Raw genomic sequence first — 144,179 nt, forward strand, 5'->3', positions numbered from 1 at the left:
GGGCAGCCTTAGATGTCACCCAACCGACACCTCCTCGTGGCACACCAGCATGGTACGTGTCACGGAAAAAAGGGTACCATACAGCTGTTCATCTTGATCAATGGACTCATTATGCCAGGAAAAATCCTGATTTACAATGGCCAGAATATGGCACGTTTGATAGAGCTAAAATGCTTTATTTAGAAGATTGTTTAAGGGAACGTGAAAAGAAAGGGAAGAAAGTACGTTTATTACAATGGGATGCATTTCATGCATGGCGGTCATATGCCGCTAATCGATGGTCAGGGGAACCTAGGACAACGAAAGGAAAATCTATGGCACATGATAGGGAGAAGGCAAAAGAAAGATGTGTAACAAGTTGTAGGGAAAAAGAAATGGAAATAGACAAATGCCTTACAGTTCACAAGCCAATACCAGATGTTTACCCCACTCTACCTAATGCTCCCTTAGAACAGGAAGATACAGAGGATCCTGTAATAGAAGCATTATTAACGACTCCTCCTCCATATAGCCCACAAACATCACAAAACGCATCACAGGAACAAAAATACACAACTACTATACAACAGAAAGAAGTATCTGGTACCCCTATAGGAAAAAGGGGTCTGCGATCACAATTAGCACTTTCACAGAAAGAACAGAGTGAGGTACAGGCATGGGTAGATGAAGTTATGAAGAAAGGGTCCTCATTGTGGTTGAATGAAAGGTGCGCATTCCCAGCGCATTACACACCAGCATTTCAACATTTTGCTTTGATAGATTTGGACACCAAGGCGTTTCACAGATTTAAGAGTTGGGAGAGGTTTTGGCCCTCTTCTGCTGGATATCCATGTGTTGAAAATTTGCCTAATAAAATATATAACAAATTACTAACTGTACTAGAAGACACAGCAGCAATAGAAAAAGAGAGATTAGAAGCACTCCAGATATTAACTGAATGGGTGGACGCACAGATAATGATAGAAAGAAAATGTGAAGGGTTTAAGAAAAGTAAAGAGGAGGGGGAACTACAACAGCCATCTAAGTCTTGTGTTCTTTCACCTGATCACATCATGCCTTTGAGAGAAGTACCAGGAAGTCAGCCAGGACACACTACTATTAAGGTGCACACACCATGGTCTAACGTTGAGTTACATAGATTTGTACTTCAGTTTCCAGATATTAGACAAGACAGAGAAGAATGGTATAGACAGACGGAAATCATATTAAGAGTGGGCACTTTAACACTGGATGACATAGAACAGATGTTTTCCATAATTTTGCCACCAGACCTTTGGGGAAAGATAAGAAGAGAAGATGATGAATGCTTAAAAATAAAATGGGAAAAAATAACTACAGAGAAAAGGGAACAAGGAGAAGATATTCCAGAGGAAATTAAAAATTTGCCGGCTAAAATAATGGCTAAAATAAATATACTAGTACCAAGAAAACAAGTTGACTGGTCCAAATTAAATGCATGCATTCAAGATACTGAAGAAACAGTATCTGGGTTTTTCGCTAGAATACAGAAAGTCTTCACAGCTTCAAGTGGTTTAGATACTGAAAAGGAAGCAACACAAAGCGCACTTGTCTCCTGTTTTGTAAATAATTTAAAACCTTCAATTAAAAGAGGGATTCTAGAGTACAACCCTACTTGGTCATGCAAACCTCTGACAGAAGTTTTACAATTAGCACAGTATTATGAAATGCTAGGGAAAAAGGATTTGGAAAGCAAAAATAACAAAATAAAGGAGTTAAAAACAAAGGTTTTGATTCAGCAAGCAAACCAGTATAGCGGCAGAGGACAAAGAAGCAGGGGGAGAGGAAGAGGCCGTGGAGGCCCACAAAGGTCATTTTCGGCTCCCCCTACACAGCATACCACCACAAATGAACAAACACACACACAGGGATGCTTTAATTGTGGGGAACATGATCACTGGAGAGCTCAATGCCCACACCCTGTCAAACAGTCACAAAGAGGGGGTGGGATGGGGAGATCAAGAGGCCGGGGAAGGAGCATGGGAAGAGCTGGATATCAACAGCAAGGACGTGACTCACAACATGGCCCAACAGGGTATCCCCCAACACAAATTTCTTTGATAATGAACAAATACCAAAAATGCAGGTGCATCACCCTTATGATGGAATATATCAGGAAGGGCCCCAAGGGGAATGGGACTATTATGCACCATAGGGAGGCCCGAGAGAGTTAATACAGAGGATGGTAATCCCTGTAGATCCCACTGGACTATATGTGAGGGGTAAGATTGAAGGTACACCTGTGGAATTACTAATAGATACAGGGCCACCAATTCCTCCTTAACAAAGAAAAAGTTTCCAGATGTTCCTCTCTTGAGAAAAATAAATAAGTCAGTGGGATTCACCAACATACTTGTAACAAGCCCAATTTCAGCACCCTTGAAATACAGTATAGGCCCAATTCAGGACACGCATTCATTCCTTATATCAGACAAATGTGCATTTAATTTGTTGGGATTGGACTTGCTAAAAAAGATGAATGCCACAATTAAGTGCACTGCAGACTGAGTTTTCTTGGAAGTAGATGGACCAATGACAGAGGAAATGGGCAACTGTTTCCTATCAATAGGAATACAAAACATTACAGCACAAATAATGGATCAGATAGATTCAAGGATATGGGCAAAACACAAAAATGACACAGGGAAAATGAACATCACACCTGTAACAATTACAGTTAAACAGAATGTGAAATTACCAAGAATACCACAGTACAAAATAGCTCCAGAGGGTCTAAAGGGATTGCAGGATATAGTAGCTGACTTACTAAAAGAAGGGATTGTTAAAGAAATATCAGGCAGTCCTTGTAACAGCCCTATTCTTCCGGTCTTAAAAAAAAGCGATGGAAATACTAATGAAAAAAGTTACAGATTCATAGTTGATCTCAGGGAAATTAATAAAATTGTGGTGCCACAGTTCCGGGTTTTTTCCAAATGTAGTATCAATATTGTCAACATTGTCACCAGAAATGGCATATTTTTCTGTAGTGGATTTAAAAAATGCCTTCTTCTCAATTCCAGTAGATGAGGGTAGCATGTACCTCTTTTCATTCTCTGTAAGCGGGAGAACATTCTGTTTTTGTAGAATCCCCTAATTCTGTGCTAATACAATATATAGATGACCTGCTGCTTGGTAGCATCTCTGAGACAGAATGTACAACTGACACCATTAATTTGTTAAATTTCTTAGCTGAACGTGGTCACAAAGTTTCACCAGAGAAAATACAATTTTGTTCAACAGGAAGTATCCTACCTAGGACACATCCTGTCAAAAGGGCAGAGAAGATTGGATGATAAGTGCATTAAATTGATTCTATAGACACCAGTGCCACGCACCCAAAAACAGGTGCAAGCCTTTTTAGGTATGGCCAGTTATTGTCGACATTGGATTGCTAACTTCTCCTTGATTTCAAAACCCTTATTGGCCCTGACCCACAAGGACACGCCCGAACCCCTTCAGTGGTTGCCAGAACATGAACAAGGCTTCCTTGCCATTCAGCAAGCTCTCTGCTCTGCTCCTGCTTTAGGCCTACCAGACTATTCTAAGTCTTTCCAACTCTATGTTCATGAGTCTGACGGAAGTGCTCTTGGGGTTCTATGCCAGCAGTTTGGTGACCACAAAAGACCAATGCCCATATTTCTCTGCCACCTTGGATACTGTAGCCAAGGCTTTACCTTCCTGTATACGTTCTGTTGCAGCAACTGCCTTATCACTGCAACGTGCAGAAAGCATAATAATGGGACATGAAGTTGATGTCTATGTTCCACATGCCGTAGAGCTGATACTGAATAAGACACATACGCAGCACCTCAAAAATGCCAGGCTCACGCAGTTTGAGATCTGTTTATTTGCAGCACATGTAACACTTCACAAGTGTAATGTGCTTAACCCTGCCACTCTGTTACCTATTCCCACTGATGATCTAGCGGACTCAGACCATGATTGTATTTTGTTAACTGAGGAGCAAACAAAAGGAAGAATAGATATGACTGATACACCCTATGCAGATGCTGAAGGAGAATTGTGGGTGGATGGTTCCTGCCTTAGAACAGAGGATGGAAGTACATCAGCAGCCTATGCAGTTGTAACAAATAAAACTGTAGTTGAGTCCTGTAAGATACCTGAGTTGTCTGCACAAACAGCAGAACTTGTGGCACTCACACGAGCTTGTGAATTATCTGAAGGAAGGTGTGTTAACATATATACAGACAGCCAATATGCCTTTAATGTGGCACATTCCTTTGGAAGACTCTGGAAGGAAAGAGGTTTTATTACCTCACAAGGCACAAAGATGCAGCACGGAGTGCTTATCACCAAATTACTTAACTCCCTGGCACTTCCAAAGAAATTGGCATAGTTAAATGCAGTGCTCACAAGAAGGTTACAGACAAGGTAGGCCAGGGAAATGCATTTGCTGACATAACAGCAAAACAGACAGCAAGATATAATTCAGCACTAGTACTAACGGCCCAAGAATTACCTGATGAAGTGAAGTCACTAGATCTAACAACTGAAGGTATAAGACTAATGCAACAAGGAGCAACAGCAGAAGAACAGATAGGTTGGTCAAAGGACGGGTCATTTGTTCAAGGATGTTGGATGAATGACACCAAGGAGAAATATATGTTACCAGACAGGATGGTCTACTCCATGTGTTTGGCCATGCATGGCCCGGCACACATATGCAGGGATGCCATAATAAACTGTATGGACAAATTCTGGGTGAACAAGAACATAAGAAAAATAGCACAGGAGATATGTCAAACATGTATGGCATGTGCACAGTACAATGTGGGTAAGACTGCTCCAGTACCCAAAGGCCACTTTCAAAAACCAGCAATGCCATTTGAAGCCCTGCAAATAGACTATGTGGAGATGCCCCCTACAAATAAGTATAGGTATATCCTGGTGGTGGTGTGCATGTATTCAAAATGGATAGAGGCATACCAGGTAAAACACAATGATGCCATCTCAACAGCCAAGTGCCTGATAAAGGAGTTGATCCCACATTTTAGGGTCCCAAAAACAATATTTTCAGACAATGGCAGTCATTTCTGTAATGAAATAATAACATTGGCATGCAAAGGCTTGGGAATACAGCAGAAGCTACACTGCGCCTATCATCCAGAGGCCGCTGGTGCAGTAGAAAGAAAAAATGGCGTGCTCAAGAGCAAGATAGCAAAAATATGTGCTGACAAATTATTGACCTGGATGGATGCCTTACCTATTGCCCTAATGAGCATGAGGAGCACACCAGATGCCAAGACTAAACTCAGTGCACACAAAATTGTTACTGGGTTGCCAATGGTAGCTTGGGGAGTTCCGGACAAAAATGCTCTGCCTATGATGACGAATGAATTGTTGAATGATTACTGCATGTCACTTTAACGCACTCTTGCTTCTATCAACCAGCACGTGAAGGGGGCCCTTCCAGAGCCACTGCAGGTCGAGGGGCACAAGTTCAAGCCCGGTGACTGGGTACTCATCAAGGCATTCCAGAGGTCCAACTGTCTCCAAGCTCGCTGGAAGGGTCCGCAGCAAGTCCCGCTCGCCACAAAGACAGCAGTGAAGTGCACCAACAACAAATCTTGGATACATGCCAGCCATATAAAGAGGGCACCTCCTGAGACTGCATCCAGCCAAGACCCAGGTCAGCAGCACATGCCAACACCAGAACTGATCAAAGAGGAAAAAAGGTACAATTTGAGGTCTACAAAGAAGAAGGAGATGAAATGTCAGTAATTCTGGTAACTGATCTTCTGCAGGAAATAGATGAAGTACTACTATTAGATATTATCCTAACAGATATTTTGACAACAATTTTTGACTTTGAGAATAGCAGTGAAGAAGACAACGAAGACGCACTCATTTACCTTGAGGAAGTATTTGATCAGCTAGAATACCAACTAATGCGAGATTTAAATAGTATAGCATTACAAGAAGCCTTGAGTAGAGTACTTTCTGACTAAGAAAATTCAACTAGGATATATTGCACACTACCACCAGGAGTAATAGCTCAGTTGCAGAACAAGAAAAGTTTAGCACACTTCATCAGGGAGTTCTTAGTAAAAAGTGGGCCAGTACAACGTTGAGTAGATGAACTGATCCAGGAGGTATTTGCGAGTGCTCCTGTAACTGCAACGTGCCCGTGCCACTGCAGCAATTAGTAGAGGAACTGATCCGGGAGGTATTTGCGAGTCCTCCTGTCACTGCGAGCACGCGTGCTGCTGCAGCAACCAGCAAATAACTTTTTCACAGGTTGGCAAGACAGCCTGCTTTAAAAAGCTCCTTTAGGGTGAGGTACTTATTTATTTTATTTTATTTATTTTTAGAGTTTTATATAGCGCGAACTTGAACCGATTAGGTTATCAGAGCGCTTTACATAGCACCAGTTCCGTTACATGTTATCAATGCACTTTACATAGAATCAGTTACAAATACATAAAGACCACATATCTTTTTGTTCTAGTAAATAGGGTATCTCTTCACATGAGGGAAGGTATACACCTGGCTATACTCCGAACGTCACACAGGCGACTAGTCGTTAAAGCTATATCTCTAAACACAGGGAGGGGATACACTTGGATATAGAGCGAACTTGAACCGATTAGGTTATCAGAGCGTTTTACGTAGCATCAGTTCCGTTACATGTTATCAATGCACTTTACATAGAATCAGTTACAAATACATAAAGACCACATTTCTTTTTGTTCTAGTGAATAGGGTATCTCTTCACACGAGGGAAGGTATACACCTGGCTATACTCCGACAGTCACACAGGCGACTAGTCGTTAAAGCTATATCTCTAAACACAGGGAGGGGATACACTTGGATACAATCTAAAAATCACATAGGATCCTAGTCATTAGAGTTATCTTCAATCTACACAGGAGGGATATGACTGGAAATACTCTAAGGGTCACATAGGAGTGGTAGAGAGTATAAAGGTCCACTGCAAACACTAGTGATAAGAGTCAACTAAATACACATAGGAAGGGATATGACTGGTTAAACTCTAATAGACGCATAGGGGTGGTATATGGTGTAAGGACTTCAGCGAATACCAAAGCTTAGCATTATTGCAATAGGTCAAAGATGCAATCACAGCATAGAGGAATGGTGGGTGGGATGCAAGGTATGGAGGGAAGGGCTAGAGTCCAGCGAAAACTGTCCGAAAAACAGCAGCAAAGTGTCATTCAGGATAGCACGCAAGTCGAGAAGTCCCGGAGGGAAGGTGGGAACCCAGGGGGGAGATGGAGGCCAGCTGCAGTCGAATCGCCATCTTGGAGAGCCTGCGATCATCAGAGTTCACCAGAGGCACTGTCCTCACAGCGTACCGTACACAGCCACAGGCAGCAGAAGGTGGTGACACGGCTCGGGAGACCTGTGCCCAGCAGAAGTAGTCGCTGGCGCTGTGGGGCGCGAGGGCCAGGGTCCCCTTGAGCAGGGCCCCCCCTCGGAAGTTGCTTTACCGCAACGCTGTTCGGTATTGCTGGGTCTAGTCGGCAAAGTTGGTAGTGCAAGGACCCACCCTGGGGGACAGCCTGGAATCAGGCGGAGAGATCGGGGGCTAGACCAGAGGCCGGGGGGAGGCAGGGGTGAGCCAGAGGATGCGGCGCCGCCAGCCGCCATCATGGAGTCAGGCAGGCGCTGGGATGATTCCCCCGGTGATTGTCGCCATCCCGGTAGGGCTGGTTGGTGCCATCTCCTATCAGCAGCCGCCGCTAAGCGAGAGCCTGGCCAGGCCGGGGGAGCGCAGGTCTCAAACCTACCTCCCAACGGCGGCCGCAGTCAGTTCATGTTTACTTTGTAACATTCTTAGAGGGGCCAGACAATTAAGCAAATTTAGGGCTAGGGTCTGGCCTATTTTGATGTAGAAGATTCCTAGCACTTCATATTTCTGCACTTTCAGTTCCATTTACTGGCATATTTGTGTTCCTGCGGGAGTATTCAAGCTCACTTTTCACCAACAAGCAAGCAAGTAAATTCAACTAAACCTTTTAAATGAACCCTAGCTTTTGTGGCTTGACTGACTGTGAAATGTGTGGTATGTGTGTCTGGAAATGCAAGCCAAGGGCCTGACTATCAAAGTTATACTCTGAAAAAAATGAAGAGACGCCCCGAGCATTCACAGACATCACATGCATCAGATATTTACCACATTCACAACGCTATGCACAGGGGCATTGTGTTGATGGTATCTTAAAAAGAGATAAGGAAATGTGTTCAACAATCTATTGAAGGTATGCGCTGGTGTATAATTTAATTTACTTTATCTGAGATGCTTCAAACCATACGAGTAATGTGCCAGAGTAAGTATATTTGCCACTTTATGCAACATGATATTTCACCACTCCTTTCCCTATTAATAGGGCTGTATGTATTGCATTTCAGAGCATTATGGTGCCCCTCTCATTGCAGCTTCCTAAAGTAATCTTGTCCTAGAAGTAACTCAAATCTCCATAACAAAAGCTGTATGGTCCAAAGGGAAACTTTGTTGGCTTCTTAAATGTACTCAAGGAAGGTGTGTTCCAACATGAAAACACTCCTAACACTGATTACTATGGTCCATGAAATGAAACCATGATATACATCCATTAACAGATGTGCCCTTCAATCAGCCACAGTGGACAATATTGTAAAAAATTAAGTAAGGCTGCACTAAGGGTTAATATACGTGACCAAAGGGTCGTGCATTACAAGAATTACATGCATATCTTTGGGAGGCGAGAAGTACAAAGAAATTCTCAGAGGCCATCTGAAATATTAACGAATAGCTGTTCGCAATATATTCTGTACTACAGCCTCACCTTATATGTGTTCATGCTTTTTGTGTGTTTAGCTTATATTATATTAAAGATTCACAGTGATAATTCACAACATAGTGTCATCAATAGCACTACATCCAATTAAAGAAAGTATAAGAATAGATAGGTATGGATATGAAAAATACAGCTCTAAAAATGGAGAAAAAATGGTACAAGTCTAAAATGTGCATACCTGGGGTGATATTCTGTCTGTTATTGCTAGCATTAATTACTGTATACTTATTGGACGTGTTCTATCCCATGGAACAATTGATACCAACACCAACACCCTCTGCTATCATACCTGCATACACTTTGTCACCTGAAGAAATAGCCCACAGAGAAGATATGCACCACAATTCCTTTGTGACTTTGTTGCATCATACCAATAAGATATTAACAAGGGGAGATTGCTGGATATGTTTGCAAGTCCCAGCTTCTGTAGACCAAAGTTTGCCCCTGGTTCAAGTCCCACTGCCTTTTGCAGCATCCTGTTATGCCATTTACATAACAATAGTAAAAATAGAGCTAATAGCTGTTTTGCAGAATTTAAAAAAAAGTACTGCTGGTGCAGGGACAACTAGGGCTCCACCTGCAGGAACATTATATAACAAATATATGGCAGATATTTTGACTCTGGGGAACTGCACGGAAGTAATAGAACAGAATGCAACATTCCCCCTGTCTGACATCTTTACTCCACTCTTTCCAACTCAGAATTCAAGCACTGGGATAGCAGGCCCATCAAAAGAGGCAAATAAGAATATACCATTTTGGAAGTTAAAATTAAGAAAACACAAAGCAATACGGAGTATTTGTATTAAGAGTAATGGGACCTATCAGGTGGGCAATAGTACAAATTGTAACATGACATTTGAAATGACGGCCGGAAATATTAGCATTCCACTTTACGTAGGTGACTCAATTTATTTCATTTGTGGAGAGAAGGCTTATACATGGCTTCCAACAAGTTGGAGTGGTTGTTGTCACCTAGGTTTTGTATTACCTGCTATAGCAATAAAAGACACAAAGGAAGTACAAAGGGACATGCAAAGACATGCACCACGGCGAGGCAGGAGAAGTGGAGGCAGGAGAAGTGTGGATCAAAGAGATACAGCATCACAGATAGCGGGTGATATATTTAAAGGGGTGATACCATGGATTGGTCCATCTATCAACTCAGGGGATATACGTAGATTGTCCAGGCTACTAGAAGCAACAATAAATGAAACAACAAGTATACTTGAAAATATTACAGCAGAGCTTCAAGCTGTGAGATTAGTTTTGTTACAAAATAGAATGATTCTTGACATGATGCTAGCAGAAAGGGGAGGAGTCTGTGCAATTATAGGGGCGTCCTGTTGCACTTATGTCCCTGACTCCTCTGTTACTGTCAGGGAAGCAATAAAAAGATTGCATCATATAGGTGTAGAAGCACAGCAGGATTCTGGTACATGGGATATAGGAGGTTCACTTTGGAGTTGGTTGAGCGCATGGCGTTGGAAGATAGGAATGGTGTTCATACCAATTTTCCTACTAATAATAGGCTTTTTATGAATGAATTGCCTGCCAATGTGCTGTCAACTATTGGGACAGCTGACAAAGTGCCAAGTGAGGAAATTAGAGGAAAAAGAAAGAATGCTGATGTAAACAGTCACTACTGAGTTGATGAACATAGACATTTCTGACAATGATAAGAATGGACAATATAATTATTAAATTGTGATATGCTTCGTGATGAAATTATTTTAAAATAAGGTTCAAAGGGTCGTTTTGTAAAAGATGAAAAATTTGTTGGCCCTCTTCAATGAATACATTTAAATGAACCGTAGTTTATATTAATTTATGCCTGACATCTGCCTGTAAATGATATGAGCCACTCATAATGGAAGGTAGCTCCATGCTGCACAAATGGTTAAAATTAAGTTGTCTGAAATTCAGCTGAAACCAGAAAGAATGGCAAGTGAACGTGTACGTGCCCATTCTGCTGTAACTCCAACTTGTTTAATGATTCACTAGCTTTCACCTGTGTATAGAGCCAGTTCAGCGAGCCAAGTCCTAGAAAGGGTTCGCTGACCTACGACGTGCCAAGTTTGCTCTGCCCTTGCCCGGTTAAGTGAAAGGGTAAAGTGTTTGCTCAGCACAGATAGCAAGTGCGTCATTTGTATGGGAAAAGCAGAAAACACGGGCCTCTGCTGATAAGAGCAAACAGTGCACATTGACATTTCAAAGATAACCGACCAAAGGCTGTGGGTCAGGAGGTAGTGGTGTAAAGATTAACCAGCATCTGCATGGTCAGATCCGTCAGGAATAATGTAAAGTGTGAACGTAGACATATTTCTGAAATGCACCATGATGTTGTAATGTACACGTGGCTGAGATGGTCACACCACAATGTAGTAGTTAATGAATAATGTGTCAGGGGTCTGTGAAAACAAATATAAAGACTGATTTCCTCACTGAAAAACCAGATCACTTTGCAGTTCTGCAAATTGTCTCAGCTGCAGCTTATTGGCAATAAAGCCATTTTCTTTTGAAACCTTGTATGTGCCCTTCTTGTCCCTATTCACAAATTTTGTGCTTTTACAACCCCAAAGAGGGCAGTCCTGCAGAAGAACCCGAAGAGGGCAGTCCTGCAGAAGACACCGAAGAGGGCAGAATTGCAGAAGACCCAGAGAAGACCCCAAAGAGGGCAGTCCTGCAGAAGACCCCGAAGAGGGCAAAAGTGCAGAAGACCCCGAAGAGGGCAGTCCTGCAGGAGACCCCAAAGAGGGCAGAATTACTGAAGACCCTGAAGAGGGCGGAATTACGGAAGGCCCAGAAAAGAATATATACACAAGCCCGGATGAACCCAGGTTTTGAAGTCAGCGAGCACAAGCAAGTGCACATCCTAAATGCACCAATCACATGCCGATCCCGAATGCAATGAGCACGAGCAAAGACAAGTGCCAGATTAAGCGTTGAGCACCACGTGAAGACAGACAAGTAAAAGTAACATAAGCGAAGAAAACAAATGATTCAGAAGCATGGGTAGATGAATGCCAAGGGAGCCTTCTCCCATCAACAAAGTGATTGAATAACCTGCACTCATCCGGAAAAGAGATGCATGAGCAAACAAGATGTCAAATGTGCCAGGCGTCCTCGCGGAAGAATCACTACCCACCTGCAGCTAGCATGCGACTCTAAAGGAAGCGAGCCACGAGTCACGCATAGCATAGCTGAGTGGTGGCCATTCTGAACTCATGAAATTCAAGCTGTCATTCACTGGCGCATACAGAGATAGTTGCGAAGCCTATCAACCCCAAAGAAACGACTAGATCAAGGATCTCGGCTAAAGAGAGTCAGCAAAGAAGACGGGAAGCAAAGTAAAGGAGTAAAGTAAAGGAGATCAGAATCTCCTTCCCTCATGGAGGTAAGGAAAGCAACAAAATGGTCCAATCCCTGCCTTGGAGTACCACCCTCAGTGACACAGACTGACACTCAGAGTTTGAGTCCCAAATGGAACCGGTGGCTGGAATCACTGGATGATTTTCTCGACGCAATCGGTGAACGAAGGGATAGAAATTGTCTGATGCTACTCCTCCAGCTGGTGGGTCATGAAGGCTGATGTCTAATCAACACCTTTTCTGAAAAGGACACAGAGACCTATGAAAGACTCCAAGAGACGTTACGTGCACATTTCCATGCACAGGCAGAGGTGGATCATGATCACATCGCCTTCAACACAGCACAGCAGGAACCAGGAGAACCATTGCCAAACTTCATCACCTGGCTGCAAAGTCTGGTAAGCGGTTGCCAGTTCAACACATTTACAAATGAGGAAGCAGTTCGGCTTTGGATAATCGAAGGCTGTTCAGACTCTAACACGAAACACAAGATCCTTCAAGTGCATTGGTCGCTAAAAGAAATCATCAGGAAAGCTGATGTTGGAGTGTGGATCAAAGCAGGATACCTATCAGAAGAATTGCACACTATTGCAAGAATCAAAGATACCAGGAAAGAGACATCCCTTATGTCTGAGAATAAAGTCACCGAAACAAACAAAACCAGAAAGATGAAGGATGAAGGTAGATCGAAGAGAAGACGGCGGGAGAGACAAAATGACAGAGAATACTCCGAGTCAACAATACAAATGACCGAGATAATCCAGGACTGTGATAGTGTCACTGACACAACCTCGAGGAATTATTCAACCTTAAAGAGTCATTCAAAGTATGGCACAAAATACTCTGAAGAGGATGAAGTGTCAAGTGAGACAGTTCGCACCCATGGACAAGACAGCAGCCTGCCCATCAAGCAGGCAAGGAAGACAAACTATAAGAGATTGAACCAGTCATGTCATCACCGGAAGTTGATACATGACCATGCCCGAGCACCTCACTGTTTGCCAATTGCTGGAGATGATTATGAAGAAACATCAAGCTGGCGAACACATCACACCCGCTGCGCAGATGTCAATGCACAAAACAAGGGGGAAGAAGAAGTCAAGCGCAGAAGCTGGGCTAATTCTCGCATCCATGACATCCGAGATAATGGGGAAACTGAGAATAGGTCATTAACAGCACGTGAGAGAGGCAGAGATGAAATACCCGGGGATCAAACACGAGAAACAAACACATGGTTGTCAAACAACTTCTCCAGTGAAATGACACCGCAGATACTTCGAGAAAGATACTCGGAGAAGTATCCCAAAAATAACTTCGACGCGAAGAGCAATTTGTCATGGCCTACTCATGTCAGAGATCTACCAGTCAAGTCGTTCTACAAGGAACGTTCTCAACGACAATTGACACCTGACTCCTCTTACTTATCAAACACCCGAGCACCTCATGCAACCGAAGGACATTCTTCCCGTCGAGAGCAACATACCTCACACCAATTTTCCTGAACATTCCATCACCACACAAGCCAACCTGTCATGTCAGTCGCAGGGATATCACGACATAAAATATATACCGTCACCCCTGAAGGGATCAGTGAGGTTGACTAGAAGGACTTACTGAACGAAGACAGAGATAACAGATGTCACACACTGGATAACAAAGGACTCTCCAGTCACTCTACGAACGAAACCTGACGTGTTGACAGAGACAGGTCATCCTCCGGTGAGAACGGACCGTACACCTCCTCAGATAGTCAAAGGGTTCCCCAGTCTCAGACGTGAGCGAGAATGGGTGGGCCAACCCGAGGCAGAGAATGAGTCCCTAAACCGAACCAGAATTATCATTTCAAATAAGGCTTCCCGGTCCGGGATGCATGACGTTGGACAGGAGGACAGTGCTGCCCTCAACCAAACAAGACAAAGAGAAATAAAATGAGATGCGGGTGCTGGGAAGAGAACCAGATCAGCACACACTCATGAAGAATATAGAGCATCTATCGCATCAGGGCCACAAAGGAAAATAAACTGTCACTATCATGATGAGCCCTTCTCAGCCACCTCAACAGGGGCCCTCATGATCGCCTCGGAAACTGACGATGAAGTGGATGATCCAGAAACTTACCGGAAACCACCACGAATTGGGAAAAAGGATAACACACGATACATTTCGCAGCTTCAAAAAGATGCACTCCTGCAATCAAGGAGACTCTCAGCAAGGCAAGATAAAACCACACCAAGGAAATGGAGATGTGTCTCGTTTCAAAGTGGAAGTTTCGACTATCGCTCATCAGAAAGGCACCATGGTGACGGCGGCATCGGAAAGCAGATGTATCACTAGAGATGCGTCGCACTTTCAAACGTGTACTCCTGCCCTGAGCCTGAGAGAGTCTCTCCAGAGGATGATTGGACAATCGGAGAGTGAGAAGAGTGAAAGGCCTGATCCGGCTGCAGTAGTTCAGAGCCAGGACAATCAAGTAGGAGATGATTCTGAAGTTGGAGGTGTCCCTCCGACCTCGGCGAGACATTCAACGGCCACGATGGCTAATTGAAGAACTATGACCAAGTCAGTCATGTTTGTTTTGTTAACAAAGGAGGAGATGTGATGTCGTGAACAGTCTAGTAGCTGGGTGGGCAGAGTTAGTGGGTGAAGGGAAGAGGAGGAGACAGGGAAGGAAAGAGCAGTTAGAGCAGGAACAGGGACATAGCAAGAAGCACAGAATAAAGCTCTTGTTAAATATGATTAGTGTTTGTCGTTATTGATACAGAGACACGACAAGGTGGTACAGAATTCAACCAGCAAACCATCACAACATTCCTCATGTGCTTTACTGCAGCTTTTATTTTGGCTTCAGATATGTCTGCCTCCAACTCAGATGAGGTGGTAGTATATTTACACCCTCTTTATGCATGCTTCCATGCAATACTTGTTTACCTTGTTTTGTACCTTGTACAGTTTGATGTATTAGTCAGTAAATGTAAATATTTGATTAATTCCAATCTGTGGGTGCACATTCTACCCCTGTGTCATCTGTGTGTTCACCCTAGGCAACCCTCTCATTTCTGATCAGGATAGCAATGCCCGTCTCTGTGGCTTATGACTCCCATTGTGGAATTGATACTTATTCTGTCAATCCATGTAGTCTAGACATCTCAGGCATTCCAAAAATTGAGAAAGATGATCCCTTTCTTCAACTCTTTTTTTCCCTTGTTGCCACTCTTCAACGTTTGTTTCTGTTTGTCTACGTCTCATACTAACACAAGTTTTGTCCCCATTTTTGTTCCTTTACAATAAACTTCTATAACTACTCTGAAGAGCTCCCAGTCAAATAGCGTGTCCAAGTCTATGCTTACATTTCCATGAAAGAAATTTTGAATTTCAGCCCTAAATGTCTCACGGCAAATTGTATCATCTAGTGCACTCATCTGTAATCTATAAATTGGGATCTTGGCTACCTTTCTGCCCCACTGAATAGTTAATAAAAGTGGATTATGGTCAGATAGTGTTTTCCATAAGTATTATATGTGCGGTACCATTGCGTTGGGTTCGGCAGTCTCTTATCTCATCTAATATGTAGATCATGCATTGAGAAATGGGAAGAGTATTCCTTAGTATTAGGATTCATAAATCCTTGAGGATTCAACCAACCCTAGTATAATGGTAGTCCCTCAAAGTCTGAGCAGACTGAAAGGCTATTTAGGTAGGCAATGGTGGGCGAGACCTATCCAGCTCTAAATCTACAACACAATTGTCACCCCCTATCATCATGGGTAAATGGTCACTAAACGTAATTTTTCCCATGTTAATTCCCATAGGAAATATTGAGAAGTCCTGCAGCAAAAAACGACTGAAAACAATTACTTGGCAGAAAGTTAAAACTTTACTCAGAAAGCATGCTTTGTGTTATAGTGTAAATCCGTTCATCAATTTTTTAGAAATTCACATTTAAAGAGTTGGTTGGGGTGGGGTTGAAATGTTAAAAAAAAATAGGTATATATGAATGGTTGGCCCAGCCGGAGTCCAGCTGGACTCTCGCAGTACCAAAAAATAAAAAACAAGTAGAGCGATCTGATTGACCAACAGAGTTGTTTCTCCTGTTGGTCATTTCGGTTCCAAGGGACTGGTCCCACAGGACAAAGAAATTTGATTGGCTGGCTGCAAACATGACACAAATTTGTTGTGGCCACCATTAGAGGACAGGGGACAAAGGTGAATAAAATAAAAGATGTAAGGGGAAAAGGTAAGGATACCCTATCCCCTCTGGCACTTCTGGTGGGGGGATCCCTGATCTCCGGAGCTAAATATAAATATAAAATGGGCTTTGTGAGTCAAACAGATGGGATCGTGCATGCTTGTACAGTCCTGTGGTCCCATAAGGTGACTGTTTGACATAGTTCTTTGGGAGTGTCCTGGCGCCTCGATAAAATAAAGATAGAATAATAGATATTCTTGTGTTGGGGGGACCTGCATGGGTTGGCAACCTCTGAGGAGTTGGTTGTTACAGCGGCCAACCCTTGCTACACACTGCTGAAGGTCATGAGCGTGGGGGGGTGGCGGTATGTAGAAAAATGGACAAAGGCTGCAGCCAACCACTGCTGAGCACAGACAAAGGCTGTGCTCAGCATTGTCTTGTCTTGGCTGCCTGCAGCGGCCAGGCCCCATACCCAATCTCATGGTGCTTCATGGTGCACATGGATGAAGGCTGGACACAGCAGGAGGTTGTCTTCAAGCAGGGGATTAAGTGCATGGCCTGGCCACAGAATAGACATTGCGCTCAACCCAATGCTGTGCACAGCTGAAGGCCATGTACAGCTGGAGGTTGGCTGCCTCTGAGGGTATAGGCCCTTGGCCTGGCTGCAGGCCAAGCCCTGAGACCAACACAGCTGTAGGTTGTGTGCAGTAGGGAGTTGTTCACCTGCAGAGGTAATGTTCACAGCTGAAGTGGCCATCAAAGGATTGGATCTAATGAAGAAAAAAAAATACATTCTTTTGCACACCTGCTCTTGTTCAGTCAGGAGCTGGTCCCCGGCTGATATAAATGTCCTCAATTCATGCCGAAGAGTGTGATGGAGTTTCACAGGTGGTTACAATCAAGTGCGAGTGCATCTGCAGCATTTGGAGGGGAACTGTTACCTGCCTCCATAATGTATGCTGGAGCAGTTCATAGTGAAGCTCTTTCATGCTTTTGCTTTTTCCCCTTTGCATCCTTGAACTACCTGGTGTATCATGCCTTCAAGTGCTTCAACATCTCTTACTTCTTCCCGGTACTAGGTACAACGTTTAAATAAAAATACCCCTTCATACTAAACACAACATTAAAAAATTAAATTCCAAGTCACACAGGACTCATGCAAACACAGAATAGGGAACATAACCCAAGCAGGATTCCCACTATATTCCCACAGGAGCTTCTCATTGGTTCTATGGGTCCTGCAGGAGTACCAAGGGGAAGTAAAAATAAATTAAATAAGCCATTTGATCGGCCACTCAGGAAACACTACTCAAAAAATCCCACACCCTCAAAAGATTTTGCTAACCACCATTACCGGATTGGTGCTTAACAGAGACAGTTTGTGTAAAAGCAATCTGAAGCCTTCATGGCCTCCGCAAACACCAAATCCAAGGTACACTATCTGAAGATGATCAACTCTGTGCTTTCCCAAGCACTTTCACAGCACCACAACAAGCAGGATCATGGAAGAACTCACTGGTGTGGCAGTTTTTTTTAACTTTCAGGTATACAAAATAAAATAAAAAATAAGCATGCAACGGGTCATGTGCACTTGTGCCAGAAGGTGCTGCCTCTAGATAAGACTGGACAGTATTCCATGGGAACCACCGTCACGTGGAAGCACCTTAAGGCTATGCTTCCAAACAGCATAGCATGGGCAGAGATGCTGAAGAAGCGAGTGTAGAACTATCCTGCAAGAAGTGCTGGAAAAGCAAGAAAATTATGACAACATTCAGCATTTCAGCATATACTTCCGACACTGTCATAAATTTGCGCCCTTTGGTGAAGTTAGTAAAATACCGTATTCCAGGGGCCATGGAACAGCATCTCCAAACAGAACACAAAGTCTTGTATGTAAAATAAAATATGTAATAAAATGGTATAAAAAGTTTAAAACAGTATGAAAAAAGTTTTAAAAACAGCAGTCAAAAACTAAAAAAATATGAAAACAAATGTGCACAATAACAACAGCACACACAAAAAAAGAGTATCTACTCTCTTCTACACACAAGAGCACGCTGTGTGTAAATATGGACTGATTGTATTAAAAAGCCATTTACAATGATGGGGCGGTTTATAGATTATTTTGAGGAGTAGTAGTTTGGATGATGTCATCAACAAAGTCATCAGTGATGTCATAAAAGATATAAATTATATCTTTTGAGATGTCATCAGTAATGTCATAAATGATGTCAGTTATAGTTATAGCTGGTGAATTTCAGAGTTATTTTCTGTTTGTAAATGTTATGTTGTCTGTGACACTGTCACTTCACTTAGACAATAGTTTTTTACAGTAAATGTCTAACTTTTTATATATATATATGAACCATGTGACAAAGACTGGGGTGTGCATTTAAATGTCAATCTCGCTTAGTTTGAACTACATGTGATCAAGGCCAGCTTGGCTAGCCGAAACGCGTAATGGCAGGTTGTGGGAGCACAGAAGCAGAAAATAAAAATAACTGAATCACGTTAATTGGAATTCGTGTTTCTCTCCATCGCCGTTTGGAGGTTGGGGAGTTCTTGGATCTCGTGATATATATATATATATATACCAGTATTGCTCATGATGATGGCATACGAGCGGCTAGATTTTATTTGAACAAAGACCAATTGAAATGCATCACCACAACCAGATGATCATCAAAAGTGACAAGTGCCTGCATAACAATATATTTATGTTCAACAACTCTGTCTTTAAACAATTGAGAGGTGTGGCAATGGGGGCATGCTTCTCCCCCAGCTACGCGGGGCTCCATGTTGGCTGGTGGGAGGAACATGTCCTCAAGGTACAACATCCCACTGCTTGGGCCACACACATTGTGAAATACTGGTGTTACATTGATGACATGTTCATCATTTGGTGAGGTAATGACAAACAAGTCAGAGATTTTGTTAGTACCATTAATGAAAATGAGTTAAATCTCCATTTTACTGCCACTATCTATGCTAAAATGGTTAATTTCCTTGATGTACAAGTTTGAATACAAGATGGCAAGACTGAAACCAGTCTTCACAGGAAAAGCACCTCGGGGAACACCATACTAGACACTGGCAGTTTCCATCCTCAGCACACAATAGCTAGCATCCCCTGTGGGGAATTTATTAGGATCCACAGAGCCTGCAGTACCACTGAAGCAAGGCAGTATCACCAACAGGAGGCTAAAAACAGGCTGATGGTGAGAGGCTATAATTCTGATCATTTAGATTCAGCAATAATGAAAGCCAATGCCCTCGCCCGTCCATCCCTGTTGGATCCTGACAGGGACTCTACCATCAGTGATGGTGATCAAGCTAGCGTAGAGGAGATTATACTGATCACTGGTTATAATAGACAAGCCAGGCAGATCACTAAAATCTTAAAAAAGTAATGGCCTATTATTCTAACAGACCAGGTCCTCAAGGAGGTACTGCCTATGACCCCTACAGTCACGTTCAGAAGAGCATATTCTATGCGGAATTAACTAGTGACTAGTAGTCCAGAGACTAGACAGACAGGCAGTTGGTTGTCCCCTCGTAAGGGTTTTTTTAAATGTAGCTCTTGTCGAGCGTGCAAATTCGGTGTTAACACCACATCATATTTGACTCCTTTTTCCAGCATCCCAATAGCTCTTAAAGCGCATTACACCTGCCGCACAGAATTTGCTGTGTACGTCTTGAAGTGCAGTTGCAATATGTTCTACGTAGGCAGCACTAAGCTACAAGCACATATGCGAATATTGCAACATTTAAGAGCAATAGTTCATTTGGATCCAGCGTATCCGGTATCTCGGCATTTTAAGATCATTCATAACAACGATTTGAGCCATTTGCAATATTTTGTCATTGATGCCGTGGCAGCAAATAAAAAAAGGGGGCAACAGGGAGAAATGTCTTAGACAACTTGAGTCTAAGTATATAGTCAATCTGAATAGTAAAGCACCTGCAGGTTTGAATCTAGGGGAGGACCTCTATAATTTCCTATAATGCCATACCATCACCATCTGATGCCCCGACTCTATAGAATATTACATTTTCCATCACCCAGTTATAAGCTGAAATTCTCGTTTTTGAAGTCTCATGATCTGCATTTAGTTCCCCGTTATTTGCACAGTGACAAATCCTCCTTTCTGTACCAGTACAGGTATTTGGTCACAACAGTAATATGCTGATTACTGTGTCTTGTATATATTTGGGCTTTACATGTATATGAGTTTTTTTGCACAGCACTACACACAACTATTGGCCGATCTATAGGGTTGTGCCACAGGGGTAGCATAGCAGGCGGTTAGTTAAATAACTTGGTTTCAGTCATCCAGCCATACATTGGTACAGGGGAGGGCATGTATTTTCCCGTATACCAGGCAGCATTATCCCAAGTCTATTCATGTATTTTTACAGACATGCTCTTATATTTGAGTTGTACTAAATTAAAGTACATTTATTGCACATATTGAGTGTCGGGTTGATAATCCAACAGGTTAAGGAAGCATGGAACGAGGAAATGCTACCCCCTTCATGTCCATAGCGTATTTGCACACTTTATTTTGCAGCAATTAGTCTGTCGAACATAGCTGATTTTGCACTACTTTGCACTGCATTTTGCATTTTTGTACATATTATGATATCCGATATCGAAATTTGCCCGCATTGTGTATACATTTGTGTATTATATTTGAAATTGTATATAGATTTGTATATATATGAATTTCTGCACGTTGCACTTTAACAGTATTTAGGTCTTTATAAATGACCTAGAACAATAATGTAGTGTATATAGTATCATTGTATTTATTTAAATGTACTAATTTTATTGAGGGCATCTGATATTATAATTCCCATGTTATCTATGCGGATTGTTTTAGATATGTACTCTATATGTAGGCGATGCATTAGCAGGCATAGCTATGGACAGACACTATCAGATGGCAGCGCCAGAATATACTTACAATGTATTGGTTCTTGTCCGCTTTTTATGACTACACCACTGTGTTTGGGGCCAATGGGTGTTTTAAATTTCACTGTTTAGCCTCCTCGTTTGTTAAGTGAGCAAGGACACAGCCTCATGTCCGAAATGAGTCTGAGAAATGCACCGTTCCACGTATTTAAAAATGATTTAAAAATGAAATAAAGAAATCTGATTCTGGCTTACTATTGAGTCAGTGTTCCTGTTTGAGTGCAAAAAGGCACTGGGGAAATGTGGAGTTAATATATATATATATATATATATTACCTACTGGCGGTCGCCAGTAGGTATATATAGTTAGGATTTTTTCTCCATGGAACTTTTGAAAATTCTATGTCTAATAACGTTGGCGTTTGTGGACGGAATCGGCTGACGTTTTCAGGAAAATAGCACATTTTGTTTCTGATCAGCCCCTGAAAATTTAGGGGGGTTTCGTCAAAGGGGGGCCGAGAAAAAAGGGGGGTCCCAAAACGCGTTTTTCCCATTCATTTTTCCATAGGGCGTTTGGCCTCACTTTTAGCTCGAACGGCTGAATGGATTTACACAAAACTTGGCATCATTGTAGGGACTGTTAGCCCGATGTGCCTTTGCTAGGTCTCAATATATGTGCTCCAGTGGATTTTGAGAAATTAACGTTTTAAAAAACAGATATATCTGTGACAGCGTCCTGGATAGCGGACTAGTTTGCGTACTATTCGCGTAACGGAGCTTTGCAAAGCGAAGCTGATTGGCTGTCCGGTGTCTGTCAACATTCTATACAGTCCGGAGCGGCCGCCATCTTGTCTCTCGGTAGGATCGAGAGACAAGAGGAGGCCAAAACGAAGGGGGAAATGAAGGAAAGGGGGCAAGGTAGACCTCTTCTGACCCCCTAGGATTGATGAGGGGGATATTAAAGTGCCCCGCGGGGCCAAAAAAAATTGAGATTTTTTGTCGTAGAGGCGCAAATCGGTACGTGAACCGGGCAGCTAACCGGCAGTGTAACGGGAGTCTGAGGAGAAGCTGAATGGGTGTCAACATTGTAAACAGTCTGGAGCGGCCGCCAAGGTGGTGAAAAACGAAAGGGGAAATGAAGGAAAGGGGGCAAGGTAGACCCCTCCTGACCCCCTAGGATTGATGAGGGGGATATTAAAGTGGCCCGCGGGACAAAAAAAAAAAAATTGCGATTTTTCTCCGTAGAGGCGCGTCCCGGTACGCGAACCGGGCAGCTAACTGGGCAGCTAACCGGCAGCGTAACGGGAGTCTGAGGAGAAGCTGATTGGCTGTCAACATTGTAAACAGTCCGGAGCGGCCGCCATCTTGTCTCTCGGTAGGATCGAGAGACAAGAGGTGGTGAAAAATGAAGGGGGAAATGAAGGAAAGGGGGCAAGGTAGACCCCTCCTGACCCCCTGGGATTGATGAGGGGGATATTAAAGTGCCCCGCGGGGCAAAAGAAAAAAAAAGAAAATTGCGATTTTTTGCGGTAGAGGCGCTTCCCGGTACGCCAACCGGGCAGCTAACCGGCAGCGTAACGGGAGTCCGACATCTTGTGTTTTTGGAGCGTCCGGTTTGCGTACCGGGTAGCGTTCCGGTAAGCGTAACAAGGGGAAAACCAAGAGAAACAGTGAAATAAAATTTAAAGGAATAGATTTCCACCAAACTTGGCAAAATTGCAGGGACTGTTTGTTTGATGTGCCTTTGCAAGGCCTCAAGATATGTGCACGTGTGGATTTTGTCTAAATAAGGTTAAAAAAATATATATATATCTGTAAGCGTGCTCTGGCGCGCTTACGTTACGGGTTTTGTTTGCGCTGCAGAGACGATACGTCACGTTTATGTGACGCGTCATGAGGCGTCTCACGTGGCTACGTGATACGTCACGTAATAAAGAATATATTTTACAGCTATAGATATTAGCTTTTAAAAAACAATGAAATTCACTGAAAAAACCATAGGTTATAGACCATATATAGTTAGGGATTAGCATTTACAAAACCAAGAAAATTCACTGAAAAAACCATTGGTTATAGACCATATATAGTTAGGGATTAGCATTTACAAAACCATAATTTACTCGCACAAAACCATAGAAATTCGCATATATAGTTAGTTGCAATAACTATATATCGCGCACCCGCAATCCACTGCTGATGATGTCACATATTACATCATTCATGACATGGTCAGTGACATCACTGATGACATCACTGATGACATCTCAAATGACATCACCGATGACATCACTGATAACATCTGAAATGACATCACTGATGACATCACTGTTGACATCTCATTTGACATTACTGATCATATCACTGATAATATCATTCATGTGATAATACGATGAACCTCTTCAGACTCTAATATAACCTTAGATACAATCAGTGTAAACAGACACTCACAGATTGTCACTCATCCATGGAGTTACTCATACATCTAGTCAGTCATGCAAAGAATCAATCACACCTCCATTTCCTCAACTATACAGTTATACACACCTTACTAATTCAAACATATTCTAACATAAATTTACTCTCTTATACAATCACTGATACAAGTTCACAATGATCCATACAGCCACCCACACATTCACTGGCTCTTATGCACAGTTATTTATATATGTCAACTCTCACATGTACTGTGTTTTACATACGTACTTACTTGGACATGTAGCACTGAGATATCCATTCACTCACCAATACACTCATGCACACAGTCAACCGCCCATGCAGCTGTTTCCACATGCACTTTTGAACCCATACATCTAGTGAATCAACTGCTCACACATCTTTGCACAGAGTCATACACCTCCCAGCCACTCATACACATACTCAGTCTCCCATACAAATACTTGGGCAACCAATCAATAACCCATATAGTTACTCATATAGCTACTGATTAACACATTCAGCAGTTTACAGAACAACAGACATAATGATGCACAAATTAAGACAGTTTACTCACTAACCCATGCACTCAGTGAGACACATTTAATCACTCTCTCATACAGTCAGTCATGCACCTACTAAATTCTTCATCCAGACACTTATACATCCACTCATTCTTCAATATGTAAGACAAATTTAAACACACAGTCACTGGATGATGTCATCAGTGATGTCATCAGTGATGTCACTGACCATGTCATGAATGATGTAATATGTGACATCATCAGCAGTGGATTGCGGGTGCGCGATATATAGTTATTGCAACTAACTATATATGCGAATTTCTATGGTTTTGTGCGAGTAAAATATGGTTTTGTAAATGCTAATCCCTAACTATATATGGTCTATAACCAATGGTTTTTTCAGCTTTATTAGGTATGCAGGCAGCTTTCCTCGGTATTTTAAAGCACACGACCAAAGCCTGACGCGTTTCGTTATCCAACTTCTTCACAGGCACGGTCAAAAGAAGCATAGCGGGCCACACCCCCCTCCATTTAACCACATCATGCGCTGATATGCAGATGCGCTAGATGAGCAAACATGTAGGTTTTCTGGGACGTGTAGTCCATTTCAGTCCACAATTGGATGCCTCGTGTGATGATTGCCAGTTCAAAGCTCACCAAGAGCCCCAAGGAAAGGAGCACTGCTAAATCCAGGAATCGCCCTCCACATATTGAGTTCTGGTTAGGACCCGTGGCCCCCTCAAGTTCTGGGGTGGTGCCCGCTTCGATGCTGGACCGCCGCGTATTACATACAGCTCCACGGGGTGTCCATATTTCAAGCAGCACACAGACGCGGTTCAGCTCTTCCCCTTAAAGCTTTATTAGGTATGCAGGCAGCTTTCCTCTGTATTTTAAAGCACACGACCAAAGCCTGACACGTTTCGTTATCCAACTTCTTCAGAGGCACGGTCGAAAGAAGCATAGCGGGCCACACCCCCCTCCATTTAACCACACCATGCACTGATATGCAGCTGCGCTAGATGAGCAAACATGTAGGTTTTCTGGGACGTGTAGTCCATTTCAGTCCACAATTGGATGCCTTGTGTGATGATTGCCAGTTCAAAGCTCACCAAGAGCCCCAAGGAAAGGAGCACTGCTAAATCCAGGAATCGCCCTCCACATATTGAGTCCTGGTTAGGACCCGTGGCTCCCTCAAGTTCTGGGGTGGTGCCCGCTTCGCGGCTGGACCGCCGCGTATTACATACAGCTCCACGGGGTGTCCATATTTCAAGCAGCAAACAGACGCGGTTCAGCTCTTCCCCTTAAAGCTTTATTAGGTATGCAGGCAGCTTTCCTCGGTATTTTAAAGCACACGACCAAAGCCTGACGCGTTTCGTTATCCAACTTCTTCAGAGGCACGGTCGAAAGAAGCATAGCGGGCCACACCCCCCTCCATTTAACAACATCATGCGCTGATATGCAGCTGCGCTAGATGAGCAAACATGTAGGTTTTCTGGGACGTGTAGTCCATTTCAGTCCACAATTGGATGCCTCGTGTGATGATTGCCAGTTCAAAGCTCACCAAGAGCCCCAAGGAAAGGAGCACTGCTAAATCCAGGAATCGCCCTCCACATATTGAGTCCTGGTTAGGACCCGTGGCCCCCTCAAGTTCTGGGGTGGTGCCCGCTTCGCGGCTGGACCGCCGCGTATTACATACAGCTCCACGGGGTGTCCATATTTCAAGCAGCACACAGACGCGGTTCAGCTCTTCCCCTTAAAGCTTTATTAGGTATGCAGGCAGCTTTCCTCAGTATTTTAAAGCACACGACCAAAGTCTGACGCGTTTCGTTATCCAACTTCTTCAGAGGCACGGTCGAAAGAAGCATAGCGGGCCACACCCCCTCCATTTAACCACATCATGTGCTGATATGCAGCTGCGCTAGATGAGCAAACATGTAGGTTTTCTGGGACGTGTAGTCCATTTCAGTCCACAATTGGATGCCTCGTGTGATGATTGCCAGTTCAAAGCTCACCAAGAGCCCCAAGGAAAGGAGCACTGCTAAATCCAGGAATCGCCCTCCACATATTGAGTCCTGGATAGGACCCGTGGCCCCCTCAAGTTCTGGGGTGGTGCCCGCTTCGCGGCTGGACCGCCGCGTATTACATACAGCTCCACGGGGTGTCCATATTTCAAGCAGCACACAGACGCGGTTCAGCTCTTCCCCTTAAAGCTTTATTAGGTATGCAGGCAGCTTTCCTCAGTATTTTAAAGCACACGACCAAAGCCTGACGCATTTCGTTATCCAACTTCTTCAGAGGCACGGTCGAAAGAAGCATAGCGGGCCACACCCCCCTCCATTTAACCACATCATGCGCTGATATGCAGCTGCGCTAGATGAGCAAACATGTAGGTTTTCTGGGACGTGTAGTCCAAACCAGTCCACAATTGGATGCCTCGTGTGATGATTGCCAGTTCAAAGCTCACCAAGAGCCCCAAGGAAAGGAGCACTGCTAAATCCAGGAATCGCCCTCCACATATTGAGTCCTGGTTAGGACCCGTGGCCCCCTCAAGTTCTGGGGTGGTGCCCGCTTCGCGGCTGGACCGCCGCGTATTACATACAGCTCCACGGGGTGTCCATATTTCAAGCAGCACACAGACGCGGTTCAGCTCTTCCCCTTAAAGCTTTATTAGGTATGCAGGCAGCTTTCCTCAGTATTTTAAAGCACACGACCAAAGCCTGACGCGTTTCGTTATCCAACTTCTTCAGAGGCACGGTCGAAAGAAGCATAGCAGGCCACACCCCCCTCCATTTAACCACATCATGCGCTGATATGCAGCTGCGCTAGATGAGCAAACATGTAGGTTTTCTGGGACGTGTAGTCCATTTCAGTCCACAATTGGATGCCTCGTGTGATGATTGCCAGTTCAAAGCTCACCAAGAGCCCCAAGGAAAGGAGCACTGCTAAATCCAGGAATCGCCCTCCACATATTGAGTCCTGGTTAGGACCCGTGGCCCCCTCAAGTTCTGGGGTGGTGCCCGCTTCGCGGCTGGACCGCCGCGTATTACATACAGCTCCACGGGGTGTCCATATTTCAAGCAGCACACAGACGCGGTTCAGCTCTTCCCCTTAAAGCTTTATTAGGTATGCAGGCAGCTTTCCTCGGTATTTTAAAGCACACGACCAAAGCCTGACGCGTTTCGTTATCCAACTTCTTCAGAGGCACGGTCGAAAGAAGCATAGCGGGCCACACCCCCCTCCATTTAACCACATCATGCGCTGATATGCAGCTGCGCTAGATGAGCAAACATGTAGGTTTTCTGGGACGTGTAGTCCATTTCAGTCCACAATTGGATGCCTCGTGTGATGATTGCCAGTTCAAAGCTCACCAAGAGCCCCAAGGAAAGGAGCACTGCTAAATCCAGGAATCGCCCTCCACATATTGAGTCCTGGTTAGGACCCGTGGCCCCCTCAAGTTCTGGGGTGGTGCCCGCTTCGCGGCTGGACCGCCGCGTATTACATACAGCTCCACGGGGTGTCCATATTTCAAGCAGCACACAGACGCGGCTCAGCTCTTCCCCTTAAAGCTTTATAAGGCATGCAGGCAGCTTTCCTCGGTATTTTAAAGCACACGACCAAAGCCTGACGCGTTTCGTTATCCAACTTCTTCAGAGGCACGGTCGAAAGAAGCATAGCGGGCCACACCCCCCTCCATTTAACCACATCATGCGCTGATATGCAGCTGCGCTAGATGAGCAAACATGTAGGTTTTCTGGGACGTGTAGTCCATTTCAGTCCACAATTGGATGCCTCGTGTGATGATTGCCAGTTCAAAGCTCACCAAGAGCCCCAAGGAAAGGAGCACTGCTAAATCCAGGAATCGCCCTCCACATATTGAGTCCTGGTTAGGACCCGTGGCCCCCTCAAGTTCTGGGGTGGTGCCCGCTTCGCGGCTGGACCGCCGCGTATTACATACAGCTCCACGGGGTGTCCATATTTCAAGCAGCACACAGACGCGGTGCAGCTCTTCCCCTTATAGCTTTATTAGGTATACAGGCAGCTTTCCTCGGTATTTTAAAGCACACGACCAAAGCCTGACGCGTTTCGTTATCCAACTTCTTCAGAGGCACGGTCGAAAGAAGCATAGCGGGCCACACCCCCCTCCATTTAACCACATCATGCGCTGATATGCAGCTGCGCTAGATGAGCAAACATGTAGGTTTTCTGGGACGTGTAGTCCATTTCAGTCCACAATTGGAAGCCTCGTGTGATGATTGCCAGTTCAAAGCTCACCAAGAGCCCCAAGGAAAGGAGCACTGCTAAATCCAGGAATCGCCCTCCACATATTGAGTCCTGGTTAGGACCCGTGGCCCCCTCAAGTTCTAGGGTGGTGCCCGCTTCGCGGCTGGACCGCCGCGTATTATATACAGCTCCACGGGGTGTCCATATTTCAAGCAGCACACAGACGCGGTTCAGCTCTTCCCCTTAAAGCTTTATTAGGCATGCAGGCAGCTTTCCTCAGTATTTTAAAGCACACGACCAAAGCCTGACGCGTTTCGTTATCCAACTTCTTCAGAGGCACGGTCGAAAGAAGCATAGCGGGCCACACCCCCCTCCATTTAACCACATCATGCGCTGATATGCAGCTGCGCTAGATGAGCAAACATGTAGGTTTTCTGGGACGTGTAGTCCATTTCAGTCCACAATTGGATGCCTCGTGTGATGATTGCCAGTTCAAAGCTCACCAAGAGCCCCAAGGAAAGGAGCACTGCTAAATCCAGGAATCGCCCTCCACATATTGAGTCCTGGTTAGGACCCGTGGCCCCCTCAAGTTCTGGGGTGGTGCCCGCTTCGCAGCTGGACCGCCGCGTATTACATATAGCTCCACGGGGTGTCCATATTTCAAGCAGCACACAGACGCGGTTCAGCTCTTCCCCTTAAAGCTTTATTAGGTATGCAGGCAGCTTTCCTCGGTATTTTAAAGCACACGACCAAAGCCTGACGCGTTTCGTTATCCAACTTCTTCAGAGGCACGGTCGAAAGAAGCATAGCGGGCCACACCCCCCTCCATTTAACCACATCATGCGCTGATATGCAGCTGCGCTAGATGAGCAAACATGTAGGTTTTCTGGGACGTGTAGTCCATTTCAGTCCACAATTGGATGCCTCGTGTGATGATTGCCAGTTCAAAGCTCACCAAGAGCCCCAAGGAAAGGAGCACTGCTAAATCCAGGAATCGCCCTCCACATATTGAGTCCTGGTTAGGACCCGTGGCCCCCTCAAGTTCTGGGGTGGTGCCCTCTTCGCGGCTGGACCACCGCGTATTACATACAGCTCCACGGGTTGTCCATATTTCAAGCAGCACACAGACGCGGTTCAGCTCTTCCCCTTAAAGCTTTATTAGGTATGCAGGCAGCTTTCCTCGGTATTTTAAAGCACACGACCAAAGCCTGACGCGTTTCGTTATCCAACTTCTTCAGAGGCACGGTCGAAAGAAGCATAGCGGGCCACACCCCCCTCCATTTAACCACATCATGCGCTGATATGCAGCTGCGCTAGATGAGCAAACATGTAGGTTTTCTGGGACGTGTAGTCCATTTCAGTCCACAATTGGATGCCTCGTGTGATGATTGCCAGTTCAAAGCTCACCAAGAGCCCCAAGGAAAGGAGCACTGCTAAATCCAGGAATCGCCCTCCACATATTGAGTCCTGGTTAGGACCCGTGGCCCCCTCAAGTTCTGGGGTGGTGCCCGCTTCGTGGCTGGACCGCCGCGTATTACATACAGCTCCACGGGGTGTCCATATTTCAAGCAGCACACAGACGCGGTTCAGCTCTTCCCCTTAAAGCTTTATTAGGTATGCAGGCAGCTTTCCTCGGTATTTTAAAGCACACGACCAAAGCCTGACGCGTTTCGTTATCCAACTTCTTCAGATACACGGTCGAAAGAAGCATAGCGGGCCACAGCCCCCTCCATTTAACCACATCATGCACTGATATGCAGCTGCGCTAGATGAGCAAACATGTAGGTTTTCTGGGACGTGTAGTCCATTTCAGTCCACAATTGGATGCCTCGTGTGATGATTGCCAGTTCAAAGCTCACCAAGAGCCCCAAGGAAAGGAGCACTGCTAAATCCAGGAATCGCCCTCCACATATTGAGTCCTGGTTAGGACCCGTGGCCCCCTCAAGTTCTGGGGTGGTGCCCGCTTCGCGGCTGGACCGCCGCGTATTACATACAGCTCCACGGGGTGTCCATATTTCAAGCAGCACACAGACACGGTTCAACTCTTCCCCTTAAAGCTTTATTAGGTATGCAGGCAGCTTTCCTCGGTATTTTAAAGCACACGACCAAAGCCTGACGCGTTTCGTTATCCAACTTCTTCAGAGGCATGGTCGAAAGAAGCATAGCGGGCCACACCCCCCTCCATTTAACCACATCATGCGCTGATATGCAGCTGCGCTAGATGAGCAAACATGTAGGTTTTCTGGGACGTGTAGTCCATTTCAGTCCACAATTGGATGCCTCGTGTGATGATTGACAGTTCAAAGCTCACCAAGAGCCCCAAGGAAAGGAGCACTGCTAAATCCAGGAATCGCCCTCCACATATTGAGTCCTGGTTAGGACCCGTGGCCCCCTCAAGTTCTGGGGTGGTGCCCGCTTCGTGGCTGGACCGCCGCGTATTACATACAGCTCCAAGGGGTGTCCATATTTCAAGCAGCACACAGACGCGGTTCAGCTCTTCCCCTTAAAGCTTTATTAGGTATGCAGGCAGCTTTCCTCTGTATTTTAAAGCACACGACCAAAGCCTGACGCGTTTCGTTATCCAACTTCTTCAGAGGCACGGTCGAAAGAAGCATAGCGGGCCACACCCCCCTCCATTTAACCACATCATGCGCTGATATGCAGCTGCGCTAGATGAGCAAACATGTAGGTTTTCTGGGACGTGTAGTCCATTTCAGTCCACAATTGGATGCCTCGTGTGATGATTGCCAGTTCAAAGCTCACCAAGAGCCCCAAGGAAAGGAGCACTGCTAAATCCAGGAATCGCCCTCCACATATTGAGTCCTGGTTAGGACCCGTGTGCTGCTTGAAATATGTACACCCCGTGGAGCTGTATGTAATACGCGGCGGTCCAGCCGCGAAGCGGGCACCACCCCAGAACTTGAGGGGGCCACGGGTCCTAACCAGGACTCAATATGTGGAGGGCGATTCCTGGATTCAGCAGTGCTCCTTTCCTTGGGGCTCTTGGTGAGCTTTGAACTGGCAATCATCACACGAGGCATCCAATTGTGGACTGAAATGGACTACACGTCCCAGAAAACCTACATGTTTGCTCATCTAGCGCAGCTGCATATCAGCGCATGATGTGGTTAAATGGAGGGGGGTGTGGCCCGCTATGCTTCTTTCGACCGTGCCTCTGAAGAAGTTGGATAACGAAACGCGTCAGGCTTTGGTCGTGTGCTTTAAAATACCGAGGAAAGCTGCCTGCATACCTAATAAAGCTTTAAGGGGAAGAGCTGAACCGCGTCTGTGTGCTGCTTGAAATATGGACACCCCGTGGAGCTGTATGTAATACGCGGCGGTCCAGCCGCGAAGCGGGCACCACCCCAGAACTTGAGGGGGCCACGGGTCCTAACCAGGACTCAATATGTGGAGGGCGATTCCTGGATTTAGCAGTGCTCCTTTCCTTGGGGCTCTTGGTGAGCTTTGAACTGGCAATCATCACACGAGGCATCCAATTGTGGACTGAAATGGACTACACGTCCCAGAAAACCTACATGTTTGCTCATCTAGCGCAGCTGCATATCAGCGCATGGTGTGGTTAAATGGAGGGGGGTGTGGCCCGCTATGCTTCTTTCGACCGTGCCTCTGAAGAAGTTGGATAACGAAACGCGTCAGGCTTTGGTCGTGTGCTTTAAAATACCGAGGAAAGCTGCCTGCATACCTAATAAAGCTTTAAGGGGAAGAGCTGAACCGCGTCTGTGTGCTGCTTGAAATATGGACACCCCGTGGAGCTGTATGTAATACGCGGCGGTCCAGCCGCGAAGCGGGCACCACCCCAGAACTTGAGGGGGCCACGGGTCCTAACCAGGACTCAATATGTGGAGGGCGATTCCTGGATTTAGCAGTGCTCCTTTCCTTGGGGCTCTTGGTGAGCTTTGAACTGGCAATCATCACACGAGGTATCCAATTGTGGACTGAAATGGACTACACGTCCCAGAAAACCTACATGTTTGCTCATCTAGCGCAGCTGCATATCAGCGCATGATGTGGTTAAATGGAGGGGGGTGTGGCCCGCTATGCTTCTTTGGACCGTGCCTCTGAAGAAGTTGGATAACGAAATGCGTCAGGCTTTGGTCGTGTGCTTTAAAATACCGAGGAAAGCTGCCTGCATGCCTTATAAAGCTTTAAGGGGAAGAGCTGAACCGCGTCTGTGTGCTGCTTGAAATATGGACACCCCGTGGAGCTGTATGTAATACGCGGCGGTCCAGCCGCGAAGCGGGCACCACCCCAGAACTTGAGGGGGCCACGGGTCCTAACCAGGACTCAATATGTGGAGGGCTATTCCTGGATTTAGCAGTGCTCCTTTCCTTGGGGCCCTTGGTGAGCTTTGAACTGGCAATCATCACACGAGGCATCCAATTGTGGACTGAAATGGACTACACGTCCCAGAAAACCTACATGTTTGCTCATCTAGCGCAGCTGCATATCAGCGCATGATGTGGTTAAATGGAGGGGGGTGTGGCCCGCTATGCTTCTTTCGACCGTGCCTCTGAAGAAGTTGGATAACGAAACGCGTCAGGCTTTGGTCGTGTGCTTTAAAATACCGAGGAAAGCTGCCTGCATACCCAATAAAGCTTTAAGGGGAAGAGCTGAACCGGGTCTGTGTGCTGCTTGAAATAGGGACACCCCGTGGAGCTGTATATATATATATATATATATATATATATATATATATATATATATATATATATATATATATATATATATATATATATATATATATATATATATATATATATATATATATATATATATATATATATATATATATATATATATGTATATGTATATATATATATATATATATTTACTGAAAATTCAGGGAATTTCTAAGGTTTTTTAAATGCTAATTCCTAACTATAACGTGGCTGAAACCTATGGTTTTTTCAGTGAATTTCAAAGGTTTTGTAAATGATAATTTTTAAATATATTAAATATTATTTTTTTATACTGATTTACTACATTGTTTTAAAGTATTTATTTTTTGATATTTTATTTTTTGAATTACATTACATATTTTTTATAGAAATTGAAAAAAATGTTTTTAAAAATATTGAAATTGTAATATTTATTTTTAAAAACTTTATTTTTTATTTTTATATATATTTTATATAGCAGGCAATGATATCCTATGGAAGGAAATTCAAATTCAAGTTACTGGAAAGTACGGTTAAAATAACTTTTCAGGATCAGTAGTGGGCTGAAAGATGCAGAATTGAGGTCTCTCCTGATAACAGGTGAGTAAATCGGAATTCGTAGTTCGGCTGATTTTTAAGGAATTTTTTAAACTTCCAAAACTCCACACTTAGAAAAATTTCCAAGTGAAACCAGTCAATGTTAGCCTATGGAAGGAAATTCAAGTTACTGTAAGTATGGTTAGAATTCCTTTTCAGGATCAGTAGTGGGCTGAAAGATGCAACACTGAGGTCTCTCCTGATAACAGGTGAGTAAATCGGAATTCGTAGTTCGTCTGATTTTAGAGGAATATTTTGCTCAATAGTGAAGGAAGGGGGCGGGGCCTGAGGGACGTGTGTGAAAACACGCCCTGTGGCGCGTTTTAGGTTGGGGAATTAATTCCTCTTCAATCCAGAGGTCCCCTGTGAGCCAACTAGCCCACCAGGTACCTCCAGTATGCGCCAGGGAGCTGTGTTGCAGAAAGGTGTTCAGTGGGCACGCCCCCTTTTTACAACACTCTGCAATGCAGCTCTCTGGTGCTTACTGGAGGTACATGTTGGACTAGTTGGCTCCTAGAGCAGATCTGGATTGAAGAGGAAATAATTCCCCAACTTAAAACGCACCACAGGGCATGTTTGCACACATACCATTGAACCTCTGAATGGAATTACACCAAATTTGGGAAAATGGTCTGGTCTGGTACGCAGATCACGCTTTTGGTTAAATGGTGTAAATCCCTCCAGTAGTTCCTGAGAAAATCAAAAGAAAAGAAATGTATATATCAGGTCGGAGCCTAACCACACATCTCATCGTGAGATCTGATTGGCTGTCAGCACTTCATTCAAGAAGTGTTGGCAGCCATCTTGGGACCAATATACATGATAGCACCTCATTAAAAAGCATTGCCGTTAATAGAAGGTTTTAGGACTTTAGTTACATTATAAATGATTTGTTGATGGTACCATACTCATTATAGAAATTATGGTGTGTTCTAAGGTGATTTTACCATGTGAAAAAGCCTTCTGCTGGGATATCATGAATCATGTTTGAAAGAAAACTATTATCTCATGCTTTTCCCACAGTGGTTTGGAAGGGGATCTATAAGCTAAGCTGAAAGCATATTTTCTGTAAATTCACATTATCTTTCTCAGTCATGTGAGAATGAAGTCTGACATTCTCAGTAAAACATGGACATCCAACAAGCGCGGAGATACCCCTCCGGGATTGATTCCTGCGCTTTATAAGAAATTAAATAAATAAACAAGGATAGAGACTGTCAGTTGATTCCTTTGTGTTCTACTGCAGCTTCCCAGAGTGTTCTAAAGATCAACTAGAGCGCTAACAGTCCTACTTATTACAAAAGTATGGCACACCTGAAGCCATCTTGATTGGAATAAAGTGGTAACTCTTAAAACATTTAATTTAAAAAGGAACAAAATGAGGGGGTATATTTTGCCATAGAAATTATGATTAGTGCTGCAGAAAGAAAAAATAGGGCACATTTTGAGTGACCTCTCAAATCCTCTTCTATTTCATTAAAAAACTTCTGACATGCAGTCTCCCAAGATGGCCACCAGAGACAAAAGAGCCCAAATGTAGCCCAAATATCACCCAGATGTAGCCCAAGTATAGCCCAATTACAGAATGTCCCAGAGTGTTCTAAAGAACAACTAGAGTGCTAACAGTCTTACTTATGACAAAAGTATGGCACACCAGAAGCCTTTTTGATTGGAATGAAGTGGTAAGTCTGAAAAAATATAATTTAAAAAGGAACAAATTGAGGGGGTTCATTTCGCCATAGAAAGTATGATTAGTGCTTCAGAAAGAAAAATTAGGGCACATTTTGAGTGACTTCTCGAATCCTCTTCTATTTCATTAAAAAATTCTGACATGCAGACTGAAACATGCACTTTCAATACCAGCAGCAGACTTCCCTGGTGAGCAGTAGCTTTACTACAGTGATCTAATGAGCAACTAGAGTGCTAACATTCAGAATTTACGGCAAATGTGTGTCACATCTGAATGCCTTTCATGATGGAATCAAAGTGAAACACTGAAAGTATTTCCTACTGAGGAGACTGTAGTAAATGAGGAAATTAGGAAACTTCATAACAAATAAGTCTCCCAAGATGGCCACCAGAGACAAAAGAGCCCAAATGTAGCACAAATATCCCCCAGATGTAGCCCAAGTATAGCCCAATGACAGAATGTCCCAGAGTGTTCTAAATAACAACTAGAGTGCTTACAGTCTTACTTATGACAAAAGTATAACACACCTGAAGTCATCTTGGTTGGAATAAAGTGGTAACACTAAAAACATTTAATTTGCAAAGGAACAAAATGAGGGGGTTCAATTTGCCATAGATATTATGATTAGTGCTGAAGAAAGAAAAATTAAGGCACATTTTGACTTCCCAAATCCTCTTCTATTTCATAAAAAAAATCCTGACATGCAGACTGAAACATGCACTTTGAATACCAGCAGCAGACTTCCCTGGTGAGCAGTAGCTTTACTACATTGATCTAATGAGCAACTAGAGTGCTAACACCAGAATTTATGGCAAATGTGTGACACATCTGAATGCCTTCTTGATGGAACCAAAGTAAACAAGCATTGAAAATGCAATAGATCTCGCCCTCGTTTGAGTTAAACCCATTCTGTTTGTAATGAGGTGGCTTTTTAGCTTTGCTTTTATTAGTGTTTTTCAAACTTTCATGTAAATAACATGCACATGTATGCATATATGTATATGTATGCATGCATTTATATTTGTATTTATATAGATATGCAGATTATATATGTTTATAAATGTATGTATATATATATATATACACCTACATATATATGTAAATGCATAATCATATATATGCATTTATATATATATATGTGTGCGTGTAGAGAGAGGTAGAGAGGTAGAGGTGTAGAGGTAGAGATGTAGAGGTAGAGAGGTAGATGTAGAGAGGTAGATACTAGTAGAGAGAAAAGTAGAGAGAGGAAGAGAGGTAGAGAGTAGAGAGTGAGTAGTAGAGAGTAGTAGAGAGCAGTAGAGAGAGTAGCAGAGAGTGAGTAGTAGAGTGAATAGTAGAGAGGGTAGTAGAGAGTAGTAGAGAGTGAGTAGTAGAGAGTGAGTAATAGAGAGCAGTAGAGAGTAAGTAGTAGTGTGAGTAGTAGAGAGTAGTAGAGAGTGAGTAGTAGAGAGTAGTAAAGAGTGAGTAGTAGAGAGTAGTAGAGAGTGAGTAGTAGAGAGTGAGTATTAGAGAGTAGTAGAGAGTGAGTAGTAAAGAGTGAGTAGCAGAGAGAGAGAATAGTAGAGAGTAGAGAGAGCGAGTAGTAGAGTGAGTAGTAGAGAGTAGTAGAGAGAGAGTAGTAGAGAGTGAGTAGTAGAGAGTAGTAGAGAGTGAGTAGTAGAGAGCGAGTAGTAGAGAGTAGTAGAGAGAGAGTAGTAGAGAGTGAGTAGTAGAGAGTAGTAGAGAGTGAGAAGTAGAGAGTGAGTAGTAGAGAGTAGTAGAGAGTAAGTAGTAAAGAGTGAGTAGTAGAGAGAGTAGTAGAGAGTGAGTAGTAGAGAGTAGAGAGTAGTAGAGAGTGAGTACTCGAGAGTAGTAGATAGCGAGTAGTAGGGAGTGAGTAGTAGAGAGGGAGTAGTAGAGAGTAGTAGAGTAGTAGAGAATGAGTAGTAGAGAGTGAGTATTAGAGAGTGGTGGAGTAGTAGAGAGTGAGTAGCAGAGAGTAGTGGAGAATATTCCAAAGTTTGGCACAGCATCACTTGCACAACAAGTCCAATCAAATCATATCACTTAGAGTCCTTATTGAAGCGCTGAATCTTGGTGTATATTCAAATGCTTTTATTTTCCTTAAATGTATGTACCACAGCCAGCCGACGCATTTCGTTCTGTAGAACAGAACTTCTTCAGGGCGTTCTTATTTCCTTCAAATTATGTCAGTATTCTGTCATATAACTAGATATTTCTTCCAAATGTTAGACGAGTCGTAAGTGCATTCTTATTCAAAGTGACTAGGTATCAATTTTACCCACACAATTGGGCAGACTTGAGTAATCCAAATCCAAATGTTTCTCAAGAAAAGTCATTTTCAATCGTTCGGAACATCGGCCTTTGGGCAGATATGACCCACGGACACGGTTTATGACTTTTCTTGAGAAACATTTGGATTTGGATTCTCATGTCCTATACTTTGGAATTTTTGAAACACTGACTTTGAGGATGCTATAAATTACTCAAGTCCGTGGATGCTGCTGGGAACGCCCCCAGCAACACCCATTGCACGCCCCTTTAACGCAGGACTCTGCGTTAAAGAGACTGATATTTATCAGGCAGGATTACGCCACAAAAAGTGGCATAGTCCTGCCTGATAAATATCACTCAGTCTTCTGCGCAACCGGAACGTCACAAAAAGTGACGTTCCAGAGGCGCAAGGGGCTCGTAAGTAAGGCCCCAAAGGTTTCACACTCGTTATAGTTAGGAATTAGGATTTAAAAAACCTTTGAAATTCACTGAAAAAACGATAGGTTTCATACCAGTTATAGTTAGCTGGACATTTTACTCATACAAAACCATTGAAATTCTCCCGTTATAGTTAGTTGTACTTACTATAACTCGCGCGCCCGCACTCCACTATGATGTCACATATTACATCATTCATGACATAGTCAGTGACATCACTGATGACATCACTGATGACATCTCAAATGACATCACTGATGACATCAACCAGTGAATGTGGTTTGCTTTGATATTTAAATATGTATTATAAATAAGGGTGGGTGTAGTTCGCGAAGTAGCGCTACGCGAAGCTACGCGAAGTGCACTTCGCACTACGCAAACTTCACGTAGCACTACGCGAGCTGCGTAGTAGCATGTTCGCACGTGCAAGATGTGTTTTCAATGATTGCACAGTGCGGACAAGCATCCGGCACTGTGCAATCATTGAAAACGGCATCTTGCACAGTGCAAGCTGTCGTTTTCTGCTGCTCGAGTAGAATATTACTCGAGCTGCAGCTTTCTCAACGCAAACTGGTAGTTTCTCATTGAGAGCGGTCGCGAGCATGCGCAACCATTCACAATGAGAAACCTTACCTCCCCGTGTTGAGAATCTTGCCGGGATGTCGTTTTGCATGATCGCGAACATGACGTTCAGGACCGCGAACAAGCAAAAAATGAGCGCTGCACTACGCTACGCTGCACTACTCGTGTTCGCACTGTGCTACGTGCTGTTCGCGTAGTGCGAAGTTGCGCAAACTTCGCAAACTCCGCGAGCGTAGCGTAGTGCTTCGCCCAGGGTTAATTATAAATACACTACTTTGCATTGAAGAATGAGTGGATATATAAATATAAATGTGTGGATGGTGGATTTAGTAACAGTGTCATTGATTGTTTCCTTGACTAATTTGTAGAGTCTCACTATATATAATGTGTAGTTACTAAACTGTGTGAAAGTCTTTATTGCTTTGTCTTAATTGCTATGTTAAAAACTATATTTGTTATTGGTTTCTTAACTGAGTACTTGTATGGGTAAATGAATATCTATGTGGTTTGGTGGGGGGTGTGTGATTGCCAAAAAATGTGTGAATAGTTCATTCAGTAGGTATATGAGGTTAAGACTACATGTTATAACAATTGTTTCAGTGAGTGCATATGTTTATGGGTGTGGTTGTGATGAAATATTTCTCTCAATGGTACTTCTCTATTAAACTTGAAATGCATGTCACAGTTATATCTAATTAAGTGTCCCTAAGACTTAGTGATTGTATAAGTCACTATATGGATAACTGTATACTTGTAATAGTGATTTTTTAACACACTAAGTGAGTTACTTTCTATATAAATAGATGAAGTGGTGTTTGTATAAGTGTATAGGTGAGTAAATGTAAGTATAATCAATTTTTTGCATAAGTCAGAAGGATGTCTTTATAAGTGAATACAATGTGTGCTGGTGTGTAATGTTGAAATAGGCGAATAAGTATATTTGATAATGTTCTGTTGATTATTCACTGCATGTAGCACTGAATCTATAGGTAAGGGATTAGATGTGTGTATAGTTCTACGAATAACTGAGTGGGTGTTTAGAAATTTCTATTGGTGTGTCAATGGTTTCAAATATGGCACTTTCTATTTTACAGTGAGTGATGAAAGATTATACTAGTGTGTGATGAGGTGTATTTTGATTGTCAAATGGATGATGTCATCAGTGATGTCATCTGTGATGTCACTGACCATGTCATGAATGATGTAAATTGTGACATCATCAGCAGTGGATTGCAGTGGATTGCGGGCGTGCGAGTTATAGTGAGTACAACTAACTATAACGGGGGAATTTCAATGGTTTTGTATGAGTAAAATGTCCAGCTAACTATAACTGGTGTGAAACCTATGGTTTTTTCAGTGAATATATATATATACATATAAAAAACAACTGGGTGTTTATAGTTAGGTTTGGCACAGTTGACGGATCATCACAAAACGTTACAAAAAGCGCTATTTTTTGCCAGGTTTGTGCATAAAAAGTTTTGGCTGACCCGTCAAGTGGGGGCTGAGAAAAAAGAGGGGGTCCCCAAACACAAAACCCCCCTGAACTTTCCATAGACTTCTTTGGGAAGCACTACCGCAAAAACTGCAGCACGCAACTTTTACCAAATTTGGCAGGACTCTAGATCTTGGGCTGCAGATTTTGCTTTTTGATCTGCTGTAAATCCATTCAGTAGTTTTAGAAAAATTTAGGTGCAAGAATATTTGTATACCTGAACAGTTGGGTCCCCAGGACTCCAGTGAGAGTCTTGCAGGAGCCCAATTCAAAAATAGGGCTTTCTGATTGGCTGAAGTCGTTTTTTGTCCCTCGGGCCAAAGTGCTTCTGTGGGAGTCAGAATACCATGGGAGGGAGCATTATGATTGGCTGCTTGCAACATAAGAAAAAAGATGCAGGCAGCCATTACAGGACTCAGGGACTTAGTCCCCTATTCTGAAGGTTTGAAAAAAAATTATATAAGGGGCAGGGTAAGGATACCCTGCTCCCCCTAGGCTCCATGGGGGTACCCACTGGGTCCCCCCTCACCCAATAAAAAAACAATTCTACAAATTGTACTGCATTCCTTAGGAAGTGCTGAGGGATTGCGGCAAAAACAAAATGGAGGCTGCCATTATTTAACATATGAGAAGGGGGCATAAATAGGGCCTCCCTCCTCAGCCCATTTAGGGTCCTGGGGACCCCGTTCCTGGGGTCCAGGTTTATTTAAGGGCACTGTGAAGGACCCTGGGCTAGTTTTTTTTTTTTTAAAGGGGCTGCGCTGCTACTCTGCCTGAGCCTACTTAGGCCCCGGGACCCAGTCCCAGGGGCTGAAATGTTAAAAACGGGGAGAGGGCCATGTGAAACTACTTGCCAAGCCTTAAAACGCCTGGGGACCCCACTCCCCAGGGCCGAAACTTTAAGTAAAAGGGAGGGGGCTGCACAGGCAGAGGGCCACATGGCCTCTCTCCCTGGGCACACAGCCTCTTTCTCTGGGCCTTTAATGGCCCTGGGAATCCCATCTCCCAGGGCCGGCTCTCTTACTGTGTCACGGGGAGCCCATCCATGGGACACAGTAGTTTCCCTGCCGGCACAAGTGTGGGCAGGAAAGCATGTGTTTGCTCCTATCTGGTGGTAGTATTTTTAAATCTCCTGCTAAACTGTAGAAAACACTAAAGGCCCATTTCACAAAGGTAAAGCTACATCCATTGTCTACATTTAAATCAAAAGTGTAACTTTACTACTTTTTGATTTTCACAAAGGCGCGTAGTATCCTTACGACTACAGAGGGGGGCAGAATCTCTGCACGTTGGCGTAGTCCATGCACTCGAGGCAGAGTAAGTGTAATTTCATACACCTGCAGACAATTAATGCCACCTGCAACCCCTGTACTACAAACCACATAAAAGCAGCACACATAGAAACACAGGGGGGAGAGGTCTGTCAAGATACGGTAGGCATACTAGAAACATTCAAGTCCCAATACACTGCACTGTACACCGCGCAAAGACACGATGAAGTGGAACTTGACAAACTTATGGTGGGTGTGGCGTTATGTTGGCTCAGCGATGTTCATAGGCAATTCCGTAGTGCTCCTCTAGAGACTGATGAGATCAGGGAGGCCATCGTGTCCTTAAAGAATGGAAAGGCGCCGGGCGTGGATGGCATACCTGCTGAATTTTATAAATTTTACATCGACATTATGGCACCAGTCTTACGTGAAATATTTGAAGAATCCTTGGAAATGGGGATCCTCCCTCCCTCGATGCAGGAAGTGGTTATTACATCTCTGTTAAAACCTGGTAAACCTTCTAGGATGTGTGACTCTTATAGGCGTTTGTCGCTCATCAATTGCCACACAAAAATATTGGCAAAGGTCTTGGCGACGTGACTGGCACTACTCATGGATACAATCATTCTCCCTGATCAATCGGAGTTTGTCCCAGGTAGGACCACTACACACAATCTACGTACCATGTTTTCTATGATACAGACAGTGGAGCCAGAATTTCTGGTTGCTGCTGTATTTGATGATGCCTCCAAGGCCTTTGACTCTGTAGAGTGGAGTTACTTGTTTCAGGTTTTGCAGAGAATGTTTCAGGTCTTGCAGGTCGTGCAGCTGCTGTATCATCGACCGCCTAAAGTGCTGATTAATGAACATCTGTCCACTGCTCTCTCCATATCGCGGGGCACTCGACAGGGGTGCCTGCTATCCCCGCTACTTTTTGCTATAGCAATTGAGCCGTTGTCATCCAGGGTACGTCAGATTCACCGAGATAGGGTGTTTCGGTGTTTTCAGCGACAAATTTTGATTTTGCTTTATGCTGACGACATCACGTTATATGTAAGAGAGCCTGAGCAAAATATTAACCCCCTTTTGAGGGAATTTTTGGTATTTAGACAGCTCTCAGGTTTTCATATTAACTGCAGAAAATCAAAAATGTTCCCACTGACGCTAGCGGCCCCTAAATTCCCATTGGAGTTTCTTATTGAATAGTGCAAATCTGATCTTAGATACTTAGGGATCCAAGTCTCTCGGAACTTGGAGGAAACAGTCTGATTGAACTATGGCACGGCGATAACGAAGCTGATGACTAACGCCACCCAATGGATATCTCTGCCCTTATCGCTGGCGGGTCGGGCCTCTCTTGTAAAGTTGGTGGTACTCCCACAATTTCTATATTTACTTCTCAATATTCCCTATTACCCCGGTGCATTTTTTTCAAGACCCTTCGCACTGAACTAATACGATTACGGGATTCAAACCCCACCCCACTGGAGATTTTTCTATATGTGAGACTCAGGTAGGGACTGAAGGCGCTTCTTCTGGACTTTCCCTGTGAGCCGGCGGTTTATGCTCCCTTGTACTTTATACTAAGCTCTTCCGATGGGAAACACCTGTTATCGGGTCTGTATCGTACCATACGGGCACAAAGGCCGGGGTTGGATATCACTGCTCGCACTCACTGGAGTGAAGATTTAGACCGAGAGATAACTGATGATCAGTGGGAATATTGTCGTAGTGTCACAGAAAGTGTTTCGTCTAGTAGTAGGTTCAAGGTCACACTATACACATTTTTACAACGTATATATTATACTCCCGCCACAAAATATCAATTTCGCCTTTGTCCGGCGGTATGGGAGTACTGGAAGCAGGTGCATTAGGCCCTGGAACAAATGATGGGCACTACGCTGGAAAGAGATCCCTTGATGAAGTTGTTGGGCGGTACCACACAAATACTTAAACAAAGCAGAAGGCTCCTGGATATTGCATTATTATTGGCCAAACGTAGGGTGGCTTGTCGCTGGGGTAGGGGGAGGGCTCCAAAATTTAAAGAATGGATACGAGATGTTGTATATTGTCAGGAGCAAGCATCTGTGTATGCTGAGACATTACCGATGGCCTCTCGACCGAAAGATGTATGGGGTCCTTTACAAACGTATCTCCTGCGAGGGAGGTAGGGAGAATCTGACTCGCCTCTACTGCAAGAGGAATGATTGACAAGGGATTGGGGTGGGTCGTTCTGACACTCAGGGGGCCCTTTATTGTCATGCCACTGTCTATGTAAAGAATGTATACAGACATCTTCTTTATATGCTGTTCTTGCTGATGTGGCACACTGTGCTGACAGATGGAACATCTCCGTCCTGCTTAATGATATGCTATATTTTAATATTTCTATGTTGCCATGAAAATGTCCCTAATGTTGTTGTAGTGACATCATCAGAGGGTCCTGTTGGGATGAGCTGTCGCAGATGTTGCACCTTTGGAGACGATTTACATATAACGGAAATGCATGTGATCACTGCTGATATGTATGTCATGCTGTACGACTTTTTACTTTTGTTATTATTTAGAAACTGATATAAATAAAATAAAAAAATAAAAACGTTTGTCTACACTGGTCTTCATTTTGTGTTTGTGATATGAATCTGTTTGACGAAGTTCACCTTCATCAATCAATCTTTTAGTGGTCCATTGTGGCAATTTGGTCTTCATGGCTCTCCCAAACATCAGGGTTGCAGGACTTTCACCTGTAGTTGAATGGGGAGTCCATCAGTATGTGCAAAGAGCAAAATGAAAAGCTGATTTGATTTCAAGCTTTTTGAGTGTAGCACGCTGGGTAGTTTTTTAAGGTGCCCATAAAACCCTCAAGAAGGCTGTTTGCTTGTGGCCAAAGGGGTGTGCTTTTCTGATGCTTAACATTCAAAGGAGCAAGAAAATCTTTCAATTCATGGCTATTGAAAGGCGGGCCAATATCGAACTTTAGAATTGAAGGAACGCACCATGATTAAAAAATACCATCTTGCCACTCAATAACTTTGTCGTGAGTTATTGACAGGAGGTCTGCTACCAAGGGAAAATGAGAACACTCATCGAGGACTACCATCAAATGATGTCCATTATAAAGGGGCCCAAAGAAGTCAACAGCGATTTTCTCCCACACATGTTTTGGAAGATAAGACATAATTAATGGCTGTTGGGTTGTTTTGGGCAATTTAAATGTTGCACAGATGACAGGTCCTTAATTCCCTTTCAACTCTTTCATCAAGATGAGGAAACCAAACTCGGTCTCGGAGCGCTCGTTCGCTGAGACACTTCCACGATGTCCTTATGTGCCACTTCAATGACTTGCTGTCTCAGACTCTCCGGTATGACAATTCTCAAACCTCGTAAAAGAAGATACCTCCTTGGGCAAAGAAAAGTTAATCTTTCACTTTTTTGAACTTCTGTTATTGACTGTCGTTTGTAAGAGGTCAAGTTTTCTGTTTCTAGGATTGATGTAAAATAGTGTCTTTGAGAATTAGCATTTCACTGTCAGTGATCATGGCATCAATGATTTGTTCCACTAATAATGCAGCAGGTGTTTTGGACTTTACAATTAGGTTAATGCAGGTTTCAGCCATTTTGGTGCTACTATGACATTGTACTGGTGTCATGTCCTTTTGGCTAGTCCTTTCATGTATACCCCTATTTCCAAACATTGCCCTATCCACACAACAATAATGATTCCAAACAGGTGACCTTTTACCTAGTAGCTTGCGCCTGTCTCCTCGACACCAGGCTCTTAGTATTCTATCACAATCCCTGTACCTGACATACATAAATATGTCCCAAGGCACAGCAGAATTATTCTGTATAAGGGTCACCACTTTTTTCATCCTTGGCTGACAGCCAGCTGTTCATGATCACATTTGTTTGGAACGACATTGGTGATTGTTTTCAAAACATTTACAATTGTTTTCAAAGCATTTATGATTGTTTTATAAACATATTGCTTCTAGAAGAAACCCTGGAGTGTCCACTCTAGTACATACAACCCTCATTTCCCTCTACAAATTGGAGGAGAATTCCTTCCAATCTGAGATGGGGTCCTGCATGCTGAACTTTTAACATGTAGTGGTCTAAAGCAGAGAAGGGGTCCTTTGTTCTCTACCATCAGGTGAAGGGGTTGGAGCTTCCCTAGGGATTTCCTGGCTACATATACATATGTACATATACAAGCTGCACCTACATATCTAGGCTAGGTACATTTAGGCTAATTATGTAGGGTATACTACATCAAAGTGTCCACAGGTCTAAAATTATCAAAACTCACCTCACGGAAAAAACAACTCAAAGGCCACAACAATTTAGGCAATATCAAAGAACTCTATTAGAGCGTGGATACCCATCAGTCACTAAACTGTGTTAACCTTAATCATCATCTGGGTCTCATCCTTATATTTCCATAGTGAAAACGTTGATGGCACAACTGGGACTCAATAATGGTATCCCACACCACTAACGAAACACTGGAAGACCTCCAGATGTGGAAGATAATCTTATATGATGGGAAAAATATCTATGTTGCAGTGCTAAAATTATAATGTAAATTAAAATTGGGTAGCTGAGAGAAAAAAAAGTTTATTAGTATCGCTCAGTGCCCACATCTAAAAACAGTGCAAAAAAGAGACAGCTTCCAACAAATAACTGTCGTTGGTAATTAAAAGGTCGACAAGTTTCAGCATAGTAAGGAAAAAATATATCCTCTGTCTTCCTCAGGACCTAAATAGGATTGCTACTGCAAAGTGTATGACAAATCATAAGTGAGTAAAAAAGAAGAGTACAACCATATCAGCTGAGATCCTTGGTGTACGTCACCTCCTCTACATGTGGACTGATTGGCCACTGTAACATGATTTTTTTTTTATAAATCGAGTTGTTAAAAAACTGTGAGGTGAAATTTTACCGGTGAGTAGAAAAACTTCCAGCATCCTGTAATGGCTAATGTCCATCTATTGTAGCACTAGTGAATCTTAACTTCATGTGCATCATTATGAGATAATGTATCAGTACTCCCAGCTTACCTAGTTTGCAGGAAGATGAAACCTCACCTTACCTGGCTGCGGCTCAGGGAGACGAAGCACCGTTTTAAAAAACAGAATAACACAGAGCTACTGTAAAAGTGCCCTGCTTATCCTGTAATGCCTACACTTGTCTGCTTACAAACACACATTGAATGACGTCCAGAGTGACATATTCATCTTATTACTTAGTCGGAACAAAAGCAAGATTGCTAATGAATCTGATTAACATAATGAGACGATACAACTAAAAACTGTAAAAATGCATCCCCATTTGGCATGGTGAGATCACAACAAATTCCATAACCAATAACATTAGAGAGAATCAACACCCGCAGTGCTTTAGTCGAGTCTGCTTCTTATATTATGTGCAAATCCCCGAACATTCGCAACTCCGAAAATCCCAATGACCTCAAGGGACCCGTATACATATTTGCGAAATGAATCAAAAGACACAGCACGAATAGTCGGTTGTCAGTTTTATACCTCTATATGTTGTCAAATTTCTAGATCCCGCCAAGTCCGGGTATCTCTCACTAATGCCGCCTATCCAATTACCTTATATCGATGACTGTTTCTATTTAACAAGGTTAAGCTAGCAACTCCCAAAGTTAAGTACAATATGAAAAAAGGGGAGGCATAACTAACAGTAATGGTAATGCTGCATTCCACCCTCACCTGTCTGTCGGTACTCCAGATGGTCATCTGAACCGTCTCGGGAAGTGCTGGGACTGTGTAGCAGCCATGTTTATATTTTCACGAGCGCGTCACCATCATCCGGAAAGCAAGCACATGACCTTGTCATGTGATCAATAGTGCCGCTGGGTGATGTAGTCAAAAGCATTCAAAGTTGTATCAAACAAAGTCACGTTCATTTTTAAAAACAGTACACCCATCTATTATCTATGAATAATACATGGCGTAGATCCAAAAAGTCAAAGATAGAAACCAAAGTCAACCCCTCGCTTATGATGAAAAAGCACCATATTTATGTTACCGGGCTGTCTCACCGTCTTCCGGCTTGTAAACCAATGACCATGTCATGTGACTGCTTGTAACTTTAAGGGACACATCTCCTCGTACTATGACCCGTCAGTGATCACTGAATAGGGCCATTTGCTCTTCATCACAATTCTTGCCGATCAGAACATGCTCCGTTGGAATTTGGAACATATATCATTAATCATGGATATTAGGATATTAAAGACACAAGACCAGCCCAATCACTTTATCCAATGTCAACAACTGGTATTAGAACCTATTGTCATCCAATCAAAATTATGACGGACCCAACAGACTCTATTATAGGGCCATATTATTGCAAAAAGAAACGGGCCCAATCAAGATGCCCTGAACTATTTAAATATAGTGTCCCTAACCACATCGTGGCTACTTGCTCTGGCTGATGTCATTTTAAAGCGTGATGCGTTATTAACACCTCTGTCAATATTGACGTTTTTGAACATCCTTTCGACCCACTCGTGAGCGGGACCTACTCGTTATCAATCACTCAAGTACAATTTCTTTTCAACTCAAGAGATGAGGAATGGTTCAAGGAAAAACTTTGTTGACACATCAAAGTGTCTGAAGGGAAGCCAGGGCCTTGGTTAAGGACATCCGGGTCAGGTCATTTATTGTAGAAATGAAAATTCAGCATGTTAGCAAATATCATTACGCAACCACCAGGTTTCTATGATAACACCAACGGAATTTCATCATTAAGGCCAGATTTGTCACGTCTTAATTTGAATACCCATTTCCGTTCCCTGATTAAAAAAAATTTAAGGATGTCTGTCACATGGTCCGTAATGAACGGTTGTTCTAACATCGTCCGTTAAAACTCAGTTGGGCCATGATTAGCTTCTAGAAAGTGACTAGTCAGTCTAATTGCTTGCTTCTTACATCTCACCATACTTTTGTGTTCAGGGATTCTCAGTTTTACTTTTCAAGTAGTCATGCCCACGTACCTTAACTTGCATGGGCACGTGATCATATATATGAGTCTTTCACTGTTGCAATTTGTGAATTTTTTCTGTATCCAAGGGCGACTGGTCCCTATATCCACAGTCAGTGACTTTTGTGTTTGCGGACATGCTGCACAGGTACCGCAAGGCTGGTGACTTTGTACTGCCAGAACGTCCCATATGGTGCCTACTGGTTGAACCATCCTGCTCCAAGGTCTTGTATGGACCAACTGATCCTTTAAATTAGTACTTCTTTTGATTGCAAATACGGGGAGTGGAATAGAATCCTGCCAGATGTTCAATATAGACCAATGTTTTCTAACGATCTTCTGAATGTCATTCGACATTGTACTGAAAGTGTTTACAAAAGTAAGCATGTCTCCTGATTGTCGCAGCATATATGTCTTACACAAGATTGTCGCTGGACCAATAAATTCTTATTGAAAATGTCCTAATTGCCTTCTTGTGTATTTCCTGAGCATAAGCAAGCATGAGTGACTAAGCGAAAAGTACCCTACTGCTTTCCACTATCCCTGAGGAGTAAGGGTTGTCATGTGCAGTGGTTGCCAGAAACTACTACAGAATACAGGGGTGGTAGTGGCACTGTAGAGCTAGCTGGCCTAATAGCTGACATAACCTGTGGGGGTGTCCAGAGTCGGTTTGGACACCAAGCCCTCAGTTTAAGTCATCCAAAATGCGCAGGTCCTGGGGGATTCCTAGGAACCACACGACACTGGCACTCGTGACGAGTAGTGAGCAGGGTTTTGATCTTTCCCTGTTCGGTGCACAATAGTGTAGTCATAAGTCATATTCCTGCATTCGCAACCCCCACCTCTCAATGCGAGAGGGCATCTTGGCTTTAGGATTACAAAGATGGTAAGCACTGCTTGATGATCTGTGACAAGAGTCAAATTCTTTCCATATAGAAACACGTGGAAATGTTCACAAGTCCACAGCACAGCTCAGCTTTCTTTTTCCGGTTATGAATAGGCACTTTCAGTTTTTTTAAAACTTCTGCTAGCATAAGCTACAATATACCTTTGAGCATTTGGATGTCCATTGTGTTGGACAAAAATTGCACCCAACCCTTCTGAGCTTGCATCAACAACAGTTTCTGTATGTAGCTTTGGACTCGAAGTAGGACATTTAAATGGCATTCTCAATTACATGTTTGAATTTCTTGAAACTTTGTTCACATTCATGTAACCAATGGAATGGAGCATTTTGCTTAATTAAATGTCTTAATGGAGCACTTACTTTGGCACAAATTACAGATGTACCTGGAATAGAGATGGCCACGCCAAGAAAAGAGCGTAACATGGTAACATATTGTGGGGGACAGGTGGTTGATAAAGTCTGTACTTTAGCTGGATCTCGAGTCCGTCCCAATCAGAAAAAATATGGCCAAAGATTTTGAGTTTTGTTTTGTTTTCTGGAATTCATTCTTCTCGGCATTCATAGTGAAGCCGGCACCACAGGAAATTGGCACACTTGTGTAAAAGCACTATCATGTTCCTTTTATGTGGCCTCAAATGCCAATATATCATCAATGTAATTGAAAGCATGTGTGACAGGCTGCATTATGTGGTGAATGACAACTTGAAACAGATCTGCACCTGATGACATGCCATCTCTTTGAAATTCACTTAAAAGCAAAGGTTAAAGTGTTGTCATAGTTAATTGGAAATGTCAGTTAAAGCATACCATTTTAAACTAAACAAAAACACCACTTCTATGAACTGCTTATAAACTTACACATTACATCACTCATGACAATTTCAAAGACAACTGATGACATCTCAAATGATATCGTGGATGACATCACTAAGAACAGGTATGTTAGGACATTGAATCTGCAAGCATTTGTATGCACAGGTATCTTTTTGCTACAATCCTGATATGTGAGCGTTCAGAAAGCAAAGTTCTCTTCTGCTTTCATTGAAGTGTATACAATTATGGTGGTGCTGCTTACACTGTATTGCGATCCTTCTCAGAGTTCAGCTTCAAACCTTGCCAGTATACTGAACAGTGAGTTCAAACCATTCAAAGTGAGCTATACTTCCACAATGGGAGTTGAAATAGGCCCTAGGGATCCATGATCTTGTGGCTTGTTACAAAGGCATATAAAGTGGCGCAAGTGTGTCATATTGGGAGCATCCATCACAGGAAAGTACTTAGAGGTAAAATATGCAGGGCCTCATGTATGAGAAATGACGCATCGCTGCGAGAAAGCAGCGATGCGTCACTTCTCATTGCGCACTCCTTGCGTCATGATTGATACGTCATATTTATAATATGACACATCATGGCGCCAGGAGTTACAGATACATCAGTATTTCTGACGTATTTGTAGGGGCAAAAGTGACGCATTGCTGGAGTGTGTCACAAAAGTGGCGCAACTCCAGCAATGTGTACTTTCACATGGGCAAGTCCCATGTTGTTAGTGCCTGCGTCAGTCTTATGCCTGCCATGAAGCAGGCGTAAGATTTTGACGCATTAGCGGCCAAGAAATGGCGCTGTGAAATCTTATAGATTTCACTGTGTCCCTTCCATGACCCTTTCTTGCGTCAAAATGCCCCCCTTGCATACATTATACCTGGAGCAGGTATAATGTGGCGCAGAGGTTTACAAAGTGACGCATCTACCTAGATGCGTCACTTTGTAAATATGGCGCAACAAAGCACATTTTTTACGCCACTGGTGTGTCACAAAAAGTGACGCACCGGAGGCGTAAAAGTGACGCACAGCCTCATACATGAGACCCGCAGTGTTTTTTCTTGTTTCGACTGAAAAGCAAATATTTCCATTGGTTTTTCTTTATTAGTTATGAATGGTTTTAAAGGGAGTCAAAAATTCCTAAATATGCTATGTGGACTATAAACCTGCTTTTGATCTGGTGGACAGAAGCAAATTGTAGCAAAATGGATTAAAATGTAGATGCCTGATGGACTCTACAACCTTCAGATAGCTTTTCACACCGGCAATTGGGCCCAAGGAGATACAAGACAATTTAAACAACTATTCTGCCTATCTTGAATAATTGTGCAATGTCCCACTCTCTAATATATTAATAGAAAGTGACCACATAATATTGTCCATTGCTCAATTTAGCATTGTATTCCTTGAGCTAAGGATTTCGTCTTCATTTCAGTTTATTCAAATCTCCTTTATTGTTTTGTTAAATATTTCACTTTCAGTTCCAATAAAAAAAATCTTCCTCCCAAATTTTTTCCTTCTAGAGTACCATTCCAAGAATCTTCCTCCGGGCAGGAAGTAATTAAAATTATACACACATTTACATTAAAACAACTCACCGTAACATCAGATACAACCCTTTAACCAACAATGATTCTAAAACCTCCAAAATGATCAATGAAAATTACATCACAGATTCTTCTGTGACCAAATATATAGTAACGGACTAACGATAAGGATTGCAAATCAGTAATCACATTTTGAGAAGATTTTGGTGGCGGTTACAGATCAATTATTCTCTATGTTTAATGTGTTCCTGTCATTTCACAACATAATTACATACACATCCTCGTACACATACTTAAAATATAGTGGGTCCAAGATGTCAACAGTGTTGACAGTGGGACTCCCCACAAATAGTTAAGGATGTACTCAATAGGTATTTTTCGTATTGTTATTTGGAAAATAAACACATTATAATTGTTTGGATATTCACAGCAACTAGATACCCAGAAGGATATCCTCAATGATATTCAGCAGCCAAATATTTAAAAAATTGGCAAACAATTGAGATCTATTGAGGTGTGCTTGATAGTTGCTTCTTAGGTTGTTCCTTCTTATTACTGATTAATTTATAAAAATACACAGTTCATTTAGTATAAGTGAACCTCACCACAATAGGTCTGCTGAGGCATTTGAAAGCACTGTATAGCAACTACGAAGTTAATGGTTAATTAAAAAAACTAAAAAGGTGCAAGCAATGCAATTAAGTAAATAGACAGGGTCACACCAGTGGGAGTTAAATGCACAAGCTCAGAAAGTCTAATATCATATCAATATTTAGGAGTTTCCTTTCCTGACAAACTTACATTCAGGTCTGAAGCCCAGCAGGTGGCTAGCCTCCAGGTGGAGTGGTGTGGCTCACTGGTTAGAGGCGGCAGACCCGAGAGCAGAAGTCAGCCGGGACCAGGGTTCAATTCCCGACGCGGCAGGGTCGTGGACTTTGGTCAGCGGACTCGATAATTCTCGCATCGGTGCCTACTCTAATCAGGGGTCCCACTCGGCAACTCTGGGCATCAGCTTGCCTAATCTCCACAATGGCCCCTCCAACGCCGGGGATGCTTGGCTCCACCTTGGGGACTCCCAGCAGGGACCATCCCACAGGGAAAGACAGGACGGGTTCCCCAGCGTTACACAGCGCCAGGAAACCTCTGGGTAACAGTGCGCTTTACAAGCTCAAACATATTAATATATATATATATCAGGCTATGTTTATTTAACAGAATACATGGCGTCTACTCAGTTGTACCATTTGAACATCCTTATTGCCGATATGGGTGTGGAGAAGAGACCAGTGCAATTCTTGAGAGAACCGCACTTAGACCTACAGGCCAGGGTGAGATTTGGAAACAATGTGGAATGTACTGATCCCCGGAGACTACAGCGAGGGGTCTGTTAAGGGTGTGTCTGTCTCCAAAACTCTTCCTACTCTATATCAATAAGTTAGAGATTGTATTAGCAGGGTTCGGTGCTCATGTCTAGAGGATTAAGAATAAAATTATGCTGTCTTACTGGCTAGAACTTTCAAAGGAGTTAAGGACTTCATTGATGACTTTCTTGAATGCATAAGGGGCTTCAACCTGGAAACGAATACATCTAAAACATTTATATTTTAATTTTGTGGCCAGAGGAATGTGAAGACCTGGTGTAAACCACAGGCTACCGTTAGTAGAGACATGATTGAGGATTGTTTGGTGTGTGCCTTTGGTCCTAAGCTGCCTTGCATACAATATATACACACCAATCTTTTATAGTCTTGGAAGACCCAGCCTCATTGATGAACCCACAACTATTCGAAGGGGATAGAAGAGAGTAAGGGAATTTTTTATGTTGAAACAGTGGGAGATGACCCTGTCCTCTTCAGACTCCTATAGTGCATATGTGTTGATATAAAAGTGCCTGGGATTGAAACAGTTAGAGTGAGTTAAGAAAACTTGGGAATAATCCCTCCATACTAGTTTTCATATGGTTTCCATCAGTCAGAAACTGTGTTTTCCCCTTGGTCAGTATGATGTCTCCATCCTTCTGATTAAACATCTGAACAAACCATACTGCACTTATTGTTTTTCTGTAGGTACTACAGAGATCTATCTAGGGGTTTACTTATCCCAATATTCCGGGAAGCAAAGAATAGAAAATGCTGACCTGCATTTTTGTATTTACAGTCACTGCTATCTCAGGGCATTTGTTTTAGAATGGGCTTATTTTTAAATACAGCTGTTAAATTGTGAAATTCCTTGCTTTTATTTCAGCTCTTTATCTTTTGATATGCTTCATGTGTTGTATGTATAAATAGCGGTTCTTAATACTTTTCATATTATGCAGTGTTTTCTGATTACAGTCTTGTATGTACTTTTATGGCCATTGTTTGGTCGAATCAAGATGATTCTTACTGTCTGTCTGTAAGTGTCAACCAGGGCCGGACTGGCCGTAGCGGGCACCGGGCAATCCTCCAGGGTGCCGCACAGGTGGGGGTCAAGTTTGGGGCCCCTGGGGGCCATTTTTGTTACAGGGCCGTTTTTGAAGCCCTGTAACAAAATCAGCCAAAACCCGGCCCTAGCTAAGAGCTCGGCAGCACCCACAACCACAACTCCCGGGGGGGGGGGGTGTGAGGGGGCCACTTTGCCAGGGCCAGTTTTGGTTCCCAGTCCGGCCCTGGTGCCACCATTACTACAGGATTATACATTCATCATAATTCCTAATATTACTTACAGTATTCTTGGTCTTTTAGATAAGGAGCTGCCTAATGTTGATGCTATTGAGGGTAAAATGTTAAGGGAAGCACTCGATCTACTACAAGCATTTGGGGTTGAGTAATTGAGGGATGAATTTGAATTTTGATCTTTGAATTTCTTGGTTGAGTGCTTTAAGGATGTATAGAGCTGTTAGCAATTTTTTTATTAGGAAGTTAAGGCAAAGAATAGTGGTCATAATTACTAAATTTGATGTAGGTTTTAAAATTCAATCTTCTCTTATGAACCATTAAATAATAATAAACATTTCATATTTAATGGGAACAATTAGGGTGTTTTCATTTAAGTCATATTTACAGACAATACAAAAAAAATCTAAGGTTTGTAGCTACACTTAAGGATACCTTTGATATACCTTTTAGATTGTGCCATTAACTTATGGTTTATGCCTTGAACAGGGATGTATGTTGTTACAACGCATACTTTTACAACGCATACCTTTACAACGCATTTTTTACACTGCAACATCCATTACAACGCATTCCATTACAACGCATGCCATTGCAACAAATTCTTTGAAACTACCTTTACAACGCATTCCACTACAACGCATACTTCATTTACAACGCATACCATTACAACGCATACCATTACATTGCATGTATGGGAAGTATTGGATAGTGTAGTGGTAAAATTACTATTCTAACTCCAGGGGGTGCAACAGTAGGGTAAGTATTGGATAGTGTAGGGGTAAAAATGACTATTCTAACTCCAGGGGGTGCAACAGTAGGGTAAGTGTTGGATAGTGCAGGTATGCGTTGTAATGGTATGCGTTGTAATGACTGCGTTGTAATGACATGCGTTGTAGTGGTATGCAGTGTAGTGACATGCGTTGTAATGGTTGCGTTGTAATGGCATGCGTTGTAATGGATGTTGCGTTGTAAAAGTTTCATTGTAAAGGTAGTGCGTTGTAAAAGTTGCGTTGTAAGCTTTCTTAGGAATTAAGTGTACAAAAAGTTCCCGAAATGAATTGGTACACATTTCCTTTTGTATCCATATACTCTGACACAAATTAAAAGTAACAAAGTAAAAAAAATTAAAACCATTGTTTAGAGAAGCGGTCTTATGTACCGTTAATGATGCATTTGAATATCTTCTAGTTAAGTTAGGGTCTATTAGTATGGCGAATGTGGTTGGACTGTTGTCAAATAAATTTGCAATACGTGTTGTTGATTCGAGGGAGTGTTCATTGCGCCTTTATATTTAGATTTGTTTGTTATATTCCAATTTTTTTACTGTTGCTATTTATTTTGTATTTAAGTCCTTTTAATTGAAGCTTATTAATAGTTTTAAAGGTCATTTATGTAAGCAATAACATTGGTAAAATGTGAATAAATACCTTTTAAACTATAGTATTTTGTGGCTCTAACTACAACTATCTCTATATCATACTGGTTCCTGTTTAGCTCCACAACAATCAAAGATACTTAGGATTTAAGGAAACAATGTGTTTTACATTCAAATATCCAAATTCGCGAATTCAAGCATAATACAAAACATCTTTTAGAACATTATGCTTTCTTCTATGGCTATTTCCTGCCATCAAAGAACAAATGTGACTGAAAACTCGCTAGCTGCCTTCTTAGCACTGGCTCTCCATTTGAAACAGGAAGAGCAGTGAAACTCGCCATGTATTCAACATGACCACACCATAGGAGTTCAATCCTAACATTCTGAGGGTGATGAAACTGGCTTTCAAGCCTAGAACAACCACTTCCCCATGTGCATTACTGATATTTGTGATTTCTAAGGGTCAGACCGCAAATATGAATCATTAGAGGAAAGATCTTTAGCAAAAACATGGCAGCCCGGCTTGATGTTAGGTGATCTACATTTTTTGGGGATTATTAATTTAAAGATAGAAAGTGGCATCCAGCGTTTCAGGGGATTGACTGGCTGGCCGAATATCCTGGGCCTGATTCGGGCTTACCTTACCAATGATCCAGCGGAAGCAGTGACATTTCTAAACTCATTCACAATATCTCCAATATATCATGAATAGAAACTTTATTACATCTAAGAGTTTGGTCCCATGGAAAATCAATGCTCACTTACAAACATCTGGTCCTCTGATAGATCTTTGGGAGAGCTAATAGGGACTCAAATAATAAGAGACGGATGCTATTTCCTTCATAGGATCTATAATGAAGAAAATGCACAACAAACAATAATAGTTGCAATATATTTTATATCAAATAACTTAGCAGTAAAGACAAACTTTGTTCACTTATCAAGGCACTTTTATCTAAATATTTCAAAATATACATTGGTCAATAAACAAAGTACATTTTAAATGTACATTCTATATTGTTACGTTACAGGGAAAATCACAATAAGATAATACAGTTCATGGCAAATGCATCATAAAATCAATAACAAGTGTGAGAGGCGAGAGAGAGAGAGAGACAAAAGGAAATAATTCATTGCACTATCAGTATGCAATTCAGAAATTCATGCAAACCTAAGATCAATGAGCTAATGCACAGCATGCAATAGTCAGAAACAGTTAACCCTTCAGCCGAAAAGGTATAGGTTGAGCAGCATCACCAGCCGATGAAGTGCAAAGTAATCAGGATAGTTCAGTTCAAGGAAAATTCAGATTTTGGACCGGACATGTCATGCCCAAGTTTGCAAGGATAATAGCCCACAAGAGTAGCATAAAGAGGACAGCACCAAAAGGCTCTCTTCTCATAGAAACCGCTACTGCCAAGTTCTTTTCCCACGGAAATAGTTATACCCCAAGATGTTCCTAAATCCAACCCCCAAATGTTTCAATTTCACAGTTTTATTCAATTCTATTGGTTAAGTTCATGAGGTGATTATTTTCTAGGCTAGTTCATCCAGAACTTTGTTAAAATTGATGTTGTCATAACTCCATGGAAGCAGGGGAACACATTGAGACTTTTCCGAAGCCTCACGCTCACTTCCAGTCAGTTTGTAACATAGAATACACAATTATTCACAGAAAGAAATACTCTAACCATAGGACGGAAATTCTAGTGATATGTTGTGCACAACTAAACAAATAAACCAGCATAGATTGAAATAAAGGGGCCTATGTTGGGAAGAAAGGAAATAATACCTCTAGCTGATTTTGAGGACCTCATAGAGAAACCATTAATCGTCATTTTTTTCTGAAGAATAAACACACTACTGTTAAGAAGATAGAGAAAATACATAAGAAATCGACATTCAAGGGTTCATTATTCTAATTAAACTCATGAGCATAATCTAATATTAAAATGTAAGCTATTAATCAATTTTCCTTGTTATGAAAGAGAAAAACACAATTGTGAAACATTTTACTCTAAGCATTTTCATCATCATTATTTTCAAAATTCTACTGCTAAGTCACAGCACATTTATCAATTTTCTCTCATGTGTCATTTTAAAATCGAAAAGTCTCATATTTTTCCATGCTTTCTGCACGTTTGTGTATTGTGTCTTTCTTGCACGTTTTCACATTGTACTTTTAAAAGTTTTCACATGTTAATAATTTTCACACTGTTAGTTATGTTCATTTAAGCACACTTTTGAGCAGACTTGACCAAGCAAGATTATTCGCGAATAATCATGCTCCATCACCAATAGCAGCCTCAGTTTCTATCAAACTAACAGAGTATAAAGATGCGGTCTCACTGTAAGTTAAAGTGTCCTCTACATGCTTTAAGTTTCACGTTAAGGCTCTCTTTTAAAAGAAGAGGCCAACTATGTCATCAAATGAGCCTAGCCCCTGCATCTGACGATAGCCACCATCGAAAAGTATGCTTGCCTCACTTATGTACTGACCAGATAGCATGTCAGAGCATTTGCAGTAGAAAGACCCTCACACCAAAGCTTACCATCATTCCTAACCCCTAATCCCTTTCAACTCACTGATATATAACTTGGCCATTTGTGGCCTTTTGTGATCATTTAGGGTGTCACTTGGAGCAATTAAGTAGCCCATCAGGGAAAGAGCATAGCTTCCCAGTGGGTACCTCCTGAGGTACATTGCTCGCTGGACTGTCAGAATTTAGCTTCTCTTTAGTATTTCTGTATGCTTAGTCTCTCAAAGTGCTCTGAAGTGACTGAAAGGCAGCATAATAGTGATATATAAAAGAAATAAAATGAATAGGACAGTGGCCCTGCAAGTGGGATGAATACTTTGTAGAAGAATCATCATAATGGTTTGAACACAACTTAAGTTTAGAACTCTAAAATAAACATGAAATAGGGGCGGTGTAAGTCTGGGCATCTTACTGTATGAATGCATATTCTTGTTGAACAAGTGAAGTTTAGAATTATAAGCCTTGCAGAGGTATCAGCCTGTGAAAAAACACTGAATGTTGATCATGTTTTCAGGTGTGAGTAACTCCCCTACTACTCTACAATTATGGGGTTATAGAACCTAAAAAACCTAGGAGCTCATTTATGAGGTTTTGCCTTAGGGAAGCGCAGCAGGCCTTCCTGTTGCCCTTCCCTAAGGCAAAAGAAAAGGGCAGGAATGTGCGTATCTATAAGATACGGCGCATTCCTGTCCTTTTTCCCTGCGCCGGTGCACAATGGGCTGCCTGCGCCAACTCAGGCACCTTTGCACCATGGTGCAATGGTGACTGTATTGCGGGGATTCTATTTTTGTACAGGAAGGGAAACCTTTTGGTACAAAAATAATCATAAGAGGCTTTTCCTCTTTTTGTGTGTGCCGTACAATGCAGCACACATAGAAAAATGAAAAACGAGGAGAAATAAAGATATTTCTCCCAGTTGCGCCTCCCTGACGCCTTCCCTGGAGAGGCATAAGTCTTCGGCACGACCTCAGATTTACGATTTCTCATAAATCTGGGGCAGTGTCAAAAGGTCATGGATGTTGCCGGGAATGCCCCCAGCAACACCCATTGCACTCCCCTTTAACGCAGAACACTGCGTTAAAGGGACTGATATTTAGCAGGCAGCATTAAGCCTAAAAAAGTGGCTTAGTGCTGCCTGATAAATATTACGCAGGCTTCTGTGCCACGGAACGTCACAAATAGTGGCATTCCGATGGCGCAAGGGGCGGGCCTAGTGTATACTTTTTATTTAGCTAGATAATATTAATTTGTCTAGTACTACCATCATACTGCAGGGACTAAGGACCAAAGAGGTCAGACTTTAGTGCTCTATTCGTAAGCAAAATCCAAACCGTGCACAGCACTTCTTAGGGGACTCGTTGTGCGAAGTTCATATGCATGAAGTACGAAGTCAGGAAACCTTGAATTATCTCAGCCTGGACTTAGATGCAGGTCTTACCAGTGCATAGATTTTGTTAGATCTCTCAACTGCTTTCAATACGGGCAACCATGGCATTTGTCTGGGTGGTATCAAGGTGGTTGGTGCATGGGGCATAACTTTGCCGTGGTTTCATTCCTTTCCTATTGGCCATTCTCAAGTGGTGCGGCTTGATCCTTTTTCTCACAGTGAAATTGTACCTCTTATGTGATAGTCCAAGGTTCCTTGTATTTCACTCCACCTTTCTGCTTTGTCTTGCTGGATAAGGATTATAATCCTTCATGTACACAGGCGATACCCAGATCCTGCTGAGGCAGGGTAATAAAGGGGACTTCTACTTTGACTTCATACAGAATCTGCGGTTTCGTCCTGACTGAATGGGGAGCAGTAAGCCTATGCTACATGTAGAGAAGACCGAAATGGACATCTACTGGTCTCGAGAGCTGGGTACTGCACCAATTTTACTTTCTGTAGCGAAAAGTGTCGGGATAAAGATTGATACTCAGCTTTCTATGTTGGAACAGGTTGCTAGCAACAGTCTTGGGCTGCTGCTACCAACTGTGCATACTCCAGAAATGTTTACCTTATGTGGATAATCACGCAGAGGTGTCCCGGCGCTAAGCAATTGACAGTATGCAGATGGAAAACCAGTAAGCAAGGCCACAGACCCATGTTTCTGCCCTAAAGAGCCAGGTCGTACTTTTTTCCTGAAAAGAGGCTCTGCCTCTATGTTGCATAAGTCGTCTGACAGGGAGTTCCACAGTTTTGCTGTACCAAACGTGAATGATCTACCTCCTAGGCAGGCATTGTTAAAATGGGGTATGCAGAGCTGGCTTTTTGAGTTATACCTTAGCGATCTCATCAGCTTACAGCCATGTAGTCTTCGTTTCAGGTAGCTGGGGCAGTTGTCCTGGGTAGCTCGGAAAGCCAATGTCGGCACCTTAAATTTGATCCTTTTAGCAACGGGTAACCAGTGGAGTTATAAATGCGGAGAGACATGTCAGAAAGGGACCTGCCTAATCAGTCTCGCAGCCTCATTCTGGACCATATGAATGCGCCTGATTAGATACGTCGGTAGGCCTGAATAGAGGCTCTTGGCATAGTCCAGCCTGGAAGTCACCATGGCATGAACTGTAATTTTCAAGCACGCTTCTGGATGAGGAGGACAGCACTTGATAGCTAGGTCACAGATCAGTTGCAGGTTTGAGTCTGCCAACACTACTCAGCTGGAATTGCCTCGGGTATTGAATGACAAATTGCAGGTAGTCTGTCACTCACGTGCGAGATTTGCTTCCAACTTCAGGTTTGATCAGCTCTATCTTGAACACCTTCACTGGTTGCCCGTCGAACAAAGAATTCAGTTTAAAACACTTTCCTAGTGCATAAATCTCTATTCTGCAAAGGGGCCAGATTTATCAGGATGCGATGGTAAGATGTCATCCTGCTAGGCTTCTGAGATCTTCAAGGGCTATTTATAAAAAATTACTAGAATCCAAAAGCCAGGTCAAGTGGGCATTGTTTTTCTGATTGGGCCCCCACGCTTTGTAATTCTTTACCTTACCATCTATGGGCTGAACCATAATGGTGAAGGTCAGTCATGATGGCAAAACATGGCTGTTAGACAGGCACCGCAGTAATCCTAGCATACCTTCAAATCCAGAATCACCTACTCTTGCATGCAGAGATCCCTGGTGATAACATGAAATACAAACACCAAATAGCGCAACAGGAAAACATAACAGGAAAGCATGCCAGGTCAGTTAATATGATTGCCAAGGTCTTACCTTTGTTTCCGCAGGAGCAACATGCAGGACGAAAAATACCCAATCTCCCCTACTCGCCAGTTGTGCCTAACAATGTCAAAGTAGTAATGGCAACCAGGGGAAGAGGAGAAAAAAGAAGGGAAAAGAAAACAGTTGTCCCACGCTGTTCCTTTGTAACGAGAAAGGCCAGTCACTCAAGGAAATTTCCCAGAGGTAAAGCAAAAAGGTGCATATCAGTGTATGATAAGGAGAAGAAAATATAATGTTCCAACAGTGTTTTGATTTTTTTACTACCTGAGTGGTTTCCCTCTTCCTTATGTGACAACTTAAGGTGTCCGGGATAGGTTCAATTATGTTGGCTATGAAGAAAGGAAACCATACCAGTGAGAACTGTGCCCCAAGATTATAAAGAAATGTAAAAATAGGTCATTGCATATTACCCACATAAGTGAATCTGGAAGTAACCTTCTGGAGTCAGGTAATGTTAAGGACCCAATATCTACTCACTTCTTGATTCCGATACTCTCAGGAGCAGAATGTTGAATATTCATAATTCCCTCCACAGACCGTCCCACGAACACCCATGTCACAGGTGAACGAATGAACTCAGTCAGGGGAAAGGAGAAGGAGACAGAGAAGAGACTGCCTCGCTTTTCTTGGGTTCTCCTCATTTGTTCTTTCTTCTTTGCACTCTTGCCTGCTTGTTATCTTTTCTAAAGCTCTCTCTCTTGTGGGGAGGACTGTAGATAGAAATAACACCATTAACTCTTCCTTAACACCCCTCCTGGAACTCTCTCCAATTTATTCGCTATTCCCTTTTTACCTTACCCTCAAAGCTAAAGGCTTTTGATCCTCTTCTATATATCTGTTCTTATGTTACATTTAGCCGATTCTCAGGTAAGACAATTAATACTTCTTGCACCTCCGGAAATTCTTTGAATTTTCTTGAACTCAGAATATCTTCTCATAACTTTCTGTTATTCTCACCTGACCAACTGTCGCCGAAAGCTAAACGAAAAGCTACCATACTCCTATTTTCTACGCATGAACAAAGACAACACAATTTCCTGAGTGAACTAAGCGCTTGCGCAATAGATCCTCACACGAAGGAATTGTTGGTGAAGTGCACGGCTTAGAATTCTGCCGTCGCACTTCACTGCCAGTCCTGTCCTCGTGCCCGGAACCAGACGCGAGAGACTAGACCGGCAACAGCTCTGGCGTTCCTCCATTTTCGACGGGCTCGTCCAAACACTCTACTTTGAGTGACGATTACCCGGAGTCCCTGGTGAGCCGGTAAACGTCCTGAAATCTGCACACCAGGAGTTACAGTAGTGCAGAGTAGCTTGTGGGTTCCTGTCTTCTGAGCCCTGGCAGTACCCCGCGCAAGGTCAAGCCTCCAGGATGAGGTTTGTGAGGATATTGAGGAAAAAAGGCCTTGGTTAATCTAGGGGCGTGGACATTAGTTTGTTCCTCCCAAGACCGCTTCTCTGGACCTTATCTTTTCCAATCTACTAGATACAAAAGATTCCCTCAAACTGATTTTGAGTCTAAGATTATTTTAACCTAGAATTCCTCTTGCCCTTCTACAACAATGTGTTTTGGGTTTTTGGACTCTTTTAAGTAGGGTAAGATCTTTTTGAGAAAGGAAACGTGAAACATTGGATGGATCTTAAGTTGTAGAGGAAGCCTTCATTGATAGGTTACTGGATTCACATTACCTGTTGCACAGGAAAAGGGCAGACGAAATGTGGTTGAAATTTTCTGTTTTCTTTTAGTTTTTTAGATTTTTTGTATTTAACCAAACTATGTCTCCAACCTGCAGATCTGGTTCCTGTCTTCTCTTTTTATCTGCATTTCGCTTATAGTGTTCCTTGGCCTGGACCAAGTTCTTGTTGGCAGACTCATGCACCTTCCTTAAGTGTTGAACTAGTTCTTGTGCCACAGTCACTGAGACCTCTTGAGATGAAACTGCAGAATGTGGATGCCTCCCATTATTTAAGTAAAATGGAGTATATCCAGTGGAGGCATTCTTTGCATTATTATGTGCAAATTCTGCAGTCCAAAGGAGATCTAGCCATTCACCCTCCTGATCTAAGAGAAAAAGTCTAAGGTAGTTTTTTCTAATTCCTGATTGGTTCTCTCTGTCTGACTATCAGTTTGTGGGTGAAAGCTTGTGGAATACCTTGTCTCTATTCCCAATCTCTTTGAGTAGGCCTCCAGTAAAGGGATAGGAATTGAGACCCCTGGTCTGTGATTACAACCTTGGGGATTCCATGAATCATGATCAAACTCTGATTTAGCTGTGTGGCTAATTGTTTTGCTGATGGATTTCCTTTCAAGGCAACAAAATGTGCAATTTTAGAAAAAGCATCCAACATCACCAAAATTGAGTTGAATCCCTGACTAGAAGGTAGCTCAACTATCAGATCCATCGTGATAGTGTGCCAGGGGGAATGGGGGGTAGGTAAGGGCCTCAGTAACCCTTGTGGGGCTCGCTATCCGTCTTTCCCCTTGCACAAGTCTTGTATCCTTCTACATAATTTCGCACATCCTTGATTAACCCCGGCCACCAGAACTGTCTCCTCAGCAACTCTTCGGTGCGATAAATTCCAGGATGGCTGGCCAGTGGACTGTCGTGACAATCAGAAATTGCTTGTTGTTGGAGTTCTTGGGTAAGAAGATACAAGGCCTTGACGTGAAACGGTATTAGCTCGCAAACTTCTCGAGCCGGATTTTCCTTGGCCCAGTTTTGCATTTCCTCTTGAGTGATTTCCTTCCTTATTTTATTTTCTAAGGAATCCTCAGCAATGGCTCCAATGATCTTAGTTTCCGGAATTATTTTTTGTTCATTAATTGGAGCTTTTTTGCCCTCTGTGTCAATTTGGGACACTGCATCCACTTTTCCGTTATTTCTTCCAGGCAAATAAGTAATGAAAAACTCTTAACGAAGTACAAGGACCACCGCAGTTGATGAGGCGTTAATGTTCTGGCTGATTTTTTAAATTGAAAATTTCTATGATTGGTAAATACCGTGACTACATGTTTTAAACCAAGCAGATAGTGCCGCCATTCTTGAAACGCATATTCTATTATCTGAAATGATATTGTTGGGTTCAGCCAGTTGCAGTTTTCTTGAGTGGAACGCAACAGGATGCAATTGCCCAGTTTCCTTATGTCTCTGTGACAACACTCCTCCAATTGCTTGCTCAGAAGCATCTTTTTCTAGGTAAAATGGGTGAGTGGGATCGGCGTGTAACAGAATAAGAGCACTGGTAAAGCTTTTCTTTAAGAATTGAAAGGCATACTCTGCCTCAGAAATCGATTGAAAGGGGACTACTTTCCATAAGAATCTGTAAATTGGTGCAACTTTAAGAGAGAAATCCTTTATTGAATCTGTAATAGAAATTCGCAAACCCAATGAAGCTTTGTATTTCCTTCACAGTAGTCGGCGTGGGCCAATTTAACACTACAACTATTTTCTTGACGTTCATAGTAAGGTCTTCAGTAGCAATAACAAACCCTAAGAAATCCACATACTTAACTCCAAATGCATACTTCTCCAACTTGATGTACAGGTCATTATCTTTTTAGCAATGTAAGACTCTTTTGACTTAGTGTTGTTGTTCTTCCTCGTGCATGAGTAGATCAAGATATCGTCCATATAGACGATTGCACATTGGTCAATGAATTCTTTTAAAACATCATTAATAAAGTAATGAAAGGCCGCTGGGGCATCACACAAGCCGTAAGGCATGACTTGATATTCGTACAGCCTGTACTTTGTTCTAAATGCCGTTTTCCACTCATCACCTTTTCGCACACCAATGAGATGATATGCACCCCGCAGGTCTAATTTCGTGAAGATTTTTGCATCTTTTATTTGGTCAAGCAAAACGGAGATCAATGGTAGCAGGTAACGGTCCTTTGTGGTTATCTCATTTAGAGTGCGGTAGTTGATGCATGTTCTCAAATCTCCATTGCGTTAAGGGATAAAAAACAGTGGAGAGGAGACCTGGGACTGAGAGGGTCGAATGAACTAGTTTTCCAAGTATTTCTGTAAATAGTCTTTTAAATGTTGATTCTCTGCCTCTGTAATCGCATAGATTTGACTACAAGAAAGGTTGGCCCCTGGCTCTAGGTCAATTTTGCAGTCATACAATCGATGGGGTGGGAGTTTCTTAGATTTCGATTCACTGAGCACTTCAGCAAACTCCTGGTATTCTGTTGCCAGACTCTCTGCTTGTACCGCACACAATATCATATTATTTTCACACAACAAGGTTGCTGGATTTCTTTTCTCTGTTCCTGATTTCTCACAATAGCAATGTTCCATGCAATAACTGGAATTTAATTTCACTGTTCTCTTACTCCAGTTCATCGTTGGGTTATGTTCCGTTAACCAAGGGAGTCCCAAAATGATTTCGAAATGTGGAGCATCAATCAAATTAAATTGAATCTCTTCCCGATTACCTTCTGTGGAAATTAGTTTGATGACTTCAGTGTGACTGATGATTTGACTGAAAAATAGGTTGGGACCATCAACGACCCTCACAGCTTTACTGCTTTCCTTTGGTAGCGCTTCGAAGCCAACCTTAGTGGCAAACTTTAGGTCACAGAAATTTCCAGTTGCGCCCAAAATCAGCATAACTGCAACTCCGAGGAGAGTGTGCTCCGGAAAGACAGTGGGCCTACATATGAAATGCAATGAGCATTGGGTCAGGATAATGTGGGCCTTTTGCAGGTCGCCACTGAACCGTTCTGGTGGTGCCAAAGGTATTATGGGGGTCAAAGGGTGCACTACTTGAGTGGTAAACCCCAAACTCTGTGTGGGATTTGAATTAAACATTGTTGGTCCTGAAGGGGGAGAGTTAGACTTAACCCCAGAACCTTCTCTTTTAATCTGGGTGCTAATTCTATGTTTTCTCTTCTTGAAGCCTTCATTTCTGACTTGATGGCATTATTCTTCTCCCTCACAGCCATTAACTCCTGTTGAATAACTTCTAGAACTTCCCTAGATTCTTTAGGTCGAAACCCTCAGACATTTTGCTAAGGAGAGTAACCGTTTGTGTACACTTCACTCTGTCAAGGACCCAAGATGTACTTACTTCTTGATTCCGATACTCTCAGGAGCAGAATGTCGAATTTTCCTTATTCCCTCTACAGACCTTCCCACAAACACCCATGGCACAGGTGAAAGCATGAACCCTGTTGGGGGAAGGGGACAAAGAAGAGACTGCCTCACTTTTCTTGGGTTCTCCTCACTCGTTCTTTCTTCTTCACACTCTTGTCTGCTTTTTCTCTTTTCTAAAGCTCTCTCTCTGGGTGGGGGGGGGGAACTGTAGATAGAAATAACACCATTAACTCTTCCCTAACACCCCTTGTGGAACTCTCTCCAATTGATTCGCTGTTCCCTTTTTACCTTACCCCCAAAGGTAAAGGCCTTTGCCCCTCTTTTATATATCTTTTCTTATGTTACAGAATAATCTCTTTTCAACTCTTGAACAATAGCAAGCTATACTGGAATTACAACTTGCTTATTTTTCAACACCTATTGATTTTCAATAGTCTGAGCATAATTTTAACATTCTATAGTTGATTTTGTTCTTTTAATGTTTTCTTTCTCTCCTTTCTTTTTCTAGGTTATATACTTGCAGTTTTGTCGCTTGTTAGACCTTGCACTGTTGGTGTGGGTCTCCCTTCGATTTTTTGCTGTTGCCTCATGTGTTTTTGCTGATTATAGATGCTTTGGGCACTGTGCCACTGCTATTCAGTGCCACAGTGCAAGTGCTCCCTTTGATAAATTGATGTATGGATTAGTGATTCCATGATTGGCTGGTTTGGTTTACTTGTCAGACCCTAGTACAGTGCACTGACTGTGCCCAGGGCTTGTAAATCAAATGCTGCTGGCGGGCTTGCAGAACTGGTTGTGCCACCCACAGAAGCAACCTGTAAACGTGTGTCTCAGGTCTGCCATTGCAGAGCCTGTGTGCAGTCTGGTACTGCCATGTTGACTGGGCAAGTGCACCCACTTGCCAGTCCCTGAACCTTCCTTTTTCTGCATATTAGTCACCCCTATGGTAGGCACAAGGGCAGGGTGCATTGTAGGTAAAAGGTAAGACAAGCCCTGATGTGTGTGGCCTGTCCTAATAGTGAGTTGCAGCAATTTTAGTTTTTCACTACTGCAAAGCTAACTGTTCCCCAAAAGGCCAGAATGGGCAGTTTGATTATTACATCTTATAATCCTAACTGACTCAGGGAACTAGGTAGAAATTTGATTTTAGTATGCCTAATAAAATACATCGTATAGTGACGTTGGTTTTAACACTTTGTGTTTGAAAATACCACTTTCAGAAAGTAGGTATTTTCTTCCCTAACTATCCAAGCCTGCCTCTGCTAGGTTGTGTATTCCTTGTCTGGAGATTGAATTACAGGGGCTGGGGGATTCCAGGAGACAGGGTGAGTCAGCATAGGGCTGAATAGAGAGATCTTCATGTAGATGGGAGGAAGGAGTTGCACCTGGGACCTGAATAGGGCTGTGCCTTCCCTCCACAATGCTGTCTCCATCTCCTGTGGTGTGTCTGATGTACCGGTCTACACTGTGAAGGAAAATAAGGAGTCTTGTCATCAAAGAGCTCCAGAACTGACTAGAACTGGTTTGGACTAGGTAAAGGCCTCTCTCCCTTCGAGGAACAAAGGGAAAATGAGTATAGAAGAGGGGGCCCAAACCCCAGAACTTTAGATCACTTTTGGGAAACAAGAAGAACCTTGACTGAGGAGAGTAACAAGAGAAACAGAAAAGAGACTATCCCTGATCTGAGTGCTGTTGAGGGATTGGCCTGCAGCGGTTGCCTCACTGCCAAAGAAAGGCGAAAGGACTTTGAGCTACTTTCAATTCAACTTGTAAAGGATCTCCAAGGGCTTGTGATAGAGCTTCCCTCCTGCTGAAGTCTCAGGGACAACAGACTTAACCAACCAGCTCCCCAAGAGTTTTTTGAAGTGCCTGCTGTTGTGTTGGGCCTTCTGAGGGACTACGTGTGCAAGGGGCTGGAAGCGCGACTCACGAAGAAGAAGCGTGTCGCCGCCGCAGCTGCTGTTGTCGCATCACTGAAGACGGGTGTCCCCGCTGCCGCTTCGCCTCGCAGAAGCGCCTCACATCGCTGGAGAAGAGTGTCGCAGCCGCTGTCGTCGCATCATTGAAGAAGGGTGTTGCCGATGGTGCATCACATCACTAAAGCGCCTCCCATCACCGGAGAAGAGTGTCGCCATCACATCGGACGCTGTCGACTCACCGGAGAAGGGTGTCACAGGGCCTGTTGTGGCTCAGAAGAATCGTTGAAATGCCACACGGCCGTCGGGTGCGCACGAATCGTGTCGCATCAAGAAGAAGACGCCATTTTTTTTCATTGCACCGGACCTTCATCGCATCGCCACGGAAGCGCAGTAAGAAACTGACGCATCACCTCCCCTCGAGGAGAAGAACCAACGAATCCCCTACGCAGCAGTAGGGACCAGACGCATCACCGTTCTTGCGTGGATGGAACTGACGCATCACCTTCCCTGCAACACTTTTGTTGTATAGCGTTACGCATCCAATGGTACATTGAACTTAAAGTTTCGCATTTTACCTCTAAAGAGAACTAAGCTATTTCTACCATTTTTTAAGTTCAGTATTGTGGATTTTTTTCGTTTGTGGTCTTGTGTTAAGTCCATATAAAAATACTAATTTTTATACTACAACTTGTGTGGTGTTCATCTGTTGTGTTGTCACTGGGTTACTGTATGTGCTCACAAATGCTTTACACACTTCCTCTGAGATAAGCCTGTCTGCTCGCGCCAAGCTACCAAGGGGGTGAGCAGGGGTTATTTTAGAAGTGTAGCTCCTTAACCTGACTAGATGCAAGGGTCCCTATCTGGTCAATGGTACCTACCTCTGCCAACTAGAGACCCCCAAATCTAACATTGGTGGTCAGTGGTAAGGATTCTGAACTTGCATTTGTGACTCATGTACAGTGATTGTTGAACACTACTAGTGAGTGCAGACCAAACGCGACCACACACTTGCTCACCCCCTTGATAGATTGTATTTCCTGGGATTTTCTATTTTTGCATAGAACTGCTAAGTTTAACCACCATGGATAAAGCAGCATCCATAGCATCTGTTGATTTTGATTGGGAAGAGGAGAAACTAGAATGCTACAATGTGAAAAAGCTGAAGCACTTCTGCAGGAAATTCAAAGTTATCCAGTATTGGGGTATCTTTCATAGATTCACATGCTTAGAATCATCCACGTCGACAAGGTGGGAGTCTCGCAGTACAATAAATTATATACATTACAGTCATAATAACTTTACACAATAGGCTACTATGGACAGCAAAGTCACTACATTAGCCTATCTTAGTCCTTTTGCAAAAAGAACCAAACTTGGAACACAGCCAATCAGGCTGCACCACCCTCTTAGAACATTCCACAGAGAGGCAGACCCTCAGATTTTCTACCGCACCTCGTGTGACAGGGAGTCTCCCTGAGCTCTGCTCTGTTTTTTACTTAACTTTAACTTCTTTGTGAGAAATTATGTCTGATTCTTCAAAGAAAAGCTTGTTCTTGCATTGTTCTTCTTGTGGGAAGAAGAGATTGCACTTTCAGGATCCACATAAATAATGTATTTACTGCCTTTACCCAGGTCACAAGGTCAAGGAGTGCAGGATTTGTAGAACCTTTCCTGCCACGTCCTTGAAAGACAGAGAAGGAAGACTTTTGGTTTGGATGGAGAAGTTGAAGGCTTCATCTGATGTGGTATCTGGGGATGAAGGCAGTGTAAGTCCTCAGGCATCCACCCCTCTGGCCAAGAAAAGGGATAGATCTGAAGATCCACCTGAGAGACAGAGTAAGACCCTGAAGAAATCTCAATCCGAAAAAAGAGAAGTCCTCTTTCACTTCTGAGGTAAAAACTGGAGAAAAGGTAAAGATTTCTTTCAAAACTGCCTTAAAACAGCAGAAATCCCTTTGGAGCCTCTGTCGACGTCGAAAAGTGCTCCGTCGATGATTAAATCTCCTCAGAAGGGGAGTTTTTCATCAGCGTCGACGAAGAAAGTCCAAACGTCGACGAGGACTCCGTCGACTGCACCGTCGACTAGTATGTCATCGCCGTTGACAATGCCAATCTTGCCGACGCCCACTTCGTCACCACCGCCATCGACGACGATACAACTTTCGTCGATGGGTACGCCGTCAATGATGTTACAGATCCCGTTGACGAGACCACCGTCGACGACACTACCATAGATGAGCCCACCGTCGATGGTAATATTACTCTCATCAACAAGCTCACCGTCAGCTCCCTCGACGTCGACGACAACATCGTCGACAATGGTTTTTCAGACGACGACCTAAATGTTTTCAACGTCGTCGGTTTCTTCAATAATGGCAATCTCGACGGATACTGACTCGCTGTCCAAGTATATTTCATCGACTCTAAAGCATAAAAGGCCTACATCTCTGCAAATTACACCAGTATTAACCTCTAAGTTTGCATCTTCAAGACAATTCTATCAGGACGTTTCACATATCTCACCTTTATCTCCTAGCCACTATCTGGAGGAGTCAGATGATGAAGGTCCTTTTGGTCCAGCACATGACCCTTCTCAGCTCCGAATAAAATATCAGGAGGATGAAGACGATGAAGAATATTATGAACCCTGCAAATCTTTAAGAGGCCCTCAGGAATCTCTTCATCAAGAGCCTATGGTTCAAATGCCTGCGGCTTTGATGCAAGATCTCACTGCAATGTTGAGAGATAATAATGCACACTTCCCACCAGTACTAGTTCCTGAACAAACCCCTGCGCCTACAGCTTTGCAGGTTCCGAGTCCTGCTGCCCGTCTCAGTGCGTCAAGTAGCTTTGCCTACCAATTTCCTTCCTGATGATGATGGAGACACAGTGACTGAAGGAGAAATACCAAACTCACCCACAACTGTGGATGAATGGGATGAGTATTTAATTCCAACGCCAGCCTCACCAGTCCCTCAGGCTGTTGACTCCCCTCCTGAGGATATAGGAGGTTTTCACACTATCATGGAAAGGGCAGCTGCTAGATTCCATCTTCCAATACGAGTACAGAAAACAGAGTGCTTTTTTTATGATTTAGGGACCAAAGTAGAAAACCGGTTTGTTCAATTCCGATAATAGATCATATTTGGGAAGAAGGGGTGAAGATAATGAAAACTCCTTTCTCAATTCCAGCGATTCTCCATAGAATTGACAAAAAATATAATGCTCCGGATGATGCTCCTGCCTGCCTCTCTGGGCACCCTAGACCAGACTCCGTCATCTCACAGGCGGCCCAAGGGAAGTCTCAAAATCCATCTATCCCAGTAACGGCTCCACTTGACAAGGATGGGAGGCGCCTAGACAATATCGGTAAATGCTTTACCACCATGGCGGGCACTACAGTTCGTGCCACAAATTCTTTGGCGATTTTAGGCAGATATGACCACCAATTATGGTCAGACATTTCACCTTATCTTGATTATCTGCCTGAGGATAAAAAACAAGAAGCAGGAAAGATACTTCTGGAAGTCGAAAGGGCTGCTTCAGAGATTATCCATATCTCTATGGATATGGCTTCTTTGGGTTTTCGCCAACTTGCTGGAGCAGCGACCCTTAGACGTCAGGGTTGGCTGAAATCCACTAACTTTCGCCTGGAGGTCCAAACAAAGATTCTGGATATACCTTTTGATGGAGACTTGTTATTTGATAAACACATAGGTGAGGCATTGCAGGTAACCTAAAAGGATACAGATACCGCTAGGGCACTGGGTACCTTACAATACAGAAAAACACCATTTCGAGGAGCGAGAGGCAGAGGCTCATATTCCTTTTGTGGAGGATATCAAAAATACCAACAACAGGGCGGTCAAGGTCAATATGGATACCATCAGCAGTCCTACAGGAACCCCCCAGCGGCCTCTTACAGACAACAAGGCAGAAGACGCCAACCTCAAGGCAGAGACTCTGCTAGGAAACAGTGACAATCTTTTAACACCTGCACCAGATATGCCACAAAGAGTATACAAAATTCCAAATGTATCCCAGCATCTCGAAAATTGGAAAAAAATAACCACAGACAAGTGGGTTTTGGATATAATCAAATTTGGTCACACCCTTGATTTATCAATTCCCCCCTCCTCATCCACCTCTGAAGAAAAATCCACTGCATTTTGCTCTTCTCAGAAAGGAGGTAAAAACCATGCTTTCAAAGGGAGCAATAGAAAAAGTGCCTCGCTCTAAAGTGGGGAAGGGTTTTTATTCTCACTTTTTTCTAATAAAGAAAAAATCTGGGGAATGAGACCAATCCTGGATTTAAGAAAACTGAACAAATATCTTCAGAAAAAATCCTTCCGCATGGTGACACTCCAGGAAATCCTTCAGCTTTTGGATCATGCGGACTTCATGACAACGTTGGATCTCCAGGATGCATACTTCCACATCCCAATCCATCCCAAACACCAAAGATTTACTGTGGAGTGGTGTGGCTCACTGGTTAGAGGCGGCAGACCCGGAAGCAGAGGACGGCCCTGGACCAGGGTTCAATTCCTGACGCGGCAGGGTCGTGGACCAGGTTCAGCGGACTCGATAATTCTCGCCTCGGTGCCTACTCTAACCAGGGATCACACTCTGCAACTCTGGGCATTAGCTTGCCTTATCTCTACAACGGCCCCCCACATTCGCCGGGGATGCCTGGTTTCACCTTGGAGATACCCAGCAGGGACCATCTCACAGGGAAAGCCAGGACGGGTTCCCCAGCGGTCTACAGCGCTGAGATACCCCATGGCGGGGTGATACATGCGCTTTACAAGACACCATTACATTACATTACATTGGCAGGTGTACATTTCCAATTCAAAGTCCTTCCGTTTGGCTTACGCTCAGCTCCAAGAGGTCTTTACCAAATTCCTAGCTCCAGTAGAAACTCATCTCAGGCTACAGGGCATCCAATTATTTCCGTATTTGGACGATTGGCAAATAAAGGCTCCTTCTTTTAGTCAGGCTTCTCATGCAACAGCAAACTGCCTGCAGGTTTTTCACTCTCTAGGACTATCTTTGAACGTCCAAAAGTCAGTACTCTATCCTTCCCAAAGGATCCAATTTCTAGGGGCAATGCTGGATACCTTCCGAGACAAAGTATTCTTGTCCAAAAAAAGGTAATCTCGCCTTGTTTCTCTGGCATGAGACCTCCATCTGTACGGATGATCAAGTCTTTTCGGGGAATACTATCTTCAGCGATTCTGCTAGTACCTCATACCTGACTGAGAATGAGACCAATTCAAGAGGAACTGGACAATCAGTGGCTCCAAATCCCGGGGTCGTTCGACGACCTAGTGCAAATAACTCCAGGTGTGAGAGAAACTCTTTCCTGGTGGAGGCTTTCCAAAATGCCTCAGTCGGGCTCACCTTTCAACCTTCTTTACCGGATGTCATCCTCACAACAGATGCCTCCTTAGAAGGGTGGGGTGTGCATCTTCAGGAACTTTGCATAAGAGGTAAGTGGTCTGCTGCAATGGCAAAGATGCACATCATTTTTCTGGAGCTTTGAGACATTTTCCTGGCATTGCAGTCTTTTCTTCCAAGACTTCAAGGATCAGCGGTTCTGATCAGAACTGACAACACCACCTGCATGCATTATCTAAACAAGCAAGGGGGTACCCGGTCTCACATTCTGTCTCAAGTGGCTCAACGCATTTAGCAGTGGCTTCTCTCTCACAATATACAGATCAAGGTGGAACATCTTCCAGGAATCCACAACACCTTGGCAAACACTCTAAGCAGGACTTAAAAATCCTGTCATGAATGGGAGCTGGATCAAACAATTGTAGAGAATATATTTCAGAACTGAGGCAAGCCAAGTCTGGATCTCCTTGCCTCCAAGAACAATCGAAAGTGCCCATTGTTTGCAAGTTGGGAGCCGAAGAAGGGCTCTTGAGGGAACGCCTTCATGTTGAGATGGACAGGGATTTTTGCTTATGTATTCCCTCCTTTTCCACTGATTCCAAGACTTCTGCGCAAGATCAAGATGGAACCATGCTGCATGATTTTAATTGCACCAAAATGGCCACGTCAGCACTGGTTCACAGAGCTTCTCGTTCTATCCAATCGCAAACCATTCCATCTTCCAGCAATCACAAACCTATTGCCAATAAGCAGAGCCCAGATTCTCCATCCTCGTCCAGCTCAGCTGCAACTTCATGCATGGTTTCTGGATTCACGGAGTTCAAGGAGATAGATTGACCTCAAGACTGCAGAGACATTCTTGCTAGAGCGAGAGCTCCTTCTACATTGAGAACGTATGCGTTAAAATGGAAAAGATTCTGTTACTGGTGCAGCAACAGGAATATACATCCTCTGCAATGTTCTCCGGATAAGATTTTGCCTTATCTTTTGTCATTGTCTAAATCTGGTCTCATGTTTGCTTCTTTTAAACTACATCTAGCAGCCATTTCTACCTACAGGCGATCTTCAGGGGCAGCATCCCTTTGTTCTAATCGTCTCATTAAACAGTTCCCGTAAGGGCTTTTCAGAACTTTTCCACCTATTAAGGCTCCTCCTCCAGAATGGAGGCTGAATTTAGTACTGCAACAACTAATGAAGCATCCATTTGAACCCATTCACAAAGCAGATTTAAAGTCTCACCTCTTCTCAAAGAGTAGATGGAGAAATCTTTGCATACCTTGGATGTCAATAGATGCTTGAAGTTCTACATTTCACGTACTGTTTCCATCAGAAAATCCGACCAATTATTCATTTCCTATGTGGTCAGAAGCCAGGATCAGCAGTAACAAAATCCACTATCTCAAGGTGGATTGCATCTACTATCCAATTCTGCCATTGCAAGGCTGGACATCTGTTGTCGAACAAACCTAAGGCTCACTCTACTAGGGCAGTATTATCGTCTACTGCACTTTTTGCCAGTGTGTCATTGGAGAAGATTTGCCGTGCGGCAACCTGGAAAAGTGTGCACACGTTTACACAGCATTATTGCCTGGATCTGGCAACAGAGGCTGAGTTAGCAGTTGGTCAAGCAGTGTTACGAAACCTTTTCAAATAAGGTAAGCCTCTATAATGAGAAGATACTGGATTTGCTATTGGCATGTTCATTATTGCATAAACTTTGATGCATATTTTTATGAATTGTCCTTTATTAGGGTTGAAATGTGTCTACATTATTGTATTGGATTTGCATGGTATCTATTATATTTTCTTATGATACCCACCATCCACTATACATCTAAGTATAGTAAAGTGGTAGCTATTCTGATTCTTAGCAGGTGAATCTATGAAAGATACCCCAATACTGGATAAGAAAACGAGTTACTTACATGTAACTACAGATATCCAATATTGGTATCTTTCATAGATTCACTTGCAACCCACCCTCCTGCCTGGAGAGGCTTACCTTATTATTATGGCATACTTACTGTCACTTTGTGCTACGAAAATCTGATGGTCTGCCTCTCTGTAGAAGGTTCTAAGAGGGTGCGGCAGCCTGATTGGCTGTATTCCAAGTTTGGTTCTTTTTGAAAAAGAACTAAGATAGGCTAATGTATTGACTTTGCTGTCCATAGTGGCCTATTGTGTAATGTTATTATGACTGTAATGTATATGTTTTATTGTACCGCAAGACTCCCACCTCATCGGCGGGGATGATTCTAAGCATGTGAATCTATGAAAGAAACCAATACTGGATAACTGAAGTTACAGGTAAGTAACTTGTTTTTTTGCTATGACAGGTCTCACCAACAAGGATGAGTTCCAAAAGGTGTTAAGGGCCTGGGTTGAAGCAAGGAATACCCCTGAGAATTAGGAGGGGGCTGAAAATGAAGATGAGAAGCTTGGATGGGCCATTGGGCCCAGTGGGGAGGAGAGCAACTTCCCCAGTAGGTGGCAGTGTTTCTGCCCAGGGCCTGTCCCCAGAGGAGTTTGAGGACAGGGAGAAAAGCATGATGCATGTATTGGAGCTGCCCAAGCTCAAATTGGGTGGCCAGTTGGAGTTGGAGAATAGGAAATTGGCCCTAGAAGAAAAAATGATGCAGTTGGATCATGAGAAGAATTTGGGGGTTGTTGGAGTTGAAAGCTAGGAGCTTAGAGATTAGTCCCTCTGGTGGCAGCACACCGGCAATGCCTTTTGAAGCAAGGGTGTACATACCTAAGGATGTGGTTAGAGAGTTTTGTAAGAATGATGACATTGAGCAGTGGTTCAAGGCCTATGAGGTAGCCATGTCCTTCCACCTGGTCCCTGAGAAGGATTGGCGAGCAGGGTTGTGTGGACGGTTCCTTAGTGAGGGGCAGGACACATTGTTAGACTTGCCCTCTGAAGTCCAGAATTCTTATAGCCATATGAAAGAAGCATTGATGTCCAGGTATGGGTTGACTCCTCAACTGTATAGACAGAGGTTTAGGAATTGCAAGAAAGTGGAGTCAGGCACATGGGTAGAATATGTAACTTTCCTTTGCAGAGCATTGGATGGTTGGGTGAAGGGTAGCAAAGTGAATGATTTTGAGGGGCTCTTTGTTTAATTACATGGGAGCACTTGTCAAGTAATTGTTTTCCAGATCTACGCCAGCACCTTATTGATAGCAGGCTGACTAACCCTAGGAAGCTTGCTGAGGAGACAGACCGCTGGGTGAGAACCAGAGTCCACAAGTGTCATGTGGGAGACTCCGCCAAGAGTGGGCAGGGTCCCCAGCAAAAGAGTAAGGGGACAAGGTTAACAGAGGGAGTTCCAGAAAGGGCCCCCAAGTAATCCCCAAGGGAACCAAGGGAAGGGTTCCCAGCCTCCCCCTGAGAAGAATCCTGGGGCCCGAAAGGTAGGCCTATTCACAGGGGACCCCTGAGGTGCTTCAAGTGTGGTGAAGTGGGCCATAAGTCTGTTGATCCCCAGTGTCCACAGTATGGAAAGACAGCATCCACTGGTGCTCCACCCTGACAGATGGCGAGTGTAGCCCTGGGGGAAGAGATGGGTGCCCAAGGAGGGTGGGGTCCCGCAGAGATGTCCTTTGTCTCTTGAGGAGGCTGTGAACTTGTCCACAGGACCCAACTCCCTGATAACACTAAAAAGTATAGGCAGTGGGTGACCATTAATGCCCATAGAGTGGAGGCTCTTAGAGACACCGGAGCCAGAGTGACAGCTGTCAAGCATCACCTGGTGTCTGAAGAGCAGGTGGTCCCCAATGCATTTTACCCAGTTGTTGCCGCTGACAACTCAGAGAGCCATTGCAAGGTGGCTCAGGTTCCCTTTGAGTGGGGGTCTCTGGTACTCTTAAAGTAGCTGTGAGGCCAGCCATGCCTGGTGGCTGTTTGTTAGGGAACGATTTGGAGAGTTCCCCTTGAGCTAAGGTGGCGTGAAGTGCTCATTTGGAGATGTTGGGTCTGCCTGACTGGGCTTGTGTGACCACACGGTCCATGCAGCCAGTAAGGGTGTTCAAGGGGACCTGGAGCCTGAGAGGGAGGCCCAGGTGCCTGCCTTAAAGAGATGAGGCAGGGGGCATGGGAAACCAGCCCCCAAAGCTCCCACGGTCCAGGAGGAGGCAACTCAGAGGGGGATGCCCTGGAGCCTACAGGGGAACAGGTAGCTGAACTGGGTGACCTGCCTGAGCTGACCCATTGGCAGCAGGAAGGAGGATCCTCCAGGGAACAGTTCTGCATGGAAGAGAAGAGAAGTGCCCTACTCTTGTGGGTTTGTGGCAGCAATCTGCAGACCAGGCAGCAGGTGATTAGTCTGGATCACATTGAATCTACTGGTAAAATGTTCTCCTGTATACTGAGCCTAAGGTTGCTGAGCCTGGGTCAGCTCGTGTGCCAGTGGTACCCCAGCACTTCCGAGCCTTCATACTGGGACTGGCTCATGATGTGCCTTTAACAGGACATTTGGGGAAGGACAGGACCTTTGAGAGGCTTGTCACCCACTTTTATTGGACCCAAATGCGCAAGAGTTCAGACACTCATTGTAGGATCTGTCAGACTTGCCAGGCAAATGGAAAGAGTGGGAGGAAGCAGAAGGCTCCTCTCCAGCCATTCCCTGTGGCCAGCACCCACTTTTAACGGGTGGGTATTTACATTGTGGGGCCACTGGTCCGAAAGACAGCCATGGGTAGCAGGTTCATCCTAGTCTTGATGGACCATGCCACCCGGTACCCGGAAGTCATACCTCTGAGGACAGTGACAGCCTCTGTGGTGGGACGGGCTGTGATGGGGATTCTCTCCCGTGTGGGGTTTCCTAGAGAGGTGGTGTCTGACGAGGTACAAAGAACTTCATTTCGAAGTATATGAAGTCCCTGTGGCAGGAGCGTGGGGTAACTTATAAGTTCACCACTCCTTACCACCCCAAAGTAAATGGGTTGGTTGAGAGATTCAAGCAGACCCTAAAAGGCATGATTGTGGGTTTGGAGGAACCTATGAGGCATAAGTGGGATGTCCTCTTACCATGCCTGCTCTTTGCATACCGAGAGGTGCCACAGAAATCTCTAGGGTTTAGCCCCTTCGAGCTTCTCTGTGGTCACCCAGCGAGAGGACCTCTGAGTCTGGTCAAGGAAGGCTGGGAGCAATCTCACAGAAAACCTCCCCTGGATGTATATAGCTACATGCTGGCCTTCAGGAACCAGACTAGGAGTTTCAGGCAACTCGCTGAGGCAAACCTGGAAGCCAGCCAGGAAGAGATGAAGCGGTGGTACGACCACAATGCTACTCTGTTAGAGTTTCAGCCTGGTCAGAAAGTGTGGGTCATGGCTCCAGTGGAGCCTTGTGCGCTCCAAGATAAGTAGACCGGGCCATTTGAGGTGGTGGAGCGCAAAAGTCCTGTTACCTATGTGGTGGACTTGCAGTCTCCCAGGAACCCCTTGCAGGTCCTGCATGTCACCCGCCTGAAACCCCACTTGGAGAGGTCCCAAGTGGGCATGCTCTTAGCGACAGAATAGAGGAGGAGACTGAACCTCTTCCTGACCTCCTGTCTACAACAGAGCAAGATGGGTCAGTGGATGGTGTGAACCGCTCTTACACCCTGACCCCTGAGCAACAGAATGACTGTCACCAGTTGCTGGAACAGTTTTCTGTTGTGTTTTCCTGATTCCCTGTGTCACAGATTGGTGCATCCATGATGTGGACACTGGAGACAGTCCTCCTGTGAAGCACAAAACTTACAGGGTGACTGACACGGTGAGAGCTTGCATCAAGGAGGAGGTCTCCAAGATGCTTACATTAGGGGTGATTGAGTCCTCTAACATTCCTTGGGCCAGCCCAGTGGTTTTGGTCCTATAGACTGCCGCACTGGGTGCCACACCAGAACTCCCGTTCTGTGTGGACTACTGAGGACTCAATTCAGTCACGAGGACTGACGGGCACCCCATCCCAGAGGTGATGAGCTCCAAGATCGGTTAGGGCCTACCCGTTACCTCAGCACGTTTGACTTGACGTCTGTGTACTAGCAGATGGCCTTGGCTGATGGGGCAAGAGAGCGGTCAGCATTCTCCACAACAGATGGGCACTACCAGTTCCAGGTTATGCCCTTTGAGATGAAGAATGCCCCTGCCACCTTTCAGAGGTTGGTCAACCTGGTGCTGGCTGGACTGGACAAATTCAGTGCCGCCTACCTGGATGACATTGCAGTGTTCAACACCAGTTGGGAAGAACATCTGCACCACCTCTGGGAAGTGTTGATGGTGCTGCGGGGAGCAGGCCTTATGATCAAGGCAAGTAAGTGCCAGATCGGGCAGGGTAACGTGGTGTACTTGGGTCACCAGGTTGGGAGCGGCCAGGTGGTGCCCCCGCAGCCCACTATTGAGACCATCCTGTCTTGGGAGCCCCCCAAGACCCAGACAGAGGTGAGAGCCTTTTTAGGACTCACTGGGTATTACAGGAGGTTTGTCAAGGGGTGTGGCAGCATTGTTGCCCGTTGACAGAGCTGACTTCCAGGAAGCAGCCCATAAAGTGATTTAGACTGATACCTGTCAGAAAGCTTTTGAGACCCAGAAAACTGCCATGTGCACGGCGCCCGTGCTCCTGTCACCCAACTTCTCACAAGAGTTTATTATTCAAACAGACGCTTCAGAGCATGGTGTGGGGGCTGTTTTATTACAGATAAATGAGGAGGGCCTAGATCAACCCGTAACCTTCATCAGTAGGAGATTACTTCCATGGGAACAGGGGTGGAGTGCGATTGAGCGTGAGGCATTTGCTGTGGTCTGGCCACTGAAGAAGTTGAGACCATACCTGTTTCTGACTCACTTCCAGGTTCAGACAGACCACAGGCCCCTTAGATGGTTGATGCAGATGAGGAGTGAGAATCCTAAGCTGTTGAGGTGGTCCATTTCCCCACAGGGGATAGATTTCACGGTGGAACACCGTCCTGGTACAGAACCAATGCAAATGGTCTGTCCAGATTTTTCGGCCTTAGTGCAGAGAACTTCCAGGAGGTAGGCTAGTTCTCCCCCAATTTCAGCTGGAGGGGACACGTGTTAGACCTGGCACTGTTGGCATGGGTCTCCCTTCCATTTTTTGCTGTTGCCTCATGTGTTTTTGCTGGTTATAGATGCTTTGGGCACTTCACCATTGCTATTCAGTGCCACAGTGTAAATGCTCCCCAAGGTAAATTGATGTATGGATTAGTGATTCCATGATTGGCTGATTTGGTTTACTTGTCAGACCCTAGTACAATGCATTGAGTGTGCCCAGGGCTTGTAAATCAAATGCTGCTGGTGGGTTTGCAGCTCTGGTTGTGCCACCCACAGAAGCAACCTGTAAAAGTGTGTCTCAGGTCTGCCATTGCAGAGCCTGTGTGCAGCCTGGTACTGTCAAGGTCCTGCTCACCTGAACATCCAGTATAGTCTGTTGAGAAGCTGAAGACAGTTTGTACCCACCCCTGAGCCTCTTATCCTAACTGCACTGAAGATGAACAGTGCGCAAAAACAAGAAGCCCAAGGGAAGGGGGAAGTAAATACAATAATAAAAGAGAGATAAACACAGCTCCTCTCTTAAAGTCTGCCAAAGATAGATGCAATCAGACTGTAGAACCTATTAAAGACATACAAACAAAAAATATATATTACTATACCTCTTCTTAATGCTTCTTGCTCCCTAATCTTCTAGTTGGTTTAATTCAACATGTATAACTAAATACCTCTCTGTTTCTGGTCTTTCTGTTCACCAGATTGATAAGGGTTGGTAAAGAAATGATCTTCTTCCTTAAGACAAAACTACCCTATTAATGTGGTATATGTGCACAACCTTCAAAACATTGTCACTGGAATGAGCATATTGGTAAGAACCTGTAAGATAACTCACTGATAAATAAACTGATAAACAATTGTCCCATATATTCCTGCACACACTGTGATTCTGTGCTGGCTCTCACACTGTGAGCATTTCTTTATACTGTGATCATTTCTTGCAAAAAACATATATAAAACATAACTGAGGATTTAGTGTCTCTTTCACCATGTCTCTAAAGATGAAGTTCTTCAATAATGTGGCGCCTTATATCAGGGCAAAAGTCAAAAGGAATTGTTCAAAACATTCCGTCTTTGCCCCGAAAAACTCCCAAAATGCTTTACCTTGAATCTTGTGCCTTTTACATTGTCCGTTAATGCTCCTTTATGTAGATTTGACTTTGCACTTACTTGTATTACTGCAATGGCCTTTGCACGCTAATCTTACTCTTTGTCTTTCTTTGCTGTTGTAGGACGGACTGCTTTCTGCGGGAACCGGAAGTCAAGATCGCCGGAAATGCAGAGGTCGATCTCCGGGACCGGACCAAGAGCCGAAGCAAGATGGACCTGTGCGGCAGAGCGGGGAAGCAGGAAGGACGACGTGGGATCTTCAGGTGAGCTGGGAATCCGACAAGCACAAGCAACCACAGGTGCTCCAAGGAGTCTTTTATAGGCGAGGGCGGGCGGGGCTCTCACGCGCTGCACGTTGAAAGAGATTCAGTTTGAAAACATGCAGCGCTGATTAGCATACAACCAAGGATTCTGTTAGCGCTTAACTCCATATGCTATCAAAGTCTGTAAACAAGCCTTGATAAAACCAATACCACACCCAGAATAAAACATAGGGGACGAAAGGCAACTTACAAATTACAATGCCCCTAAGAATGAAACAACAGGATCTGGGACACATAACATTAATGGGGGTCGTGTCATCTTACTGTTTTTTGGGCATTGCATAATACTTGACAACATCTTGCTCTTGACTAATGCAGAGATAGGGGACAGGCTCTTTGCGTGGAACAAACCCTTACAGGTACTGCCATGTTGACTGGGCTAATGCACCCACATGTCAGTCCCTAAACCTCCCCTTTTCTGCATATTAGCACACCTATGGTAGGCCCAAGGGCAGGGTGCGTTGCAGGTAAAAGTTAGGACATGCCCTGATGTGTATGGCATGTCCTAATAGTGAATTACAGCCATTTTTGTTTTTCATTATTGCAAAGCTACATGTCACCCATAGGCCAGAATGGACAGTTTAATTATTACATCTTATAATCCTAACTTACTCAGGGAGCTATTTAGAAATTCGAGTTTAGTAGGCCTGAAATTAGAATGATTAAAATACATATTTTAGTGAAGTTGGTTTTAACATTCTGTGTTTGAAAATACGACTTTTAGAAAGTAGGTATTTTCTTGCCTAACTATTCAAGCCTGCCTCTGCTAGGTTGTGTATTCCTTGTCTGGAGTTTGAGTGACAAGGGCTGGGGGATTCCAGGAGACAGGGTTAGTCAGCACAGGGCTGAATAGAGAGAGATCTGCGTGTACAGGGGAGGGAGGAGTTGCACCTGGGACGGGAATAGGGCTGTGCTTTCCCTCCACAATGCTGGCTCCACCTCCTGTGGTGTGTCTGATGTCCCTGGCCTACACTGTGAAAGGAAAAAAGGAGTCTTGTCAACAAAGTGCTCCAGGACTGACCGGAACTGGTTTGGACTAGGCAAAGGCCTCTCTGCCTTCGGAGAACAAAGGGAAAATGAGTATAAAAGAGGGGACCCAAACCCCAGACCTTTAGTATTAAATCTTTTTATTGAGAAAATATGACACATATATAAAGAACACATGTCCATATGGCCCCAAACCTCTGTTACTTTGCAAAGTAATAAGCTCAGGTAGTAAGACGAACAAAGCCATGGCACCCTACAGAGCCAGTAGCAGGAGCGGACATATTGCGGATGCGAACAATCATTAACAAGAACAGAAAAAAACAGCAAAAACCATATTCCCCCCTCAAACACCCCACCCACCCTCAACCCAGCCGTCACCCTAGTTCCAGGTCCACTACTCCCCTCTATCAAAGGTTCCATCCCACTAACTCGTCCCCGTGTGATCCACATCTTACAGGCGCAGCAAGCGCAGATAGCGAGGCCAAGTAATCTCACGAAACTCTGAGGCTAGCAAAGACAAGAAGGGCTGCCACAGCTCAGAGTATTTAGCGCCCTCCCCCACCAATGTTAAGGAAAGCTTCTCCATACCCAACACATGCCACAAACGATGGAGCCATCCCAGGAACGTGGGAGCATGTGCAGTTCACCAAAGCAGCAGAATATTCTGAATTGCAGAACCCAGGGCAATCGCTATTAGTCGGCCCCTACAGGAGCGCAGCGGATATGTATTGGGATTCGGCAACCCCAACAGTAGATAAGAAGGAAACCGTGGGATCTCAGTGTCGAAATGGGCATCAACCTTGTCTCGGACCTGCTTCCAGTACCCCTGGAGCTGAGCACAATCCCAGGGCAGGTGGACTATCGTACCTGTCTCCCCGCACCCAACATGTTGCCTTCCTAGAATGGTCAATCTAGTGTAGCCTCTCTGTTGTGTAATACCAATATGTTGCAACTTTAGTGAGGGTGTCTGTAAGACCCATGTGGTATGCGGAGTGGTGGGCCCTATAGTAAATACCCTCCCAATCTTTGTGGCTGAGCACCCGACCTAACTCCCTTTCCCAGCGCGCCTTCCCTGAACTATATATGTGCGTGTATTTGACTTGTAACATTCTGTATAGGTCCGAAATTAGCTTTTTGTCAGATTTACATGTGATTAACCAATACTCATACGGCCACAAACTTCTCTCGGCTGCAGGGCGTACCGGGCCATTAAGCGCCCAGTGTTGAGCCTGAAGATAGCTGAGTCTCTCCGACTCCGGCAAACTATACACCTGACGGAAGGCCTCAAATGTTAACACCCCTCCCTCCGCATATAAGTGAGACAAGAACCGACACCCCTCCGGCCTCCATTTCGCAAAAGCCACAGAGTCTTGTCCCGGGGTAAAATCCGGGTTATCCATTAAGGGTGTAAGGGGTGATGGAAAGGAGGTGAACTCATGTTTAACATTGGTGCTATTCCACACTTCCATAGGGACCCTAGTAATGTATGAGGCATACAAATTGGGGGGTTTATGCTGCTGGCGGAGGAAGGGAATCTCCTGAAGCGGACGGCCCAAGACCGCCTGGTCTTGAAAAAGCCAGTGCTTCTCCGACTCCTATCTGCTCCATTCCACGAGGAAGCGCAACTGGGCCGTTTGAAAATAGAGGAGTGGGTCTGGGAAGCAGAGACCCCCTTCTCGGGGGGGAGCGTTGCAATTCGAAGCTTCATCCGGGGATTTTTACCATTCAGGATAAACTGAGCCAGTTCTGACTGGGTCTGGCGAATCCAGCCCACCGGTGGCCGCAAGGGGATAGTACAGAATAAATAGAGAATCTGGGGGAGGATTGTCATATTTACCGCCGCCACCTTTCCCAGCCAAGACAGGGGGAAGTGCCTCCATCTGCCCAGCTCACGCCTGATCTTCTGGCTCACCTGCGCATAATTAATACGAACCGTACCAGGGAGTGCAGACACTGAATCCATAAGTACGGGATTGCCTCAGATGACCAGTGGAAGGGAAAGGACTCCTGCAAGTAGTGAAGTGAAGTGGTGTGGCTCACTGGTTAGAGGCGGCAGACCCGTAAGCAGAGGACGGCCCGGGACCAGGGTTCGATTCCCGACGCGGCAGGGTCGTGGACCATGGTCAGCGGGTTCGATAATTCTCGCCTCGGTGCCTACTCCAGTCAGGGACCACACTCGGCAACTCTGGACATTAGCTTGCCTCATCTTCACAACGGCCCCCCCAGACCGCCGGGGATGCTTGGTCGCACCTTAGAAATACCCATTAGGGACCATCTCTCAGGGTGAGCCAGGATGGGTTCCCCAGCGGTCGAAGCGTGGAGATACTCCTCCGGGAGTCGATTCCTAGCGCTATATAAACCTGCAATATAATATATAATATATAATATATATTCCCGTGTGGGCCCGTCTAAGGACAAGTCCAGGGCCTTAGACTTGTTCATGTTGATCTTAAAGCCCGCCGCTTGGGCAAACGCATCGAGGGACTCAAGGCACGCCGGGTGTGACTCCCTAGGATGGGACAAAGAGAGTAGCACATGATCCGCGTACAAACTTACAGTATGCGTGCAACCTCCAAACTTAATCCCCTGCACCTTCGGTTCAAGCCTCAGCCTCTGCGCCAACGGCTCCATAGATAGAGCAAAGAGCAGGGGCACCAACGGGCACCCCTGTCTCGTACCCGGTTCAATAGCAAACCGCGGAGAGGTACTGTCATTAACACGGACCGTCGCAGTTGGGAACTTATAACAGTTCATTACAAAAGTGCGAACTTCGCTCCCATACCTGCCTTCACCAGGACCTGTTCCAGATGGGGCCAGTGAACCCGGTCAGAGGCCTTTTCGGTATCAATCGCCAGCATCATGAATTCTCAGGTTGTACGAGTAGCTTTTTCAATCGAGTGCAAGGCTCTCTTGGTGTTGTATGGGGTTTGTTGTTCTGGAATAAACCCGGCCTGATCCGGGTCAATCAGGCCACTCATAAAGGGCGCAAGACCTGCCGCTAGAATGCCCGTATAGTGCTTAAGGTCGACAGAGAAATGGGGCGGTATGCCTCACACTGCGAGCGATCTTTCCCTGGCTTGGGGATGACGGAAATAGTAGCGTCCAGCAGATCTCTAGGGATTGCGCCCAGCTCTGTGAATGAGTTAAAGAGGGCTGTCAAAAGGGGGGTCACTTAAGAACAGAACGTCTTATAAAAGCTTGCAGGAAAGCCATCTGGCCCTGGCGCCTTCGCCAGCTTAACACGCGAAATAGCCGAGATGACCTCCTCCGGCCTGATGTTCCGATCTAGGAGGTCTGCCTGTTCTATCGTGAGGGTAGCAAGAGGGATTGGGGCGAGAAAAGACTCCCCCGCGGATGACTCAACGGCGCACCCAGCATAGAGCGAGGCATAAAAATCACTAAAGGCCGAAGCTATGTCAGCGTCCTCTGTCACCCGTCCACCCCCCTTTGTGAGAATCTCCTGCACAGCCTATCGCTGTCTTACCTCGCACAACTTATTACCCAGCAGACGCCCACACCGGTCCCCGCCAGTATAATACGTGTGTTTCAGCCTCAACGCCGCATACTCCGCCCGATCCTGATCTAACACCGCTAACTGATATCGCATGGCCTTAAGTTGTTTCCAGACCTGCGGGCCCCTGTGCATTGGTGCATGCATTCTAACTCCTTCGTCTGCTATGTAAGTTCCTCCTTTTTACGAGCGCATTCGACGTTATCCGCCCTGAAATTGCAATGAGCTCAGTCCTCAACACTGCCTTTAGTGCTGCCCATTGTGTCGCCAATGTGGTGTCAGTATCGCTATTGTGTTCGAGATAATCTGCTATGACCCCTTTGAGACGTGCAACCACGTCCTTACGATGTAACAGTGGTTCCCTCAACCTCCAGCTCCGCGGCGCACGCAAAACAAGAGGGATAGAAAACACGAGAGAGATGCAGTACCGATATCCACCCCGGTCGTAAGTGCTTGAAGTGATGTGGAAGCAAGTAGGTAATCTAAGCGTGCATATGTCTTGTGTGCATTAGAGTAATAGGTATAGTCCCTGTCCCCAGGGTGAAAGCAACGCCAGAGATCCACTAAACCCACCTCCCGCATACGGGCTAACCCCTCCAGGGAAAGTGCTCCTGACTGAGAGGTACGCTGACCCGATCTATCCAGGGCGTTATCTAAAACTAAATTGAGATCCCCGCCCAGCAGGATATGTTGGTCCGTCATATTGAGAGCCTCACTGAGTGCAAGGTGAAAAAATTTCTCTTGACCCTCATTGGGAAAGTAGACAGAGCCTATAGTAAACACTAAAGAACCCAAGGAGAACCTGTATATCAGTAGCCTCCCCCGTATCTCAGCCCCCTTCTGCAAAACCTTACCCCTAAAAAGCTGGGACATCAGGATCGTGACACCTGCGGTTTTAGTGGCAGCAGAGGAGAAAAACTGCAGCGGAAAACTACGAGACCTGAGGCTGTGGCAATCCCTCTGCAGTAAATGTGTCTCCTGTAAGAGGTAAATATCAGCCTGCGAATGTTCTAATAAGGAAAGGGCTGCCTTGCGCTTCACTGGGGTGTTTAATCCCCTGACATTTAACGAGAGGTCTCTCAATTCAGTTGCAGGCATCACTCACCAGGTACAAAAAGTGCCTCTCAAATATGGCTAGCTGTGAATGGGGTGTATGGGACAGACCCCGCCTCCCAGAGTCGGATGTGAACAGTGCTCTGGACCCTCCCAAAGAAGCTCTGCGGACCTGGAACAAACAAACCCTCCCCCCAACTACCCTGCCCCAACAGGTTCCGAGGCCGACGCTAGCTTCGGCGATGCCTGTTTTGTGGACGATGCAATGGTGTCCCGCTTCTGGCTGTCCTGGACCTTGGCAAAGAGATCCTTCACTGTTTTGTCTCTGCGTCCTCTGGAAGTGGACATCACCCATTCCCCGACTCCACCGCTCTCCTCAGACCAGGCCTCTGTCCAGCATATGACCAGGCAGTAGGCCCACCGCCCTAGTCTCTCACCGGACCACGAAGCCCCTGTCCCGCCTGTATCCTTCCGTCACTGTGGTGCCAGTCCAGGCCGCCTACCACACTCCTGCCGCCTCACGGCTGCCAGTAATCCATCCCCTGGAAAGTCTCCATCTGCAGCACTACCCGGAAGGCAACAACAGACTCGCTGGGTGTCTACAGACCCACTCTGCTCGCGAGGAGTCACTAGGGCCACAGCAGCTCCTTCAATCATCGGTCCCCCACTTCCAGTCACTGATCCACTGCACCCACACGTGGTGCACCTGCTCCTCCGTGTCCTGGGTCCAGAATGTTCACACTCCTCAAGTAGGGCCCACTGCAGTTCACCGCCCCACACTTGCTTCCAATCACAGGACGCCCAGTCTCAGACACAGCTTGGGATCAGAGGGTACCCAGTCCAGTCCGGAATGCACTAGGCCCGTCTGCACCTCCTGCCGGAGCCACACCAGCTAAGTTCGTACCTGTACACACTCGAACCACTACCCTGGTTCAGCTCTCAGTGGTGGCCCTCCTTCAGCTGAACACGGCTGGACGCTCTCTCCCTGCGGCCTCCTCCACACTCCACCTCTGTTCCCGCTGGGCCACTCCACACGCAGCCCTAGCAATGGCGATATCCGCCTGGGCCAACCTCGTCCCGCAGCCGGTCACCAGTGCAGCCCGCTGCTGGGGCGCCGTTGTCGCTCCCGGCGGGCCCCGTACTATCGCCGCAGGTCTGTCCCGGCCACGCTTGATTTCAGCTTCAGCGGTAGCGGGCAGCGGCGCCTCAAGATGGCGACTCCGCTATCGCCCAGGTCCGTTCTTAGGGTGCGTGCAGCCTCCTCACAGCCGGCCACGATCCCTCGACAGCTAAACCCGGCTCAAGTCACCAGTAACATCCGCTTCGGCCACCGCCTGCCCAGATGACATCACTTATGCTCGGGAATCCAAGCTGAGCTGCGCCGCCTCCCGCGGGCCTCTGCACCCAGGCCGCCGATCGAGCTCTCCCGGCTCTTGGGCGGTAAGCTGAAAGCCAACGGCCTACTCTGCTGCCAACAGATGCCCAGTGGCTCCCTCGGGACAAAGCGCCTCCTCCGCCGCTATTACTGGACGCTATAACAGCCCGGAGGCCGGTGCTATACGGGCCGTCGGCGGGAGCTACGGAGCTTTCCGTCCTCTCATGCCGCCATCTTGGCCACGCCCCCAACCCCAGAACTTTACATCACTTTTGGGAAACAAGAAGAACATTTGCTGAGAAGAGGAACCACAAAAACTGAGGAAGAGACTATCCCTGAGCTGAGTGCCGTTAGGGGGATTGGCATGCTGTGGTTGCCTGACTGCCAAAAAAAGAAGAAAGGACGTTGTGCTACTTTCAATTCAAGGATCTCCAAGGGCTTGAGATAGAGCTTGCCTCCTGCTGAAGTCTCAGGGACAACATACTTCACCAACCAGCTTCCCAAGAGTTCTTTTGAAGTGCCTGCTGTTGGGTTTGGCCTTCTGAGAAACTGTGTGTTGCAAGGAGCTGGAAGTGTGACTCAAGAAGAAGAAGCGTGTCGCCGCATCACTGAAGAAGGGTGTTGCCGCTGCCACTGTCGCTTCGCCTCACAGAAGTGCCTCGCATCGCCAGAGAAGAGTGTCGCCGTTGCATCATCGTAAAAGCTTGTCGCTGCCGCTGTCGTTGCACCACTGAAGAAGGGTGTCGCAGCTGTCGCATCGCATTGCCGAAGCGCCTTGCATCACAGGAGAAGAGTGTCACTGTCGCATCAGCCGCCGTCGCTTCACTGGATAAGCGTGTCGCAGGGCCTGAGGTGGCTCAGAAGAATCGTTGAGTCGCCGCACGGCCGCTGGGAATGCACGCATTGTGTCGCATCAAGAAGAAGACGCCATTTTTTTTTCCTTGCACCGGATCTTCATTGCATCACAGTGCTGCTGGTCGCATCGCCAGGGAATCGCAGTAACAAACCGACGCATCACCTCCCCATGCGGAGAAGAACCGACGCATCAATTTCCCTGCAACACTTTTGTTGTATAGCTTTACGCATCCAAAGGTACATTGAACTTAAAGTGTTGCATTTCACATCTAAAGAGAACTAAGCTATTTCTACCATTTTTGAAGTACAGTATTGTGGATTTTTGTCATTTGTGGTCTTGTGTTAAGTCTATATAAAAAAATTATTTTTATACTACAACTTGTGTGGTGTCCATCTGTAGTGTTGTCACTGGGTTACTGTATGTGTTCACAAATGCTTTACACACTGCCTCTGAGGTAAGCCTGTCTGCTTGTGCCAGGCTACCAAGGGGGTGAGCAGGGGTTATTTTAGAAGCGTAGCCCCTTACCCTGACTAGACTCAAGGGTCCCTATTTGGTCAAAGGTACCTACCTCTGCCAACTAGAGACCACCAAATCTAACATCGCTGAAGACACTCCGAAAGACCCAAGGATTCAGCCAAATCTCAGGTAAGACAAGGTATAATTCTGATACTTGCACCTCCGGAAATTCCTTGACTTTTCTTGAACGCTAAATATCTTCTTGTAATTTTCTGTTATTCTCGCCTAACTTACTGTCCACCGAAAGTTAAACAAAAGCTACCCTACTCCTACTTTCTACGCATGAACAAAGGCTACAATATTCCGTGACTAAACTAAGCGCTTCCGCAATAGATCCTCACATGAAGGAATCGTTGGTTATGTGCGCGTCTTAGAATTCTGACGACGCACTTCACTGCCGGTCCTGTCCTCGCGCCCGGAGCAAGACTCGAGAGACTAGACCGGCAACTACTCTGGTGTTCCTCCATTTTAGACGGGCTCGTCCAAACACTGTACTTCGAGTGACGATTACCCGGAGTCTCTGGTGAACCGGTAAGCATCCTGAAATCTTCCCACCTGGAGTTATGGTGGTGCAGAGTAGCTTGTGGGATCTTGTCTTCTAAGCCCTGACAGGTAAACAAAGGCACTTATTAAGCAACTTGCTAGAATACCGTATTAATCCTTAACTTCAGGACAAATGACAATGTACTCTTGTATTTTATCTTTACAGGGACATTCATCAAACAAAGAAAATATGAAGAGATAGATCTCCAAGGACAAAGAAAAATATTCAGATAGGTATGCCTTTGTTTGGATGCTGGAAGCACCATTACCTTGCAGGCTGAAGCGCTGGTTAACTGTGATCTTTCTTTTTTCCTTTCTAGGTAATTCTGGACCAGAATGAGGATAGGGGCAGGAGCCGCATTGAGGACTGGAACAGAGGACCAGAGCAGGAGCCATACCCAAAACCGGAGCATGAGCTGTACCTGAAACCAGAGCAGGAGCTCCGTCAAGCAGCAGGTAACACAGAGAGACTTGGAGCAGGAAGCTGCAGAGATCATCGCCGGAGTCCTGAAGAGTGGAGGAAATGACGCAATAAGCTTGTGGTGGACCAGAAACACAATGGTGAATAACTCAGAAATAGAAGTTCTTGGACTCCAAAAGCGAAGCGCTCTAGTATGGTAGCAAAGAAGCTTTATACCGATCCTCTGCTGAGCCCCGCACGCTAATCGTAGCGGGATCAGCCGAGCTGACTGGGCTGGGAGGTGCGACAATGAGAAAATGAGGGGCACAGTGGCATATGGCTTCTGCACCCGAGTCTTTCAGCCTTATACACCCCTGCATATGTAAAAATGCATCGGAATCAGCAATCCCTCTAAAAAGGTTCCTCTCAAATTTCGTATGACACCCGATTTGAGCTGTTGTAGCAGCTCAACTGTAATAAATTATTCGAGATGAGTTCTAATGCCACAATGCCTTGCTGCTAGAACCAGCCGCCAGGGAGAAGGACAGGTCATTGAGCATAATTACAGCTGCAGTTCAAGTAAATAAAACAGGAACTGCCTATTCCTTCTTTCGATGTATTTTTCTAAAATGAAAAGTGATCAGCAGAAATGAGAAAATTAGGAGAACGAGTTTTTTTCATGCTGTAGTCACTACAGGAAAGACAGATAATCTCTATGTTTCAACACAATCTAAGACACAGCATTTTATTATCTGACTTACATTAAACTGATCCTAATATATTTGTGCAAAACATAAAACCTGCTTTTTGGTGTGTTTAAGTTCACAGTACAGATTCTGCCTCTATTTTTCATGTCAGCAATGAACATGAAAGAGGAAGACCCCAAGGATTGATGTGATTTGTGCTATAAAGAACAAGCATTGGTAATGCATTGGTTTCCCCTATGGAATGAATAAAGATCTGCTGTCATCTATCATGGTCCGTGAGAAGGAAAGAGCTCCTTGACAGATAGCAAGCAGTGGAGAGGATGTGGTGTAGCAGCAAGAGCTGCTGACTCAAGAGCCGGGATCCCTGTTCGAGTCTTGGTGATGCCGCGCAACATCCTGTGATTCTATGTAAATAACGCAATCTCTCCGAGTCATAAAATGTTGTATAAATATGCTGCAATAGTAAAAGGCAAAACTTTATGAAAATATAGTTCCACCAAAGCTAATGTTAAAAATATTTCAGTGGCAGGAAACTAATAAGAGGAGCAGACGAGGAACAAGCATTGGCAAATGCATGAAAATATGCTAAAGCCAATAGAAATGGAGGAAAAGTAAGTGGCACGCACAGGAACCAATGAGAAGCAAGGAAAGAGCGGAGGCAGGATGTAAGTCCCTTTTAAGTTTATATTAAAAACAATAGATTTTTTAAGCACAGCGCAAGGGCTGTGCAGGCGAAACCTAATAAAGGGTCTCATGTATATAGCACTTTTTGCAATTGCAAAGCCTGCAATTTGGAAAATCGCATGCCTTGCGGCAAAAGAGCTTTTTTTATGTACCAAATCCCTTTGAGTCCGAAAATAATTTCCGACTTGTAAAAGGGCTTTTGCGACCCTGTCCAAATCACAAATAAGAGAAAGCCCAGTTCATCACAAATGAGGTCGCAAACTATTGATCAGATACCAACACCTCAGGAGGTGTTATGTGATTCGCAAAGTGGAAAGAGTCCATTTCAGACCCCTTCCCTTTGTGAATCTTGAAAAAAGTTTCAGAGAGAGTTGGCAATGGCCACAGGACCACTGCCGACTCTCAGTGAAACTTTTTGAAAATAGATGTTTTTTTAAACACAGTCCAGTTTCCTTCAAGAAAAACGAGCTGTATTTAAAAAAAAAAAAAAGTTTGTTTTAATTTAAACCCAAATTCAAACTTGGGGATCACCATTCTTGTGATTGTGACCAATTGCAGGGGGGTCGTAAATTGCAACCTGCCTTGCAAATATTAATTAGGAAAGTCGCTCAGTGACCTCTTGTAATTTGGTGTTTTGTGAACCGACCTATTTTGCAAAAGTCGGTAAACAAAATACTATTCTGTTTGCAAAAAGCCAGTGTGCTATTTGCAACCAATTTTTCTGAATACAATAATAGTACATGAGGCCCCAAAGTAACCCCGTCAGACATTATAAGGATATTGCAAGTCATCTCGGAGTTCCGTGACCTTATAAAGGAAATCAACATTCAGGCTTGTTAATCTGCATGGTTGTGGAACTCAGCAGTTATTAGCAATATCTTTAAACTGTATCGCAGGAGGTAGTTTATTCTATAGATCACGTTCCTGGCTTACTGCACTCATTAAAAAGTTCTCACATTTGTGACAGTAGCATAACGAAACTTGCAGGGGGCCCACTCCAACCACACTCAGGAGCTCTCGGGCCTTGGTACTGTGCTGAGGGGAACCCTGGAGCTCGCCCCCCTCCACCCCACATCGTGGGGGCCTTTGTTACACCCCTGATTTGTGAGTTGCCCTTTCCTTGTTAATTCATTCCACCATAGAAATGTTGGCCGCACATATACACCTCACTCGCCAGGGGCTAGTGCCCAGTGTTGTGAAAGTGCTCAGCTGTGGGTCTGCTGCAACCAAAGCTGTGAATCAGTCGTCCCCATGGATTCTACCACAGATCAAGGGGTTCGAATCTAATAGGCATTGGCAGGAATTGCTTTGCAAATTACCCTTTGTATCTGTTTCTGCTACCCAGGAATGGATGGAGCGTGTAAAACAAAGCGTAATCCTTCCAGAATGAGTTAGAACTGGTGACTCTCCGAGTTAGCCGCTCTTAATGAGATAGCAACGCAGATAACTCAGTTGTTTTAATTAAAACACGCGGTGCGCCGCTCCCCCCAGGGACCGTTTGCACCGCTGCCTCCGTTAAAGGGATTCCACCCCCTCCAGGACTACCAGCTCATTGCACATACACGACCGGTGCAGCAGGCGCGCGTTGGCATAATTCACACATTTGTCACAGTGCTGGATAGCGACGATAATGTCTTCGCATAAACCTTCTCGAGCTACGCCACCCAGTCTGACACCTTGCTATCAGGTTGGGATGGAAAATGCTCAGCCGCCGAGCCGCAGCGCAGGGCGAATGCCTTTCCACATGTCTTGCAGAGTGCTAAATGTCTGTGGACTGATTCATCTGGGAGCTCTAATCGGCACAAACCCTCTAAGGTATAAAACAATGCTAATTGGTAGCAGGTTGGAGGGAGTTGGGAAGGAGGGGTGGAGGGAGAAGGCTGCGACTCAACGGCATATGCCCTTGAAATTTGTTGATTACGTTAGTCACGTTTATGCGACCCATTTTACGAGGAGAAAAGAATGTAGCCGAGTAAGCAGGGAATCGCAGTTTAGCATCCGTGCTCACGTAGCAAGACAAGTCTCTCACTCTTAAAAAGGGGTCAGCGCTGGAACTACGTCTTGCTGACGTGACGAACCCTTCACTGCCGATGAATATCACAGTGTGTCACTTCCCCTTAAGGGGAACCACTGTCACTGAGAATGCACGCGAAAAAACGTAGAAGTTAATCTGAGTGCAGCAAATTAATGAAGACATAATTAGTGACGAATTCAATGTCCACAGTCAAATTGAAAGGAAAAAAAATCTGTGCACCCTATTAGCTAAACAGTGCATCCGTGTTACAGTGGCACACCTACAACAGTGCTAAGTAAATGCACGGATCTGCTCAAATATAATCCAATAAACAGATCTGCGCAAAATCTGCATTTGTGGGCAAAAGTTGCATCTTGACTCGCTTCTGAGCAACATTGCTTGATTCCAAAAGGTGTGTGGTGCAGTTCTTTGCCTCTCCAGCCCACATGGACTTGTGAATACTGAAAGCTCGTCCAAGTGCATGACTGAATCACATCCTTGTCAAACGTGACGCAACCGTAACCTTTTGTCCTTGCTATAAAGCTTTGTCTCTGCTCACATTGAGCACTACTTCAATTAATATATTTTCATACATTGAAAGGGGTGAAAATTATGTTTTTGCTTACCGGTAATCTTCAATACTCCGAGTCATAGTCCTCCTCAGTACAGTCCTTTCCAGTGTCCAGTGAACAGATTTCACTCTACAAAGAAAAAGTAAACCTCCCCCTTCCAATATGGCTTCACAGGAAGTTCATCTCATGTGCCTTATAAAAGTGGGCCGAGCCCAAAGCTAATCCTGTTTTATCTTCTGTGTATTGCGTCTTCCCAGCCTGGGTACTTGCCAATAAGCATGCCACACTCAGAGCTTAGTATTGGTAGGCACCCCCCACACCTTCGGGTGGGGTGCCATTAGTGGCATCTCGGACGGGATCAGCCTGGGGAACTTCCGGGTAGGAGGTAGGAAGGGGCGCCCCAAGAAGTGCGAGAGGTCACGGAGATGTGTCACCAAGGTGCACAGGCGACCCCTTCCCCAGAGAAGAGATAATAGGGGGGACACAAGGGGGAAGCCCTCTTTCTCTTCTCGCCATGGGTGCATCGGAGCGGCCAACAAGTTACCCACCCTCCCATCCCTAAGATTAGCTGTAGAATTGACTTCTTTTTTGGGGGGGTCTGGCTGATCCTGGAACAGGGCGGGCAGTCTATGGGGCACCGGGCTGGCGGAAGAGGGGGCTGACCTGCTAGTGGTCCTGGACTCTCTGGCCCTTCTCCAGATGCTGGCATTTGTATTACGAACTTGGTGAGAGCTGGGGTGCAAGAAAGGCACAAGGCAGCGATCTGGTGGCCACGTCTAGGCGGTAGACGACAGGCATTTATCCCAAGTGGGAGCAGTGGAAGGAATTGGTTGTGGCCTGCTGGCACAACACGCAACAAAAGTGGCTCTGGAGTGCCAGAAATGTGAATATAATCAACCTGTGGTGCAAATGTATATTGTGTAAAAATTATTGCTTATATCAATGTGTGTGCTTTTGGTAATAAAACTGGTCCAGTGCTGACAGTGCATCAACAATAAAGATTGCGGTATCTAACAAGTTAATAAATACTACGCAGTAAAGACCAAACACTTGCCTGGTGCGTCTTTTTGGTCAGGGTGAAAGAGTAAGTGAGGGGGATGATGGGTCTAATTTAATGTGGTAGGGGTGAATTGCACATGACATATGGCCGCGGAGGTAGCATTGGGAAAACGGGCTCTTGGGCTTGGGATCACTTTCGTGTAAATCCCACCCAGCCCGTTCTCCCCGCCTCAAGCCATCTAACCCCCGTTCTGGACTTACCGCGCTGGTCATCAGGGGAACTCTCCTTTCGTCTGGTCTGCTGGTCTGCCCGGGAACAGGGAGCTGCTTCTGTGCCTCCCAGGCTGGTCAGGCCGATTTCACGCCACCAAAAGGACACAGCATGGACCTGTCGTAGGTCCGACCGCCGCTCCGCTACAGAAGAATCCTGGCAGTAGAGAAGACCGGAGCGGTTTGGAGAGACTCCCGGGGCCCCCACCAGAGACCAGTGATACCGCGTCCTTTGCGTCCGCTGAAGATCGGCTTGGCTGGCACCCTGCACACCAGAGGACATAACACGCAGGGGCAAGGTGCCCCCACCCGCCCCCAGTGGGGCGGATCATTTCACCTCACCGCTACAACTGGGGATCTGATTGATCTGGCGATGCCTGGCCCTAAGATGGCCGCCGCCCAGGACATGCATTATTCGAGGGGAAGATCGTAGAGGCTGCCCCCACCTTACCGGTTCGTACAGCTCGGGCAAGGCCCCCCATCCGTTCGACATGGTGGGCTCCTCAGGCCCAACTTAATTCATCATTCCAGCGAGCTGAGATCGGCTGATCAACGGTGCCTGACCCCAAGATGGCCGGCACTCTGGACAGAAAGTGACATAGGTAATATCGAGTGGTTGCCCCCCCAACATGATCAGATCGGGTAGCGGGCTGAGGAAAGGCCCCCCCACCTGCTGCTCATGGTGGGCCCCCCTGAACTAATAATTTAACAACAGTATGGAGCTGGGCTTGGACCAATGGATAACGCCTGGCCCTAAGATGGCTGTCTCCTAGGACGCTGAATCATCGAGAGGCTGCACCTGCACAAGCTGGGGAGCGGCCCTTCCCCACCTTCCCCCATATCATAGCGGATAGCTACCCCGCCCCCAGGTAATCTACCCATGAGAAAGCTCAAGTAGGATGGTAATCAATAAGGTCAACCCTCCGCCTACTCCAGTGAGGTTAGCGTCTTAAGGACCATTCTAAGGTATCAAGCTACTTCATGTCGCCTTCACCCTCCTGCAATACCCACTCCCATACCTCAGCCTACGCCTTGTCCCCCCACTACCTTCCTCACGACACTGTCTTCCACCTGCAACCAAACACTTAGTCTACTCGTTGCCTCCTCAATCACGGCTCCCACTACAAGGCTAACCCTCTAGTCCCCTCGCTCAGCTCATCCCCCCTCCACAGCCCGCAATAATGACACCAGGCACGCCATCCTCCGTCGCACCTCCTACCTTGACCCACATGAAACCTCACGGCCTGAACGCCTTCGTGATTAGCTTCCCCCTAACCTCTCTCCAAAAGTGAGAAGAAACCACAAACACAATTTAATCAGACAACACCCAGAAACACTATTTGCTGATACATACCACTGCTCCTCTAAAGGACAGATAAAGGTGGACCTCATCTTCCACACAAATCGTCCGGAAAGTTGGAACACCGTATTGAGAATGCAACTTCACATATCTAAAACGACGACCACCTCACACAGCTGCAAATTGACAACCTCCCTCCCTAACAAAGCAAATAGAAAAGGGAATACATCAGTGACCATTTACTCAAATGGCACAGTTTTGGTACAGGCCAATAATGAGAACCTAGAGGCCTTCGACAACCTCTTCCCCACCCTTTGCTCAGCACACCTGCAGTCACAGCGTCCTGCTCTACCCCATCCCAATGCCCCTAGCTACCTCCCTCTACAGGAGTTGGAAATATCTTCCTCCCCCCTCCAGACGAGACCCCCCAGTCCCCCCTCAGCAACTCCCCTCATCACGCTGTCCCTGTGAACCTTATCCTTCAGGTGTCTAAAGACGACCAGTTCCCTTCAGCCCGATATCTTATCCTCCTCGTCATCACTCTAGCATCCCACAAGCTCAGCCCACTGACCCCCATCAACCTACCAGAGAAGACCAAGCCCCACCGCCCCAGCAATCTTACCAGCTCCAACAACATAACACCCTCCCTAGAGCCTGGTCTACTGACCCCCGCATCACTCTAACCGAACCACGGAGGAAGGGCCCAAGACCTAACCCCCTACCAAGGGCTTTTAATACTCACAGCCAGGTTGACCTTCCCAGCACTAAACCTCTAATGGAGACCTGGCCCCCCTTTCCTCGAGATGCCCCTACCCAAAACTGCTCGCCACCAGCCCTGGAAAATATGGTGCACCGGTTGACCTTACTAGAGAGTCAGCTAGAAATGATATGAAGTGGCCTGGATGACATCCTTTCCAACCTAGATAAGACTCGTAAGCCTCGACATGTCCAACACAGGGACTCCGATCCGACTGACTCTTTTCCTCTTAATTCCTGTTCTGGAAACTCACCCACTCCCGAGAAGCGACCGCCAAGGCCCACCAGAACTGACGCGGGGATTCCACTTCAATCTCCCTCAAGAACTTTTGCCCCCGCATCTGAAGCTCAGACATACACTAGTAAAGATGTGGAGATCCAATCAAATAGGCCTCTCAGATCTGCAGCAGCCATGTCAGATGAAGAAGCTATGGACCTAGCCTCCACCTATGTCTCCCATCCCTCAATTGCCACCAACGCCAAGATCCAAGTGATCACGTGCTTCGGAAGAGATTTCACACCCATGATGCTCACCAGACCTCCACCCGCCCTCACATTCATACCGAGGGTCCCTTTAGAAAAGAAGTATACCAAAAACAATATATCTACCAACTGCATGCTCATTAACTGTAGATCTGCCCCCAAGCATGCAACAGAACTTGCCGAAGCCGTCCTCTCTCGGGACTTAGACATTGCGTTCATCACGGAGACTTGGCTAAATGAGTGCTCCCCACCTTGCTTCGACATGCTAGTGCCCCCTGGTTTCAAACTCAACAATAAAGACAGAATAGACAAACGCGGTGGAGGGATAGCCATCATCCATAAAGAGGATATTGCTATTACTGTAATGGACCCTTGCAAATATAGCTCCTTTGAATGTTTATCGGTCACCATTAAGCTTAAGGACAACAGCCCATTAGTAGGTCACCTACTCTACCACCCACCCGGCAACACCCCTACTTTTGGGTAACATCTTTCTGACCTGATTGCCCACTGCGCACTCAAAGACATTAACCACATAATTCTGGGTGATCTCAGCCTACGTTGGAATGAATCCAATAACACACTAATCCAATCGCTTAATACTCTCGTTTGTGACAATAACCTTTCCCAACATTGCTCCGAAGAAACTCATAACAAAGGAGCGACCTTGGATGCCATCATTGCCCAACAAGACACAATTGCAATTGACAACATCCTCCCAGTGGACTGGTCGGATCATCACATGATCATATTGCACATTAACCAAAGAGTCCGATTCCTGCCTCCTGTCCACGATCCCCCCAAATGGTCCAGAAATTTCTCCCAGATTCCCCTGGAAGTCATGGAAGGCAGGCTAAAGCTGCTCCTTCCTAACGACAAAGATCTTTCCACAACAGATCTTACCTCACTCTATAACATTAATATGGTAAACCTCCTCGACCAACTAGCACCATTGAAACAAAGAAAGAACCAAGCCATTCCGTCCAGATCTTGGTTCGACTCTGACACTAATGAAGAAAGGAGACAATTAAGAGCTGCAGAAAGACAATGGAGAAGCGTGCCCACTATCTCACACCAAGACAAACTCAGAACTCTCTGGAAGAAGTATAATAACCATATTAAGAACAAGAAATCCATGTATTTCCGATCTGCTCTTGATAGCGCAAAAAACAGACCCAAGGAGCTCTTCAGTATTATTAGACAACAAGCTTCCAAACTGGATTCCTCCCTTGGGCAGCAGGCCTCCAAAGAACGTTGCGACAACTTCACCAACTTTTTCAATGACAAGGTCTCCAAGACCGAGCGCTCTCTGGTTATCAACTGCTCTCCCCGGCCCCTTAGTAGCATGGGTGGGGGGGGGGTGCTTGGTAGCGCCCCACCACCAACTACTAAACCATAATAATAATAATAATACTAATAATAAAGGGGTTTATAAAGCGCCTGGTGACGCCTCCCGGCATATCCCCGCGCTGAGGAAAGGTCAGAGATCAAAGGAGGGGAGGAGCCTAAAGGGCAAATAGATACGTTTTTAGTAGCTTTCTGAAAGTGGCTTCGTTATTTGCTAGCCTAATATTGATGGGTAGGGTGTTCCATTTGGTTGCTGCCAGGGAACGGAAAGACCGACCTCCCATTCTGGATTTTTTTATACGGGGGATCATGAGGAGGCCCTTTCCCATCGAGCGAAGTGCTCTGTGAGGCTCGTATGGAACAGCTAGGTCAGACAAGTAGGACGGTGCTTTGTGAGAGATAATTCTGTAGCATAAAAGAAGTGCTTTAAAAAGAATTCTCTTCCTAATGGGCAGCCAGTGAAGGGTTGCCAAAGTGGGTTTAGAAGCAACTCTTTTGGGTAGTCTCAATACTAGCCGTGCTGCTGAGTTTTGTAGCACCTGCAGTCTCCTGACGTTCTTTTCCGAAGTACCCAGAAGAAGTACATTGCCATAGTCAATGCGAGAGGTTACTAGGGCCTGAATCATGGTGCGCCTGGCCTCCAAAGGGAGGAGGTCCAGGGTACGGTTGAGAGTTTTCATGACCCCAAAGCACTTCCCTACAATTTTAGTTACATGGCTGTCAAAAGAGAATTTGGTATCCACCCAGACGCCTAGATTCTTAGCTTCTCTGCCCGGAGTGGGTAGAGACCTCAGACAGGATGGCCACCACTCCTTGGTCCAGCTAGTATCTTTGCCTCCAATTATCAACACCTCAGTTTTCGAGCCATTAAGTTTGAGGCAATGTTGAGTCATCCAATCTGCAAGATCGCTCATACAGGTTTTAAAATTTTCAGCAGCCAAGGAGGGGGCTTGGGACAGGGAGATCAGCAGTTGGGTATCGTCGACGTAAGAGACTAGCTCTACGCCGTACGTTTGGACCACCCCTGCCAGCGGGGCCATACAAAGGTTGAACAGGGTGGGACTCAGGGCAGAGCCCTGAGGTACCCCCTGTTCTAAAGTTATGCTGTCCGAGAGAAAATTGCCTCTCTGAACCTGAAAGCTCCGGTTGGTTAGGAAAGCTTTCAGCCAACCCAATGCTTTCCCGGTGACCCCAGCTTTGTTTAGACACTGTAGCAAGATGGAGTGTGCTACAGTGTCAAACGCAGCACTGAGGTCCAGCATAATGAGTGCCATGGTCTTACCCTCATCTGCTCCTTCCCGTAGAGTTTCGGTCGCTCTCAGGATCGCTGTCTCTGTTGAGTAGCCTGATCTAAAACCAGACTGAGAGCTAAGTAAAGCATTTTGGGATTCGAGGTAGGCCATGAGTTGAGTATTGGCTATTTTCTCTGCGATTTTGGCTAGGTAAGGTAGCAGAGATATAGGTCTTAAATTCTCTAGGGTATCCTGACTCACATTGGGCTTTTTCTTTATAGGGAGTACGATTGCTTTTTTCCAGTCTTCAGGCAGACAGGCTGTAGAAAAGGAAATTTGTAGCACGTATCTAAGGTGGGGCTCCAGAACAGCCAGACTAGCAGTTATTATTTTGGGAGGAGCCGGATCCCGAGGGGAGCCAGATTTAATGCTTTGGCAGGTTTTTACAAAGGTTTCCAGGGAAGGGACCGTGAAATTACGCAGGCATAAATCTGTGGGAGCGGCATCTTCACTCTCAACAAAGTCGTGTCCTGGTTTTATGTTGCCCGAGAAGTTGGCATAAATATCAGTGATCTTGCCAGCAAAGTACTTAGCGATCTTATTGCAAGTGTCCACCGAATCATTATGGGAAATATTATTAGAGGTGATTACAGAGATTTCTTTAAAGATCTTATAAAGCTCCTTCGAGGAATTCTCTGCTTCCATAATGCGAATGTTATAGTGGGATGCTTTGGAGGCTCGGATCATTTTATAATAGTCTTTTTGAGCTTTTTTGTAAAGGGTTTTAGTTTTTGGGCAAAAATTGATGCGCCATGTCCGCTCAAGTTTTTTACAAGCGGATTTGGCTAGGCGTAGTTCTTGAGTGAACCACGGATTAGCTTTGTTGGCCCTTTTGGTGTTTGTCAGCGTACGAATCGGGGCAGTGCTATCTAAAGCTGTTGTGTTGCAATTATGTAGCTGATTATAGGCTGTCTCACAATCAGACCCTCCTGGAGGTCCAGCGTTATCAAGTTTCTTGATGAAGGAGTCAAGGGAGAAATTTTTCCATTTTCTACATTGATAGCGATAAGCAGTTTCAGAGCTGAGTTCGGTAGTAGCGATCTGTATTTGCATCGGAATCACGAGATGGTCAGACCAGGGTATCGGTAGAGGGGCCAGAGGGAGTACTCCAGTCCAGTTCCCAAAAATGGGGTCCAGCAAATGTCCTAGTTGATGAGTAGGGTCCTGGTGTTTAAGCTCTAGCTGTAAGGAGAGCAAATTAGACTTTATGTCAGAGGCCTCATTATCAAGGGGGTTGTCAAAGTGGACATTCATGTCTCCCAGCACTAGCAATCTGTTTTTTCTCAGTGCTAGGTGAGTTGTAGCCTCCATAAGGCTAGATGTAAAGTCATAAAGCCTTCCTGGGGGTCGATATACAAGGATACCCGAGAGGGAGCATTTCGGGCCTATTGAGATAGTGAAGGAGCCTGCTTCACTATGATCTATCGAGAGAGGAGATAGAGAGCATTCTAAAGGTGCCTTGGTTGCTATAGCGATACCTCCACCTCTACCATCCTTCCTATCGAGTCTGGAGAGGGAATATCCAGGTGGCATGGCCTCAATTATGACAGGGTCAGAATGCTCATCTAACCAGGTCTCAGTGAGAAACAGGATATTGAGTTCCTCATTTTCAAGGAGATGATAGATTTGCATACAATGTTTCCTAAGGGATCTGCAATTCAATAATGCCGCTTTTAGCAGCCCTTTCGTATTAGAAGTAGTGAGGCAATTATCAGGAGTGAAGGGACATATATTGCAGCTATGTAGCGATATAGCCTCCATAGAGTGTTTACAGGAGAGTGCAGTATTAGGGCATAGATCCAACAATACCTGTCTATCATATCGCCTCTCGTGGGACTTGAAGGTGACAGAGTCCGTGGCCCCGCGCCCCATCCGGCCGCGGATGGGCGCAGACGGGCTTGCCTTAGGCGCTCCCGCTGCGCTCGTCCGCTGCGCTTGCGTGGGACACATATTTATGGAAAGAGGAGGTGGGCGTGGCCTAGCGGGTGGGCGTGGCCTCGCGTTACCAGCGATGGCGTCCGTGTGATGTTTACCCTTTCAACAGCGCTGGGATCCGCTGTTTGTGGTGAACAGACAAAATATCGACTCCAAAATATCGACTGGACATAATATCGAGTTTTAAATATAGACTGGACAACATATCGACTGGACATAATATCGACTACAAAAATATCGTTTTTCAGGTAAGTGAAATAATATCGACTGTTTAAAATATAGATAGCAAAAATATCGAATTTTTAATAATTTATAATATTTTATAGTGTATTTTTATGTAATAATATGTGTGAAAAGTGTGTATTAATGTTATAAAATATTTTATTAAATGGAATTAGTTTTTTTAATAATTGCGTTATGTAATTCTGTAGCGGGTTGTGGGTTTATAGGGGAATAGGGTGGGAAGTAATTTAATAATAATTAATTAATTAATATATGTTTGTAAATATTTATAATTAATAATTAATTGATAATTAATAATAATTAGTTAATTAATTAATATAATTTTGTACATATTTTGAATTAGTAATTAATTGGTAATTGATTAATTGTAATGAGTTAATTACATTAATTAGAGTACATTTTAATATATATAATTTTGTGTTATTGTTAAGTAATTAATTGGGAAAAATTAATATTAATTATTAAAATAATTACAGCTAATGTGCTAATATATTTACTTTATTGTTATTGTTAATTAATAATTAATTGGTAATTAAATAATATTGATACATTTTGGGAAAAGGAGTATTTTTAGGGTTCAGGGTCAGTTTTTAGTTTTTGGGTAAAGGGGCATTTTTAGGGTTCAGGGTCAGTTTTCAGTTTTTGGGTAAAGGGGCATTTTTAGGGTTCAGGGTCAGTTTTCAGTTTTTGGGTCAAGGGGCATTTTTAGGGTTCAGGGTCAGTTTTCAGTTTTTTGGGTAAAGGGGCATTTTTAGGGTTCAAGGTCAGTTTTCAGTTTTGGGGTAAAGGGGGATTTTTAGGGTTCAGGGTCAGTTTTTAGTTTTTGGGTAAAGGGGTATTTTTAGGGTTCAGGGTCAGTTTTGGGTTTTTGGGTAAAGGGGTATATTTTAGGGTTCAGGGTCAACAAATAAGATTGTAATTTTTTTTTTATTATTTTCATTTATTATTTAATTATTATAATTTAATTTAAGTATTTTTAAGTATATTTTAGTAATTAAAATTTAATATTAATTTAATTTAACACTGTTTTTAATAAAGTCGATATTTTTTACATCTATATTATTGTTAACGATATTTTGTACTCGATATTTTTGTACTTACCTGTTTGTAGATAGAAAGTCGATATTTTGTCTGTCGATATTTTGGCAACGATATTTTTGCAGGTCGATATTTTGGCAGTCTATATTATTTCAGTGATCCGCTGTTTGTGGGTGCCTGCTTGGCGGGAGATGTCTGCAAGTAGCTCAGGGTAGGTGCAGTGATTTAAAAATACAGATAAACACAGTTTCACACAATTTTTTAAAAACGAGCAAATTACACCTCCGGCTTCCGCCTCAGAGGTCTGTCAATCCATGGTCACTCTTCCAGCCCATTCTAGAAGAGGAAATAGTCAAACTTATCTTCACCTCGAAACCTTCATCTCATACATCTCATACCCTAGACCCACTTCCTGCTCTTCTAACCAAAAAACTGAAACTCTCCCTAGCTCCACTGTGGTGCAGTATCATTAACAGCTCCTTAAGAACCGGAACCATCCCAGATTGCCTGAAAGTGGGACAAGTCACCCCATTGCTAAAAAAAACAGGCCTTGATACAAATGACTTAAACAACTTCAGATCCGTCTCCAACCTTCCTCTTCTTTCCAAAACACTAGAAAGGTGTGTTCTCCAACAACTAACACAGCACTTGGACAATACCAACCTCCTTGACTCACATCAGTCAGGATTTAGGAAAGGGTGTAGCACGGAAACTGCAATCCTCAACATAATTGATGACATACACAAATTAGTGGACCAAGACCAATGCTGCCTCCTCATTCTCCTCGACCTATCGGCAGCATTCGACACAGTTGGTCATATTCTTCTCCTCAAAGCCCTCGAAGAAAGGGCTGGACTAGATGATATGGTCCTTAACTTGTTCTCCTCATTCCTGCATAATCGCTCACAAAGAATCAAAACTTCTTCAGGGCTAGAAACATTAAACATGAAAAGACCATATTATAACTCTAAACTGTGCTAAAATGATATTCTATAAAATAAACAAAGATTATATTGTAAGTAAGTTGGCAAGATCGTGTTACGACCATGGTGTTTAGAACAAAAATAATAATAATAGACATGAGCACAAGATTGCGCTGGCAACCAATCTGCATGCAAACCAGAAAGAAAAAGGTGCCATAGTGCACATGGTGTCCAAAAATGTAAAAAAGTGACCAATGATATATAAGAAATAATACTTGTAGATAAGTATATAGAGTGAGAAGACAGCCTGTGTGTTCCCAAGAATATACAAGAAAGGTTCATGTAAGCTTACTAATCATAGTATGAAGCTAGTAAGTATCCCAGAGCATAGTATGTTTGAAGGGTGTGTAATCCAAAACAAATCCAGTATCATATTGATGGAGCAAGGATTTGCACTTTATGCGACTTGCTTGAATTCAGTCCTCTCGACATAACATTAATGCGCTAACCAACATGTTTTTCTTATTAATATTGCATTTCACAAAACATTGGGTATCTAGAAGAAGCTTGCATATGTGCTTTTAATCCGCTTGCAATAAAATGGCCGCTGCTACGTGGGATTTCTTACTGAGCATGCATCTGTCACACTCAAGTGACATGACGTACTCTTTGCTTTGGAGGGAATCTTTTGCTTCTGCGCATTGAAACTAAGATGACTGCTCTGTGTTACAGCATGCATGAAGCTTGCACTGCTGCTTTTGCTAAGCTGTTTGTTCTGCCTAATTTTTAACGCAATGGTTAAAATAAAGTAATGGGAATAGAGTAGAGATAAGTGGTATACAGTACATTCAGTTATTCTTTGTTCTAAAACTGTTTCTTTTCTATTTGTCATATGTATCGAACTTTGGGCCTGACATATATTTCTGAACTCCATCTTTGGAGGAACTGCGACTGCGGAGAAAAGCTCAAGTCCATGAAGCACTGACTTTGAAACTCAGCCAACTCCTGACTTGCTAGAAGATGTTCATGGGAACGTCAACTCCTGACCCCTGTGAAGGAAGCTGAACTAAAAAATGGACTACATTGTAATCATTATTGATACATTCATTGCCGGATGGAATAAAACATACGTGAGAAACTAAGTTGATGGGCGGGAACACAAACATTAATATTCATTCTAAAAAGTTTTATTTTGGTATGGTATGATGACCTCTCCTCATTCTTTTGTCTAATCAAAATTGGGGATCCTTACACTTGCAACATTGGGGGGTGGTACACTGACCTGGAAAAGAGTATAACTAGAGTAGGCTTAGCTAGTTAATTTGTCCGTCTCTTCTGAATAGCTGACCTGTCACTGACCCAACGCACTCAATAGGTGATCGGGAGCAGAGGTACTGGCGGAGCCCTCTGTCAGAAGGTTCGAAACCCAGATCGGGGTTTGAGAGCTGAAGTGCTGGCGAAACACTTTGCCGGAGAAATCGATAACTTTTACCGGGTTCTGGCTGTTAGCTGCAGAGAGGAAGTAACGCAGGCGTTGCAACTTTAACTGCGGTGCTGGTCTTAGCCCTTGGTGGTCCTTTCCTGATCCAATTTGGCTTTACCTGTCCTGATTCTAATCTGCACCTGCCTGCCTTTATGGTGCCTGCACTTTCGGGGTTCTGTCCTTAAACTGACCCGTGGCCAGGGTTAGATCTTCACACCATTCTAGGTAAATATTCAATGTGGGTATGTCATTGTATTGTTTCCTTCTCTCTTCCCACTCTTTTGTCAAATGCGTAAAGACTGCTTTATAAAAAATCTGCATCTTTTCATTTTAATCGTTATTTTCCTAATTGAGAATTTTCAAATATTCAATGCTTGGATTATGACATTTTAAAGATTTTAGATAAAGAGTTTAAAACGTTCCTGAGTTGTGGTTATTTATGAGTGCAAATGTTCTACTTCTACCAATTATGTTAACACCCTGATCCATTAGGTTTTCAGGTACTGGTGACTAGGATTGGTAAGTCCAATGGTATAGGTCTTGAAAGATTATACAAAACTTGATATGAGTGTAGGTTTTGCCTGTTCAAATAAAAAATATATATATATATTTTATGAGTCCAGGTGAGTATGGAAAATAACGGGCAGGTGAACCTGGGCTCTATCAGTTTATTTTGGTAGCAGAGGTAAGGTTAGGGTTTAGTTAAGATAGGTAGGTAGTTCTAGTTAGCTGGTTAATGAAAAATATTTTTGTATATTTGAAATCGTATGATTGATTGTATTGATTTATGTATTACCCAAAAATTGTTCGTACCTGTTATATGTTTTGTCTGGAATCCCCGGGGCAGAATAGCTGGTCACTTACCTGTAGGAAATAAGTCCATGGTTAGGTAACACCGGAAGCACTATTTAGGGATTTTCTGTATGAATGTGTGAATGAATGATAGCAAAGAGTTCGCAAGCAAAACTTTTTGTGTGATATAACCTACAAAGGGTCACACGGAAGGAGTAGCAGGTTCGTCTGAGCTTGATTGATAGCAGAGGAGTTTGCTGGTAAAACTTTGGCCTTAGTATATCCCAGAAGGGCTAAGTCTAAAGGAGTCGCAGGTTCTCTAATGCTTGCGTAAAGGGTAGACAGAAGGGTTCTACTCGTAGTATATGAAGAGTAAGCGGAAGGGATTTACTCGTAGTGAGTGAAATTTATCTTTCCTATGATTTAGTCACTTAGGTACAGTGGTGAATGTTTTTACGTTGTTGAATAATAAATTCTGCATTAAAAGTGAAAGAAATTAAGTTTTCGTATTACCTTGCAAAGGAGGGAGTCAGTCGCGGAGCTGCACTTATGTCACTCAGAGCCGTGCTGGTATTGGTTGAGACAGCAGGCGTGTAGCTGAGGTAATGATTGTAAAGGAGGGGTGAGTACAGTAGCGTGAGAACTAGTCTCACGAGAAAAGCTGCGCAACCACTGATTGAATTTATTTGAATTCTAAATTCCGATTGGTCACAGAAAATAAAAGACGCGCTGGTATTGGAAATAATTTTGTAAACAAATTGAGAGTTATCCTAAAAGATTTGCGTTTAAATTATATGTGGCATATAGGTCCGATTGTAGGAGGTAGACCCAATAGGAAATATCTAGGGTTTGCACAAGAACAGTTTATAAGATTATATCATGTATGGAGAGAAAAGGAAAATGTCGTTCATTAAAAAAATTAAGAATTATTTCAAGAAAGATAAAGTAATTAAGACAAGAGAAGGGATTATTATTCCACCACCAAATATGCCCGCATCATACATGATGGTCGAAAGGGGCTATCACACTTGTGTGTGGTTAGAGAATTGGATGGAGTACACAAAAGAGGATGGGGTTTTAGCATTTCCAGAAAATGGTGCATTTAATGGCTGAGTACTGTACAATTTGAGAACTTGTATGAATGAATTAGATCTCAGACCTAGATTAACGCAGTATGAGGCATTGGAGGAATGGGACACTGAGGCTTTTGAGCGAGATAGACCCAGAAGTAACACAAATTGGAGTATGTTGTATCCCCGAATTCCAAAAGAGACACGAGACAAACAAATGAAACAATGGAGACAGTCCATGCTAGTGGAAGGATTATATCCTGTATTAACTTTAGAAGAACCCACTGGAAGTAAAAGGACTGAAAAAAGGAAACATTTAATGACTAGTAGTGAATCGGATGATGATTATTTGGAGGATTTAATAATGAAAAATCCACCACCTTATAAAGAGGAACGAAGCACAGTTAATCCAAATGCTCCGATCCTGAAACCACCTTTAATTCCGCAAGTGGTACATGAGACTTTGTTAGAAAAAGTACAGCAAGACAGGGAAAGAGAAGCATTAAACAATCAGAGAAGTGAGTTGATTCAGAAAATTTCCTAAATAAATACAAGTCCTGAAGCCCTAACAATTCAGGTAACTATTGGCCCAGTTGTTCCTTTCTACGGAGATAAGCAAGCTAGTCCTAAAGCTCCCATTCTGACGACACCTGTAGTTCAGCCAAGAAAAGAACCCTTAATAATTGATGATCAAGCGAGTGAATGTGAGTCAGTGATTTCACTGATGGATTTGCCCATAAGAGAACCAGTCAGTGACTGGGTCAGAAAAACCACTCCTATAACTTCGAGAGAAGTACAAATGGAGACATCCTCAGGTACAAGACATGCCACAGTAGTAACCCCAGAAGAAATAGAGAGATGGACACGAGAAATAGAGAAGCCAAAGTCACAGCCAAAGGTATTGGATATATTTAAATTAAGAGTCAAAGTAGAAGAAATGATGGCTGGAAATGTGGGAATGGACAGATTAAATACATTCAGTGAAGATGAATTGTTGTTCATATGCAAAAATATTACTAGAAATACAAGAGTGTTTCATGAAAAATTCATGGATATGGCAGCTAACATGGGAATTGACATTGGCAAATCTAAAGTGTTACAGAAACCATATCGAGCTGAATTTTCTGACAAAGATTTGGAAAATATGAATGTGTCAGGTAGAAAAGTACAGATCAGGGAGCTTATGACATTATTGCAGAAATGGGGTGACATAGAAAAATGGAAAACTAGGTGGGCTAAGAAAAAAGAAGAAGCACGATCAAAACAAACTGCATCCGAATACGTACTAAAAGAAGCAGAAAAGGTGGAAAGGTTATGTCCCATGAGAGAAGTACCAGGTGGAGGTTATGTATATGTCCCATGGTCCCGACAGGATATTTTGTCATTTACAAATGATTTTGCTAAACTTCGCGAGAAACCTGTAGAGTGGTACCAGCAAGTTGAGAGATTTGTGAAGTTTTCGAAATGTCTTTTGAAAGATTTAGATGGACTATTTGACATTGTTGTTCCTGTAGATTTGTGGACAGAAGGTAAAATTGCTTTTGATTGGCCTAGTGATGAGTATCCTAGAGATCCGAAGACAGGGGCACCTTCTGATGAGGTGATGAAGAAGTACAACCAGGTAATACTCTACCTAAAAGGGAAGGTGCATGCAAAAGAGACAGATTGGACTAGGATAGATAGATCTACTCAGAATAAAGATGAATCTGTGCATGCATAATATGAACGTCTGTTACAAGTATTCAAACAGTATAGTTGTTTAGATAATATCGACCTGTAAGACATGACGCATTTCATTTATCGGTTTGTGTCAGGATTAAGGCCAGAAATTTCGCAATGGATCAAGGACCATAAAATTTGCTGGCAGGCCAAGCCGATTGATGAAATCCTTAAATATGCAAAATATTGTGAAGATGAACTCGACAATAAACGAAAAGTTTTAAAAGAAAAAGTAATGTGGGCACAAGTGAAATTAGCAGAGCAACAGGAACTCCAGTTAAGCCAAATGAACAATTACCAGGCTAAGGGTGATAGAAATGGGGGTAAGCCGACGAGTAAATTCAATAGAGAAGAAGCCAAAAAGAAGTTTCCCTGTCACAGGTGTGGCAAGTTGGTGCACTGGAAGAACGAGTGTAAGGCTGTGCAAAATGGTAACATGCAAAATGATGATTTAAATCCGCAGAATGAAGTGCCACAGAAACCACAGCAGCAGGTAATACAAAACCAGTTACCCCTTGCACCTATGCCAAATTTTAGGAGCAAAGCATATCAGAGTGTGGATACCACACATTGGGAGGAAAGTGAGAGGAGAGACACAGCAACATCACAATTTCTTTTGAGTGATACGTTTTTCAGTGAGGACACATACTGACGGTCCCTGAGAGGGGAGGACGAGGAGTGCGTACTTGGCGCCTCCTTGCCGGTAGATCAGTTAGGTCCATACATTAAAGGAAAGGTTGAAGGAAATTATGTCACCTTTATATTGGACACTGATGCTACCCGTTCTACTGTAAGAACAGCAGACGTTCCAAACCTACTCCTCTCGGGAGAAGCGATCCAAGTAGTGGGCGTTTCAAATAAACAAATTAGTACCCCAGTCACAGAACAATGGAAATTAGAATAAGCAATTTTAAAGACATGCATAGATTTGTCGTGTGTGATTCAAGTCCAGTAAACCTGATAGGTAGAGACTTGTTGTGCAAAATGAATTGCACCATTTTTTGCACCCAAAGTTGTGTTGAAATTCAAACCCCAGATGAAGACGGAGTTTATAAACTAAGGTTAGCAAAACAAGAAACAGAGAATAAAAAGTTAACTATAAAAGACTTACCAGAAGAATTACAACAGACTGTAAATCCTAATGTATGGGATTTTACCGGAAAAGATGTAGGATTAATGGCAAATGTTGATCCAATAAAAGTGACAGTAAAAGAAGGTGCAGTTTACCCAAATACTCGACAGTACAAAATCAGCCCAGAAATAAAAGCAGGGGTTGCAGCCGAAATAAAGCATTTGGTTGAAGCATGCATTTTACAAGAAATAATGAGCAGTATATGTAATTCGCCCATAATTGGCATAAAGAAGCCAAGTGGCAAGTATAGGGTCGTACAAGACCTTCAAAAAATCAATAAAATTGTTGTGCCGTACTGTCCAGTTGTGCCAAATCCTGCAGTGATTCTGTATCAGATACCGTGGGAATATGGATGGTTCACCGTAATCGATCTGTGTCACACATTTTTCTCGATTCAATTGCATCCAGATAGCAAATGTCTTTTCTCTTTTGAATTTGACAGTCATGTGTACGTCTGGAACCACATTCCTCAGGGGTATATAGAGAGTCCATCGATTTTTAATCAGATTTTGAAAAAGTGCCTTTAGTCTTTGGTGCTGCCCAGACAGTCAGTACTGGTTCAGTATATAGATGACCTATTGGTGGCGTCTAAAACACGAAATGACTGTGTTGTTGAAACCATTGCTTTACTGAATCATTTGGGTGAAGGAGGGCATAAAGTACCACCTGAGAAATTACAATTTTGTACCACGTCAGTGAAATATCTGGGGCATCAGATAGAAAGAGGGGTCAGAAGGGTGACCTCAGAAAGGAACAGAATATTCAAAAACATGAATCTACCTCAAACTCAAAAAGAGATCAGAATGTTTCTTGGAGTTGTAGGTTACTGCAGGCAGTGGATTGTGGGATTTGCAGTTCTAGCAAAGCCATTGATACAAATGACAAAGAAAAGAGCAAAAGACCCAGTGGAATGGGATGATGAAGCATGACTGCTTTTTTGAAATTACAAGAATGTCTGTGTACAGCTCCAGCATTGGGGATGCCTGACTATTCAAAAGATTTTACACTACTTTGTGACACACAAGAAAATTGTGCACTTTCAGTCTTGACCCAAACTCACGGTCTAATGAGATGTCCTGTGGCATATTTTTCTTCCACACCAGACCCAGTGGCATCTGCATTGCCCGGATGCCTGAAAGCAGTAGCTGCAACCTGCATGAGCCTTGAGCAAAGTGAGTCCATTGTTATGGGACATCCAGTGACAGTGTATGTTCCACATGCAGTTGTGATTTCGTTAACAAGGACCAAGACTCAGTACCTCACTCCTAGTCGGCTGACAAAGTATGAGCGAATTATTGTAGGTGCAGGAAATGTAACCATCGCTAGGTGTAATATTCTATGCCCAGCAACACTGCTACCTGATTCACACTTTGCAGAAGTGAAGGGAGAAGTCGAACATGATTGTATCGACTTGACTGAATACAGTGCAAAACCACCTCCAGACATAAGAGAAGAGCCATTAATTGATTCTGAATATGAACTATTTATAGATGGATCATGCATGAGACATGAGGAAGGAGGTTTGAGTGCTGCCTATGCAATGTGCACGTTGGAGGTTCAGTTGAAGCATCCTATTTACCTGGAGTCAAGTCTGCACAAGCAGTCGAATTGATTGCATTGACAAAAGACTGCAAATTTGGGAACAATTGGAAAGTAACCATATACACTGATAGCCAGTATGGTTACGGGTTTGTGCACGACTATGGCCAATTATGGATGCAAAGGGAGTTTCTGACTTCTTCAGGTACTCCTATTAAAATGGTCATTATGTAAAAGATTTGCTTGAAGCAATCCAATTGCCAAAAAAAGTGGCAGTGGTCAAGTTTGCTGCTCACCAATCTGGAAATGAAAAAGTGACAGCTGGTAACCGATATCTGACCAGTCAGCCCAACATTTTGCCAAATTTAAAATGGATATAAACAAGAAAATTGAAGTGGGTGGAAACAGCTGCCAAATTATGTTGCTTGAAGGTGTGAGAACGTGGGAAGAAGTGAGTGGCTTGCAAAATTAAGCAGAAACAAAAGAAGAGGAAGAGTGGAGAAAGATAGGTTGTCAAAGAAGGGTTGAAGATGGTGTCATTGTTTACCTTGGTGGTAGGCCTGTGTTATCAGCCTGTTTGCTTGTTCCTATGGCTAGGATGTTCCACAGAGATTCCCATTTGGGGAGAGATGGCATGATACGTCTGTTGAGACAGTCGTGGTTCAATGCGAAATTCAGGAACATAGCAGAAGCACTTTGCCATAGATGTCTAATTTGTCAACAAATGAATCCTGGAAAGAAAACTGTGGTGTTACCAGGAAAGATTGGGAAGGCAGAGGGTCCCTTCATACGATTGCAAATTGATTTCATTCAGTTACCCCCTTGTCGAGGACTAAAATACATTCTTGTCATTGTTTGCCTATTTTCAAAATGGTTGGAATGATAGCATCATTGTAGCCAAACTACAACTCAGAGAACTCAGAGAACTCAGACCACGTTTCGGTTTTCCAGTAATGATTGAATCAGAACGAGGCTGTCATTTTAATAATGAAATAATTGGCCTAATCTGTGAAGCATTCAATGTTAAACAAAAGCTACACTGTGCATACCGCCCAGAGGCTTCTGGAGTGGTAGAACAACAGAATGGCACAATCAAGTCAAGATTGGGAAAGATGTATGAATCTACCCAATTAGAGTGGCCAGATGCTTTACCTCTTGTTCTGATGGGACTCAGAAGTATTTCAGACCAGAACACAGGCTTGAGTCCTCATGAAATACTAATGGGAAGAGCAATGAGGCAAGCATGGGTGCCAGGACACAAGCTGATAAATATATCTGATGATTTAGTACTGGAGTACTGCAAATAACTGGCTGACCAAGTGTGTTCTAGCTCTCACCAGGTTGGGGAAGACGCTGTCGCCAGACAAGCAACTCCAGCACATGACCAGGTGACTGGGTAGTGCTAAAGAAACATACTCGAAAATCTTGCCTTGCACCGAGGTGGGGAAAAAGCATGACAAGTAATTCTGGTTACCACCACAGCTGTAAAGTGCGAAGGAGTTCCACACTGGATCCATGCCAGTCACACAAAAAGAGTGACTGAACTTGATTTAACTGAAGCTGAAGGTTGTGCAGCTGAGGGGTCTCAAGATATCGATCCTGAAGCAGCTGAAGAGGAACAACCGAGCACCAGTCTAGATGATTGGATTCCAGTAGTTGAGACACCTACAGAATATGTGAGAACCAGAAGTCAGATTTATATAGACAGTCAGAGTGATAGTGAGGATGAGATAGGTCTAGAAGAACGTACTCAGATGACAGAAATCCAAGCCAATAGTAATTCTGAGGAGGAACAGATAAGGAAAGATAAGAATACTCAGACAAATGACACTCCACCAAGAACTCTTGAGTCTGAGGAGGGACAGATAGGTAATAGGGCGAGAGCTCAGGCAGAAGAAAATCAAGGGTTCGAAGAGTTTGAGCAGGACCAGATAGAAGTAGAAAAATGTGTTCAGGAAGAAGAAAGTGATTCAAATCAAAGTCAAATTCAGCAAAACACCTGAACAAGGACAGATTAGTGACCAGGCAGAAGAAACTGAAATAAGACCTGGACCTAGTCAGATAGAGAGGGATACAGAAGACAGCATTGAAATTGATGTGCCACAACTGAATGAAAATAAAAGAGCACTAGAAGAAGGCCAGAGCACAGTGCCAGCTAAAAGACTCAGAAAAGGAGACAAGTGGCCTAGGTTTGTCAAAAGACTGAAATGTTGTCTAAAGACAATACATGAAGAACCAGAACAAGTAAATAAAATAACAAGTCAAGCTGAACAATCTACAGTACAACCAAGAAGGAGAAGTCCACAACTGAAAAGACTGAATAACAAATTTAGAGGCCCTGAATGGACTTACATCGTTCTAGAAGATTTCAAAAACTTAGAAATAAGTGACGAAAGTGATGACAAATTGATTGCTGATCAGACTGACGGAGAAGTGAGACCCACTTGAAAATTTCACAGGGTAAAAGACTGTATAAAAGCTACAAAGAGGGGTTAAGTCTCCTTGGTCAGAAATGGCTGATCATACTGTTAATGGAAGGACGAAAAGAAACTGCTTGAAAACATGCTGTAGAATATGCTCATGTAATATAGTGATAGTACTCGTAGTATGGTTAGGACTGACAATAGCCATTCCTTACATAATGAGTAGAGACATGAAGAATAATACCAATGAGCTACAAATGATAGATACACCTAGAAAAATAGATGCACAAGAGAAAGCACTTAGCATTAAACAACAGAAGGTAGACTTAGAAGCATCAGATGAGGAAGGACTACATTATACTGGAATTTAAAATAGAACTCACTTAAATGCATTTGCAAACCCATTTGTACATTATGAAGAAGCTATGGAAATAGAAGCTTGCTATGTTTGTATGAAGTTACCTACTTCGGTAGCCAAAGGTGTGACTTATCATCATTTACCACTAACATATGGATTTTCATGTAGTATTTTAGCTAGTTGATTCTATTAGAAAGGACCTTTGCAGTATTACTATTCTAATTCAGATGTGATATTTTCTGAAATTCCTATACGTAGTTACCTGAATCCTGTACATACTAAAAGTGATGTAACACGTTATATGGGAGAATACTTTCTAACCATAGGTACAATAGATATAGCTGAAGCACACAAGAATAATTTACCATGTTTACTTAGAGAGAAAGAGAAAATATTTTTGAATATGGTTGAGAAAAGGAGAGAGAATTTCCAAAGAAAGGCGAATGATGAAAATCATAAAATTCCTAAATGGGCTGAAAATATAGGGTTCGCCCCAAATGGAAAAACTCATGCTGCTATGTTGCTGGATTTCGAAAAGAAGACAAAACTCTGTCTCCATAGAGAAAGAACAAGTTATTATAACAATATATTCATTGGTTCCAGTGAATGTGAACACAATTACAATGTAATTGGGGGTTGGGGATTCAAAGATGGAACTGAACCTGTGTTTCCTGGAATTTATTTTATATGTGGAAACAAGGCTTATTACAAATTGCCAGATCATTGGTATGGGAGCGGTTATTTTGGAATAGTATTCCCAAAGATATTTCATGTAAACAAAATCACTGGAAACAATGAAGAAACTAATGGATTAATACGTTGCAAAAGAGCTGGCTTGGGAGAAATAGTAGGTGATATATTTAGTGCATTGATACCTGCAGTAGAAGTGGCTCTGAATACGCAAAGAATTTGCAAATTGTCAACAGTAGTGGATCGGTTATCAACTGATACTGCTGGAGAGTTCTTAATGGTCAATACAGAATTGGTTGCGATCAGATCAATGGTTTTACAAAATTGACTTGCTCTTGATACATTATTAGCGAAAGAGGGTGGAGTCTGTAAAATGTTGAAAGCGCAACATTGTTGCACTTACATACCTGACAAAAGTGTTGAAATTAAGGGGTATATAAGACATATTACACATTTGGGAAAAGAGCTCAAACCACTGGAGGTTGATGGTGCATGGAAGAGACTTACTGATGGACTCTCCTCTATAGGTAGTTGGCTTTCTAATGTAGGAAAAAAAACGTTTTGTAGGTAGAATACTGATGCCAATGGTGGAAATAGGCCTACTGATTTTAGGGATAATAATTTGTTGCAAATGTCGAAAGCACAAAAAGACATATACAGTAAATAAGAGAGTGAAAAAGAGAAATATTGATGAGCTTGAAATAGAAGAGTTGAATGGAAATATATACAAGAAAGTGAAAAACTTTCACACAAACAATGAAAAGAAACAAAATAGAAAGTTTGAAGAAATTGAGTTGGGTGAAATGTGAAAAGTTGGTATCTGTTTCATTAATTGGTGATGATATAAAATATCATCAAAGAGGGGATTGGTGGAGCAAGGATTCGCACGTAACGCGACTTGCTTGAATTCAGTCCTCTCGACATAACGGTAATGCGCTAACAAACATGTTTGTCTTATTAATATTGCTTTTCACAAAACATTGGGTATCTAGAACAAGTTTGGATATGTGCTTTTACTAATATTAATCTGCTTGCAATAAAATGGTCGCTGCTACGCGGGATTTCTTACTGCGCATGCGTCTGTCACACTAACGTGACATGACGTACTCTTTGCTTTTGAGGGAATCTTTTGCTTCTGCGCATTGAAACTAAGATGACTGCTCTGTGTTACAGCATGCATGAAGCTTGCACTGCTGCTTTTGCTAAGCTGTTTGTTCTGCCTAATTTTTAACACAATGGTTAAAATAAAGTAATGGGAATAGAGTAGAGATAAGTGGTATACAGTACATTCAGTTATTCTTTGTTCTAAAACTGTTTCTTTTCTATTTCTCATATGTATCGAACTTTGGGCCTGACATATATTTCTGAACTCCATCTTTGGAGGAACTGCGACTGCGCAGAAAAGCTCAAGTCCATGAAGCACTGACCTTTGAAACTCGGCCAACTCCTGACTTTTTAAGTTTGATTTATTGAAGAATAGAAAGGGGAAGGAAGGGGTAGGGAAGGGAGGAAAGGAGAAGAGTTACAATAAGCAAATGGCAGAAATAAACATTGAAATAAAAAAAAAACATCATAAGAGTAAGCATTACAAGCATGAAAATGCATGAACATATCATATAAATAGGAAACAGTAAGCAAAGCATAATTTATATGAGTACAGTACTAATAGGAATTGAATAAATGTAGGAATAATCAGATAATAAAGAAATCATGGGGTTCTGCGGACTTCAACTATATTTGGATCGGAAGAGGGAGGAATCGGAGCAGAGGCAGAGAGATATGTTACCAAAGGGAGCCAAAGTAAGTCTCGTTTAACAGCTAAGGAAAAGGGAGACACATAATTGGTGTCTAAACGATGATTGAAACAGATTGCATTCCACCAGGATTGATAATTAACATTCATAGCTTGTTTCCAATTAGAGGTAATAACGTGAAGGGCTATAGCCAGGAAAAGGTCAAGTAAAGGATAGTGATTGGTATGACAAGGGAGGTCCGACGATAGGGAACCAAGGAAAATTAGTGAGGGGGAAAGGGGACCTGGAAATGAAAGATCTTTTGAATGTGCTTCCAGACCAACTGCCAGAACTGGGAAATAGGAGGGCATTCGAATAACATATGTTTGAGATCAGCGGAGGGGGATGGACAGGACCAACAGGAAGAGGGAGTTTCTGTAGAGAAACGGGATGGGCGAGTGGGGTAAAAAAATTCTGTGGTAAATAAAAAATAAAGTCTGGGTGGTGTTAGCAGCCCTGGAGGTCTTATGAAGTTTGGTCCAAATTTTGTCCCAAAAAGGGACCGGCCAAGTTTGAGAAAAATCCAGCTCCCAAGCAAGCTCAGTACGAGATTTTAATCTATCATTGACAAGACGAAAAGAATTATATAAAGCGGAAGCAGAGGGAGACGTGTCCAATAAAAGGGAAGTGGGTCTATGATTTACCGGAATTTCGTTAGAAGATGGGAGAGTTTGAAGGTATGAAAGCAAGACTGGATAAAGGGCGTTATATTGTGGTCGGGTGGAAACGGGTAGAGAGAAAAGAGATTGAAGTTGGTGAAATGAGAGAGGTTGACCTGGAGACACTAATTGAGAAATCCATGAGAGACCTCTAGAATGCCAAGTTTTACAGTATATAGTACGGTTGCGGATTTTGAGAAGAGCATTATTCCAGATCGGCTGATCGTGGGGAGAGAGAAGAGACGAGTAAGAGGAGGAGAGATAGGGGAAGAGAAGAGTACGAGAGTGTGAGAGAATAGGTGAGCGAAAACGAGCTAAGGAAGAAGTAAAAGATAAGAATTCCCGGAAGGTGAAAGGAGAAATGAAAGAAGATTCCATGATTAACCAAACAGGAGGATGATATGGTAAATTAGATGATAACCAACGAGTTGATTGTTTCAGAGAAAAAGCACGATGGTATTGTTTGAAATCGGGAAAACGCACTCCGGATTGAGCTTTGTCTTTACATAGGGAAGCGAGCGCTATTCAAGACCGTTTACCATTCCAAAGTAATTTTAGTAACAGAGAATCAATTTTCTTAAAGAAAGAGAGGGGAATATGTAAAGGAAGCATGGAAATAGTGTAAAGGAGCAGGGGAGATAGCATCATCTTTATAGAGTTGAGTCGGCCCCACCAGGATAGAAAGAGCGGATGCCAACGAGTTATAGCTGTATCCATCTTCTTATATACATAATCAAAATTGAACTTGAGAGTATCGGAAATCATAGGAGCAAACCAAACTCCCAAGTATTTAATTTTAGATGGTTGCCACGCAAAACCTGTAGAAGAGAAGATATGTTTCTGACAGAGAGGATTCAAAGGTAGAATCTCACATTTATTGGCGTTCAAGCGATAACCGGAAACTGCAGAAAAAGAAGAGACTTGTTGAAGAAAAGAGGGAATGGAAGTAGCCGGATCATAACAGTAGAAAAGAATATCATCTGCATAAACCGAGAGCTTAACTTGGTGGGAACCAAAAGGAAAACCAGAAATAGTGTCATCTAAACGAATTTTAGTAAGGAAGGGTTCTAAAGCTAAAATAAAAAGTAAGGGAGATAATGGGCATCCCTGTCTAACTCCCCTATGTAGAGAGAAGTAATCCGAGGACATTCCATTAACAAAAATAGAAGCTTGGGGATTAGAATAGAGTAAAGAGATAACAGAAATAAATTTAGATGGAATACCAATCCAACGTAAAGCTTGAAACATGAAGTCCCATCCAATGCGATCGAAAGCTTTCTCCGCATCTAAGGAGATAGCTGCAAAAGGGAGAGTGAGTGAAGAAGATTTACCAAGTATGTTGAGAAAAACTCGAGAATTATCTGAGGAGAGACGTACTTTAACAAAACCAGATTGTTCTGGTCCTATGATGTCTGGTAAAAGAGGGTCCATACATAAGGCTAATAATTTCGCTAAAATCTTATAGTCGGTGTTAACCAAAGATATTGGTCGATAGTTTTACATAGGGAATGATCTTTATCATCTTTTGGGATTAAACAAATTAAGGCTTGTTGGAAGGAACCGCTGGAGAAGTCAGCGTTGGAAAAGGATTGAAATAAAAGGAGGAGTTTGGGAAGGAGAAGGGAAGCAAAGTGACAAAGTGGTTTGTCGTCGTCATCTCTCGCAACCGTCACCCCCATTCCTGTTTGGGTTTTTCCGTTTTTTGTAAGTATGTCTTTCAGTCAGCCAACTCCTGACTTGCTAGAAGATGTTCATGGGAACGTCCACTCCTGACCCCTGTGAAGGAAGCTGAATTAAAATATGGACTACATTGTAATCATTATTGATACATTCACTGCCGGGTGGAATAAAACATACGTGGGAAACTAAATTGATGGGCGGGAACGCAAACATTAATATTCATTCTAAAAAGTTTCATTTTGGTATGGTTTGATGACCTCTCCTCATTCTTTTGTCCAATGAAAATTGGGTATCCTTACACTTGTAACAATGGGGGGTGGTACACTGACCTGGAAAATAGTATAACTAGAGTAGGCTTAGCCAGTTAATTTGTCCAACTTGTCTGAATAGCTGACCTGTCACTGACCCAACGCACTCAATAGGTGATCGGGAGCAGAGGTACTGGCGGAGCCCTCTGTCCGAAGGTTGGAAACCCAGATCGGAGTTTGAGAGATGAAGAGCTGGCGAAGCACTTTGTCAGAGAAATTGATAACTTTTACCGGGTTCTGGCTGTTAGCTGCAGAAAGGGAGGAACGCAGGCGTTGCAACTTTAACTGCGGGTGCTGGTCCTGTCCTGATCCAATTTGGCTTTACCTGTCCTGATTCTGATCTGCACCTGCCTGCCTTTATGGTGCCTGCACCTTCGGGGTTCTGTCCTTAAACTGACCCGTGGCCAGGGTTAGATCTTCACACCATTCTAGGTAAATATTCAATGTGGGTATGTCATTGTATTGTTTCCTTCTCTTTTCCCACCCTATTGTCAAATGTGTAAAGACTGCTTCATAAAAACTCTGCATATTTTAATTCTAATCGTTATTTTCCTAATTGAGAATTATCTAATATTCAATGCTTGGATTATGACATTCTAAAGATTTTAGATAAAGTGTTTAAAACTTTCCCGAGTTGTGGTTATTTATGAGTGCAAATGTTATACTTCTACCAATTATGCTAACACCCTGATCCATTAGGTTTTCAGATACCGGTGACTAGGATTGGTAAGTCCAATGGTATAGGTCTTGAAAGGTTAAACAAAACTTGATATGAGTGTAGGTTTTACCTGTTCAAATAGAATATATATATATATTTTATGGGTCCAGGTGAGTATGGTAAATAACGGGCAGGTGAACCTGCGCTCTATCAATATGCCACTATCCAGATTTTAAACCTATGACAATGTACAAAGGAAGCAGAATCACTATAGTGGTACCGACGAAGCTGTAATAAAACCCATATAAAGCAATACAGCAGGAAATAACACAAATAGCATCTCCTGTAGTAGCAAAATAAGAACCATACTCATATAAATAATCAGTCCTCAAAATAATATGTTCCACAGCTCCATGATTATTCGCACATCTCCGGTCAAATTTCATAAGCAATCCTAATGGTCAATGCAGCAAAAATAATTATAAGTAAACCAAATCTTAAGTTCCCACAACATGATCATTAAAGTATTGGTTCTAAAATCACGTAATAGCAGTTTACATTAGGTAAGTAATAGTAGAGGTACATCGAGTAGGATGCCAATAATGAAAACTATCTATACACGCGTAACAGTAGAGCTACGCGTGTGACATATGCATGAGACAGAATATTAGCTAAGTCTGAGAGAGCAAGTAATCAATTAAACGGTGGGCCGGTGCTAGAAAACATGCACCCGCTCTTGATATCACCTATGTGTGTGACAGTATTATAGTATTAACTTATAAAACACATGATGGCAGCCTACAATGAGTAGATAATCCTCACAGTAAAGCTGTAAGTGTGGCATAAACGTAAAATGAAAAATGACTAAGTGTAAGAAAGCAGGTAATATATAAAATTCGGCAGGTACGAGTAACCGCGCGCCCGCTATGGATATCATCAATGTGTGTGAACATTAGTAGGAAATAATGCACATGTTGTATAGCAATATAGTCCCATAAAATGATTCCAACATATCAAGTAAAACAGCAATTTTCCGTCGAGTGTACTCCTGGCAAAATCTCGGTCCTCGCTTAAGCACCATCATGGAGTGTCCTTAACTAGCCAAATACAACGAAATAAACACAGGACAAATGTGAATGACAACGTTCACTAACTGAACTTGTCATGAGTTTATCATCATACGCCATCTTGAAATGATGTAAACTAGATATGAGTCCTCAAGGAATCTCATGAGGTAAACGCAAGTAATGCTCATGAGGAGAGTATAAAAAAGCAAAACCTGTATACCGGCTGTATCCACCATCTTGAATTGATGTGAACTAGATATGGATCCTCTTCATACAAGTAATCTCATGGGGCAAAGTCACTAATGCTTGTGAATTGTGTACGGGCCGTGTCTGAGAAGCATTATGTGAATGCTTCAACCACAGCATATTGACCCATTGTCGGCCACGATCTTCGAGTAGTATAAAGTCCGTAAAGGTCTTCTCAAACATCCTAGTGATAGGGTTCCACAAGTATATGAGAAGGTGAATTAATATTGCAATGCGAGTTAAAATGTGCTCGTTAAGAGTCTATAGATCCACAGCCACACCCCGTATATGTAATGGAAACAATATGTGAGTTTTCCAACCGTAACATGATGACAAAAGTCATCAAAAATAGACACACTAAGTCTCTGTAAAGACAAACATAATCCATTCATGCACTGAGGGAGAAGAAAAAGGAATGAAAATATTGTGCAGATAACAAATAGTACTAATGTGTCCAAACCACTCATTGGACACCAAAAAGGTTAGAACAAGTTGAGGGCAAGAAATATTTTTAGCCAAAACGAGAAAAGCTAGTATGTAAACAAGCAAAGAGTACAGTAAAGGCCAGAAAGAAGGTAATAGTCAGCCAGTGCATGTGATCCTACATTCAGATACATTACTAGTAGCAAACAGATACTGGTGTAAGTCTAACAGAGTAATATGAGGGAAAGGGCAGGTAGCACAGTGCACTCATATATCACATATTACAGGGTAATATTACAGGGAATATTGTAATTACAGCCCAAATTACCCTGCTCGACCCCCCCAGCACTACCCTGAATCCTAAAACACTACCCTACACTACACAAACACCACAACACTACCCTAAACCCTAAAACACTACCACCAGCACAACCCCCCCAGAACCCGCAGTCCGTTCCCTACACTCAAACACTACCCTAGATAGAATACAGGCCCTGCAGCCAGCTCTTCCAACTTGCCAGAAGGGAACGCAATGCTCAAATCCGGCGCAAGTTTTTCCCCAACTTGGTGAATAAGTGATGAGCCATACATCTGTGAACACATAGGAATGTATAAAGAAATCTCATAGGTTGCGAAAATTTCGGATGTGAGAGATTTTAAAGCAACACGGCGGTGTGAAAGAATTTGAACAACGTTATTTAAGTAATTGGAAGCTACAGTTCCTATTGGAATATAAGACATTCCCTGCAATTTGGCAGAGGGGACAAGAAAAGTGAGTCAATCATAATAGACCATGGCCCTGAGGATATCTGCACGGACCTCGAGAGACACCTCTTTTTTTATGCTTTTCTATAAAGAGGTGCTTTGACCTTCTAATGGCAATTCTCTAATTTTACTGAGAGTCACAATAACGGTCTTGAAAAAGATGGTGTAAATTCAAAAGATTCCTTTGAAACGCGTCAACGCTCCATCACACAATCCGGGGAGCGACTGAAACTACAGATTTTTAATAAATTCTAAAATATCGGTTTACAAACAGTATTGTTTGTAACACGGATATGTAGTTTTTAATGACAAAGTGTGTTGCCTTCTGTGTGCTCTCTTGTGATATAGAGATTTCTTGTGTTATTATCTCAAATTGTCTTTTATGTATTGTTTGATTAATTGGGTCTAGGATCTACTAGGCTCTATCAGTACTATTGTGATTCTATGAACTGTTTTTAATATAGTGGTGTATCCATAAAGATATATTTTTATGTGCATGATATTTTATATTTTCAATAAATATATTTATTTATGATTTCTGTGCATTCTGACTTTGGGTCATAGGAGGAGTGAGTTGAATGAGTGAAGTGTTGGATTGGGGCAACAAAGGTGCAGTAATTACTAGCATTTTATCAAATATTCCTAGTAATCAAATCCAAATTAAATCTTCTCCTGTTTTGTGAATGGAATTACACCAAATTTGGCAAAATGGCAGAACTTTACTCCAAAAGCAAACATTTCATTGTTTGGTGTAAATCAATTCAGCCGTTTTCAAGAGATTTGCATTTAAAGAAGTGGTTAAGTAATGAAAACTAGGGGTAAATGTAACCCATGTAATTTACTGTATCGTAATTATGTAAAATGACAGCAAAATTACATGGTATTATGCTAGGAGCCTAACCCAGCATTTAGCACTAATTCCTTAATGTAAAACACTCCCATGTATCCAAAATGAACTCAAGGATACATTTTGCGCTAAGAAAATAGCACTATCTGAACTCAAACAGCAGCATCTAGCAGCAAATTTGCCAGAAAGTTAGAACTTTACTCAGAAAGCATACTTTTCATTATTTAATATTTAAATCTGTTCATCCATTTTCGAGCAATTTGCGCTTAAAAAGAAGGGGTTAAAAAGTTAGGTCACTTGGTGTTTAGAAATGCTCTTATTGGCCACTTTAGAGGGGACTAGTTAATCCTAATTGACTGCCCACAATCTGACCATAATATTGTGGAAACCATTACAGGAATCAAGGACATGAAATGAAATGAAAAAAAAGTATTTGGTAAAGCGCACTGCGGCCAAGCGGCTTCCTGGCGCTGGGGGACATGGACCCTGCATCCTGAAAATGAGTTAAAAAAAATACAATGGGACAAGGTGAGCACACTCTGACCCCAAGGGATATTATTGGGACCCCCACCTAGATTTCCTGGTCACAACATGGACACCATGTTGTGGCAGCCATTACAGGACTTAAGGACATTGCTCCCATTGTAATACATTGTAGTGAATGCCAGCGTTTGAGGGTCGCAAAAAAGAGCATATGTAAAAGGTGATAAAAGATTTTAATCACAATATAAATCATTTGTTGTTGTCACCACACTCATTTTAGGGATTGTGGCGTGTTCTAAGGTGATTTTACCCATTAAAAAAATGCTGACCCTCAGCTGAGATTTGATGGACCATGTTTGAAAGAAAACTGTTCTTGTAAAGATTCTCCTCAGGCAAGCAATTGCAATTAGAAGATCTTTATTAGATTGGCCAACACAGGCTCCACAGCCATCATGCCAGTCATCAGCTGTCAACTGTCAAAGGCCAGCTGATAGCTCATGACTGGAGATGGTAGTACGGTGTCCGCACAAGGACCCAAGAATGCAGAACAACATAGGGTGTCCTCGCAGCACACTTAACATAATCGCAACACACCTTCCCCCTGTGGAACAAACGAGGAGAAGATGAAACAACCAATAAGGTACGTGTAAGAAGTGAGAAACAATGCAGATAAGAAGGGTTACTCGCAAAACGTTTGGTGGGGGCAAAAGTCTCCTACCGGCTCTGCTAGTGCTGGCAGGATAGGTGGTGTCTGTTGAAGGTGTAGCAGGAAGTTGTCTATCAACTCTCCCTGTGATGTCTGTATCACCTGGGGAGTGCATAGACGCAGAGATGGCCTGCAATGCAGTGCCAGGTGCTGTAAAGTCACTAGTGCTAGGTTCGTAATCAGAATCATCGTCGGATAGGCCAGTGTGGTTTCTTCTGGGTTCTCAAAACAATGTGTACTCACGGGTAGAATCAATGGGTAGGGAACTGTCAGGACCTCTTGAGCTTGGCTTGCACTGGGACAAGGAAAATATGTGCCACACCCTGCTGTCGCTCAGGAGGGCTCAATTACAGAACACATTCTGTACTGCAAGGGGTTGCGAATATCTATCCTGGCCCTTCTTTACAAAACCACTTCTATTGACCCTGACAGTGTCCCCAACCTGAAGCTGCACTGTTTTGCACCCATGTTTAAGGTCGTATCTGGCATTGGTATGGGCTTGCACCCGTACCAACCTTTTTCTTACACAGTCTGCTGAATAGCCCACTCTCTTCAAAGCTGGGGTACACCCTACATTGTCTTTGGACAATGGTGTTCTGCCTCGCATCAGCTCAAACGGGCTGTAGCCCATTGAATCAATGGGGGTTATGCGATAAACCCACAGGGTTTTCATAATCTCCTGTGTTCAACTCAGGTTGTTTCTGCTGGACAATTGGATAATACCTTTAATGACCCTGTTAAAGTGTTCTATGGCACCATTCCCGTTAGGATGGTAAACTGAGGTTGTTTTGTGTACAACTTGGTTCCTGTGCATGTATGCCTTAAAAACATCTGACAAGAATTGGGGCCCATTGTCACTGACGATCTGTTTTGCCAGTCCCTTGTGGGTGAACAAGTCATCAAGGAACTTTACAACAAAAACAGAATCAGGTTTTTTTAACAACTTTAAGCTCAGGCTACTTTGAGAAATGATCGATTATCCACAATTATGTACAACTGTTTCGTTTGCTCAAGGATGGGACCCATAATGTTTACACCGATCCTCTCCCAAGGCATTCATGGACATGCGATGGGATGGAGTGGTGGTCTGAAAGTGACCTGCATTTTATCAGAGTTCATGCATTGTGTGCAATCCCTGACCATCCTTTCTACTGCCAAGCTGATGCTTGGCCACCAGTAGTAGTTTTTAATTCTGCAGTTGGTTTTCCCTATGCCTAAATTACCTTCGTGGCACAGGTTCAGTATTATATTGTTTAAACGTCTTGAGGCAACAACTCTAACCCCCCCCCCATGTTAACAAACTGTTTTCCATCGACAAGTCATCTTTCACTTCCCAGAAGTGTCTCAATGAGTCTTTCAATTTCTTTTTGCATGTCCATCCCTCCTTTAGCATTCTAATGACTTCTTTTAGTATAGCGTCTTGGTCCTGTTCATTTCTCCATTCCTCACTTGAAATACCACCAAAATTTTCGTTTATGCTGGCAATGCACGACTCTTCGATCTCCCCTGTGTTGTCTTGGTCACTCGACTCTGCTTAAAAAGTCTACCACCACGTTTTGAATCCCAGGGATATATTGTATTTTGTAGTTATAATCCAAAAGTCACACATATAGTCTAGCCAGCCTTGGAGATGCTGCATTGAGTCCCTTAGTGGTGAATACTTTAGTCAAGGGTTTGTGATCGGTACACAGGGTAACTTGCTTTCCCCAAACAAATTGTCTAAAGCTATCCAGGGCCCACACACATGCCAATGCTTCCCGCTATATGACTGAATATATTTCCTCTGTGGGGGTCAAAGAGCATGAAGCAAAGGCTATCGTGCATTGCTCACCTTTAGCGTTCTTTTGGGTGAGAACTGCCCCCAAACCTTTGCAACTAGCATCTGTGGTTACGATATTTTCCATTAAAGGATCAAATCCTTGTAATGGCAAGGCTGTACACAATTCAATCACAAAAGAGGGGCGAGGGTCAGATAAGTTTAGACTCTGCCACCCGAACCGCCGAAGACCTTAATTGTACACACAAGAGGGGTGGGTAGAGTAAGTGACAAACAATATATACTAATACAACAAAATAGAGAGGGCCCCAATAGGGCAAATCACTCTATTTGAGAAAACTGCCCTCACTCACATACCAAGGTATGTGACATGCTTCATCATTGGGCCTGCTTACAATACGCCCTGGTGTACCCCACACAGGGCGGAGCATAAGGGAGGGGGAAAAAATAATAAATTTCCCTAAACACAACATGTAGTCAAAACAGACTGAACACAAACAACACTTAACACATCAATATGGTGAAATCGTGCAAACACCAAGTGTTTACAACCGAAAAGTGCGACAAAAAAGTGCAGTATGAGGAGTGATTTAAAACTGATTAAAGGTGTCAACCAGAATACAACCTTTATTAAACTTTTCTTGGCACCTCTACCAGGATTAAAAATAAGTGAAAAAAGGATGGGAAAGCGCCTTCAGGAGATAATTAGGAACCTCAAGGCTTCCCTCCTACCATTGCCAGAGTCAACATGTTTCGACCGCTCTTGATGCGCCTGAAAGGTCACTCCGGTCTTCTTCAGGACCGTCGCATTCGGTATCACTCAGGGTCCCCCTGTATTTCGGAGAAAAATTACCCCAACAGGGAGGTAGGTCCAATTAATCCATACCACTCCTGTGAAATATGTGGAGAGTGTCCCCTCAAATGCGGGAGAACATTCGCTATGGCAAAGAAAGAGAGAAAAGAGGGGTGGGTAAAGCACCCTTATTAGAATCCACCTACTCAATCTTTCAATTATATAATGTCTACATTGTCTATAGCCACTAAAATTATGTATCTAGTGTTGTGTAGAAGACCCCAAATGCAAGTTATGCATGGACTTCTGTTAAATTTATCAATTGTCCCTATATAGTCCAATCTATATAAGACCCAATGCCTTATACTAGACCATCTCTCTGCCTTCGCCACTCATACCAAGTACCCAGTTCCACTTAGAAAAGCCAAGGGGCCATTATAGTACCTCAGTATCCAGCTGTAGCTATTATAGTCACCCCACTACGATTGTTATATCCAGGTGGTTCACTTACCGAGTTTATATAATTTATGTACTCGTACTGGTGTCTGGTGTAGAGGACGCCAAAGAACACAATCTGGAAAGTAAATAGTGAGGGAGATGTTATCGTAGAAAACTCCACCCCCTCGTAAACATCTGTGGATCAATGTGTCCCAGTCCGCTATTTAGCCTTCGTTGTAAGTTTTCTATTGCCTGCGCAAAACACGCTACCCCCCGTCAAGCCCCCTACTTTACCGTTCTGTAGGCTTGTCCCGGTTTGATCACCCATGACCCGTGGCACCGCGTAGATCAAGTACGCTGTGTTTGTCCGGGTTCTTAATGTTGTGAACCGGCTCGGGCGTCCCACGTGACCGCGCCAGAAACGTCATTACGTTCTGCGCACACGTCCGAGGATGTTGGGAAATGTAGTATTCTATGCAAAGGACGCTTCGCGTTCAGGGTTCAAGATTCCTGTAACACTGTCCCGTTTTCTTAAAACTACAAATATGTATCATTTGGTAATTTGCCATTTCATGATTGTCCCTATTTTACCCCAGGTCAAAGAATATGACTTAGTGGAAGGACTTTGTCAAACGATCAGAGTCGATGTTAAAAAACCTGTGGGGAATATAATTTATGCCGAGAATGCTACCTCGTGACAAGGGTTCAAGACTCCTATGGGGATATCCCATTTAATTTGAAAAATTTTAAATGTATATATTTTATATATTCTTTAGCATAACATAATTTCCCATATTCTACCCCAAGTTTGGAGAATGACTTGGTAGGTAGATTTCAACGAACGACCAAACACGGTTGGCGCAGGCTCCCAATAGAGCTAACAAGGAGACAAGTGATACTCGTTACTAAACCTGACTGCCCCCAGATAGCATATAGATCAGTACATGAATGGTGTGTGATGTACAGGAGCCTCATAAGTCAGCTCTTCTCCATAGGGATAAAGTTATTAAGAACTTGAATGGAGGAAAAACTGCAGATAGAGCGGGAATACCCACTCCATAATGCTAAAGCAAGACCTCCCTCGCAATCACTAATGGCTCAATACAGACCTCAAGGTAGATGCTGGGGTAAGTTGTTAAATGGAACATAAAGGCACTTTGAGGTGTCGGGAGGGGCAAAATCCTGAAAAGGTTTTGTATAACAAGGGGCTCCATTGAATTCTAGAGACAGACCCTCATTGTAAAAGGGCTACGTTGTATGTCGGAAACACACCGCTTCATCATTAAGTAGAAAACTACTGTCTACTCAGCGCCTGCCAGGGGATGTCATCATTCAGTCCTACCAGATGGCTCTTCAGACGATACACCCATCTTTGCTCCCGCTGGAGCAGCAAATTCTGATTGTCTGCTTGGTATCTACCTGGTTGAATTTTTTCGATGACAGTCCACTCCAGATCGTCTATACCATGTCCTTTTTCCTGGAAGTGAGCTGTAAGTCGAGTGTTGGTCTTCCCGCATCTGATAGTACTGCGATGTTCAGTTATTCTCAAACGCACTTTCCTACTTGTCATCCCCACATTCCTTCGTTGGCAAGGGCATGTAATCAAGTATATCACCCCCTGGGAATTACAGTTGGTATAAGATCTCTGTTCCCAGGGGGTGCGAAGGCCAAGGTCAATGGTTTTAGAGTTGCGTGTGAGATGACAGACACTGCATGAACCGCACCTAGTGTGACCAATCAGTCTAGGTAAACAAGGTAGTGCGTTTTTCTCCCTCACTCCCCCCAGATCCCTGGGTCTGGTATGTACCAGTAAATCCTTCAGGTTTTGGCTGCACCTGAATGAAAAGAGTGGTGTTGGAATGTTCATCCCCCCGGTGTTCAGGATTTTCCAGTTCTGCATGACTAAACATTTTATAGGGTGTGAAGCCGTATTAAAAGTTGACACAAACACTGGCTTATTCATTTCAGGTTTGACAGTCTTCACGAGTAATGACTCTCGATTGATATTGAGGGCCCTTTTCTTAGCCTTTTTGATTATTTTAGGTGGATACCCTCGTTGTTGGAGTTTATTTGTCAAGACCTCTGATTCGACTTGAAAATCCTCTATTTCCGAACAATTTCGCCGGATCCGGAAGAATTGTCCCACAGGTAAATTCTCCCGCAGGGAGCGAGGGTGGAAGCCCCCAAATTCCAATAAGGAATTCTTATCCGTCGATTTGTGGAAAACCTTAGTCTTTAAGGTACCGTTGGAGGGTTCAATTACCAGACCCAGGAAAGGTAGATGCGTTTTGGTGACAGTGGAGGTGAAATGCAGGAAAGGATTATGGGCGTTGAGCCATTCCAAAAAGTGGTCGACTGATGTTTTATCACCCCTCCAGATCACTAGGACGTCATCAATGTAGCGACGCCATAATCGCAGGTTATTAGCCCAAGGTCCACTAACATCAAGAATAGTCATTTGTTCAAAGGCGCCTACATATAGCCCAGCCAAACTGGGGGCGAAGACACTCCCCATTGAGGTCCCGTGGGTTTGGAGGTATATTGACCCCTCAAATTTGAAAAAGTTCCTGGTTAAGGCAATTTCAGCCAAATGTAAAATGAAGGTCTGTGGTGTTTCATATGGCCACTCCCGTTCAAAAAGTAATGTTTCTAAAACCCTGAGGGTTTCCCGCTGTGGAATGTTTGTATATAGGGCTTCGATGTACAGCCCTATTAGGAATTCCTCCTCAGGGTTGAACGGTATCTCTTTCAATAGATTCAGTACATCTAATGTGTCCCTTAGATAGGTGGGTAGCTTTTGGACCATAGGTTTCAGGTAGAAATCACAAAACTCCGAGAGGGGTTCCAGCAGGGACCCCATCCCAGAGACAATGGGTCTCCCGGGAGGGGTCGCACTGCTTTGTGGATCTTTGGTAAGATGTAAAAGTACGGAGTCCTTGGTAGTTTTTGTACAAGGAACTCCGCTTCTTGTTGTGTGATCCAGTCATTAGCCTTGGCCTCCTCTACCATAATGACAATTTCCGTGGTGATCTCCTCCGTGGGGTCTTGTCTCAATTTCTGGTATGTTCGTGGATCTGCCAGGAGGCGCGAACATTCACTGCGATAGGCCTCGATATCCATGATTACGGTGGCCCCGCCCTTGTCTGCAGGCTTCAAAATAATATCTTTGTTGGACCCCAAAATCTTCAGTGCTTCCGTTTCCCGATGCTGCCTCAAAAGCCGCAATCTGTGGTGGAAGTACTGCCAATTGTGGTGTACACAATTCACTTTTTAATGTGATGAAGGCCTGTTGACACGTGTCTGTCCATTCATACTTGTTTTAAAATTTTAGGAGTTGTCTCAGATCATGTGTTTTGCACGAAAAGTCCTTCATGTAATTCGCATCAAATTCTATTAGCCCAAGGAATGTTCTCAATTCGTCCCTGTTGCTGGGTACTGGTGAAACCTCAATGGCATTGAGAAGTTATTTCTTTGGACTAATACCGTCACCGGATGATTTCGTGACCAAGGTAGCTTGCGGATTTGCATGCAAACTTGCACTTTTCATACTCGGCAGTTAACCCCTTGTCGTCCAAAATTTCCAGGACTTGCTTGACTTTTGTATCGTAATCCTCTCTGGTTTTCCACATAACAAGGATATCATCCTGAAAAATCAGTATGCCAGGTATCCCGTCGAAGATGTTATACATTAGTCTTTGAAACATCGCGGCAGCAGATGCCAGCCCTATAGGTACTCTGGCGAATCTGAAACACCCAAAGGGCGTTATGAAGGTTATCAGTTTTCTGCTGTCGCAATGTAGGGGCACCTGGTGGTACACCAACTTCAAATCTATGGTAGTGAACCATTTTATTCCTTTAGTTGTGGTTAGCATCTGGCCTATTTTTGGAAGGGGAAATTGCTCTATGACTATATTACTGTTGAGATCGCGCAGGTAAATGCATAACCTCAACTTTCCATTGGGTCGCTTGGCTACGACCAGAGGTGCAACCCACCCAGAAGCCTCAACTTCTCCAATGATGCCGTCTTCCAACAACTTGTTCAGTTGAGCCTTTACTTCGTCTTTGATGGAGGAAGGCACATATCTGGCTTTATGCACTGCTGGAATTGCGTCTGGTTTTACGATAATTTTGTGCTGATACCCTTTTAGAGCTCCAATTCCTCCACTAAAGACTTTGGGGTATTTGTTCAACATTAAATCGCCAAAGTTGTCATTGTCATGGACCACTTGGACTGGGTCTGGCTGGCTGGGATCAATATTATGCCCAGGTTACCTTGATCCATCCTCCCCAGTACCGAGGGACCAACCTTAAATATATACAATTTTCCTTTGGCAACTCTTCCAATTCAAATTCAAAGTCCAGTTCTCTAAAACCACAAACATCGATTGGCTCACCTGTAAATGACTTAATATTAATGTTTGCTTTATTCAGATGTCCACGTATACTGGTTATAAATTTCTCCTCCCAGACTTTCTTGTTAAATATTGTGTAGGGCGAACCTGAAATAGCAACTATGCTGATGTCAACTCCCTCTATTTTCATCTCGCAGATGGGTTTTTTTCTTTTTAGTTTTGTTTGCGTCGCTGATTTTGTCCACCTCTTCGTCCTCTATGTTGAGTACAAACATGTTGACTTTGTCTTCGTCAGATGTTCCTTGGTAATTTGCTTCATCCTCATCTACCCCCTTTATGCTGCATGTATTTTTTGTCTGCACATCCTCTGGAGGTGTCCGACAACTCTTCAATTGGTGTACAAAGGAAGAATTCCCTTGAACAGAACTAGATAAACAAGGCACAAAGGTCAAAAAAACAATAAAAAGATTCACTAATGTAAAAAGAATTCTTAACAATTTATTGAAAATACAAATGTTAAAAAAGTGGACATACAAGAACCACTGTGGCAAAATTTAAAAAACAACAATAAAACTGTTTGACATTCAATATTGACCAGCAAGATTGAAACATAAAGACAGAACACAGTGAGACATGAAGCTTGTACAGTACTAAATGTATATTCCAACTCTGTTTCCAACACCTATGTTGTGCACACCACAGAATAGCATATCAACAAAGGTGTATGAGTCATGAATTATACTGTGATGGTGCGTCGACCCGTTTCGGTGGGTTTCCACGTTTTTATCCACCTTTGTCAAGACAACATTTATCTGTCGTAGTGAGTGGGTCAATATGATCTCCCTAGAGAGTGGAGACACAATAGATTAATTCAAAATGCATTATGTTCTAACTCTTTTCTACAGGAACACCTATAGTGTTTTAGTTTTGTTTAGTTAAACGGTAGTTGTACCCGAACAGATGACCAGGTTGAGTACCTTCATTATACATATAATTTTCATCATACAATTATATTTTTGAAAGGATGACAAAAAGCAAAACATTTCTTTTACTCTTTAGTACAAGATTCCTCCAAAATGTCTTTTTGCTATACATTTATGTATTCCCCAGGATGGCCATCAAAAAACAAACATTGATAGTTAACTTAAACACATTGTTTATGTTTATACATATTTTTCTTGTTCTATAGCGTATCTTCATCTAGGGGAGGTGACATTGACAAATTTAGAAAAACTAGGGAACAGTGGTACTTTTGCTTCTTAAACACCATCCTCAAAGGCTTAAATACCAGGGAAGACTGGGCGAAATGCATCTAAAACCCTTCAAAAAATCCCTTTCACAAAATATGTTCCCCATCTCAGGAATTATGGTATAGGGAGGCTATGACATCTATACCTAATGCCCCCCTTGTGGTAGGTTCCCCCCGCTCTGTAATACTTTTGAGCCCCTATGAATCACCCTTCATACAGACACCAAAATTGGGATTGAATCCGAGACATCATACCCGCGCATTTATAATAAATAGATAGGCATCGGTCCATAACAATACTGAGATTGAAATACTGAGATTGATGCTTACCCTTTGCATGTTGCCCATTTAAAATAATCGGATATCTGTAGGTTTGACTGAATAAATGGGACCTTTTATTAATTTAATCTCTTTCACCACAATATTTTCATTTAAATCTTTTGATTTTCTTGTCTTAGTAGAAACCGGCTACATAACAACTTAAGTAGAACTTTGATCCCCGGCCAGCAAAAAGATGATATCACAAGCCGACATAGTATCCTCTACGAGCAGCCCTCCAAACATATGCTAGTTAGCTTGACCAATAGAATCTCGGAACGACAAGCCGAGATATGTAAACACCCTAGCCTCTAGCTGGCCCATCCTTTACTAGTAGCCCTCCAATCATTGGCTCCACAGCCTGACCAATAGAATCTCGGCATTACAAGCCATCACAGGCAAATTCTTTAGCTTTGAACCTTGCGCTTTGATTGGCATACACCTTTGTTGATATGCTATTCTGTGGTGAGCACAACATAGGTGTTGGAAACAGAGTTGGAATATACATTTAGTACTGTACAAGCTTCATGTCTCACTGTGTTCTGTCTTTATGTTTTATTCTTGCTGGTCAATATTGAATGTCAAACAGTTTTATTGTTGTTTTTTAAATTTTGCCACAGTGGTTCTTGTATGTCCACTTTTTTAACATTTGTATTTTCAATAAATTGTTAAGAATTCTTTTTACATTAGTGAATCTTTTTATTGTCTTTTTGACCTTTGTGCCTTGTTTATCTAGTTCTGTTCAAGGAAATTCTTTCTTTGTACATTGGTTGGTTGACCCTATTTCCCTTGACCTTGTTTAAGGGGTACCTCTCATACTCTTCCCAACTCCTCAATTGGAACATATCACTCCCCGAGCAGGGCATTTGATGTCATCAGCCATATGTGAGGTGCTACCACATCTGTAGCAGCGTCTTTTGTTCCCACTCACAGGTTGATTGTATCAATTTCTGGGACCCTTGTTGCTCCTTGACTAATTCTGGTAATTTTTGGTTTCCGTTATCTTGTTTACAGTGTCCATCTCCTTCTTCTCTTTGTTCTCATTTAGCACAGCTGTAGCACAACGACCTGTGAGTTCCGCTTTCCTGGCAATGTCCATTATATTTTGCAAAGGGTATTCGCCTTTTGCCCACAAGTTGTCTTGTATATTTGCGTTGGACCCTTGCATTGCTATCTGGTCTCTGAAAAACTCATCATGCAAATCCACAAAGCGACAATTTATGGCCACATGTTTTAATGCGGATACATAGTATTCAATGGATTCTTCTTTTACCTGCTTTCTGTGGGAAAATGTATACCTGTCAACTCCCACGCAAACTGGGGGTTTGTAATATGCATTCAGGTCGTCTATAGCATTTTCGAAAACATCCCCCTCAGCTTCACCTCTGTTTTTTTTGTTGATGCAGTTATATACCTTTATACCGCCAGCACCCATTTTATACTTCTTCCCTGCTTTGAAATCTTCATCATCCTCGAAATTGGATATATAATTCAAAAAGTATTCCCTCCACTCTTCCCAAGGTAGTTAGGGTTCACCCCCTGTGGGTAGAAATGCCTGTGGTGGCGACATATTCCACAAGTGCCTTGAAGCCATTGTAGTTTATTTTATGTGTGATTTATTCAACTGTTCAGTTTTGTCCCTTGAGAAGTGAGTGTCTATAGGTTTTTAATGTGTGAGCAACAAGACTTGGGGCAGAGGCTGATGAGAACCGCACTCAACACTTGACTAGTGTCCTAAAGTAACTAATGGTGCACAAAACCAGGGAGTACTTCCCTCTCTCCTCCCCACAATGTAGGCACTAGTCCTACCAAACTTTGAACACAAAAATGGTTCCAGCACTCTATACAATGATATCGGAGTTTCTTGTTATAATCAGTCAAAAAATTCAAGTAATTCAGCACATAAGGAATAAAGGTGTCCAAGTCCAGAGTACATTTTTCTTTATCCCAATGTTCTTTATTTTTCACAAACAGATTCATCCTTCACAGATTCATTCATCATAGCCAACGTGTTTCGTCTCTTGAAAGACTTCTTCAGGGCTTTCAGTATATGCCATGAAGTAAAGTCTCCAAACAAAACGCAGTATTTCAAGAGCCATTATGAATAAGGTTTTTATACAGTGTTCAGACAATCAAAAAGCGGCATAATAACTGCCAGCAATCCGTTCAGTGTTTCCGTATCACCAGTGAAACATAAAGAACATTGGGATAAAGAAAACTATACTCTGGACTTGGACACCTTCTTTATTCCTTATGTGCTGAATTACTTGACTTTATTGACTGATTATAACAAGAAACTCCGATATCATTGTATAGAGTGCTGGAACCATTTTTGTGTTCAAGGTTTTTAATGTGCTTGATATGCTATATTTTAACTTGCTAAATATGTAATGTCCTTTTACTGTAACTCAGTTATATTAATAATTCACTGATGTGCTGAAGATTATCACCTATTCCTTTTCCAACAACTGTTTTCCAAATGGGACCTTAAGGCACCATGCTCGGGCGCTGTGCACTTCAATTTCGGTTATCATGCCGATATTCATACCTGCGCTTCTGTGTCAAGAGCCCTTACTGAACCTGAAATGTAGATTACAGATGGTGGCACGTAAGCGTGCTCTGTATCTGTTTTGAAAGCTAGAACGTCAATCTTCATTCCTTTTTCAATCCTCCTCCACGTCTACGTCGTTACGTCATTGCATACCTCCTGCTCTTTCTCAGCTGTTCGTTGTGATGTCCCGCTGACAGTTGGTTACCGTTTAGTCCGTTAAACTGTCACAGCTCTAGATACGCTTTTTGTTCTTTTTGGATGCTCTTCATCAAACATACACAGTTCAGTTTTTCCTCAAAGTATTCACATTTCTCCATACATATCTTCGCCGTTAAGTGCGATGTTAGTCCCTATTAAATTTCTTTCTGTAATATGCTTGACTGACCTTATCTTGCTGAATTCATAGAGAGTTGTCCCGTCTTCCGGCACTATTTTCTTCTTTCAATTTATTTTAAAGTTCTCTCAAATCGTTTTCTTAAATTCTTGTGTTTCTTCAAATGTATTTTCTATATTTATTTTAATAATTACTTTTTTTTCTCCATCTGCGTGGGTTTTGGTGTTGGCCTTTGTTGCTAAAATTGTAAAGATTCTCCTCAGGCAAGCAATTGTAAATAGAAGTTCTTTATTAGATTGGCCAACACAGGCTCCGCAGAAGCGGAGCGTAAGGATAGCAGCCATTGTGTCAGTTATCAGCTGTCAACTGTCAATGGCCAGCTGACAGCTCACGACTTGGGATGGCAGTAAGTTGTCCGTGCAGGGATCCAGGAATGCAGAACAACATATGGTGTCCTCGCAGGGACACTTAACATAATCGTACAGTTCTCTCTTAGGATTTTCTCATAGATGTTGTGGATGGTGCTCAAGAAGCTAAAATGAGACCAACCTTTCCGTAAGTTCACATTATCTTCCTCAGTCATTTGAGAATAAAGTCTGATATTCTAAGTAAATTGTGTACTACCAACAGCAGCCTGTAAGTTGAATCCCAAGACTTCTATTGTAGCTTCTCAAGGTGTTCTAATGATCAACTAGAAAGCTACCATTCTTTATTAATGACAATAGTATGGCAGACCTGAAGCCATCTTGGTGGAATGAAAGCTGTGACACTTAAAGCATTTTCAGTAGAAATGATGAACACAATGAGGGGGTTTGTTTTAGTATAGTAATTATGGCTAGTGCTCTAGAAAACGAAAATCAGAACACTGTTTCTATGAGTTCTCAAATATCTTTCTCATTCATGTCATTAAAACATTCTGATATGCAAACAGAAACATGCACTGTCACACCATCAACGTCCATCAATTAATTCACCACTGTTCTACTGCAGCTTCCCACAGTGTTTTAATGAACAACTAGAGTGCTAACATACTGCATTTACTACTACGTATGGCACACACAAAGCCATTTTGATGGCTAATGCCCTACAAAGCTAAAATGAGGACATATTTTTCTATCAGTTCTAAAATATTTTCTTCATTCATTTAAGTAAATAATTCTGACATGCAGACTGAAAGATACTTTCAACAACAGCAGAGGTATGTCAGTCAAATCCTTTTGTCCAACTGCAGCTTTACCACAAAGTTCTACTGAGCAAATAGAGTGCTAACATTTTGTATTGAAGACAAAAGTGGAGAACACCTGAATGCCGCCTTGATGAGATAAAAGTTGTAAAACTGAAAGCATTTTGCTCAGAGGATATTGTAGCGTCTTCCCCAGCCACCAATGACTATGTCACACACAGAGTTTGGTATTACAAGTCTTTATTCATCTGCGTGTAACTGCAAACTCCACATCATAAACCTGCATTTTACTTCACTATGCTCTAACACTTACATCACAGTTCTGTGGAGTCCATCAGGAGCCAAAAGGGTTCCATCATTGCTAACTCACACAACATTACATCTCCCCCTCTGTTAAATACAAAATTACAATTCTTTTACAAAAATATATTCAATCATAGCTCTTCAATGATTCTTTGTGGTGCTCTGATCACGTCCCGATAGTGCCTTTTGAAACTGGGGATAGGCAGTAGAAGTGTCCGTGATCTGCATTGGCAATGTAGGAACAACAGCAATGCAGAGTTTTGGAAAGTCCTTTCAGACCCAGTCTCTACATTGACTTCAGTGCCTGACGAGCGATAACGGAAATGCGAGGAATCTTGCGTAATGGACTTCCAAGGACGTTGGGCAGTCACCAAGTGTCCTTTGCTGGTCACAGCATGAAAGGGCACAGCATCAAATGGTTAGGTCTAGAATAAACTCCCTTTGGGGTATTCTTTCAGCATTCCAATTGGACACTCATACCACAAACTCCACTCAAACAACACTGGGTCAATTCTCCAGTTACCAAGAAATCAAATGTTAATAAGATATTTATTTATTTATTTATTAGGTTGGTTCAAAAAGATGTCTATTTCATTTATCATTAAAAAACATAAAACAATGCAAAAGGTAAAATTCATGTACACAGTGTAATTAGAGCAGCATTCAGTGTAAAACAATCACATTACAATCAATTAATATTTCATCACACAATAAATGTCATAGGAACATTTTTTTCTACAAGTAGGCCAAAAAGCGACTTGTTTCGGAGGATTTACACAGGTCCAACCTCCTTCTTCAGGCATGCTACCAATCTGCTCCGACACTGTTATCTACATGCAAATATATATATAAAAACAATTCAATATTACAACATAAAAATGCATATCATAATGAAAACCAACCTATCCGCCCTGATATTATTATTCAAGTTAAATCAATAAAACCAGATTGTCATAAAAATGTGTATTCTTTATTTCGCTTTTAGTGGTTGGTACAACGGCGAACATATAATATTGAGTTACTGGCACTGTTAACATGGTGACCAATGACCCAACGCACAACACATTCAGACCTACACAGATAACTGAGCACACCCACATATTATAAATGCTCGGTCTCACTCACTCCCACAAGTACTTTTAATTGGGCTTAGGCTGATCAAGCTCACCCTTCTCTGTCTGATAACTTGGTCTATTTAGTAAATAGACAAATCCCCCATAGTGATTATACTGATAATCTATAATAACCCCACTCAGCGTGGGTCTGCCATGGCTTTGATCCAATTGGTTGGCTTGGGGGTATAACGATAAACTAATTGCTCCCCCAGTTTTAGACCAAGCAGTATTTTTGGCAAGGAGATAAACATCCCTCTCTACCTGATGCTATTCATATCATATAATACAAAAACATAAAAACAATGGCTACCCACCAAGTTATACACAAGTCGATATTCATAAAGGAAAGGTCTCCTTTTCCGGTACTCAGTGTGATATAAACAATGCCCACTGATGCTTTGATATTAAGAGGGGACACGTCTCCACTCTTTAAACATTCTGGAATAATAAGTCAAAATGAACCCATTCTGTAGATTAAGCAAGTATATGCTTTGAATTGCATTAAAGGCCACCTTTTGTTATGCTCCCTTATTTTTATATATTCAGGATTTTACCCCTATCATAATTACGATGTCAAACTGGCCTATCCGTATATTCTTCTGGGTTTACACACTTCTCGCTCGTTGCAGTATGAATATCCTGCCTATAATACGAGAAAATCCAGACCGTCTATTATGAACACAGTGCGGCACCTAATTAACTCCCCTTCTCAGTGCTCCAAAATGTCATTTGAAACAACTCTGTAATTGACATTTACCTTAGTCAAAGTGACAAAACTTGCAATCTTCTATTTTCCTTTTCTTTGTCACTGTTCCTATTACGACGTAACTCATATGCCCTACGATAAAGGTATTACCGATAAGACCATGAGGGATGTGGTATATTACATTAACCATATTCCCAACAACACTAATTTTATCCGTGCAAACAACCTTTTAATCACTAAGCAAGTGCGTATATTCCATATCATATCGAGTAACAGGGTGAAAATTAGCGACTGGGTAGATTTATAAATCTTAAATCAGGGCTTTAACTAATAAATGAAAACTATCCTAGAGACCTCCCTCATACTGAGAGAACAAGAGTCTCCATGTATAAAGGAGACCAAACGAGAAACCCGTCACTCATTTTAGAATCATCTGCAATGTTACCCCAAGCCCCTGTTCTGTGCTCATCCATCATCATACCGAACGTCTACTTACCGGGAATCAAAAATCTCCTGTATCTACGTCAAAAACATCTGATCCTCAGCATCGAATGGAGCATCAGATTTTCATTTTTTAGACTGACGGATCAGCACTTGATCTCCTTTAGTGAAAGTAACATCTTTTGCATGGCCATGATTATCTGCATAGGGCTTAATTTTCCTTTTACAATTCAAGTATTTTATATTGGTTTCTTCCTCGGTACTTGATCTTCTGTTGGTCTGCTGAGCCAACTTGGTCATCATGGCTCTCCCTAACATCAAGGTTGCAGGGCTTTCCCTTTTGGTAGAGTGATGGGTCGAACGGTAAGCTAAAAGTGTAGCTTTGAAGGTTGTTTAGAGGTCGAGCTTTTCCAATATAGCACACTGAGCTGCTTTTTTAAGAGTACTCAGGAGAAGCTTGACAAGGCCGTTGGCCAGTGGTCGAAGAGTTATGCTATTCTGATGTTACACATTAAGATGCCTTAGAAAGTCTCTGAATTCTCAACTGTTTAAAGGTGGGCTGTTGTCATATTTTAGGATCACAGGGACACCCCATGTCGTTAAGATGCCGTGTAATCTCTTGCTGTCCCTTTCCTGAGTGATAAATGAGAGATCTTCTATCAATGGAAAATGGGAGTATTCATCAAAAATCACCACCAGGTGATGTCCATTGTGACGAGGATCAAAGATGTCAACTGCAATTATTTCGCATACATGCTTTGGCAACTCTGACATATTTAAGGTGTGTTGAGTAGATTTCAATGAAAGGCAGTTGCATTGAGGACAGGCCTTCAATTTTCTTTCAACTCTCTCATCAAGATGAGGAAACAAGACTCACTCTCAGAGAGCTTATTTGGTTGCAATATGACGATGTCCTTCATGGACACAGTAATTTTCTATTGTCACAGACGCTCCGGAATAGCCATTGCAACCTCTCAGGATAATGCTTCGGTGGGTAACTGACAGTTTATCTTTGACATTTTTAAACTACTGGTATTCACTGTGACTGGTAAGAGGTCGAGTGTGCTGGTGCCAAGACTGATGTGTAATAATAATGTCTTTTAGAATGTAACTATCTTGACTCATGGCAGTGAAAATTTGTTCCAACAAAATGGCAGCTGGAATCATTAATTTCACTGTGAAATTTATGTAGGCTTCAGAATGGGTACCATGGCACTGCAGATGCACTCTTGAGAAGGAGTTGGCAGGGTTTTGATATTTCCCTGGACATTGCATGATTGTGCTGTTGTATTCTTGTAATTGCAGGTGCCAAAGTTCAATGTGAGGGGCATCTTGGCCTTTTCTATAGCCAAAGATGGTCATCAGTGCATGATAATCAGTCACAAGCATACAAGGCTTTCCATACAAGAATGCGTGGAAAAATTCACACGCCCATATCACTGCCAAACTATTTTTCTCAGGTTGTGGATGAGCATGTTCAGTTTGTGTC

The sequence above is a fragment of the Lissotriton vulgaris genome, chromosome 3_1, assembly GCF_964263255.1.
Source record: "Lissotriton vulgaris chromosome 3_1, aLisVul1.2, whole genome shotgun sequence".
NCBI classification, from domain to species: Eukaryota; Metazoa; Chordata; class Amphibia; order Caudata; family Salamandridae; genus Lissotriton; species Lissotriton vulgaris.